This window comes from Lynx rufus, unplaced genomic scaffold (genome assembly GCF_022079265.1).
Source record: "Lynx rufus isolate CCGP_SWC_20201006 ecotype Redwood Valley unplaced genomic scaffold, mLynRuf1.p SCAF_17, whole genome shotgun sequence".
Lineage (NCBI taxonomy): Eukaryota > Metazoa > Chordata > Mammalia > Carnivora > Felidae > Lynx > Lynx rufus.
This window is the reverse complement of record NW_025814831.1, coordinates 27,046,143-27,187,873: the sequence shown is the minus strand read 5'-3', so window position 1 is coordinate 27,187,873 and position 141,731 is coordinate 27,046,143. Positions and strand designations below refer to the sequence as shown.

At 51.5% G+C, this 141,731-nt stretch overlaps 1 protein-coding gene across 3 annotated transcripts; it reads left to right on the top strand.

Annotated features, from left to right (window-relative positions):
• The first annotated feature begins 26,521 nt into the window (after positions 1-26,521).
• On the top strand, positions 26,522-135,720 carry ESRRB (estrogen related receptor beta). 3 transcript variants are annotated; one of them, XM_047079903.1, is made up of 7 exons: positions 26,522-26,571; positions 81,251-81,660; positions 99,280-99,396; positions 120,018-120,128; positions 120,617-120,778; positions 129,379-129,648; positions 135,476-135,720. In XM_047079903.1, exons 1-7 carry the CDS (start codon positions 26,522-26,524, stop codon positions 135,718-135,720), a joined length of 1,365 nt encoding a protein of 454 aa, XP_046935859.1. The 3 variants fall into 3 exon arrangements, with proteins under 3 accessions (XP_046935859.1, XP_046935861.1, XP_046935860.1); XM_047079905.1 differs by lacking the exon at positions 26,522-26,571 and having other exon boundaries at positions 81,258-81,660; positions 120,018-120,149; XM_047079904.1 differs by lacking the exons at positions 26,522-26,571; positions 99,280-99,396 and having other exon boundaries at positions 81,264-81,660.
• Positions 135,721-141,731: the final 6,011 nt, after the last annotated feature.

Genomic DNA, 141,731 nt, shown 5'->3' with positions numbered 1-141,731 from the left:
AGCAGGTACACTGACTGAGCTGCTGAGGGTATGTGCCACATGTGTCCAGGTCTCCCCACGTCTGACAGCTGGACAGGAGGTATCTGGATGGATGGACGAACAGACGGTTGGATGGATGGGTTTGTCCCTCCCAGCTCCATAAGAAAAGTATCTGGGTGCATTTTAAACGAAAGACATGCCACATTTCCCATGGAACCTCTCTTGCCCAGTCTCCTTAATAACAGCCACTTCCAGGTGGCACAAACCTAGGAAAATCATCATTAAAATGCAAATTCCTTTGCCTCAGTTTAAACAGAGATGCTGACTCCCAGAAGAGGAAACACCAATGACCTTTCTGCCCTGGGTTCAGGGCCAGACCCCAGCCCAGGGATGGGGGTCCGCGGCTTGATGCAGCTGCCCTCCTCCCCTGAGACTTGTGGCGGGGGGCCGGCCTTGGCAGATAGCAGACCTTTTCCCGCCTGGAAACTGTTCCTTCACAGCCACCATCACTTGATTTCTTACGTTTCTCTCCTGGCATCTTCAAAATGAAGTCAGGAAAGGGGACTAAGGCTTCGATCTTTTCTGGGCTGTTCCCCAGCCACCTGTGCAGACCTCAGAATCACTTTTGACTAACTTCATTCTTGAAGGCAATGTGGTTGCTGGGAAAGTGGGTCACCTCATCTCTCCAAGCTATGATTTCCTGATCCATAAAATGGGACTAAGGACACCTGTCTCACAGGGACATTATGGAGCTTGGGGTCTTTGAGTCCCCACCCCACCACCCCCCCCCCCCCCGGCTGCCAAGTCTAGGATGAAGGGCCTTATTTCATTTCTTCTATGTCTTCACAGGCGCATAGAGTGAGTTAAATGCACATGTGTGATTGATCGTCAAACTTTGGGTTGTCACCTGGAGCTTCAGGGATTCTAAGCTTGAGCGCTTTCCCCAGGGCCTGATGTGACCCATGTTGCTGTGTGCATTAGGCCCCTTTTCTCTGGGAAGGTAGACACAGTGAGCCACACCTGCCCTCGGGGAACCACCAACCTCAAGGCCTGTTGCGTGAGTCATCTCCAAACAGAGCCCCTCGCTGCTCCCCCCAGAAAAGCTTTCACTGGCTTGTTCTGTGCCCAGAGGAAATGCTTCATCCTCAAATGTAATTGTGTCTGAGGAGGTGTCCTCTGCGACCAGGCGGGTCACAGAGCCCACGAGTGAGTCAGCGCATGCGGGCTGAGTTAATTAAATAAAGTGCAAGGGGGGCGCCTGGGTGGCGCAGTCGGTTAAGCGTCCGACTTCAGCTCAGGTCACGATCTCGCGGTCCGTGAGTTCGAGCCCCACGTCGGGCTCTGGGCTGATGGCTCGGAGCCTGGAGCCTGTTTCCGATTCTGTGTCTCCCTCTCTCTCTGCCCCTCCCCCGTTCATGCTCTGTCTCTCTCTGTCCCAAAAATAAATAAACGTTAAAAAAAAAAATTTTAAAAAATAAATAAATAAAGTGCAAGGGCTCGGGGGGCAGCTGGAGTCCAGAGCAGCCTGGCCGCCGGGCACGAGATGACTCCCATCAGGAAAGGGGTCCGGTGTGGGCCAGAGCTTCTGGCTGGGGCCTGCTGGGCTCCAAAGGATACAGGAGAGGCTGTGGTCATGAGAGGGGTGGTCTGGGTCTAGGCAGGTAGGTGGGAACAAGGAGGGAGCTCCCCAAATTAGCTCAACACTTTGGCTTAATGTTGGCTATTTCCACTTTCTTTTGGATTCTGTATACAGTATTCACAAACCATCGAGAGTTTTCTGTGACTTCTCTGTGCCCAGTGAGATGGACTGGCATGGCAGCCGGGGGGTAATTCTCTTAGATTGCTATTCCCCCAGGAAGGCCTGCCCTCATGATGGGTGCCCAAGATGTCCAGAGCCTAGAGTGGTGCCCAGCACATGGTAGGCACTGAACTGACAGCTTTGAATGAATGACTGAGGTTCAGACTCCCCAGGTGGGTTTATCCTGGCTACTAATAGCTGAGTGGGCAGCAGGAGAAGAAAAGAAGTAAGTTGTGAAAAGAGAAAGAGGGAGATGGGTCTACTGGAATGTAGATCCACAAAGGCAGGACTTTGGTCTGTTTTCTCCCTGCTGGGTCCCCGGCACCTAGAACGACACCTGCCTCAGAGGGATGCCCATTAAAGGTTTGTTAAATGATGGGGGGGGGGACGCCTGGGTGGCTCAGTCGGTTGAGTGTCTGACTTCAGCTCGGGTCACGATCTCGCGGTCCGTGAGTTCGAGCCCTGCGTCGGGCTCTGGGCTGATGGCTCGGAGCCTGGAGCCTGCTTCTGATTCTGTGTCTCCCTCTCTCTCTGCCCCTCCCCCGTTCATGCTCTGTCTCTCTCTGTCTCAAAAAAAACACTAAAAAGGTTTAAAAATAAGATAAAATAAATGATGAGGGGACGGAAGAAAAAGAAAGGGAGGGAGAGAGGATCGAAGCAACTGGGGCAGGCCTAATGAAAACCAGGGAGGTTCAGTGAGAGCAGTACTGTTCTCCATACTGCCCTCCCTTTCTCACCCATTTCATGGGGAAGATAAATATTCTCTTAGTGATACTGGAGGTTTCTTTGCTTCCTCCACACCCTTCCTGCCACCTACCAGCCTGCTCCAGTTTCTGAAATATCCACTCCAAAAGAGGTTTCGGTCAAGAGCTGTCTCCAGTCCCAGACGGGACATCTAAATGGAATTTCTGCTTCTTTCCCTCCTTCATAAACTGGGCCGGACAATCCAGAAGGAATCTTTGCTTCTCCCCGAAGGCCTGTCCTCTCTCAAGCCAGCTAGGGCTGTGGATGGGGCAGGCCACATGCCCAGCTTCCTTTGATTGTGCGGGAAGGCTGTGGGCTAGACCCAGGGCTAATTCAGAATAGCCCTGCCCTCTGCAAAGTTCGCTGTCTTCCTGGAGAGACAGGGGATCTGCATAGGAAAGCCTGAGTGCCCAGAAGAATTCCAGTTAGCTGAAGCCGTTATAGAGAGGCTTTCAAGGCTGCCCAGGAGATTCAAAGTGAGCACTGCAGGGCCCCCAACCTCCCAGCATATTACAAGCCAAGCGCCATACGTATCCACAGCTTCACAGTGAAGGACTGGGCCATTCCTCAGTTTCCAGTTTTGGCACGGTGTGCATTTCCAAACTAGAATATCCTAAGCCAAGTGAGTCAATATTCTGCCTTCCAGAACGAGCCCTCAGAGGAAATAGGCACGATGGCAGGTGTATCGAGGCATTTTGTGGGGTGACTGTTGCTGAGAGGGACGGGGCCATGCCTGACTCCCCACGGGGCTGATGCCCTCTGTCTGCCACTGTGGTGGGCCACCTGAACACAGCTGGACGGACTAGGATGATGCTGCCTCTCCCTCCGCCCCTCCCCTCTCCAGGAACCCACGAGCAGTACATCAGCCACACGGAGCTTTGGCAGTGCTGAGTGAGGCTGGCAGAGGGAAGCTGACAGGTGAGGTACGGGGGCCCGGGCACACCTGCCTGCTGGCTGCCCTGCCGCTGCCAACTGGATGCACCTTTGTCATCCTGCCTGGGAACCACGGGCTAGTTCAGACAGGTAGAGGACAGCAATGCTGAGACCACGGGCTTGGGATGGATGTCACTTGGCCAGTGAGCTTTGTGCCAAGGCACGGTCACAGCAGTCCCCCTGGCCGTGACCAGTGTGGGGATCGGGTGAGAGAAACAGTAGGTGGACAGGCCAGGTTCATCCCCATTAATGGGAAAAAAATGAAAGTTAATGATGGTAGTTTTCCTAGGGCAGCTGTAACAAAGTACCACACACACTGGGTGGCTTATAATGACAGAAGCTTCTTGTCTCAAAGTTCTGGAGCCTAGAATCCCGATATCAGGGTACCCACAGGACGATGCTGTCTCTGAAACCTGTAGGGGAGAATCCTTCCTTGCTTCTTCCTACCTTCTGATGGTGGATGGCGGTCCTTGGAGCTCCGTGGCTCACAGAGGCAGCTCCTTAATTTCTGCTTCCATTGTCACATGACGTTCTCCGCACGCACAGGTGTGCGTTCTGTTCCTATGAGGAGCTAGTGACAGTGGATTAGGGCCCACCCTACTCTAATATGACAGCATCTTAACTTGATTACATCTGCAAACACCATAGTTCCAAATGAGGTCACGTTCACAGGTACTAGGGGTTAAGCTTTCACGAATTTGGGGGTACACAATTCTACCCATAGCAACGACCGATGTCTTCTGGGTGGAGGTCAGGGATATTCTCTCATGTACGGAATGATATGCAAACAGCTGGTTTTCCTTTCTGTTCAGTACACATGGCTTCTTCTCATAAGCCATTGAGAAACAAGAATTGGGTTCATGTCAGCAGGGCGCTCCCTATAAACTGATAAAGAATGTATGCTAAGAAAGGAAGGGTTTTTGTTTGTCCTGTTGACTGTGGAATCCCCAGCATCTAAGCCTGGCACAAAGGTTTGCTGAAGGAAGGAATGAATGAATGAATGAATGAATGAATGAATGAATAAATGGAAGAAAGGAAGAATGAATGAGTTTGGTGGTGGGAGCTCCAGAAGCTGTCAGGTTTTAACGATGTGACCCAAGGAAAATCACTTACCGCCCTGACTTTGTTTCCATACGTAAACTGGAAATCAGAATGGGCACGCATAATTCACACATTATTGGGACTATTGCATGAGAAACTATGTAATACATTAACTCAGTTCCTGGCACATAGCAAATATTCAGTAAATGCTGATTAAATCAGAATCTGTCGGGGGCCGTGGTTTGGTCTTTGAGTTTTACAGCTGGAGTGATGCCAGCCTGCTGAGGGGAAATGTAGCTACACCACTTCTTTTCTGCAGGGAAGGCTTGAGCTGTTTTAACCAGGGATCTGCTCGTGAGAAAGTGATTAACCCGCAGGTGGAAGGAAGAGAACGGATCACTAGAGAGGGGTTATCTTATTGTGCTGGATGAAGGCACAGGTCCTGGGGCCCGTCCCTGGGGGTTCAAATTCCAGCTTTGGCTCTTGCCAGTTGTGCGGTCTCTGGGGCACTGAGGCTCAGTTTCTCCGACTGCAAAGTGGGGCAATAATAGCGTCTACCAGGAGGGGTTTTCATGAGGATTGAATTACAGCGTGTGGTACATGCTGACAGGTAAGTTTGGTATTATTAGGATCGCTTTTGTGAGTCCTCTGCCCTGACTGCGCGGAGCTGGATCGTTGGAAAACCTACCCCTCGTGTTGCAGGCTGACTCCTGTGAACACCGATTCTCGCTCTACTTTCTGGGCCGCCCAGCGCGCACGCGGGGACGTGCACCCTGGTACCCGCGCCCCGAGGAGCTCCGCGCACTCCGAGATTCAGCGCGCCCTCTGGTGGCGCTCGGCCGAGACGCGGCTGCGCCGGGGGCCCCGTGGCCGGCAGGCCAACAGCGAGGGTCCCCCACTGTGCAGTCCCGCGGCCCCGACGCGCATCCTGATCCAAGGCGCCCTTGACTGTGGCATGCGGTCTATAGGAGAAGCTGTCTCTCTCTGCCGCCTTCCTTGCGAGCGTGCTGCTGTCCCAGAGAGAGCAGGAGGACAGAGGGCACCGCCTCCTCTGGGGTGTCAGGGTCAGCCCTCCCAGGGCCAGCCCCAAGGAGGGAACAGGGCTGTGGAGCGGCTCTTTCACAGCCCACCCCCAGCTACTTTCTTCCTTAGCTTGATGCCGAAACCGACTGCGCGGCTGTAAGGGCCTGGTGTCCGCAAATTTGCCTGTTTTAAGGTTCACACCATATTATCTTGGGCTCACCAGTTCTTTCCAACTTCTGAGACTAGAGAATGAGGGTTCTGGCTGTGTCCATTCCTGCCAGGACCTATTCTGGCACCTTCAGCAGCAGCGGCAGCTCTAACGTTATCTAGCACTAAGCCAGGGCCAGATGCGATTCTAAGTGCTTGACGTGCACACCTCTTTTCGCTCCGACAGCAGTAGGACCTATGAGGAAACTGAGGCTCAGAGAGGTTAGTGACTTGTGCAAGACCACGCAGAGTGGGGCACACGGTCAGACCCAGACTGAGCTCTGCGGTCTTGCTCGCCTGTCCTTGTATATGTGTACCCTGACCTCCCCGTCTAGGATGCTCTTCCTCATGCCCAGGACATCTGCTTGGCAGACTCTTCTGTGAGCTCCTCCCTGCCTCTCTGTGGCCTCCAGGACCCCACTCCCACCCCGTCTCTCCATGTGCCTGTCACCCATGGTACCTGGTTAGCCTCCACTGCTAGGCTGTGGAGTTGCTGACAGCTGGGGCCACTTGCTAGCTGTCTCTGCTGTCCCCCTGCCTAGCACGGCGCCGGGCACGCTCCCTGCTCACTGGACGGAGCCAGGCTCAAGCAGCAGCTGCCTTTTTCCAGGGACATCTCTGACCGTTGCCTTCTGAAGTGGGTAGGAAAAGTACATCAGTCCCATCGTAGAGGTGGAAATGCCAAGGTCAGGGGGGTAAAAGCTTCCTCCGGCTCCACAGAGTGAGCCAAACAGATGTCCTTACACAGTCCCTTGTTCTGTGCTCGGCTGCTCAGGCTAGAGACTTGTGAGGGACACCCCACAAGTGACCCTGGGGTCACTGGGATGGAGGAGTAGGGGTGTTTGTGCAGGGAGGTCCTGGACTCTATCTGCACAGGCCATGGAGGAGAGAATTTGAAATCGACATTGCTTTTCTCCTCCAGGGTCTCCCCTTGAAAGACCTCATCCCGGGGGTGCATTTTCCTCCCGGGTGTATCTCCTTTCCAGGCAGCTTTCTCTGCAGTTGGGGCAGTGGACATCCTACCTGGGGCAGCTGGGGGCCTAGAACGCACAGTGTGTGCCCTCACCCCTTTTTGCTTAATGACTACGGTGCTTGCCTCACCCCCCACTCCCACCCCGGATGTTCCCAGCCTTCAGGGTCCAGTGCAAGCCTTCCATTCCCCTTCTGGTCCACCTCCGCCGCACTCCACTGGGCCAGGTCACTGAGCACTCGCGTCTGCATCCCTGTGGAGCACCGCCAGCATTTCCCAGGCCGGCCCACTTTCTCCTGTGATAGTGGGCTCTTAAGGGGAACCATCAGGTCTCCTGTGCTGTCCGCCTCTCCCTCAGTGGCCCGCGCAATGGGGGGCACTAGTTGATGCTCAAGAGGGGGCAGTTACTTAGCCTCTCTGAGCCTCAGTCTCCCCCTCTGTAAAATGGGGATAATATATCCACATGTGGGAGACTGTACCTCAGAGTACCTAGCACAGGGTGGAGCACCCGGGAGGCAGTTACTCAGTGATAGTTCCAAATCTTGCCTGTCAACACAGGCCGCCTCAGCCCCCGACTTCCTGCTCTGACCTGGAATGACCCGTGGTGGGTAGCACGCATGCTCTCTCCCTCCTCCCCAGACCCAGGTAACTGGTGTTCTGAGGTCCAAGGCCTTCTCCTCTGTAGTGCCCCTCCCCCACCTCGGGGGACCGGCGGTGAGGAGCAGGGGCCTCAGTGGGCTCCAGCAAGGCGGAGGTTGGTGCCCCGCTGGAGCCCTGAGGAGCTGGACGTAGACGTCGTGGGCGTGGCTGTCATTGACTTGATCTGTTGCAGGGCCCCTTCTCACCTTCTCCACAGGCAGATCCTTTAACGCAGGAGCAGAGGGGTTGGGGACGGGGCCGGCATTTCTGACCGGGCGCTCGCTGTATTTGTGAGCAATGGCACCAGGGCGAGAGCAGACCCTTCTTGCACCTGGCTGTGTCTTCAAGCCACAGCAGTGGTTCCACAGTGTGCGCGGGGGCAGGTTTACTGAATGTGATTTCCCAAGTGTTTTCCTGCAGTAACTCACTTAATCTTCACTATAACCCTATGGGCTATGTACAGTGTTCCCCACCGTTTACAGATAAAGAAACGGAGAGAAGCTAGCTCTGGAAGCTGTGCCCTCTACTGCTGCTATCCTGTCCCCAGGATGACAGGCAACCATTTTCGTATAAACCCCGCAGCCTGATTTCTTCCAGTCCCAGCCTGTCTTTCTGGCCCCTGTCCAAGTGGGCCTGTCAGTCTCACGTGGCCCATGTGAGTGCTCCCACCTCAGACCTCCCAGCTCTGAGCTCGCTGCTCAGAGCACTGCCCACCTTTCTTTCTTTTTTTCTTTTTTCTTTTTTTAAAACTTTTTAAAAATCTTTATTTAAGAGAGAGAGACAGAGTGTGAGAGGGGGAGGGACAGAGAGAAACAGAGACACAGAATCAGAGCAGGCTCCAGGCTCTGAGCTGTCAGCATAGAGCCTGATGTGGGGCTCAAACTCGGGAGCCGTGAGATCCTGACCTGAGCCGAAGTCGGACGCTCAACCGACTGAGCCCCCCAGGCACCTTGCCACTGCCTACCTTTCTAGGAGGAAAGGAGATAGAGATGGGGCTGGAGAACAAGCAGCACTTGGATAAGTACCCGCTCCGGTCCTGCCCCATGCCTGGGGACCTGGACTCTTTCTATAGCTTCGGACTATCTTACTCTTGTCCACCTTTATGCTCCCTCACTGCATTCCTCTGCCATGATTTCCGTCTCTGCCGAGGACACGAGAGGTCTTTGGTGAGCCTTTGGATGGCCACGCTTCTTAAGGGGGTCTCCAGGGAAGGTTTACACTCTACTTGAACCACCCCACCTGGGGGGAGAGTTGTCCTGACTCCCAGCTCCCGCCTGTTCTCCAGCCACACCGCAGCCGAGCTCATGGGGCTAAGTTACCAGCATTCTCCACTCCTACCCAGTGTCGCCAGAAGTATTTTTCTGAGCTCACAGGAGGACGGGAGAGAAGAGTCTATATTCATAATTCTCAGATGCTGGGAAAACTCAGAAATGTACAAAGTATTATCAATATGTGATGGGATATGCATTTAAAAAAAACAGTGTAAATAATAAAATGTTCAGGGACTTTGACTCAGTAATTTCACTTCCAAGAGCTGATTCTAAGATCATTCCAGAGAGAAAGAAGGAAGCATGAGGTCCAAGGAGGTTCACTGCAGAAGTGAAAAATGAGAAGCAGCCTAAATATGGGGATGTAGTGAAATCAGTGGATGCTCTGGTGCAGTGATGTGATGGGGGGTCATTTTCAATGATGGTTATGAAGAGAATTAACAACATGGAACACGTGTATGTTTTAACTACATAATCATATGTGTGTCCAAATAAAATATATGTGTACAAGGGCATGAGGACACTTAAAATAATTTCGGTGAAAGTGAGGTGATTAGGAATTTCTTCTTTAAAATAATTTTCCTTGGAGCACCTGGGTGACTCAGTGGGTTGAGTGTCTGACTCTTGAATTCAGTTCAGGTCCTGATCCCTGGGTCAATGGATTGAGCCCCGCATCGGGACCACACAATGGGTGTGGAGCCTGCTTAAGATTCTCTCCCCCCCCCCACCCCCCCACCCCCCGCCCAGTGTGCGCGCTCTCTCTCTAAAATAAAAAAGATAGGGGCGCCCAGATGGCTCAGTCAGTTGAGCGTCCGGCTTCGGCTCAGGTCATGATCTCACAGTTTGTGCGTTCGAGCCCCGCATCAGGTTCCGTACTGACAGCTCGGAGCCTGGAGCCTGCCTTGGATTCTGTGTCTCCCTCTCTCTCTGCCCCTCCCCTGCTCATGCTCTATCTCTCTCTCTCCTTCAAAAATAAATTTAAAAAAAATTAAAAAATTAAATAGAAAAGATAATAATAATTTTCCTTGTTTAAAATACTCCTACAATTAAAAAAAAGAAATGCATGGGGGCAGGGATAGTGACCAGAAGGGGGACACTGAGTGCTGGCATTGTTCATTGTCTTGATCTGGGTACTGGGTACATAGATGTGTTCATTTTATGAAAATTCAGTGAACTGTACCCTTAGATATGTGAACATTTCTGTTTGTGTACTTCAATGAAAAATTGAAAAAGAAAAGAAAAAAAATGAGATCTTAAAAACAGAAAAGTGATCACCGTGTCTTCACTATGAACTGCAGCCTTTATGATTAGTAAGGTCTTTTCTTTAAAAGAATTTTTTTTAACGTTTTATTTATTATTGAGGGACAGACACAGAGTGTGAGTGGGGGAGGGGCAGAGAGAGAGGGAGACACAGAATCCAAAGCAGGCTCCAGGCTCCGAGCTGTCAGCACAGAGCCTGACGTGGGGCTCGAACCCATGAACTGTGAGATCATGACCTGAGCCGAAGTTGGAGGCCTAACCAACTGAGCCACCCAGGCACCTCCAGTGAAGGTCGTTTTTGTCCCTAAAATGTACTCTTATTAAAAATTAGTAATGACTATTTTCAAAAGTGCTTTTGTCTGGGCTTGTTTGAAGCTGAAGATGTGGTCTGCGAGAAGGTAGACTTAAGAGCTTCAAATACTTGGGGCGCCTGGGTGGCGCAGTCGGTTAAGCCTCCGACTTCAGCCAGGTCACGATCTCGCGCTCCGTGAGTTCGAGCCCCGCGTCAGGCTCTGGGCTGATGGCTCGGAGCCTGGAGCCTGTTTCCGATTCTGTGTCTCCCTCTCTCTCTGCCCCTCCCCCGTTCATGCTCTGTCTCTCTCTGTCCCAAAAATAAATAAAAACGTTGAAAAAAAAAGAAAAAAAAAATTAAAAAAAAAGAGCTTCAAATACTTAATGTTCGGGAAACCTTGAATGTAGTAGTTTCCAAACCTGTGCCTGCATCCACATCTTCTGGGTGACTTGGCCACGTGTTCAAGTACAGATTGCTGGGCCCCACCAGGCGGGCCCAAGACTTAGCATTTTTAACAAATTCCCAGGCGATGCCAATGCTGTTGATCTTTGGGACCCGCTTTGAGAACCGCTGCTCTGAAATAACCCTCTAGAATCCCACGCATGATGGTAGGGTAGGACCACTGCCGATGAATCTCAAGGCATATTCTTCCTTCTGCAAAACCAAAACAGGTGCTAGGTCTTGCTGATAACAGTCCTATCATCCAAGAAGATGGAAGTGTCTGTGATCGTCTGGCACCCTGCTCTGTGCGGAATGGATTGACTTTGACTGGCCCTGTTGATGCCTTCCAAAAACCATAGCCGAAGCTGGTATTGGTATTGCCAGGTGTGAAAGGGACATAGAGGCAAAATTACTCAAGCGTGGGGAATGTACAAAGCAAAACTCTTGGCATCATACCTATAAACACAAGCGAGTGTTTTGTTTTTAGAGGTGGAAAAGCAATAAACATTTATTGAGCAATTACTCCGGGCCAGGCACTATACTGAGAGCTTTATACACCTTGTCTCGGCTCATCCTCAGAACCACCCTCTGAGGGCCCGGTGCCATCATCATCTCCATGGCCCAGAGACTCAGAGAGTTAAGTCTGTAAAGTCTACTCATACACGGAGGAATCAGGATGGAAGGACCGCTCTAGGCCTGTGGCCCCGTCCAGCCAGAGCCAGTGGACACACAGTCACTTCCTCCTGGAACCGCCTACGGAAGTGGCCAGGGAAGGAGGGAGGCCAGGGCTGTCTGCGTGAGCAGACCAGGGAGAGGATGGCTTCTGTGGGAAGACACAGGGGAGGAGGCAGGCTTGGGGGAAGGTAGGCATGAGAAGGGAGGAGGAGGAAATAATGTGCAGGGAAAAGATCCAGGAAGCAAGGCAACCTGGGCTGGATATGCCAGTATCCCCGAGGGTAAGAAATGGCGCCCACAGAAGCAGAAGCCCCAAAGGCTCACTTGTGTGCAGATCCTGTCCTCAGGAGTGGCCTGATCCACGGCCATCAGAGCTCCACCTCTCCTTATTTTTGACTTTCTACAAGGGACGTTATAGAAAAAAACAAAGTGGCCCAAAGCGCCCCTGAGGCAGCCGGGAGGCTGGCTTTTGGCCACCTGAGGGTGCTGCTACAGTGTCTGAGCCCCTGGGTGGCACGCATGCGCACCTGCCAGAGGTTGCTCTTCCTCCCTTCCCTGGGGGAGCGGGCCCGGCCGGCAGCTTGTACCCCTGTTGCACCCTCCGTCCCATCGCGCTGCTCTGCCTTTGGGCCCTGGTGTGAGGGCGGCAGTCTATCCTGTGCCGCACAGTAGGGCTCCTGCTGGAACCGTGGGATTTCCTTCCCAGACCTGCTTGCTTTCCACTCCTGCTCCCTCCCCACGACGCCAAGCTGCCCCTTGTCTTTGCAGCAGACCCTGACCTGCTCAGCGGCAGACAGAGCATCTGGAAGAAGAAAGCGGGAGCAGCTTTGGCCGTAGGAGGCTGGAAGCTCTGAAGATCATGAGAGCAAGAGAGGGTCCTGAGCAGCCTTGCAAACCTTTAACAGGGCACGGCCCTGCCTCTAGCAGAGTGTGCGTGGAGCATGTCTTGGGCGCTGACCGATCAGATTAACAACTCTTCCTTTCTTTCTCGTGGGCAGAGGTAGCAGTGTGGGGCGAGGGGTTGGGAGTCTCCCTTTCTCTTGAGCATATCCCATCTTCTTAGTCAGGGCCCCTCCCCAAGCCTCCTGCTCTGCAGACTGCTTTATCGTGAGGCTCTATCATGTTAGTAGGCATTGAGTAGAACAAGACTTAACGGGTTATAACGTTGTGCTCCTGCTCTGTCCCCCTGAGACCAGGCATCTGCCTACCTTCTTGGGCTGTCCCACCTCAGACTCCAAGGACATGTTATTAATCTTCACTATCTTTTCATTCCACGAACTCCCCCCACGAAGAAGGGACCCAGGAGTGTCACGCAGAGGGTGGGTTGACTTTATTTATTTCCCCCTTGCGAGATGGAAGGCACTGTTCTGCCTCTGATTGTGAGCTAACAAGATCCATGGGACGGTATGCAGCAAGGGCTTTGCAATGGCAAGGTGCCTGATGCACATACAGCTTGCACCCTGTTTGGGGGGGATGCCACCTGGCTCCTCCCGCAGAGGTTGGACAGGGAGCCCTCTCACACTATTGCTCATGGAATCGTGAAAGGACACTTTGAGAAGCCACCCCTGTGTTTTCATTACACTGCACATTCCTCCATTAGAGACGGTCCCAACACATTCCAGATGACCTGGCTGCCGGACAGGTGGGGTCAGAGCTCATATGCCTCTCTGCCTGGGCTGTTGCCTGATGCCATTCCAGGTGGCTGCATTGAAAGGGCCCCTGAGATGAGAGGCTGGGGTGTAAAAAGGACCTCAAGGTGGTCGGCTTCCTCTCTGCCACAGCAGTGAGGTGAGGTGAGGTGAGCTCGGCTGTGGGAGATTAAATAGCCCTTATATCTCTATGACTTTGAAAAGGTTCTTTGGGGGAAGAAGTAATCAGTGTTTGTATTTTTACATAGTGATGACTCTTCCTCCAAGATTAAGAAATGGGTGTGGGGCACCTGGGTGGCTCCGTGGGTTAAGTGTCTGACTCTTGATCTCAGCTCAGCTCAGGTCTTCATCTCAGGGTCGTGAGTTCAAGCCCCATGTTGGGCTCCACACTGGGAGTGGAGCCTATTTAAAAAAAAGAAACAAAGAAATGGGAGTAATATGCACACTTCTGAGGGCTGTTGGGTAACACCGGGTGTTATTAACAGCTGTGTAGAAGGGAGGGTTTCCAAGGGTAGAATGAGCCTGAGGCTCCGAGAGTGACAGTTCTTCTAAGTCCTGTTGAAGAACTCAGATCCCAGTGAGGTGTTAGAGATCAGCATGAGATTCCATGTTTGAATTGTAACAAAGACTCAAAGCACACCCAAGGGCAACTCTAGTGGGTGGTCTTGACTGCGGCCTTGACCCTAATGTTGCACGAGCACCTGCAGCTCACCATGACGGGCCAGGAGTTCAGCACTTGGGTTATGTGGTTGGGGAGCTAATGATGAAGTGGGCAGAAGGTGGCTGGGCTCTAAGGAGCTATGCTCCAGTTATGACTGAGAAGGTGCTGTTCCACATCCTCGGGGGGTTGGAGATAAGACGGGACAGAGAGGGGGCAGGCAAATAGGACGTATATGGGCTGTCACAGTGAACAGAGTCAGCCACCGGCTAATGCCTCAGTTGTACTCCGCTCCCGGAGGCTGAGGGTAATGTGGACGATGGATGTGTTACAGGGAAGATCGCTGTGAGAAGCAGACCTCCTTTTAGGAAGGGATGGAGTGGAACCAGTGTCTGCCGACCAAATACTATGTGCAAAGTGCTGTATACACACTGCCCTGCGACAAACCATTGTAAAGATTTGAGGAGGCCTGGACAAGCGGGGAAACATGTCCCAGAATCCTAAAGCTAATGACGGGCAGAGTGAGGATTTAGAGCTGGACTTCTCTTCTTTACTCTGGCAGTCCTTCCCAACTGTTTCCCTCAGATACTTGCAACAGGAAACGTTTCCCCGGAGGCACTCTCCCATCAGCACACAGAGTCCTTCTTGTAACTCACAAAGCATTAGTTTGTGTCTTGATTCACCCCTAATGCGCCCACTCAAGAAAGCATGTCCCGTGCAAGTGAGCGAAAGTCACATCATGGAGTGCTACATGAGAAAGAATTGGAGCTCACGAATGTTGGGACTTTACCAATGTTAATATTCCTAGCAGCTGTCTTCACACTTGATAGGAAATACACCTGTGTACATCATGATGCTGAGAACCACCACGCAGCCCTGCCCGTGATGATGAGTTTGGTCCTCGCTCGCAAGGGCACCGCAAGGCCAGCCACCTACATGGGGCTGGCCTCATGCTGAATAGCAAAGGACATTGATGCGAAAAGCTGGAGTGTTTGGGCGCACTGCTCCTTTTTTAACCATGGCTTCTTCTAACATGGCCTCCTGGCCTCCAAATAGGTGTTGTCCAGAAAACCCTCACAGGTGTGCATGTTACTGCCCTTTCTTAATCTTGGAAGGCTGGTCAAGTTGTTTGAGTCGATGCTGTTTAGAGAACACTGATTTTAGACATATCCTTCTTACTTTCAAAGTGTGCTCCAGGGGAGCCTAGGGATTCTATAGAGGTAGCTTGTGGACTCCCTGGGGGGTGTGGGTGAAGGACCCACTTGCCTAAACCAGAAAAGCTACTCTTTTCTGTTTCATATAACAAAGTTCTATGTACAGTTCCACCGAAAGAAAGACTCTTCAGGGCTCTTTTTTTTTTAAGCTTGAAAACCACTGCTTTAGAATGATGTTTCTGTGATCCCGTAAGTAAAAAGCATGCCTGCTTGTGGGTGAGTCTCTCCAGTGGACCACTTGGTTGGCTGCCACTGAGGAGTTGTTAAGGAACCAAATCTCTGGAAAGACCCATCCTCTGGCCCATCCTTTGATACTGAGGCGAGAAATGAGTCTCCCTTGGTTGAATGGCTAGGATAGCTAAGATCCAAGGAACGAAAGGAAATGTGTATTTGTTGATGTTGGAAGAGACAGGGAAAGAAAACCACTTGTTCCATCTCTCCGTGGCCTTTCAAAGCACCAGGAACAGGGAGGGGAAGGCAAACAAGGGAATTAGATCTCCTTCTACCTCCAGATTTCTTGGGTGTGTCTGCAGAAATCACTGAAGTGCATCCAGCTGGTTTCAAAATTGCTTCCCATTTGAACCTGTCCCAACCAGGCAAATTGTCCCTAATGAGGAAATTTTGCTTGGCAGTAGATTGTCTTCCTTTTCGTCACCTCCTCCTTCTTCCGGCTGCCGTTCACCTTCTCTAAGCCATAGAAAGTTACAATTTCCTCTTTGGCATCACTCCACAAGATCAGTTGGTTTCTCCCCCAACGGTACCCTCCTTCTCACATTCTCCCCCTCCAGTGCTGAGAACACACTCATTCTGATTTGAAAGAACTTCTCTGTTAGGAACGAACATGTCTTGCTCAATAGACGAGCGTGGGGATGGGTCTGGCCCATACTGACTTTCCAGGGGCTATGTTCCTAAAGTCCTCTTACAAATCAGTTGATTGGACCTAAGCACATATTTTCCAGTGACCCGTTGCGCTTAGGTTCCTGGGCTAGCCCATGAGGGCCTCTTCTTTTGTCATAGGATGCAGTGTTGGTATGGACTCCATTAAGGTGACATGGAATGGCCAGAGAGCACAGGTTTCAGGGCGAGCCAGAAATGGGTTCAAATCTCAGCTTGTCTTCTGGCCTTTCTTACCCTCAGAACTTCAATTTTCTCTTCAACAGCAAAAATGAGAGGGATGGTACCCACCACAGGTATAAAGCAGGCCCTGTGTGAGGGCTAAGTGGCAGAACAACACTAAGTGCCCTGCCCGGCGTGGGTGCCCAGGAAGTGTACTTCCCTACCACCCTCTCCAACTCTCGTCGTTGAGTCTGAAGACTCATACTACAGTTGGTATTCTCCACTGAACAATGGAGGGGGGGGAGAAAATAAAAATGATACGATACGGGTGATGGAGCAAGACAGAGGATTGACCAGGGAATGATGAACAAGAAATAGGGTTTCTGTCTTCATTGCTGGGGTTTGATAAAAGGCAGACTTATTCAACTGGAGGGGAATGGAGTGGATGGGAGCTTGGTGAAGATGCCAAGGGGATTTGGGGGCTCGGATTCTCATTGGTCTGTTTGGAGATGAGGTCCTTTAAACATATCTTAAGGAAATGTAGACATTTTCCTTTGTCTGTTTCTCAGGACCACCGGCCCAGCTGGGGGTGGGCCAAGACAAGGGACCAAGCAAAAGGAGGGATGGTGGGCAGACCTTGAATATTTGATACCCAGACCCACGGTCTTCTGTGCAACAAAATTATACTTAGTATAATCATGGAATAGTTAATAGTCAACATTATTTTCCTGATTTGTTGGTTAACTTAAAAGCCATCCATAACACTACAGAACAAAGAGTACATTTCTACATTAAAGATATGTTGTAGGAGCACCTGGGTGGCTCAGTCAGTTGAGTGTCTGACTCTTGATTTTGGCTCAGGTCATGGTCCCAGGGTCATGAGATCGAGCCCCATGTTGGGCTCTGCACTGGGCATCATTAAGATTCTCTTTCTCTGTCTCTTTCTCTCTCTCTCCCTCTGCCCCTCTCCCCTCTTGCACTCACTTTCTTTCTAAAAAAAAATCTATTACAAGTCTTTATTAAAAAAGAGATCATGCAAACTTTGAAACTTTTCACGTGGGAACCGTTATTGAACTAACAAATATCACAGCTCAGAGTCCTGCCCCTTCCATTGCTTTAAATTTTAAATGCAAATGAAAACTCCAAGAGGTCACATAGAAGAACAAGACTGAAGCACCTCAAGTGCCTTCTCCATCTTTAGAATCTCTGTGCTGTCACTGTTTATTTTAAATCTACCAACTGAACACAGGATCTACATAGCACCCCAGGGACTCAGACACACTGCACCTTACCTGAGCATGAACAATTCCGCACCGCTAGGAATCCACTCTTGAGACCCCCCTGCAGCTAAGTAGAGCTAAATTAGTGCGTGTGTGGTTGACTTTGTAATTCCCACGCGGGATGCAATTTGTACTAAAGAATAGGTCATGAAAACATGCTAATTTGGAATTTACGTATATTATTCAAATTCAACAGCAATCACAACTCAGACCAACAGGAAATTTTCTTGGGGAGAAAATATTTTATCACTGATTACTTTGACTCACTGGAGTAAGGTGGTAACACAAAGCCGTGTTCAGTCAGCTTTATTACTGTGTTTCTGTCTGTACAGGTGATGACCCTCTTGCTGTTTGCATCCATGGTGGCCAATTGCCACCATCCCTCTCACCATCCACTCAGACACTGTGGTTCTGATTCAGCACCACCAGGCTTGGCAGAGACCATTGCTAACCCCACAGCCATTCCTGCTTCCTCTTCTAACAGAAGTGGATTCGTTTGTCATTGAATACTAATGTAACTCAGGAAAAGTGAGCCTCCCCTCAGCTTCAGGGAGTCCATGTATTTGAAAGCAATCACGGTGATCCATTTCTCCTCTGAGAGTGATTGGTTTGGGGTGAGCATATGACTGGATTCTGGCCAAGAGATGTGAGGATAAGTCCGCCAGGATAGGGATGGGGAATTCTTAGGAGAGATCTTCCTCTGGATTAAAATTAAATCCAAATCAACATGAAAAACAAACTAAAAACATAAAGATTAAACACACACACACACACACACACACACACACACACACACACAAAACTAAAGAACACTTTCCCCAGCGGAAGCACACATATATACACACCCTTCCTGGATTGGAACACAGCTGGGTGAGAAAGTGATACGGACGCCCCAAGAACCATCCTTTAACTTCGAGGGGGCAAGGTGAAGGGGAAAGCCGGTATGCTAAAGATGGCAGGCCAAAAAAGGAAAAACCACCTGCTCCTGGAATCTTGCTGTGTAGACCCCTCCTCCTAAAGCCACTAGACTCTCCTGGTGCTGGGAGCCAAAAGTACCTTAGAGTTAGGGGTGTGCATGAGGGGAGAGGATGGTCACCTGAGGAAGTAGCTGAGCTCAGTATGAAGAAAACCGGAGGAGGGAGAGCAAAATATGTACTGGGCTTCCCAGGTATGGAGGGAGTAGAATGAAAGGCGAATGGGGAAGGAGAAGGAAGTTCCAGATGATACCATGGATCTGAACACTTTGGCTGCTGCATGGGAACCATAGCGTCTGAGTGGATGTGAGTGGGTAGGTGGGGCGGGGTCCATGTGGGCCTTTGTAAAACAGTGAGTCTGTAACGTGGGTAGTGAAGAGCCACGGTAATCCATTGATCCTTGTACCCATCATGCTCCCCCTCCTCTAACCAAGGAAGGGGGTAGTAGATAATAAAACAGTTTCAATTGAGAGAAAGTGGGTGACCCTAAACCATTTGCTGACTGTCTTTATCTTATAGCCCCAGTCCCCTCGGAAGCAGGGCCTGAGGCAAGCGTTAAGCTGCTGATACTTTCTTTGGGAGGTGTAAGCCCAGGGATAAAAAAGAGGAATTGGGGTGAGGACCGATGCCAAGCCGTGTGACATGATGTGCGGCCCCCATTTCCTACCCAGCCTCAAAGAGACTTAGTGTGCCGCTTGGCATGCGTGTCTTTTCTGTAAGGTTTATGCAAAGAATTACAGTATGAAACAGTGCACAGAGGGCAGGAAAAGGGAGGAAATCGGAGAGCTACCCTCCTGCACCTCTAGGGTGCATTATCCAGCCCCTTAGTAACCCAGGCCTCAGGCACTGGAAGTACAGGGGAGACACCTGAGTGGCCTGCTGACCAAGAGAGAGAAAAGGAGATGGTCGGAGGAGACTGAGACAATCCCTACAGTGTGTGTGTGTGTGTGTGTGTGTGTGTGTGTGTGTGTGTGTGTGTGTGAGAGAGAGAGAGACAGACAGACAGACAGACATGGTGTCTGGACCCAAGCATTTGTCCTGCACACAGGGACAACCTATCCCTTCCTGTCCCATGCTTGTCCCTCTCCTTACGGGGCCCAGGCACCCTCCAGGAGGCCTTCGACACCTTTTCCAGCCTTCTCCAAGTCTTTTCCACATCACCTTTCCAGTCTGCCTTCGAAGCAAGTCCCTCAGGGCTGAGCATAAAATTCCATCTGTGCTTCTAGTAAGGGAGAGTAAAGAGAAATTATTGCTGCTCCTTGCTCGGCTGGGTTTTGTAGAATTACCCCAAAGCAGTGTTTGTCATGCCATTGAGCTGGAGGCCCATGCTTAATGTGCTATCTGTTCTGACCCCAGATGTCTCTCTGCATCGCTGCCCTCCCGCCAGCTCTCCTGCAGGCTGGCTCACTCTAGGGTCACTGCTGACAAGTGTGTTACCGGTGTTTATCCATATTAAATCTTGTATCGTTGACTGCCTTTTACCCACTCCCGTAAACTCTATTTAGTTCTTCTGCAGTTTCCCTTCTTGCCTTGTCTTGTCCTTCTTGGGAAGGCAAACCCTGCTAAGTCAGGAATTCTACCAAAGCGTCACGTTCCCAACTGTTGATGAAAAATGAAAGTGTTAGAGATGGTCCTGCTACAAAGCTCGAGTCCTCCTCTGGAACTGGTACTGACCCGTTTGTAATTGCGTCGTTCAGAGCTGTGGGGAGTTCGCCAATGGGACCGGTGTCATTACAATACACATTTGTGCAGGGAGTGGTTGGGCCGTCCTTTTCTCATGGAAGGACATGGGTAAAAGCCCTCATCATCTCAATCACGTTTTATATAGGTAGAGCACTTTACAGTTTATTATACACCATGTATGTTTGATTTTTTTTCTCAAACCTAAAAGCATTGGCTGTTTTTTTCTCCCCTCTCTGTAAAGCATTTTGTTAGAGCAAAAACAAAATGCATTTTATTCTGAAAAAATAATGAAATCAGAAGCTCCACCTTAATCGAGCCATTAGGAAATGAAAACATGGCTTGAATGTTCCCAGTTTTGAATTTGGTGTCATTAATGCTGGGGAGACCGGCTCAAGCCAACATGTTTTTTTGTTCCCACTTAATAACACTTTATGTGTGTGGTGCTTTAGAATTAATTTTCCAAAAGTTTCATGTGTCTTATGAATTCTCTAAGAGAATTACCTGTGAGAAGAGAAAAATGTACATGGCCCCTGGCTAGCTCAGTCGGTAGAGCCTGCGACTCTTGGTCTCAGGGTTGTGAGTTCAAGCCCCACACTGGGGATAGAGATTACATACAAACAAATAAATAAAAATAACAAATAAAAATAATAAATAAATAAATAAATAAATAAATAAATAAATAAATAAATAAAAACATACACACAGGCATAATTTGTGAATTTGCAAAGCAAACTGTTCATTCTTTCTGTGGCTCGTGTTGACCATGAGTTTTTTTTTCAGTTAAAACTGTCATCAACCACAGTTTTCCTTTTCCCAGTGATGACACCTTAGAAACAAACTGTATGTCCTACTATTCGAAACCAACTATGTTTTATACTTAAATTGATGCAAAAGTCACAAGAAATTGGATGATAAATTAATATGTGACACAGACGAAATAAGGTCAAAGTTCTTTGTTATAAGGAAAAACCCACAATCCACTGTAATAGAAAATATTTAATTAGATCGTTCGTTTAATCAATAGCTAGTTATTCAATGCCTCTTAGGTCCCAGGTACTATCAAGGCATATTCTTCTTCTCCCCTCCTCCTCCTCGTCCTCCTCCTCCTCGTCCTCCTCCTCCTCTTCCTCCTCCCCCCCACCCCAGAAATTTGGCAGAGGATAAAGCTATTACATTCCTGATGTGTTCCTATTCTGCTGCCCATTAGAAGGGAAAAAGATCTTTGTTTCTGTGGAGGGACGTATCTCACCTTCCTCATCTCACCAGCCCACCTGTTCACTGCAGTTGCCATCTTGCATAGGACCTGCCGGAAGAAGGAATCTTTTTGATAGAGAACTTTAATATACTATTTAGCCGTGTTAGTGAGAATGGTATCTTGAGGCTCAGGAAAAAAAACAAACAAACAAAAAAAAAAACCCACGGGAACTTTGAAGTATCTGGAAGCTCTTCCAAGACCCCCAGTGGGGATTTCTGATAATGAAATGGATGGCGGTCGTAGGCGGGAACCCAAGCATTTACTCACTCAAGACGCCCCTTCATATTTTATCTTCGGTGTCATGGCGGCAGTGCTAATATACACGAGCCTTCTTGCCCCAATAATGGGCCATTACAGCTTCAGGAAAAGCCATCATGTTTCCGCAGCATTTATCTGTCAGCAGGAGACTATTATGGGAGCACAAACTCACATTGTATTAGCGTTATCAGTTAATTATGATCCGTGGGACATGTGCCAGCCAATGGGCTGACAGTCTGCTGACCACCACTCAGGAATATAACTCCACACCCCAAATTCAAGCATGTGAGAAGGGAAGGGACCCAAAGAGGTGTGTGGTTGGGGACATTTTCCCTGGCCAGGAGTCCATGGAGCCCTGGCCTGGTCAGTACTGTCCCCAGAGACGCACAAGTTAGGCTCACTGTCTAGGCCGGGCTCACCTTAGACCTCGTGGATGGTCAATGGATGCACTTCCTGGACTCGCCTCCCCCGGCCCTTACCCTGGGGTGGATCAGAAACAAGCTCGGACTGTGATTCAGACGGTTCCACGGAGTCCTCTCCTCCTTCCCGGGCTGTTGGTAAGAAGTGCTTATGCACCTTGTGTGTTTCCTGAGGCGTCATCCCGCCTGGAAATGCGGGTTCAGGGAATGTGAGGGTGGGGGACAGGGATGGAGTAACCCAAACAGTGTCCCCCATTCACTGGACTTAGGGAGCGTGTGGCAGACTCCAAAACCTCTTGTTGGCTCGTATCTTTTAGTGATGAAGCCATCAAGCCCTCTGCTCCCCCAGGGCCCACGCTGAGTTCACCAGCTCCTGCTAAGTTACCCTGCTTGAAGATGGGAAAAGCAGCCTCTTGTTGTGGGCTCAGAGCAGTACAGCACAGGGAGGGGATTCAAGAACCCGAGAGATGGGGCGCCTGGGTGGCGCAGTCGGTTAAGCGTCCGACTTCAGCCAGGTCACGATCTCGCGGTCCGTGAGTTCGAGCCCCGCGTCGGGCTCTGGGCTGATGGCTCAGAGCCTGGAGCCTGCTTCCGATTCTGTGTCTCCCTCTCTCTCTGCCACTCCCCCGTTCATGCTCTGTCTCTCTCTGTCCCAAAAATAAATAAACGTTGAAAAAAAAAATTAAAAAAAAAAAAAAAAAGAACCCGAGAGATACTGCCGGCTGCTGCCTCACGTGTGCAGAGATGACGGGTGAGGGGGGGGGCTGCCGCAAGAGCGGGAAGAGACACCCCAAGACTAGGCTCCACCAAAGGTGGGGATTTCCACCAGACCCGTGGCAGGGGGTGCCATGCGGGGGTCAGCTGCAGAGATCATGGCAAGCGATCGAGGTCACTCAGGTGGCCTTTGGGCTCCAGGTGCAGGCATTCGGACGGCCCCTTTTCAGGACTTAGCCAGACTGGGATGGGTAAGAGTGGCTGGTCAGCGTGGATCCGTGTTCCACTTGGTGCCTTCTGTGCCTGGGGGAACACTGGTTTGAGGAACAGGGTGGGCCAGGCTGTGTCTGGGTACGTTTTCCTACTTAACCTGCCAGCTGGAGCATTTCTTACGGCAGGACAGCAGGTCAGGAAATTGGTGTCCCACCAATCAGTGCTTCCTTTTTCTCCCAGGAAACCAGGTGGGGAAGGGTATGGACACATCAGCCTGGTCCCCACCACCTACCCGGCGGAGAAGTGTGTGTGGAAGGTGATGCCAGTGGCACTGTTCTGATTTGGCCTCATATTCCTTAGCAACGAGCTTGGACTCAGGGAAGGAGTAGGGAGAGAAAGTGAAGAGACACGTGAACAAAGGTTTAGGAGTTGAATAAGTAGAAATCCAGGCACCAAAGACGGCATGCTTTGCCCGTCATTCACGGTGTGACCTTGTGTAGGTCACTTCTCCACACAGGGAAATGTCTGAGTTTCCTTATCTGTAAAGTCTGGTGGTGATTCTAAATGATTCTCCAAGTCCCTCTCAGCTGTACGGTTCTGTAAATGTAATAAATATCTATTTAGAGGAGTTTGTCACAAGAACTAAGTGAGCTGCTGTCCCCTTACACCATCCACAATTACTGTTTCTAATGCCTTCTGTCCCAGAGTCCCCTTTGGCTGACATGCCCATCTGGGGGCGCCAGGATTGGGACGCAAGGTAGCGAAGGGGTGGGTGGCTTAGACCTTGGTGCTAGGGATGGGTTACAAATTGCACCTGCTCTAGGTGAACGGTGCAAGAATGAAATGATAACTGGTTGAATGAATTTCAGGGTTGATGGAACCCAAGAGCCCTGCCCACTCATTCCACTTCCCCCTGCCCCCCACCTTTGTGTTCTGGAGGAGAGAGACCTTGATAAGGTCACATGGAGATGTCAGGAGCAGATCCTGGAGTCTGCTGCACTCTCCAGCACCGCCATCTGTCCAGCTAGAGGCGTGGGACCAGACCCTGGCTTTGGGAGGAAATACCTTCCTCTGTGAGCTGGGTGAGGGCAGAGTGGAGAGAGGCTGGTCCCAGGAACAATGTAGGACCCACCACCAAGTTTGCCTGGAGAACCACAGGAAAAGCTGGACCTGCCAGGCTACATCAGGTCACCAGGGTGTCCTTGCTGGTCTACGGGCTCCCTGGCCTCACCTCAGGGCTGTAGGTGAGGTGGCTGGACAGGCACGGGGTGGGGGGGGGGAGGAGGAGGAGGAGGAGAAGGAGGAGGAAGCGGGGTCCCCAGGACCTCATTCCCTCCCTGGAGGGCAATCATCCAGTATCCAGAGAGAGGCCTTTAGCTACTTCCTCCTCATACCTTAGATGCAGACAGTGATTGTGCGTGGGCATTAGCCTCGCTTTTTCACCAACGAAACTCCGTATTTTCCCTCTTTTGCCCCTGGTGGCTTTGAATCCACTGCCCGGGGCTGTGAAGTTGTCTTTCTTTTCATGTTCTACCAAGTGTGTTCTGTCTCCAGTTAAAATTGGTGTGCCCACACAGAGCAAGGAGCCACTGATCCCACACAACCTAACCACCCTTCTGGGACAGCCAGCCTGTCCCTCAGCAGGCCCACCCCAAATTGCCATGCTTCGATTTGTTCAACAAAATATTTCTCAAGTAACTTCTCTGTATCAGGCACCATTACTCACTGGGGATTCTCTGGGAAACAAAAACAGACATGGTCCCTACCCTCATAGGGCTTATAATTTAGTGTGTGTGGGGGGGGGGGAGGGGTATTATACCAATATATATATATAATTGCAAACTGAGTAGCAAAGGTTCTGGTGCGGCCCAGAAGGTGGGGAATTCTAGGTAGCAGGTGCAAAGACAGGGCAGTATGGCGCGGGATACGGAGGGGTACAGAGAGACACATAGGAGTCTGTCCTGTGAGGCTTCCTTGTGGGGCCAAGGGAAGGACCGGGACCGTGTGCATTTTCCAGTGAGCTCCCTGGCAGCCGGGCGCTTGGAAAAGGTATTTCAGGGGGCTGGAAAGGACACAGAGAAACCGGTCACTGAGGTCTTGGCAAGAGGCGGTCATTGTGTAGAGGCCCTGGTTAAGGACAGAGGCTCTACACCCTGCTTCCATCTCTAATACAACCAAGTACCGATGTGATTAAAAAAAAATCCGGGGCTGCTGGGGGTTCTGCTGACAGAGCAGACATCTTCATCCATCTCTCCGCGAGATGCCTGCCTGAGCCCCAAGCCCGGAGAATCCCATGCGTTCCTCCACTTCAGCACATATGAAAAATCTCAGCTCTGTTTCCCAGCCTGCACGCGCTTACATTTATCCAAGTCAAGTATCATCTGTGGTCCCGCTGCCCATTCCCCGGCCCCTCCGGAGCGCCTGGCCCCTCCTGGGGTTTCTCACCACCTTCCCTGCTTTTACTTCTGAAGTGCTTGAATACTGCCTGCAGTTACACTCCATTTAGACCTTATTTGGATGATAAAATTATGTCTCCTCCCCCCCAAATTGTCTGCTGTAGAATATAGGAGAATAAGGTGGTGGTCTCTCCTGGGGGCTTCCCCCCCCCCTTTTAAGTAATTCTATACCTATCCCCTCCACACTCATTTGAATTCTCACATTATTATCTCTCTGTGGCTGGCACATCTCAAAAGATGAAAAGCCCGAGAAGAAGGATTGGGGCATGACTTATAGCTTGTTTTAGTACAGAGGCAGCCCGTAATATTCGGGTTCATGGATGGAGCAGCAGATAGGGATGCAGGTGTGTTCGTAGCTGGGGATTCAGGTGTGTATGCTGAAGCATCTACTTGCGTGCCTCGAAGTACCATGTGGCAGGTAAGTTGGTGGTTCTAACCACAATTGTGTTTTCCTAAGCAGGCAGGGATTTATTTGCTCCCGTCTGCGTCCCAGGTACATTTCTGAGAGTTGCCAATGAAGAGCATCATTTTGTACATCTAGAGAGCATTTTATAGATGCACACCCTGCATCTAGCCATATGAGAGCGGTTCAGAACCAACTGGCCCAGGTGATGAGAGCTGGGAAGGGAATCTGCTTCTCTCCTTCGTGCCTCACCTGCGGACCTGACCCTTTGCACTTTTGTGCACCAAACACAGGTCTTGAGGCTGTGAATTTCTAGGGCCTTGGCCTCTTCTGGGTGTGAGAGTGGAGCACTGTGACTCATTTTTAATTTGTAAAACAGACCCATTCTAAAAGGCTGGGGGGGGGGCGGGGGGAGTTTGGCTAGGCCTGCCAGTTAAAGGATAGGATGCCGGTGGGGGGGGATATATAAACAGCACATCTGTCAACCCCCCAATCCCACCAGCCAGTTGGATAATTTCTTTTTCTTTAACGGCCAGAGGACAGGCCTTGCCGCTCTACAGCTCAGTCCTCTCACTCCTCAGGAGGTGGGGACCTCGCCTGAGCGTCTGATTTCCATTGAAGTCTCTCTGGCTCACCCCCCTCCCCCCACCCCAGCTCGATTCTGTCACTTTAAGTCCAGCCCCTGAGAGATAGCCAATAGGAGCCAAACCATACATCAGTCTCCCAGCCTTAAAGCTACAGTAGGGTTAGTGGGCTCCAAGTCTCTGGTGCCCGAGCCTCCTCCGCGGCTTCCCGTCCCCTCTGCCCGCTGGAGTGTGTGCACGAGTGGGAGCGCTGGGCTGTGCGCGCACGGCTCTCTGCCTCCCTCTCGCCCCGCCACGGCGCTTCCTCCCACTCTGCCTTCTCCCGCTCACTGTGCCCCTGCCCGGACTCGCACCTCGCCTGTGCCCTTCACTCGCTCTTCCGCGTGATTTCCCCGCCGCCTTTCTCTACCAACTGGGAATGCTAAAACGGGACTGATGGACGTGTCAGAACTCTGCATCCCGGACCCCCTCGGCTACCACAACCAGTAGGTGCTCTGTTTCTCGGTTGGTCGGTCGGTCGATCTGTCTGCCCTTCTGCCAGTCCGGCTGCCTCTGTCCTGGGTGTCGCAGTTCTCCTTCCAGGCATTTTTGAAGTGGCAGGAACCCCGGGGGCGCTTGGGGGACGTCGGAGGGGGAAAGCCGCACACTTCCTGGGTTTCCTTCTGGGGCGGGGGTAAACCGCCTCTAACTTTTCCCGCACCCCCTTTTCCAAACCCTTACTTTTAAGTAAGAGCAGCTCTTTCTCGCTCACTCTTTCTCGCTGATCTGCCCCCGCGGCGAGAAAATATTTGAGTTTCTGTGGATTAGGGAGGAGCAGCCCAGAACAGGTGCGGGAATGTCGCAAGGATGTTCTGGCCCGTCTGAGAAAGCCTCCCCCGGGGGGCCCTTTGACTTTAAGATTTATTTCCGTACTGAAGAGCAGAAATGATCCCGGCAAGGGGGCGAAATCGAACGTGCCGCGCGGGTTTGGGAACTGCTGGCGCCCAGCGCTGCCTTGCCCGGCGGTCCCGCTGGGGCGCCCCGAGGGCGCGCACGGGGCGCGGTGGATCCCGGGCTCTCCAGCGGTGTGGGCGGCGCGGCCCCGGGCGCACTGCGTCCCGCACGCCCTGCGAGGGGGATCCCGCATCCCGCCAAGGGTGGGGACAGCCGGCCCGGGGGTGCCGCGGCGGAGGCAAAGTTGGTTCGCGGCTTTGCGGGAGGCTGCGGGCGATGGAACTGGCGGGCGCGATTTCCGTGCCCCGGGGCGGCTTCGCGCTCGCCTTTCGGGATCCCGGGGTTGTCCGAGCTGCGCGGGCGTGGGCAGCGGAGGAGGCTGCGGGACCGGACTCCCACTGGCCCCGCGCTTGGGCGGTGCGCCAAGCGCGCAGAGTGGGCAGGCGGGGACCTGATCCCCCGGAGCGGCATGTCCAGCCCGGGTTCTCCGGGGTCCTGCTCTGGCCACCCGCGGTTTCCCTTCGAGGGCCCTCCGCGCACTTGCCCCCACCTGCTCGGTACCCGCCCGGCTCTCCCCTCCCGCGCCCCGCGTCCCGCCGCGCTCGCGGCTGGTGTCCCGGCGTCTGCGTGTGGGCGCGCGCAGAGTGGTCCCTCGGAAGGCTTAAAAGAATAATAAAATGGAAACTCTGGGTTCTTCGCGGACCTGCTTAACTTGGTGCTCCTCTTCCTCTTTTTTCTCTGAAGCGAACTAAACTACCAAAGTCAGTGCCCGCTCCACCGTGCTTTCATTTTTGTACCCCATCCCGAGAACGCGACATCCCTGAAATAAATTCACTGGATAATGTGGGGTTCCAGGAAGTGTGCTTAGACCCCTCTTCGCTGCACAGACCGCCTCCACCCCCGGTGGACCACGCGGAAGAGAGGAGGCAACTTCACAGCAGTGTCTCCTGTCGATGACCAGACTGTCCCAGTCTCCACGCTGACCTTTTTGGTTCTAGTTTTAGGATTTCCCTGGGCAGTGGGTCCTTTAGGTGCCGCCAGAGTGTCGGAAGAAGATGATTTGGGATGGGAGAGGCGAGCGATCTTTAATTACAATAGATTCAGATTTCCATCTGCTCGAAAAGTGTCTCTTCGTTCTCTTTAAAGGTTACACTGATCCCGGGTCATGAGGCCGGTGGGGTGAGGATGGGGGTAGTGCCCTAAGACGCTCCCTCCTAAAGCAGGGGGTGGGAGCCGTCAAAGAAACCTCTGGGTGGGTAAGTGAGGCTGTGAACAATGTTTGATGCTCGTGGGGCATTTCCTCACATAAAATTACCAAGTACGACAAATATTGGATCTTTAAATTATTTAGGCTCCCTCTCTTCAGAGGTGACTTCTTTAGCTGAGCTGGAAATATCTATGTATTTGTCCCTGGCTCGAGTCATAGCCAGTAAATATGAAAATTCGAACGGGGGAAGTACATCCTTTGATTACGTTGACCAGAAAAGCAAGGAGAAATGGAGGGTTTAGCAGCTGGGTAATTCATCGAGGTGACGGCAACCCTGGCTTGAGTTTGAGGAGAAATATGGGCAAAGAGGGAATGTCAGGGAAGCAGAAAGGGGGGATGAGGAAGCCGAGGTCCTGGGTGTCTGGGACGGGTTTGAAGTGGAAATCATTCATAAAGTAAGCCTGACAGTAGTTTGGGCTCCCTAGCCTTCCTGGTTTCTTTGCAAAGAATTCACTTCTCACTCCATGGGGCACCGGAAAAGCCAGAGACATACCCGGCAACTCCACTGAGGAACTAAGGATCCGTGTGAGATGCCATTTCTCAAAGCCCAGGACGTGCTTGCTGGGTGGCAGCCCGAGCATTGGGGAGCTGGCCCCGTGTACAGATGTGTGCCTCTGGGCGAGCGTTTGCATCTGCTGTGGTGCAGGGACACGGAATTTCCAAGGTCGAGCTTGTGGAGGTCAGAGGCTGGAGTGTAGAGGAGGCATCTTTCTGACCTCAGCCCCCCCCCCCCCACGCCACCCGGGCTTCATGTCAAGTAGCTTTAGAGCCACTGGTAGCAAAGTAACAAAACCGGGGACTGCGTTCTTTGGTGTGTTGGAAGGACAGTAGGATGAATCCGTTCATTGCCAATAGTGCTGGTATTTCTCGGGGAACATATGCGTGAATGGGTTCGTATGCTCTGTACGTGGTTTCCACCCATGTGGCTTAGTCGACATTCCCGGACTTAAGAAAACCCAAGGGCACAGGGACCACAGTTCAGCGAGAAAGAACTCCCCAGCCCTTCTTCTCACTTGCTAACATACAGAGAGCATTTTTAATGCGTTAGTGTTATTCTCACTTTCCCAGGTGAGAAATTAACACACACACACACACACACACACACACACACACACACACACCACACAGATACATCATACCTTCATACCTTTCTCTCCTTCATTTTCATTTTCCTGTAGGTGACTCCATTACCATTTCTAATCAATATTTTATGTACATATATAATCAGCCAGGGTAGGAGTGGGTGTGCTGGCCTGCATGTGCCTGTGTACAAATGTGTCTGTGACCTGACTGGCTGGAGACCCTCGGCTTGGAAACCCAGGGAGCAGAGGTGGGGGCGGGGGGGTGGTTGGCGGGTTGCCTCACCCACCTTCCAATGACCACTTTGCCGTTGTTAAAGAAACAAAGAACAAACTGTCCTGAAGGTAAAATATGTGGGTTCACACGTAGGAAGAAATGCCACATGGTAATTCAGAATCAGTGACCCAGAGAAAAACAAAGGGGAAATTAATTTTTAATGGTACATTTAAAAATAAATCAGAATGAGGACATTAGTCTTGGTTTTCCAAGGGAGGGGCCTTAGGAAATAAACCTGGATGTGCCCGCCACCCTCCTGGAGGTGTGGGCTGCTGTGGGAGAGGATGATGGGGTGATGGGAGGCTGGACTTGTTCAGGTCTGAAGGCAGTGAGTTAGGCGGAAACAGGTTGGTGTGGAGGGCCCCAGTCGCAGGGAAGGCCCTTTCCAGCTCAGTGAGATCCTGACACCAACTGGAAATTTCCTCTTGGAGCTTATGATTTCCCCAACTCCATTTTAGGAACAATCCTCTGTTTTACCAAAATTTAAGGAAAAGATGTTTCTTTAAAAATATATGTATGAAGAAACAACCTGACCCACCAAACAGGAACTTTCCTTTCTGTTGATCTGGAGCAATCAATAAATATTCCATTTAGCTTGAGATAGGAGGGACAGAGGGGACTTTCGGGGAAAGTGCTGCCAGGGAAGTGGCCGTGATAGAGATTTTGAGTCACCTCCCTGCCTTTTCAGGGTGGACCCCGGCCCTTGCAACTTTGCCCTGCATGCAGGATTCATGTTCCTGATAACTACCTCTGGCCAACTCGTTTTTTAAAGATAATCTAAACTCATGGAAAAAAGTTTGTCTCCTTCTTTGGTCCTCTGCAAAATGCCTTGTTTCTTTGGAGCACTTGGAACTGGGAAGATCAGCGCGAGTCTAGCAGGCCAAAGGAACGGTGTGTGTGTGTGTGAGAGAGAGAGAGAGAGAGAGACTGGGAATGTGTACATTGGGATGGGCCGTGGAGTTGGCTGTGTGAACGAGCCGATTCAGGAGAGAGAATTCAGAAGACAGGCAAGCAGTTACACAAGACACAGGATGCTTTTGACGCAGTTCTGCAGTGCCCTTCTCTAGAACTTGTCTTCCCAGATGCTTGAAGTGGCTTCCCCAACATGACTGAAATTACTTGTGGTTTGAATTTAAGGGGAAGGAATAGCATTATTTAGACCATAATCCAGTCCTTCAAAGTGATGTCCAACCCACACCCTCAGTACCCCATGCCGATGCCTTCCCACACCTACCGGCCATCATCAGTCTCTGTCCATCTCTCCCCAAGTGAGCCCCTCTGCGTGCTCTTCCAGCTTGAGCAGGAGGCCGGCCCAGAATCTGCCAGAACTCCTCACAGCTCCTCTGGGAGCTTCTGTCTTGGGGTCTGGTGGCTCTTGACTGAATGTTCCTGTGGGAGAGCCCAGCATGGCTTGAGTGCTCAACCTCTAATGTCCTCTGCAGCCACTGTCGTTCCTAGAGGGAGCGTGGGCCCACGAGAGGGCTTTGAGTAAAGAGTCCACGCACCCTGCCAGGAAGCCATCAAGGGTGCGACTCCCTCCTGTTTGCCCTTGAGGCCATTTGCTGATTTCTAGGGATAATCAAAGATCTTTTTCAGCACTACAACTGCTGGTGACCCCTGACTGGGCTTCCACTCTGGTGAGTCTTCCTTTCTTGGTCCCAGCAGTCTCGTACCTCCAGGGAGCTGTCAAATTCATGGCCATTCCTCAGAGGAGGAGCCCCTAGGCTTCTGCCGGGCCTGGCGTCCCCTGGCATGGCTGGGGTGGCCTGGGGTGGGATTACATTGTGGTTACCCCATCGGCTGGTGCGGCCTGGTCCCTGTGCAGGGAGGTTGTGGTGTTTATAATTGCAAATGTAATTAGCAGACCAGCTCTGGGGGACTGGGATGCTCAACTTCGGTGCGCATCACGGTGACCCCTGTGATGGCTGGCCGGGCAGATTAACCCTCACTGGTCTGGCCTGTCCCCTGCTTCTGGTGAGGCCACCGACCTTTCACTGATGATGGCAGAGCGTCCTAGGTAACTGGTGGCAGGGTCAGACTCCTTCCTCAGAGGGGATGTCAGGGCAGTGAGTGGGAGAGGTCCAAAGTTGGAGGGGTTATTTCTTCCCTAGGCCACTGGGCAAGTGATCCTTGCCTCTTGTGACAGGGTGACCCTGCATAGCAGGCTGCTCTGGGACGTTGTCTCCCTCACTTTCCTGGCAGCACTAGAAGGATGTGCCCAGAAGACTTTGGGTGCATGCTGGTCTGTGGCTCTGGAGGCCTTGTGGGAAAAAGTAGGGCTCCAGACCGGACACATGATGACTTTCGGCGAGTGCCCCTGGGGCTCAGCAGACAGGGGGCAGTGACTGCCTGCTGGCTGTCTGTTTCTGCGGGGTATTCCACACAACTGGACGGCCACAGCCAGTCCCATTCAGGACACGTGGGGAGCAGGCCATAGGAGGGCATGGGTTTTAGTGTGGCCCAGAGACCCCCAACCAACCATCTGACAGAAGACCTCAGAAAACCAGACAAGAAGGGAAACATAGAGCCCCATGGTCTTTTTGGGGTTTTTTTTTTTTTGGCATCTGTCTACCTAGAGCACCTTTCTGTACGGATCAGGATTAGAATAGAAAGGATCTTAACAGCACCTTTATTTATAAAGCAACGGCTTAAGGAAGTGTTGAGCCCTTTCCGATTGCTGTTAAAGCCCCTCTTCTAGAAGCTAACTCTGAACCCCGAAACGCCAAAGGTCGCCTCCGTTCCTAGGGGAGCTCCCACCGTGTGCACACGTGTGAGAGTGTGTTACAGTGGAATTTCCCTTGAACATGGGAGTAACGGGGGGCAAGGGGCTCTGCTGTTTAAACACAGCCCCTGCTGCCTGCCATACCCCTGGCCTGGGCTGAGGTCAGGCTATGGCCACATTCCAGTGGGGGCTGCTGGGCCTTGGGGTTTTTCCATGGAGCGAAAGGGAACTCCATAGGACCCAAGGGCTGGCTGTCCATACAGACAGAGGAGTTTACTCTTGTTAAGAGTTCTCTTCAGTTTTCTGGCCTGGGTAAGGCTGGGCAGACCCCGGAGAGGATGAAAAGGCAGTGCTGTACTCCCTGGAATACCAGATGGCTACGCTCAAAAGAGCATTTGGGCAATTCTGTTCCAGTTTCCCAATTTCCCTTTCTCTTCCTGGATCTAGCCATTGACAGTTGATAGCCTAATGGGTCAAATGTTTTCCTAAATTGAGGAAAGTCATACCCGTTGATCAGCCCATGGTGGGACTTTCAATATGGAGTTGGCCAAGGTGAAAATAAATCTCCTGGCTAAATGTCTTAAATTCAGAGTTATATGAGCTTGAGTTAAAATTAACCCCAAACAAAAGTTTTCCTGCCGATTAGAGGCATGATTTTTTTCATCCTTATTTTGCTGTGCTTTTTAACGATACACATTTTTAGTCCCCGAAGAGCCTCTCCGCCCCCTGCCTTTAAGTTTCTCTCTTCTGTTCCTTAGGACTTTAAAATATTCTATTCAACATTGTCATTCAGTGTCCCCGGGATTGAGCCTTTTCTGGGAATGGTTTTCTGGATAATGTTATTTTATTTTCAATGTCATTTCATCCAGAGGTCAAAAGGCAGTTAAACAAACTCCGACAAGGTTTTGTTTTTATCTTCTGGTTTCAGATGTGATCAATTTTCATTTAAAACTATATCAGGGTCTTCTCCTGCCACTGACGGCAACAGTCAGCCTCATGCCTGGCTGTCTGTGTTTACTGAGACGCTGCATTGAAAACTGTATGGATGTGAAGTGGCCAATTAGAGTCAAGCTTTTCCTCACTAAGTGTTATTTTAACTTGGCCCTTTTTTTTTTTACTGTTTGAGTTAACTTGAATTCATAAATTATTTTTTGTTTTCTTGTTAAGTTTTAAACTGTTATTGTATTTAGATTCACGTTTTAGGTATTTTCACTGGGTTCCTAGTTTTTTAAAAAAAGATACCTGGAAAAGGGGTTTTGCGAGTCACAGGTCTTTCTGTGTTCTTGGTTTCCGAAGGGCAGAGAACAAGGAAATACAGAGGGCAATGCTGTAGGGCAGGGTGGTGGGTGCTGAAAGCTGATGTTTTTTAGAGGAGATCTCTCTCGTGTCTTACAGTGGAACATATTCCTTTGTCTTTACTTATTTTTTCCCTCTATTTTCATTCCAACCTGCAGTGCTTTGCCCTCTGCCCTTTTTGTCTCTCTCCGATCGTATACGTTCCAGGGAAGGAGCGCAGGTTCCACGCGTCTGTCTGTCTCTACCTCCGTGAGCGTGTGCACATGTGCGTCTGTGCGTGTAGAGTGTGTGGGTGTGTTCGTGCTGTTTTCAGGTGCTAAACATGATTACTCAGGGGATGTCCCAAAGTGGAACACGCTGTTGTCCACCCTGTTCCAATTTGGCCCTCAATACCTTTATCCACTGTCAGCCTCCTGCTCTCATGTTTTGGGAGAGACCGCAAGAAGGGTAAAGACCTCTTGTTCACAGGAAAATTCCAGGGTATTGGTGTCTATTAACGTGGGGAACAAGGCGGTAGGGACTGGAGGTGTGGGTGAGGGTATCGGGAAGCTCTAAACTTTATTCAGAACCAATTTTTATATCTTTCATCTCCTCTTCCTAGCGCTTTGAGCTCGAGTTTGGGATCTTGGTGATGCAGAGTGAATGAGCTGGTGTATGCTTTTGTTTTTGCCTCCCTAATCGATCAGCAGAAAACATTCCTTTTTGATGGTGAAACATCCCCTCAGCACACATGCAGAGTGCGGTATTTATCCTTTGCCTTTTCTCCTCACGCTTTGTCATCTGTCTCTTGGGTGTGTTGACATTGTCTACCTAAGCAGTCAAGCTAACAAGCTTTGGCAGAAAGAACACTGCTTTTACAGAAATAATAGCAATAATGCGATGGTTGCAATAATTATGACAACGGTAATAACAGCTTGCAGCTTTTTCTTCCCCAAAAGCGCAAAGCAATTCTCATAACGGGTTTTCTCATAGTAACCGGGTGAGGGTTGCTGTGTGTTGCCCCAAACATGAAATGTTTTCCTGCAAACAAAAACATGCAAAGGCTTCTGGTTTGCATGTCTACATTGATTCAGGAGCTAAAACTGCCTGGTCTCTGAAATATGAACAGACGGGTAGAGGAGAATACAGTGTTAGGCACATGGTCCCCCTGAGAAATGCTGGGTATGTTGCCTTTGAACTGGGAAGGGAGAAGCGTTTTCTTGCAAGGGACGCTGTGTCAGGTCTGACCCCACCGCCACGAGCTTCTGAGGCTCACGCCACGCTCTGCCTCTCGGTCCCCCCCACCTTCCTCGGTTCTTCTGGCGGCAACCTCAGGAGAGGTTTTAGACCAAAGGCACACAGAGGCCAAGGGGGTTATGGCTTGGTGCATGTGAATAGATGGGAAGAGAACTGCGTGGAGAGAGGGAGAGTCACCTCGCCACCCTTGATCGCCTTCCTGGCCATTCAGCTTCTCTGAGGCTGTCGTTCCCTGCTCCTGGGCACCTCGACCTGCCCTCTGGAGGCAGAGATTAGAGGGAGGGCACCAGGGAACTGACCCTCTGGATCCCTGTGACCCCTCTCGTGACTCCCCATGCCGACTCCCAGACCCAGACCGGCTCATCTGCACACTCTGCTCATCTGTGCGTTACTTTTGAAATCGGTGCTGCCTTTGTTATGTCCTCTCTCATTCCTCCTTCTGCTGCTGCTGCCTCTTCTTTTTTATATGTGTGCCTTGGAAATAGAAGGCAGCCTAATATACCTGCCTAATACACCAGCATAGTATAATAGGAAGTGCCTAATAAACCAGGGTCCCACAGCTGTCTCTCTCTCTCTCTCTCTCGTTCTCTCTCTCTCTCTCTCTCTATATATATATATATATTTTTTTTTTTTACTTTAGTATTCTTACTCATGTTCTTACTCAATTTTTTTTTCTTGGAAAACAAACTCAAAGCTCTGGGCTTTGGGTTATTAATTGATTATTAACTGATTTAACAAACAAAAAACATCCTACCCCCGAGGAATCCCAGCAAGAGTCTGGCTGTGCCGCTCAGGTCAAGAGCTGCCTTTTCCCCTCAGTCGGTGAGAAACGTTATAGCTTCAATTCCCTTGTTGGACCCTGAGTAAAAAATTAATTCATGAATAATAAAAACCAATCAGTCTTGTTGAGTTTAAGAAGGATTAGGAGAAAGGGTGTTTTTTCTTACAGAGAACATTTGGAATCTGCATGTCATTGTCACGACTGTTCCGAGTAGCTTGAGCGGGCCTTTCTTCACAGCAAATGAGCTATTTATTATCCCAAGGTGTAGCACATCTTTCTCAGTTGTAAGGCCAACTTACTGAAGATTATTAAGGGTATCCCACCCACTTCTCTCCCACAATCCCATACCCCAAACCCCATGATAATTCATTGGCATTAAGACAGTTTCCTGTGTAAGTGTCATGTAACCAAATAGCAACAGAGCTGGCATTACATTATGAATAAGCCTGTTTGTGGATGCAATGGAGTCCTTCTTGGTTTCCCTCCCCTTTCTCTCCCCCGGGGAAGTAATTGACCAGGAATTTACATGCCTTTGCAGGAACTACAGGCATTAGACTGGTAGATACTCTTTTTAGTTTCCATTAATAGTATCTACCTCCCAGGGTTGTTGTGAAGATGAAACAGGTAATTTACAAGTGTTGGGCACATAGTGGGTGTACTAATTTTTTGATGTTATCTTTTGGAAGTGGCTTTTCATTCCTTTGACATAACCTCACAGTGATAGTCCTTGGCAGTGAGATTGGGGTGCTTGGACTGATTACTTGTTTGATGCGATCAATGTGGCTTGGGTTTCCATATGTAACACAAGGGGATTAGGGAGGGAATTATGGTATGGAACTGGACGATGAATAGGAAATATTCTCTTAATGAATTTCTGAATCCTCCAACCTGTGGGTAGAATTGCCCAATAAGATATAGGATATCCGGTGAGATTTGGATATTAGATAAACAACAAATAATTTTTTAGTGTAAGTATGGTCCATGCAGTATTTGCTCAATCTGGCAACCCTACCCATGGGTGTTTTTCTTAAATTGGTCGGATTAAAAAATCCATCTCCTTATTTTTTTCCCTTTTGACAAAGGCCAAGAGAACAATTGTATGTTTAGTTTTTTTTCAAATTGTTTTTTAAATGTCTATCTTTAACATTTTGCCCACATTAACTTGTTAGGTTGGCCACATCACATTAGAAGTTAGTGGGAACAAGTAGTGTCCATCATCCAGATATATTGATAGAGTTGCAATTAGGTAAGTAAATCTGCAGAATGGGTCTCCTAACATAGCACCCAGAGCTACTGAATTTTGCTTTAAGGAGGAACAGGGTAAGCAGCGTCTTTTTGGAAACCTGCCTCTTCACGTTTCCCCGACAAGCAGGTTGAGGGGCTGGGCTGCTAGAACCTGAGATCCTGGCAACTGGAAGCTATCCTTGCTGCACTTGGATGCCAAAATCTTCGATCTCTCTCTGCCTTCCTACCCAAGGACAGGAGGCTGACCCTTTGAAGGCATCCCCTAGGAGGCTGTGGGGGAAACCACCCGCATCATTGCCAGGCAGTGGAGGAGGGAGGACAAGGGGTTGCACTCAAAACAGCCAACTGGAAGCATGGATGAACTGAGGCGCACCAATGGGGGACCAGCGAGCCCCAGCTTCTTTTCACTCCCCTCTCAGAGCAGCACGGTCACGTAGCCTGGGTAAACACACCATTGTTTTAAACGTAGTACCCTCGCAGCCCAGAGTATGGGAAATGGAAGAGCTCTAGAGCCCCCTACAGGCCCTCAGTGGCACTGCACCTCATGGGTGCCAGTCCCACTACAGAGCCTTCCTTCCCAGGGTGGGAAGGAGTGCGGAGGACCCCAGCGAGTGAGCCTACAGAAACTCAGGATCCAGGAGAAGTGAACCCCTGATTCCAGCTCCAGCAAGCAGCTCTGCTCCGTGCTCTTTAGCACCGCAGCTGCCTCCTAGGGTGGTGTGCCAGCCTCCTCCCAATGCATGCACACATGCACACCTGCACACGCACACACGCATGACACATTCACTGTCTCTGTGGCTTGCCTGACCTCCAGACGGGCTGGAAAAGGGCCAGGCCTCATTCAGTCTGAGGAAAGCCCTCTGGCTGGTGGATATCAGAAGCGACGCGGCTAGCACTGTTTTTTCAGAGCCTGATACTGACATTGAGATTCTCTTCGTGAGCACTTAACTGTGTGCCAGGCCTTGCCTAAGAACATTTGATGTATTAACTTACTGCTTCCTCACAACCACCTTGTGAAGGAGGTCCCATTGCCATCCCCATTCCACGGGTAAGGAGACTGAGGAACAGAGATGTTAGGTCACTTGCCCAAGGTCACACAGCTGGCAAAGCTGGGATTTGCTCAGGGGCGCCCTGGCTGCGCGCCTACACTCCTCACCACTACGTTATGTGTCGCTCATTGTGCAGAATTTTGAGAACACCCCTCTCAGCTATGGGGGTTGGACACGTGGGTAAAGTTTACAGTGGAGGGAGAAGGGGAAAATTGGGCTCCGTGTCTTTGTTCCTAAAAAGGCAAATGGAGGAATCGCGACGGGATATTAGGTCCCTCTCCCCCCCGCCCTCCCCCCCCAGCCTGGCATAGGGAAGGGCTGGAGAAAGGAGCTTTTTGTCTTCCTGACGTCATCCTCCCAGGCCCCAGAAGCAGGTAATTACTGACCCCCCACCTTGTGCCTCCCTCTAAGTGTGTCATAACACATTTTACTGCTGAATCCTCTCTTTTCCACCTGTGTTTTCTCCCGTCTCATGCCCTCCCCTGTTCTGTCACCACCAGCTCTCCGGCCCCTGGGTCTGAATCTCGGTGACGGACTCTCATGTCCACCTTGGGCTCTCGGGGACACTGCACACCGGCACCTGTAAAAGAGCATCACGGCAGTGGCAGTCAAGCCTGCTTCTCCCCGGGTCCTCCTCCTCTCCCTCCCTCCCTCCCTTGACGCAGGGACCCCCAGCCAACATAACGAGCATGGCTTCATTTCTGCCCTCTCTCCTCAGTGGCCAATGCCCACGTCAGATGGACACATTTTACCTAAATATGTCCTTTACTCTGTTCTTTCCTATTCATGCTGGTTACCCGCCAGCCCCCAGCCTGCCCGGCAGACTTCTGTTTATCCTTTCAAACCTGCTCACGTATTCCCCTCTGGGAGAAGCCAGCCCTGACCCCTCCTAGGGGGGAGTTGGCGTCTCTCCTTGCAGCTCCGGACTGACCTGTGCCCTCGACTGGGTTGTAGTCTGTTGGATTTCAATGCATGCTTATCTTGCCCCACTAGACCGTGAGCCTCCAGGGTGTAAGCTTCCCTCTGTGTCCCCAGTGCCTGCAGCAGCATGCGGTACAGAGTAGGTGCTTGGTGCACGTTGGTGGCGCTAACCTACGGAGATGGCAGGTGGATAAAGGCGAGTTCTGGGGGCCTGGGAGTGAGGTAGAAGGCCATGGGGAAAGTGGCTGGGAAGGGTCTGGTTCCCCAGGCCTGGGCCCTTGTCGATCACCCGGCAGATCTCGCTGGCTAGCTGGGCATCCAGGCCCACTAGTGGTTGGGAGGAAAAGCTCCGTCTTTTCCTAAATCCTGGCCCCGGGGGGGGGGGGGTGAGCTGGAACCAGCTCACACTGGCCTGGGAGAGCCAATGGCTTGGGAGAGGTGATTACATTTACAGGAGTTTCGTGAGCTGATTGTTAAGCGTGACTGTTCCAAAAAATCAAATTACGTCAACTTTCAAGTAAATACGTCATATTAAAGACAAAGGTAATAAGTACTCCAAACTCATTTCTCCCTAGTATCCTACCACCTTTTTATGTTCTTGAAGTATATTTGCAAGTAACACATCGGCACAGTGGAGACCTGACGTGATCGTTCGTTCCTGTGTCCTCGCAAGCAGCCGTGTCAGTGAGGTCACCTGGGTGGCCTGCCGTTGGCTATGAGGGGAGTATCTCCCCATGGAGATGGGGAGCCGCTCTAAGGCAGCCCCTTCTTCCCGCCGGGAGTTAAACATCTACCACCACACCCCTGCCTGGCTGCGGGACATCTCCTCTCTGGGCCCCTGGACCACTGACTCCATCTCTCTGTGCCTCAGAGTGTTCATCCGCAGCCATCCCCTTGTTGGGTTGCTGCAAAGATGAAAAATGGACCAACATAAACTGCTCAGAGCAGAGACTGGCACACAGTAAGTGCTCCGTGCATTTTGGCTCTTAGTATTTCTCCCTCACTGTTCCAGGCATAGCCCTATCCGGATTCTACTGCAATGGAGAACGTTCGTAGCGGAACGTGAGCTTTATATCTGGAGCGTAAGGGTATTGCTTTTCCCTGCTGGAGTCTTACTCGGTGGTTGACCGTGGTAGCTAACGCAGGGAGCAGAAAACACTAGTTTTCTTTCTACGGGGAAAGGCCCTGACGGAGAGGTATGCTCAGTCCTCCAAGGCAGGAGACGACTGGGCCACGGGCCCTGTGAGGAACTGGGTCCATAGCAGCTGCCAACATGGCCGACGGGTGAGGCAGGCGCAGCCGAGGTCAGGAGAGACACGGAGCGGATGCCAAGAACAGCCAAGCATCAGGGTGAAGGGAGGCTCTGCAGGTGGCTGCAGGGGGTCCCTAAGACCACGTGAGGGGCAGCTCCTCTCCCTGGAAATGCTGGAGCGTGCTGCCACGCCCACAAAGGCAAGGGCCCCTGTGGCTTTGGGAGTCGAGGGACTATCGGGGACCACTCACAGGTTAGCGCACCGTCTTGTAAACAGCTTGAGTCAAGTTTGCATTGGCTGTGCTGCAGTTTCTGGGGCCACCACAGGAAAGTGGGAAGTTGAGAGCATCTAGTCTGTGGCTCTCAGAACCGCAGAGGCCCGGGAGAGGGCCAGGGTGCACTAGGGCCGTCCTAGATGCCCCCCTCTCCCCCCAGCATGCAGGTTCCTTGAGTCCCGGAAGAGGTTTTTGCGTGGGCAGTTACCTGGAAGTGTCTTCAGGCTCAGACCTCTAGTGTCAGGAGGCCCAGCTCAGTGACTCAGTGACACCCAGCTCCTGGGCCGGCCCAGCCCACTTTCAATGGTAAGTGAACTACAAGCCTTCAGACACTAGCTAGTAGCTAGGTCTGCACAGCTTTATAGGCTGGAAGGCTTGTCTCCTCACTGGGGTCTCATTTCATTCTTTGAATCCCTGGTCTGTAGAGAAATGCCATTGGAAATGGCCTTGCCAAGGAGGAGGCAGCCTTGAGAATTAAACCCTCCTTCGCACCTCTCCGTGAGAGTCTGCCCTTTGTCTTGAGCTGCTCGAGGGCTGGGTCTGAATCATTTGTGAATCTGTAACACGGAGTCACACACGGAGGAACTTTCAGTAAATACAAGGTAGAAGCTTGAGAAAATGTGTGCATCGGCTGAGCTGCTGGTGAGCCGCCTGTACAGTCGTACAGATTATACACTGAACAAGAGTTTGTGGTTAAAGGGTAGGTGAGGTCTGAACCTCGTTTTTCTAATTCCCACCTGGGCACTCATGGCAGGGAGGAAAGGGGGTGAGTATCCAAGGGGTTCAAGACCTAGAGGAAGATGAGGAGTCCTGGGCCCAGACTCACACTGGGGGCAGCACCCCCACCCCCGACTAACAAATGCCCTGGTTCTCTAAAGGCCGCTGTGTTTCTGTCTGCCCGGCACCACCCCTGCAGCCTGAATTGAGAGCTTGATAACTCTTCAGAGGGTTTTCTGTTTTGTTTAACTACAGTTCTCAGTGGGACCCCCACAGCTCACAGCAGGCATGAGGCAGGAAGGGGCACCCAGGCCCTGCTCTGGCTGTGGCTGATAATTGAGGATGCCCGTGGGAACAGAGACGTGCTGGGACCCTGTGTTCCCAGACTAATGTGCCAGGTGTGTGTGGGTGTGGAGGGGGGCATGCCAGGGGCCCTGGCCGGCAGGGCCACGTTGGAGGGAAAGTGTCAGAGGGGCCCTGCGTTCCAAGGGCTTCTGTGAGTAGATTCTCGGCTGGGCAGGAGCTTAGCAGCTTGGAGGCGCGCTAGAGGGGGAGGAGAGCTCCAGGCACGATCCGTTTACAGTAACACTTAAGTAGGGGTCTTATTCCTACCTTATGGAGGAAGAGCCTGAGGTCCAGAAGTGCCGACTGACTTGCCCAAGGTGGCACCGTGGGTCTACTTAGCCAGGATGCAAATCCAAGTCTGCTTGAAATAGCTCAGAAATCCAGGGACCTGGAGAACCCCCCGTTTCGCTCCTAGACCCCTGTGGTTCGGGACCAGCTCTCTGACACGTTTCCTGGCACATTTACATGGTCCCAGGCAAATCTCTCCACCAACCCTGGGCTCAGGAAGGGGGAGCACAGCTCCTGAGAAGGGCATGTGGCTCATGAGGCTGCCACCAGCTCCTCCTCCCAGGAGAGCTGGGCAAAAGGCACGGCATCTGGAAATGTCCACGTCTGTGCCGTGTTGAGGGAAGTGCCCTGCCCTTCGCCAGGAAGGAAGGGGACGGAGTGAAGCCCAGGCCCACCCTGTCACTGCTGCCGGGCCAGCTGCTCTGGATGGCGTTGACCTTGGTGGAGAGCAGCCGCTTCACAGGGGCCAGCGTGTTTGAGCTGGAACCCGTCTGGGGTCGGCACCTCTGCGGGCCCCTGTGCGGGTCTACGGGACAGGGAAGCGCCACAGGCCCATTTGCTGCATGTAGCCTTCGGGGCCCAGTGCAGAGGGAGGCCTGCTTTGGTCTGGGTGGCACTGTGGCCGGTATGTAGCAGGCCTGGCTTTGGGTTTGAGATTTCACCTCCTCTGTGTACCCTGAGCCCCCCAGCTCCACACCTGACCAGCAGAGCGGTTCCCTGAGACCCTGTAGGTTTGACTTGGAGCCAGTAGGGGACCTGCCCTGCCCTCCTACGGACAGGCAGCCCTCAGCAAAAAGGCCGTCGTCACCGTCACCATGGGAAGTGCCTCCCGCCTGGCTCCGTCAGACTTTCCCAGCGTGCTTGTGGCTTTCAGCCTGGCTACCCCTTCCTCCCACCCCAACATCCTGACACTTTGCCAGTTCTTTTCTTGTGGTAAGAGTAATAAGAATAGGTACATGCAGTCCGGCAGTGGACCTCGCTCTGTGTTTTGTGGGTTTTTTTGGTCTATAAATGTATTTTTAACATTTTGCATTTTATGACATTTACATATTGCCTGCGATACCTTTACTGCAAAGAAAAAAGTTCCCCGGGATAAGAGCAGTCCAAGAAAATAGGGATCCCTGGCAGCCCAGCCACACCCCCTGGGGGAGCAGAGGGCAGGCCAGGAGGTGGGTCCCTGGGCAGTGCCCATGTTGGGGGTGTGGCCGGTGTGGGCAGCTGCACGCGGGTGAGTGCACGGCGTTTCCGAGCAGGGGTGGGCCGACAGCTGGTGCCCACGTCCTGCACGCACCTGCAGGATCTGAATCAGAAGCCTGTCCACAGAGGGCAGAAGAGCTAGGGGTGCCCAGGTAGGCTCAGGCAAGGGATCCATACCTACAGTCCTACTGGGGGGCCACTCAGGTGAGGCCAGAGATCATACCCGCGACAGGTAGGCTTGGCCACGTCAGGCTAATAGAAACCAGTTTCCATCCGATACTGCACCCCTTTTCTTTCTCTCCATCATACTTTCTTCCTCGCCCTGTGTTTCTGCCTCTGTCACCCTAGCCAGTTTCCCTGTAGTTTCCTCTTCCTGCTGTCAATGACAGCGGTAGCAATCGCCAACATCTACTACCTGCCTGTTGTGAGCCAGGCACCTGCACAGTGCCTCCTGCAGCTGTCCCCACCTTTCTGTCCTTGCTTTCTGGGACTTGTGTTCTAAAGACTTACCCTGGGAACTGCTGACTGCCCTGCATGGCTGGTAGGTGCGACTTCCTACTTCCCAAAGGGAGAAGGCAGAATGTGGGGGCTGGGGAAGACCCGTCAGGCTCATTGGCACCTCAGCTCTCAGTGTACAGATGGGGAAATGAGGCCCTGAGTGTGTGAGGCCCTGAACACGGTCTTGCAGCTCATGTGCAGAACTAAGCCCAGGCCCCAGCCTCTTGGCCCGAAGCCAGCACGTTGTCCTGCCTTCCTGGCTTTCCGGCTGTACATTCTATTTAACCCTCAGCTCTGTAAGGGCCTCCGTGCGTGGTCATGAGGACGTGAACTGTGAGCCTCTGGGCTAAGTAGTATAGACCACCAATTTCACATTCCACTGTCATGCTGTGCACCTGCCGTAGGCCAGGCCAGGCCACGAGACTTCAGGAGCCAGACAGAGAACCAAAGGAGGGCTGGGCAGATGGACACAAACAATTCTGAGTTTTTAAAAAATCAAGGAATTGAGGGGTGCTTGGGTGGCTCAGTCGGTTAAGCGTCCGACTTCAGCTCAGGTCATGATCTTGACAGTTTGTGAGTTTGAGCCCCACGTCGGGCTCTGTGCTGACAGCTTACAGCCTGGAGCCTGCTTCGGATTCTGTGTCTCCCTCTCTCTCTCTCTGCCCCTCCCCTGCTCGTGCTCCGTGTCTCTCAAAAATAAACGTTAAAAAAGTTTTTTAAAAATCAAGAAATTGGAAGAGCCTCAATAGATGGAAACTGGCAGGATGAAAGATGAACTGATTGATTGTTCTGGGCAAGTTGGCCTCGACCCTTGCCTGGTTCCTCCGCCATCTGTCTCCCGACACAGGTCTGCGGGCCCCTTCACACTTCCCTCCCTGGGCCGTCTCTTTAGGCTGTTCTCTGTGCTTGGTGACCACTGGGAGCTCCTCTCCCAGGGGGTGTGTGTGGAGGAGAGGGTGGGAGACATGAGCCAGGTGACAGTGAAGACCGTGCCTTCTGTGTGGCTCACGCTGGCCTTCGTGATGCCTCACCCCATGGTTGGATCGAAAGAGGAGGGCACCGCCCTGCTGCCAACCCTGTAGCACTTCCAGGCAGCATCCCAGGGACTGCAGCCCTCGTCCAAGGTCAGCACCTAATCCCTGATCCGAGGTCGTCATCAGGGTCTGGCAGTATCCTGTGTATATAAACAGCTGACTGAGCTGGCAGGGCTAGAAAAGCCTCCCTGGAGGAAAGAGCGGGAGTCTCCTGAGTCATGACTCACACTAGGTGGACATGCGGGCATAGACAGGCCCTGTGTGGTGTGGGGGAGGGGCGGGCCTTTGATGTCCTACAGGCCTGGATTCACCTGGCACCTCAGACCCTCTTGCTGCGTAGCCTTGGGCCAGCCACCTAACCTCCCTGTGCCGTGCTGGACTCATCTGAATAGTGCAATACTGATCCTTCCCTTACGGGGTTGTGGGAAGATGTGATAAAATAACGGATGTAAAAATGTTCGCCCAAGGATACTGTCAGGATCTCTCTGAGTCAGTCCTGCCCCAAGCCTCTGTAAACGTTGCTGTGGTCATTGAAGGGAAAAATGGAAATTTATGTGAATGTGTTACTGAATTGTGAGGTGTTTTTTTTTTTTAATTTCTTTTTTTAAGTTTATTTATTTATTTTGAGAGAGAGAGAGAGAATGCACGTAGAAGCGGGGAAGGGACGGAGAGAAGGAAAGACAGAATCCCAAGCAGGCTCTGAGCCATCAGCGCAGAGCTCGATGTGGGGCTCGAACCCGTGAACCATGAGATCGTGCCCCGAGCCGAGATCAGGAGTCGGCCGCTCAACTGACTGCATCGCCCAGGCACCCCTGAGTTGTGAGTTTATTATGTATTTTTCCAAGTAATGAAGAATAAAAGAACTAAGATGGTGATACAGGGGAATGAACAACGTTTTGGTATTAAAAAGAGACCCTCCTAGGTCTATATGAACTGATAGGAAATACAGGCAGCATGGAGTTAAGTGCCGCACAGAATATACACTTGACCCTTGAACAACCTTGGATTCAGGGACACTGACCCCTGTGCAGTAGCAAACCCACGTATAACTAACTCCTGACTCCCCCAAAACTTAACTACTAACAGCCTGCTATGGGCAGGAAGCCTTACCAATAATGTAAACTGTCACTTTATATATGGTTTTATATACTGTTTTTTTACAACAAAGTAAGCAAAGAACATGTTATTAAGAAAATCCCAAGCATGAAAAAATACACTTACAGTAGTGTACTGTATTTATTGAAAAACTTCATATATACATGGACCCACACAGTTCAAACCCGTGCTGTTCAAGGGCCAACGGTAGAGTAAAATCACATGTATGGTTTTTTAAATTCCAAATGCTGGGCAAATGCTTTGAAAACTTCTGGAAGGAGACAGAAAAAGCTGTCATTTGAGTTACCTCTGGGGAATCTGCTTGGAAGTCCTGGAACGAGGAGCGATTTTTACTTTTGACTTTGCCCTTTTGATCGTACACGAGTAGGTATTCTGTAATGAAAACAACATTAATTTAAAAGTTTAGGAAGCCAAGGCATGCACGCAAACTAACAAACCCTCCTAAGAGAAACTTGGGAATAAAAGAGGGCCCTTCCACAAGCTCAGAAGCCAGTGCTCAGGGCAGACGAACTTCCAGAACCTGGGTTGCCCTTGCCGGGGCTCCTGCCCACCTGCTCCCCCCTTGTCTCCTGATGTGCACCCCTCACCAAGCCAGGTCATACCTCTGCTAGAAGCAGCGACAGAGACAGACCCGGTGGTGGGGGTCAGCCCGCAGGCTGGGCTCCCCGTGGCGGGGCTGTGTGTTGGCACCGACGGTGGAGCAGGCGGCCCGGGCCCTGCCGGCTTGGCAAGGGTTGGCCTCTCCAGCACATTCTTTCTACACTTCACGCCTCACAGAGCTAGGCTGAGGGAATCACTGGGGGATCGTGACGGGGCGAGTGGGCGGCTGCTCCCCTGCCTGGGAAGCCATTAATCTCGTGTCTCCTCTGCTGCTTGTCCTCCTACCCCAGCCGCCCTGGCACCGACCGACTCCAGAAAGGACATGAAAGGGGCCCTGGGCTTCTCTCCATGGTGGACCGTGACCCTGGAAAGTGCCATCTGGCTTTTCTGTGTGTCTTCTGACACCAATTCCCCAGGTCGGGACACATCAAAGAGAGCTGTGTGTGTCTGGTGACATTTCTCATTGTTATTCCTTTGGCACGGCCTTCAGATTCAAGGTCACAGGTAAACTCAAGCCTCCAGAGGCTGGCTGTGGGGTCTGGTGCCTCCCTTTCCTATGGATGCCTGAGGAGAGGGCTTGCAGAGGGTGACCCAAGACCTCCCAGAGGGCAGGACCCTATTCACCGCACAGGGCAGGCCAGTCCCGCGGGGCAAAGCCAGGCAGCATTCTGCGTTTCCTTCCCTGCGGTCTGACTGTTCGCACGCAAAACAGCCAGAGAGCCAGGTACCCAATCTGGGGCGTTAGCAAATGTGTAGAGTTTGACCTTGGCCCTAGGAATCTTGGCTTTAGTCTCAGATCCATATTTTCTTTAAGAAGACAGAGGTTGCCTGTCTTTAAGAAGACACAGGTTGGCTTTAAAATAATTCCAAAACTGGGGCGCCTGGGTGGCGCAGTCGGTTAAGCGTCCGACTTCAGCCAGGTCACGATCTCGCGGTCCGTGAGTTCGAGCCCCGCATCAGGCTCTGGGCTGATGGCTCAGAGCCTGGAGCCTGTTTCCGATTCTGTGTCTCCCTCTCTCTCTGCCCCTCCCCCGTTCATGCTCTGTCTCTCTCTGTCCCAAAAATAAAAAAAAAAAAAAAAAAAAAAAAACGTTGAAAAAAAAAAAAAATAATAATTCCAAAACAGAATGATTGGGGCTGAAGTAATTTTGTGCCGAACAGAAGGTCTGTAATAATGTGGATATTCAGTACTTAGAAGGAGTGGACCCTGTCCTGAGCAGTGAGTAGTCCATCGCTAGAGGTATGTAAGTGGAAAGGGGGCCTGTTTGGAATGTTTTAGAAGATACGACATCGGGCAAGGGATTGAGCTTTCTATGGTACAGTTTGCTCTTTAGAATAAGTCCCTGCGTGTCATACCAGCAGGGAGCAGACGGTGGGCCTGTGCCCGGCTGCATTGGGAAAATCTCACTTTTTCCCTTCTGACCTTTCCGACGCAGGGCAGTGCCTCCCAAGCTAGCCTGTCCTTGTTAGAAAATTGGCTCAATAACCCTCACAGCTAACGCATATCTACGTGGCTTACGTGCCAGGCACTGCGTCACGTGCTTCTACCTATTTTTCTGTTTTTTGAATTCCACCGTACTGCAGAGTAGGCACACACAATTTTCCTCACTTTAATTTTTTTTTAATGTTTTTATTTGTTTTTGAAGGAAAGAGAGAGACAGAGCATGAGCGGGGGAAGAGCAGAGAGAGGGGGAGACACAGAATCCGAAGCAGGCTCCAGGCTCTGAGCCGTCTGTACAGAGCCCAGTGCGGGGCTCGAACCCACGAACCGTGAGATCATGACCTGAGCCGAAGTCAGACGCTTCACCGACTGAGCCACCCAGGTGTCCCAGTTTTCCTCATTTTAAAGATGAGCAGACGGGGGTTCAGGGCGGTTGAGTAGCAGCCCCAAAGTCACAGAGCTAATAAGCAAAGCCAGACTTTGAACACAGATCCACCTTCAGAGTCCACTCCCGTATTCTTTCCTCTCTCTATTGGAATCGTTTGGGTCTTTTTGCCTGCTGATGCCATCAGAGTTCAAAGGCAATCGAGGAACCGGGTGGTCTCCACTTTGTTGCTTACTGCCTTGGCAGATCCGGTGGGTGGCCGTGGGGGAGAAGGGCTCTCAGGGGCACCGCCCGAGGCAGGAAGCGGGCAGTCATCTGGGGCAGGGAAGGGTGAGTGTCAGCGTCTCATCCAGAGTCCGCCTTTCTCGGCACCCGATACACGTGCTCACAGAGTCCTGGGAACAGCCTTCCGTGGTGGAGTTCTTCTGCACCTCCTTGTACAGATGTTGAAACTGAGGCCCAGAGAGTCGGCATCATTGTTCAGCTCGTGGACAGTGGAGTCAGAATCCAGTCGGGGTCCATCTGACTCCTCAGTGCAATCTCACCACCTGCATGTTACCGGTTCAGCCTCTGCTGTTTTGTTGAGGGGATGTAGGGGAAACAGAAAGGAGGCAGTTGCGTAAAAATTCTCATTTTCCAGATGGAAGAGCCTAAGGCCTCAGAGTGTCTTGTTGACCTCAGAAGTTGGAGACCAGGCCCCTTCCATGTCCGGCTCCAGTCTGCCTTCTTTCCAAATGGGCCCCAACAGCAGAAGCTGATCATTTGGAAGGAAATGGTCACGTGGCTGGGTGATCTGGTGGCCGGCTGGTTGGTTTTTTAAACCAGTGCCCATGTGTGTCTTCATGGAGTGCTTTGACCAACCCAACAGGAAGCTCTGTATCGTGGAGTCTGAGGCCCTTGTGGAGGGTATGGCCCGTCCGGTAGGTCTGTGATCTTAGACCTGCCACTTAGCACCCGAGCCTCCATTTTCTCATCTGCATAATGGGGATAATAGCATCCCACCTCACTGGGGACGTGCGGGCGTTAGGTGAGATCAGGTCTCCCGTAAAGGTAGGATCTGACTTCTGGGAGGCAGCCCCTCCATGCCCCACACCCCCTCGGTGGGCTGTCCGAGTGTGCATCATCTTCTCTGAACGTGCTCCCTGGGGGTCAATCTTCTTCCGCTGGGGGTGGATTTAATTTTCATGCAGCCAAGGTCATTTGGAGACAACTGGAGGGAATCAGTTGGGTGACAGAGCTGAGCAAAGCAAGTTTTGATTACAAAGGAAAGTGAGGACGTGACTCCATTTCCCAGATAATCTGGCTCTAAAGGCAGGTCCCCAGAGGAGCTCCAAAAAGCTTTGACCAAAGACAGCATCCCTGGGCATTGGGAAGAGATGCCCAAGGTGACCACATTGAAGGGGACAGCACTCATCAGGGTATATAAATACCGGTTGGTCACAATTGGTCTCCTGACTTGACAGTTACACTCCTCTGCCCCTGACCAGCTGCCCCCACTTCATGGAGCAAACTGGGTGGGAGCTCATGTGGGTATCCCAGGGAACCTGGGTCCTCGTGGCAGCAGCCACGGGTCAGGCACAGTCCCTGCTCCACACAGAACAAGTAAGGGCCCAGCAAGATGCCTATAGCTTTCTTGTCTTACTGGCCAAACCTGCACGTTACCCAGAAGAAGCCATGCTGCTGCTTCGGCCAGGAGCACCAAATGAGCCGGAGCTTTTGAGAGTCTAGCTGGAGGCAGAAGGGAGGAGGGACACATACCCCTTCTGATCGCTGGTGCATCGTTTGCTTTTGAGAATTAGCCTGGCTATGGGCATCCCAAGAGTGGGCACTTAATTACCCTTTCTCGTACTCCCATCCTCTAGCATTTGCTTCTGGCAAGACTTTTGGAGACGCTGCTCCAGGTAGAGATTTAGAAGGGTTTGTTTGTTTGTTTGTTTGTTTGAATTTGAGAGAGAGAGAGCCCATGCACAAGCTGAGAAGAGGGGGAGAGGGAAGGAGATAGAGGGAGGGAGAATCCCAAGCAGGCTCCACATTCAGCACAGAGCCCGAGGTGGGGCTCAATCCCACGACCCTGGGATCATGACCTGAGGTGAAACCAAGAATTGGAAGCTCAACCAGCTGAGCCACCAGGTGCCTGAGAGTTAGAAGTTTTGAATAAGCGAGTAGCAAAGTGGAGAACATAATGTGGGGAGACAGGCAGAGCCCAGGGGCAGAGAACTCTAAACGGTGGCAGACGGACCTGATATGCCAGCCTGAAGACTGCTAGAGATTAGAACACAGTGAAGAGAGTGAGAGCCACATGGGGAACCTTCCAGAAGGACTCACTTCAAGTGGAAGATTGCCCTTTATTCTGAGATTATGTGGGGTGTTCACGTGGCTTTTCTTTTGTGAAATGATAGTTATACTAGGTTCTTTTTTTTTTCTTCCTTTAACATCCTTACTTGACCAAACAGTCAACCTTCTGTTGGTTTGCAGATTCAGTGGTGTTGGGTGGAGTGGGGTTTATCCTGCGAAATAGAAAAGTGGGCGAACCACTGGTCTAGAACCCAGAGCCCAGGTAGGTGTCCTCAAGCTGGACCACGGGCTCTGTAGGGAACTCGGGGACAGAAAGCGTAGACACGGGAAACAGGCGTTCCCACCTGCTGTCCTTTAAGGGGGAGACGCCCATGAGATGGGGCTTTGTCCATCCAGGGCCCCCTCCTCCATGGAGCTCTGCTCTTGGGGCCCTTCAGAGAGCAGCTAATTCAAAGTTGCAGAGAGAGGACATTCACTTCTTCTCTGCTTTGGCCAAGCACTATACACAGCGCTGACCTCACCGGCCCTGAGTTTTGGTGTGGCCTCCTGCAGGGAGCTGCCAACTGCCTGTCTGAGAAGAAAGGCTCCAGGTACCCTTTGTGGTGACAGCCGTTCAGGTCCAGGCCCAACCCTAGATACTCACAGGGGAGGATTTGAGGAGAGGAGTAAAGCACTGTGTCAAAGCAGAAGGGGACAAGAAAGGAAAATCTCAGACAGACTGGGAATTTCATTCATGAAAGAACATGCCTTCTTAATCTCCATTCTGGTCTTTTCAGCCTGGAGGATTTCAGATTAAAGAGACCACAAGGAGTGGGGACCCCAGTGATACACTGCTAAAGAGGCTGGGGCAGCCCCGTTTTCTGGGCAGTGGGTGGGGGCAGAGGCCTGCAGCCCTCTTAGATTCTGACCCTCAAGTGTCGTGTCCCCAGAAGCACTCATGAACTTAGTGACTGCAAGGTGTCTTCTGTGGGGAAAGGTTTCTGTGTTTGATTTGTCAGAGTTCCAGAGAAACAGCGAATAGAATGTGCGTATGTGTATATGTGCGTGTGCGTGTGTCTTTATTAGCGCCAGTCCAAAGACCATCCGGCTCAAGACCCAGGAAAAAATGGTGTTTCAGTTTGAGTCCAAAGGCAGGAGAAAATCAGTGTCCCAATGTGAAGGCAGTCACACAGGAGGAATTCTCTCTTACTTGGGACAGAGTTGGCCTTTTTGTTCTATGTAGGCATTCAACAGATTAGATGAGCCCCACCCACATTTGGGAAAGCAGTCTGCTTTCTTCAGTCTACCAATTTAAATGTTAATGTCATCTGGAAACGCCCTCACAGAAACAGCCAGAACAATGTTTGACTAAATATCAGGGGACCTCATGGCCCAGTCAAGTTGACACATAAAATTAATCATCACAGTGATGAAACGAATTTGGGGAATTCTGTATACATAGCCTGGTCTTAGACCTTCTAGTGCATGCTAGTGTGTTAAAAGGTACTGAGAAGGTCTGCAGTAAAGAAACCTATTTGACTTGTTCACCCAAGTGTTTTCCTTATCTATTTGGCAATGGTACTTTTTTATTATTATTGTGTTTATTTTTTTGTGCAGGGGGTGTAGTGAAGGGGCAAGATAGCTATTAAAATCCCGTGGAACTGGATTCTGTGGATCATACACTGGGAAACACTGCCGTGGAGACATCACTGGTCCTCAGAACTTCCTGTGTCATAACCTCCGTCCCTGCAAATACTTGATTTTGGCTTCTTGGGCCTCTCTTTTCCCTTGATATCTTGCTGGCTGCAAGACGGTGGCCTGCCCATGATTGGGCCTTTTGTGCATTTTGAAGCTGTCATGCACTGTCATGGTCCAGCTGCATCCAAAAGTAAAAGGACTCAAGAGAGAACTTTCTGAGAGTTCTGAATTAGGATGCTTTATTGGGTGCTTACTTTGTGCTGGCACGGTGCTGAGTGATGCATATGCATGATCTCATTTAATCTTTCCTATCACCCTTTGAATTAGGAACTGGTATGTCACTTTATAGATAAAAGAAATAAGTAGAGAGGGTTTCTGTGACTTTCTAGTGAGTGGGAAGCCAGGATTTGAACCCAGGCCTGTGTTCTTTCCCCATGCCCTTTACCACTGCCATACTGACTCCCTCTGTGTGGCTAGGAAGCCCTCAGGAGCAAAGGAAGCAGAGGCCTCAGCAGGCACAGTTTGAAATTGAGCCGTTTATCTGAAAGCACGTAACATACGATGGCAAAAGGGAATATTGGGAGATGTTATGGAATGGTGGGGGGGGGGAAGCATAATGCCAGTTAGGGAAAAGAGGCTTTGTGTTTGTAAAATATGGTCACATTTCAGAGGGAAAAGCAGAACACTGGCTTGGAATGTCCTGGGCCATTGTCCCCTTGCAGTGACAATCCCTGCTCAGCTCTGTGCTTCACTTGGTGGTGCATGAATGGCGGGGTGCCCCCTGGAAGTGATCCCTGGGAGCACCAGGCAGGTGGAGGCCGGAACAGGCCCCAAGAATGTGCCGATCTGGAGCAGGACTTCTGGTCCAGTAATTGGCATGACTTGGACAAGTCTGGGTGCAAATATCTGGCGTGACCCGCCCGTCTGCTGAGTGAGTGAAGGGGCCGTGTCCTGTCGTGCATGAGGATGTTCCATTGAGGAAGAGTGGTATGTGCGTGCACACGCGTGTGACTGCGTCTAGAGTCTTCAGCAGCCTGTGCTCCTCAGGGTCCCTGCCCCTGCCAGAGGCGAGTACCCGGGAGCAGTGTGTCTGCACATGTGTGGATGTGCATGACAGTGCTTTTAAACTATTTATAATGTATTGCATTGTAATACAATATAATACAGTATAATATAATCTCCTTGTTAATCATCTGTCTCTCTCCCTGGAACAAAAGCTGCCTGGCATCAAGGACCTCATTTTTAATGCCAGACACTGTCCAGAACATTGCAAAACCCAATAAATATTATGAATGACTAAATGAATGGACAGGCTACTAGGTGTGATCTTTTAGGAAGTACCCTGAAATTTACACCTTCATAGAAACTGCACCCCGTCACTAGAGCCCCTCGGGGAAACTGCTGGTGGCTGCTCCAGCCTCCATCCCCTCCCTCTCCTCCTCCCCCCTCCCCCTCCCTTTCTCTTCCTCCCCCCCTTCTCTTCCTCCCCTCCTTCCTTTCCCCTCCCTCCTCCTCCTGTTTTCCTTTTTACCCCTCCCCTTCCCCTCCCCTCTCACTCCTCGCTTCCCTCTTCTCCTCCATTCTCCTTCCTCCCCTCCTCCCTCCACCTCCTCCCCCTTCCTCCCCCTCTCCTCTTCTCTTTCCTCCTCCTCCCCCTCCTCCTCTTCCTCTCTCTTCCTCTTCCCCTCAGCTCCCTCTTCCTCTTCCCATCCTTCTCCTCTCCCCCCCCCCGCCTCTTTTTCCCTCTCCCCTCTTGCCTCCTCTGTCCTCTTCCCCATCTCCCCTTCTCCTCCCTCCCCTGCACACTTAGTATCCCCTCTGCACCCTGGTGTTCATAGTCATCTGTGGGTCCGGCCCAGCCTCTTGAATATCCTTAATGATGATTTTGACTTTTTTTTTTCCCCTAAGAAACAGAAGGCATTTGGAACCAAGCATATGAGCTACTTTGTTGGCCAAGTTGGTCAACTAACCCAGAGATGATAAATGAAGTGTAGTAATCAGGCCAATATTTTTCAAATATTTTTTTGAAGGAGGCCCGGTGCCCAGAGGGTGGGGTAGATTGCCTCCTGCGCTTCCTCATGAGGTGCTATGGAAGGTTCACCTTGGACAGTGATTAACAGGGATGATCACAGGAGGGTAGAATGTGCCCTGCAGTCTCTCTGGGTGAGCTTGGGTCGGGGCGTCAGTGAATCTCTGCAGGCTGGTCCGAGAAGGAAGTGGACAGAGCCTGGAATCTTCAAGCACTTGCTGTGGTCATGTTGGTAAGCCACCCCTAGGGTTTAGCTCTTCTCTAAGGCTTCTCTCTGGCTTCACAGTGTCACTGTGGGACCGTGGCAGGCGTTGCCCCACCACACACACTGTGATTTCCCCTCTCCTGTGCTCAGGCCCAGCCCTGCCCTTCGGTGGGCGTCTTATTCTACCCTGTGCCTGTTGCCTGCCTGGGAGAGCCGCTGCCCTGGCCTCTGCAGGGGCTGGCCTTGCTCCCCGCCCCCCACTAGGCATGGAGGTGGAACGCGACAGGGTGGCTGTGCCCCCCCTCACAGACCACCCACAGCTGGGCCGGCCCCTCATCTGTCCACAGCGCTGGCCCCTGGGCTGCATTGCCACACTCCCTGCCTAAGCTCCAGGGGCGCTGATCCCTGCACACTGGGTGCTGAGCCTGGTTTGGAGGCATTGCCCCTGCTGCTCCTTCATGTTTTAGCACAGAGCTGCTCACACTCCCAGCCAAGGCCGTCTTGGGATCCTCTCAAATCCATAGCATAGCATATCTATTAAAGGCCTCATATATAAAATTTTTATTGCAAACATTATTGGGAAGGATTAAAAATTATTTGGGATTCTTTGGATGCAAATAACATTGAATTTAAAATAGGTTCTAATCTCTTGGAAATTATCAAGCCCACTCTTATTAAGAAACTGTAACCTACTGGGGCGCCTGGGTGGCGCAGTCGGTTAAGCGTCCGACTTCAGCCAGGTCACGATCTCGCGGTCCGTGAGTTCGAGCCCCGCGTCAGGCTCTGCGCTGATGGCTTGGAGCCTGGAGCCTGTTTCCGATTCTGTGTCTCCCTCTCTCTGCCCCTCCCCCGTTCATGCTCTGTCTCTCTCTGTCTCAAAAATAAATAAACGTTAAAAAAAAAAAAATTAAAAAAAAAAAAAAAAGAAACTGTAACCTACCAATTATTTTCAGATGGGACCAAATGTTTATGAATATACCATTAGCAAAACAAGTTGACATTGTGTTATGCTTCATGGACGTTTAAATGTATTTTTTTTTAATTTTTTTTAACATTTATTTATTTTTGAGACAGAGAGAGAGCATGAACAGGGGAGGGTCAGAGAAAGAGGGAGACACAGAATCTGAAACAGGCTCCAGGCTCTGAGCCGTCAGCACAGAGCCTGACGCGGGGGTCGAACCCACAGACCGCGAGATCATGACCTGAGCCGAAGTCGGCCGCTTAACCGACTGAGCCACCCAGGTGCCCCTTCATGGACGTTTAATTAAACATCCAAGTTTTGGTTTTTTTTTTTTTTTATTTTGCATTATTTCTTTTACATGTTTGGGGATTAATAATTTTTTTGCATATTTCATACACATAAAGGTGAAAACATCTGAAAACTTGAAACAAGTTTGAAAAAATTGAAAAAAATTCACTAGCCAGAGGCCCTGCGTATATAGAGCCCGGTGGATATACCAACCCTGTTCCAGCCCTGGCGAGTTACAGGGTAGGGAAGGTGCAGGGGAGAGAAGTGGAGAAGAAAGGTGTTGGCTGGAGAAGTCACTGGTCTCTGAGAACCAGCTGGGGTGGTGGATGGGGCTAGGTTTCTGTCTCTTTTCTGATATTTAGTGAACTTAATCTGTACAAGGGCTGTTGAACCTTGTTCTGTTGCCTGAGGTTCGTCCCCTAACTCTCCATAGACCCATTCAGCCCCCTCCCCCTATTCATTCAAGACTCTACTCAAACAGCATCTTAGTTAAAATGTTTTTCCATCCTTCCGCCATACATGATGTAGTGTTAAGAAGCCATTAATAGAGGGGGCCAGTGGGGTAAGGAAGGTCCTCTGTCATGTATTAGTTGGTTTCTTTGCACGTGGGCTATCTGGACCCTCTTCCTGAGGGCAGGGATTGTGTTTTGTTCACGGCAGCGTCTCCAGCACCTAGAACAGCGTCTGGTACCCAACTTCACACAATAAATAGCTGTCAGCTCCATGAATGAGCGAATGAACGAATCTTTGCCCCACTGCCTCCGGTGCTGTTGGGAGAATCAGGCAAGAGGAGACGCGCTGTTCAATGGTAAACTAATGTGCCAGTGGCCCCAGGAGTCAGAACACGTTTTCTGTTTGCAAAGGGCCGGCCAGGTGTTCATTGCGTGGCTCACAGAACACCGGTTCTCACACTTCCGTCTTGGTAAGTAGCTTGGAAAGCATGTGAAAGTGCAGATCGAAGCCTCGCACCCAGAGATTCTGCTTCCGTGGGTCTGGGGCAGAGCCCGGGCATCGGAAGTTACCGCACCCTCTGGGTGTATGATGCTCCTGGTCACCAGACTGTACTGGAAGAAGCCCTCAAGGAGAACTGGCTGTAAATTTGGCTTCGTTTTGCAGATAAAGACACGATCTGGGTGGGCAGCTGGAGGGCCTGGGTGCCTCCAGGAGGGCACGAGGACCGTATTGCCGCCTGGTGATCTTGGAATGGGGCGCAGAGGTGCTGGCAGTGGACGCTCAGCAGTGCAAGCTAGGAAGCCGCGTGGGTGGAAGCAGCCAATTTGCTACTTCCCCAAAGCAGGAAAGGTTCTCCCAGTCGGATCTGCTTGTGCCAAGTGGCCTGTGAATTCCTCTGGTGCAGCCCTGGGTGGTGACAGCTGATGCTGGACTGCGGGTCCTGGCAGTCCAGGCTCTGACAGACACGGAGTGGTACACAGCCTGCAGGTCCCACGTGGCACCAACAATCCTCCAAGACAGGAGGTAAGGCTAGGGGGACCCTGAGTCACCAGGCAGGTTTGAGGGGCCATTGGGCCTTGGCCCCCAAAAAGTGCAAAAAACCAGGTTCCTGGTTGCCTTGGGGCATCTGGCCCTACTCACAGATTCGTTCTTTTGTTCATTCCACAAAAACGTAGTAGGCATTTTCTGTGAGGACACAGAGATGAGTAAGACAGCCCCTGTCCTCAAGGAACTTAACTGGATAAAATATGCCCCAAGGCACAAGATGTATATAGAGCAGCAGGCAGCCCGCCCCCCACCACCTTAGGCACTCGTAAATCTCTGTGGAATGAGCAAGGTGAGAGCATAGGGGAGAGAATGAGAAAAGCACCAGGGGAAGGATTCTTTAAGAAGGAAGCGGGGAGGCATTCCAGGTAAAAGGTGTAAAAGTTGTAGAATAATTGGGGAGTGGCGAGAAATTTTGTGGGAGTGGCAGTGTAGAGAAGAGAAGTAAGAGATAGCTTTTATTGAGCAGTGTGCCAACCAGGCAATGGTAAGCTTTTTTTTTTTTTAAATGTTTATTTTTGAGAGAGACAGAGACAGAATGCGAGTGGGTTAGGGGCAGAGAGAGAGGGAGACACAATCCTAAGCAGGCTCCAGGCTCTGAGGTGTCAGCACAGAGCCTGATGCAGAGCTAGAACTCACAAACCATGAGATCATGCCCTGAGCTGAAGTCCCGACTGAGCCACCCAGGCGTCCCGGTAAGCTTTTTATACACATCATCTCCTTAACCCTTTGACATGGGACCTGTTGATATCATTCCCTTTTTTTTTTTTTTCTAAAATTTTTTATGTTTATTTATTTCTGAGACAGAGAGAGACAGAGCACGAGTGGGGGGAGGGGCAGAGAGAGAGGGAGACACAGAATCTGAAGCAGGTTCCAGGCTCTGAGCTGTCAGCACAGAGCCCGCCGCGGGACTCAAACTCACAAGCCGTGAGATCACGACCTGAGCCGAAGTCGGCCGCTCAACTGACTGAGCCCCCCAGGTGCCCCGATATCATTCCCTTTTTATAGTTGCATAGCCTGAGGCCCAAAGAGGTTAAGTTAATGCTCTAGGCCTGTAAGTAGGGCCAGGTGTTAAACCAACAACCTGAGCCTCAGTTTCTTCATCTGCAAAATGGAACACTCAGGCTTCTCTTGTAGATTTCTTGGACAGATTAAGAAAATTGTGCATGAATGCAGATGGAAAATCTGTGGAAAGGTCACAGGATTCTCGAAACACCTGGTAAGCAGCGGTTGCCTTTGGGGAGGCTGTCTAGGGAACCAAGGATTAGAGGAGAAAGAGTAACCTACCAATCACTGAATCACTTATTGGGGCGTCTAGGGTGGAAAAGTTAAATGCCAAGGAACCTTAAGGGGACGGTGTCTGGGTGGGGGTTCAGTTTGAAAGGAGAAAGAAGTTGAGGCCGGTGTTCCTGGAGAAGGGCTGGCATCTGTCTGTAGTGGACGCTTCCCCTGCACCCCCACCCCTGTCTCTCTTTGAGGGGAAGGACACCCTGGCGACAGGCTTCCTCCTTCATACAGTTTGTACGTTTTATCTCTGCAGACTTCTTGCAGACTTAGTTTAAAGATCTCAGCTCAATACCATTAGTGTATATCTGCAGAGGGCCCTTTGTAAAATTGATTAGAAAGTGGGCTTTTGCATGTGGGGTGGGGGGTGGGGGTGGGACCTAATCGGATTTGAGCGCTAGATGGTATCTAATTCCCCGCATCTAGCAACTGGCTGGGGGACCTCCCTGGGAGCCAGGGCCCCTAATTTGGTTTGCGAATACATTAGCCACACAAGCTGAGGGGCTCCTTTGGGAAGACGCTTTTTTGGGGGATGGGGCAGGAAGACGGTGGGAAGGCTGAGGGAATGAAGAAGGGGGTCTTTCTGCCTAAGTCCTGGAATATAAACTGTATCTGAGATTGCCAAGGGTGTGCATTTCTGATGGGTTTACCCTGTCCAGGAGAATGAAGCAAACTTTGAAGGAGACTTGTTAATTGTATTGCTTGCCATTCAGTGAGCCCCTGTGTATATGTTTTTCTTCATTTTTTGGCCTTTCTAAAAAAGTAATATTCACATGTATAATTAAAAAAAAACAGTATGAGAGTACAGGCAATGACTGGTGTGTTATTCTTTCTCCCCTTACCCTTGGTTCCCTATAGTCTCCCCAAGGTAACCGTTGGTACCAAATTTCTGTAAAGTGAGCCAGTTTTAATTTCCACTCAACGCATTTATTGAGCACCTCCTATTTGTTTGGCAGTTTGTGCTGGGGCACAAAGGCGAATATTAGCCAGCGAGAGGCTAATAATCAGATAGGGAGACTGACCCAGAACAGGGGAATCAACTGGGCTCTAAGCTGTTTGGGGGGATTGGGGAGCGCTGTGGGGTAAAGGGATAGGTTTACTGACTTCATGCTCCCCACGACCTTAGTTTCCCCTTCTGAGAAGTGGAGCTACTTTTCTTTCTTGTTGTTTTGGTATTTAGAAGATGTCAAACGGCCTGACTGATGTGGTTTCACGTCTTCCAGAGGCCAGCGGGCTGAGCCCCCTTCTTCTTCCACCACCTCTCCCCAACACCAAGTACTCCATACCCTGCCCCCCAACCTCTGCTGGAAACATTGGGCTGTGGCTCATTTGCAGGGCTGCAGGAGTGCACAGGCTGCGGACCTGAATCCTTCTGTCCCCACTTCTTTCAGCCTGTGAATGTTAACAAGTCCCCCACATGCTCCTGACAACCCACTGCCCCTCGCCCTACAAGCTCCTTATCCCAACCCCAACCTCTCCCCACCGAGGAAGGTTTTGTAGGGCCCACAATACCTCGGCCCCAATGCTGTGCTGTAAAATCTAGAATTATGTAACAGCTGGATTACGGGTGATTATTAGCTTTGCTTAAAGATTTTCCGTTTACACAAGGATTAGCCGCAGGGTTCCTTTAAATAGCTAGCTTTGCTAATGCATTTGTACTGCAAAGAAAGGGTGCATGGGGGGAACGGGGGACAGGACTGTGAAGCCGAAGGCCTGAGTTCTAAGCCATCTGTGTGATGGTCATTTTACCTCTTGGAGCCTCCGTCTCCTTGCTGGTGAAAGTGAGATGCGGCAGCCCTGCCCAGCCTCCGCGTTGCCGGCGGGGACCGCGAACGCGCCGTGTGTAACCCGCTGCCCTGCAGATCCGAGGTGGCCGCTGCCAGGGCGGCGCCTTTACGCATCAGGTGGGGCCGACCCGCGCACGCCTGGTGTGCGATGTGATGCGGTTAGCCCAGCAGACCCTCTAGGATCGCCGCAGCCGGCCCCGCAGGGGTCCCGGTGCCCAAACCCTTTAATCCAGCACCGGGGATTTTCTGGAACTGGCCCCTGCCCACCTCTCCATCCGGATCGCAGATTCGGCTCTGCCCTCACCTGCCGTCTTCCTGGCCCCGCCCTCTGCCACACACCTTGGGGCCAGACTCCCGAGGTACTACTGTTCCCTGGATGTGTACTGCAGCTTTCCATCTCTGTGACTTGGACGAGCCGGTCCAGTCCCGCCCTGCTCTGCCTGGGAGGCCATTCCACACCTGCTCCCCTCTTGGCCTGGCTGACACCTTACTTGTCTTTCAAAACAGCCTAGATGGCTCCTCCTCCAGGAAGCCTTCCCCGACTCCCTTCTTTGCTTTAAGAGTTGCATGAATATGAGTTTGTGCCTCTGCCATCACACTTTTGAACACACTGCCGTCATGGTTCACTTTTTGTCCCTACCGTGAGCTTCTGAGCTTAAGGGCAGTATCCCTCTTGTCTTTGACCCAGTAAACATGTGGGAAAAGAAATTAAATAAATAAACAAGTACTAACTGCTTTCTGTATGAGGTAGATGGAGAGTGCCTGGCTGGCCCCGTCCGTAGAGCATGGATCTCTGGATCTCTGAGGGTCATTAGTTCCAGCCCTGTTGGGGGTAGAGAGTACTTTAAAAATGTTTAAAAATATACATACCCATCCCAGGAAGCATACAGCCTGTCCTTAAGGGTAAAACCTTGGTATTAGACAATACGAGTCCCAAATAAATTCTGGCTCTACCCCAACCGTGTGACCAAGTTACTTTGCCCCTCAGTTTCCCCATCTGTAAAATGGGATCATAATAGTTCTGACCTCTAAAGGTTGCTTTGAAGACTAAGCAAGTTAATATGTGTGTGTTGCACTTAGAACAGTGCCCGGATGTAGTTCTGTGTTTTCCATGTTTGAGGGTGGATTTGTGTATCTGGAATTCGGCCCCTGTGGGTCCTCCCTAGGCCCCCAGCATCCCCTGGTTGCTGAGCTCGCGGTTTCTCTTTCCTCACTCCGGTGAACTTTCTCACTTCCCCACCCACCCCAACCAGTCAGCACAGAAATAATCCAATTTTACTTGATTATTAGTCATTACTTTCTGCTGCTGTTTTTGTTTATTACTTTTTAAAAAAAAAAAAAACCATTCTAGATTTAATTGAGTTGATTGATTAGCACAATCACCAACTGGAAGGAGATACTCTGTAACCCTCTCCTCCCCATGCCTGTATCTTACCCCAGAGAGGACCAGGGCTGACTGCTGGGGTCCAGGGCTCAGCCTACCTCAGGGCTGCTACCCAGAGGTGCAGTGGCATGGCTTGGTGGGTTGGGAGCCAGGCACCTGACCTTGTCTGGCCGAGTGATCTGGGGTGAGTTTCTTACCCTCTCTGAGCCTCAGGTTCTTCACATCTGTAAAAGGGAGATTGAACTAAAATGAACCTTCTTATCCTTTCTACCCCAAAATTCTAAGGAAACTCTGCATCTAAGCTCCCTGCTCAGACCTGGTCTGTGAATCGTTCATTCATGTGTTCAACGTCAGTAAGAGCCCACCCTGTGCCCAGCCCTTAGCCGGGTATGTGGAATCCAGCTGTGAGCAAGGCAAGGGCCTTGCCTTCTAGGTGCTGGTCGGGGGGTGGGGGAGCCCCACAGGCAGCAAGTCTAGTGTTTATAACTGTGTCCTGAGTTGAACAGGGTTTCAGAAGGGAGTCTCTAACTCTGGAAAGTTGTAGACAGGGTGGTATGTGGGTTCAGCCCCAAACAAAAACAAACCGTACAAAACAAAACTGAAGAGACCAGGGGTGGGGGGGGACCTTTATGGAGGCCACCTCTGTGAGCCAAGTACTGTGCTAAACACTTTCTTCTCATTTCCTCTTTAATCCTCTTTAATCCTCACAGCAGCCCTCTGAATGAGGGAATTGGATAGCAGTTCTACAGATGAATCCACCTGAAGCTCAGAGAGGCTAAGGGTCCTGCCTGAAGTCACACAGCAAGTGACTGAGAGAAGTAGACCTTGAAATGAACCCGAATGGCATCAAAGAACGTCTTCTTTCTACAGTTTCACACCATGTGACAATATCCAATAATTTGAGAAAGTTTGACAAAAAGTTCAGCTGATTTCCCCAAATAGCACTTATCTTTTCATTTTTGCACATTATTTTCCACGTATCCCCTTTTCATATTGCATATGTGTGTAGCCGGTGCAAAGGCCCTGAGGTAGTAATGCCCGTGGAGTATTTGGAGAAGAGTAGGAGGTCCATGTGGCTGGAACATGGGGAGAAGAGTGGAAGGTGAAGTTGGAAAGGGACGCAGGGCTAGCGCTCGGGGGACTTTGCAGACTAGGGTTGGGATTGGATTTTATTCTCATCATGTTCTGCCATTGACTTCCAGTTCCTGTTGTACCAACAACTCTGCAATTCAAGCCAGTGGCTGTGGCATTATTTATCAACGTTGAGGCTGTTTCCAGTGGTGTTTGTCTGTGTGTGCACGTGTGTGCACACACGCGTGTGTGTGTGTTTGAAGGAAATACTACAGGTCACGTTTCGGGCACGTGACCTTGTGCTGCTGCCGAACCGTGTTAGTCTACGTCAGTAGGAATGAGGTAACTGGTTCAGTGTTTGATCATTTGTGTGGCTCGAGGCCAAGAAGGCCCCACTGTGATCGAGAGAAGGACAAGGTGTTCCAGGCAGTGGACTTGTGTGCGCAGAGGAGCGGAGCTAAGGAGGAGCGAAGCTTGTCCAGAGGCCGCTGGCCGTGAAGGAGGAGCCGGGGGTCGGAAAACAGGTCAGCATGCGTGGTGCGCCTTCTTTTCAAGAGGCAAAGTTGGAGCTTTCCCTTTTTTGTCTTCCAGTTTTTAAAAACTTTTTATTAGAATAGTTTTGCATTTGCAGAGAAATCACAAAGGTCGTGCAGAGAGATCGTATATGCCCCCGTGCAGTTTCCCCTCCGCTCTCAGGTCACCATGGTGCGTTTGTCACGATGCAGACACTTGATGTTGGTGCATCGCTATGAACTAAATTCTGTATTTTATCCAGACTTTATTCCCTTTCCCACTGATGTCCTTTCTGTCTTCCAGGATCCAGCCCACAATCCTGCACTGCATTTCGTTGTCCTGGGTCTTTAATCTCCTTTGGTCTGTGACAGTTTCTCAGACCTTCCTTAGTTTTTGTGACCTTGACGGTTTTGAGGCAGGCTGGTCAGATATTTTGCTTTTGCACTTTTAAACTTTCTGTTTCCATTTGGAATCCGGATGTTGAGAGGCTGTGAAATGTTGAGGTCCAGCTCGGAACTCAGGAGTCCGGGGGCCTGGGTTCAGCCTCGGTCCCCGACCCATGAAGCAACATCTAACGAGGAAACCTTCTGCCCTTACAGTGGGGGTGAGAATACTGTCCTCTGGGGCCTGATGAAGGTTAACTGGGTAGACGAGTAAGTGCTGCTCAACTAGGTTTCATTTTTACTTCCATTAGTGGGTGGGGTACCTGGTGGGACTCATTGTCCTAAAGACCTCGTTCCCTTCCTCTCCATGAGCCAGGTTGTGAAATGTCACAGGGTGTGACAACTTTGTAGGAGGCTGACACTTTGCAAAAGCTTTTGAAAATAAGATCTTAATTTGATCCTTACGTTAACTCCCTGAGGCAGCAAAGATGGGTTTTCTCTGCTTTAGAGGTGAAGAAACTAAGGCCCAGAGAAAGTCAAGAACCTGCTGAAGGTCATGGAGGAAGGGGCAGGGCAGAGACTTGAACTTGGACATGGGAGAACCCAGATCTGGTGCTCCTCCCAGCATAGCCTGGCTGAGCCGGCTAGCAGCTGGGCAGGCAGCCCTCAGGGGGATGTGCATGGAGAAGCCCCGCTCTTCTGATTGTGGTCTGGAAGGTACTGTCGTGGGGGCAGGAGGGTTGGCATTTGGTTTGGTAGACGCATCAGGGCAGGAGACTGGAGAGTTATGGATTCCCAGTCTTTATGTGTCGTATTGATCTCAGGCCATTGTATTAGAGGCAGTGTTTCATTTTGTAATGTGGATTTTTTTTTTCTTTAGGTGATTTCATTTTTAACCCTTGAGTTATCTGTGAAACCAACATGAGCAAAAAGCTCATGACTGGCGTCCAGCTTCCCAGGGAAATCTCAGGGCCCACTGTGTTACCTCCTGTGTCATATGTCGTCCCTCTCTGGCAGATCGCTAAAGCTGTCTCCATTTTCCTGAAAAGGAAATAGAACTGAGCCCAGACAAGGCAAGTAACTGTCCCAAGGACGCATAGCCTCAGAGCTGGGACAGAAGCCATACCAGTTAGTCTCCGGGCTTTTTTTTTTTTTTTTTTTTTTTTTTTTACAAAGTATAATAAGAACTCAGGAGACCTTTGTGCTATTTATTAAAAAAAAAAAACAAAAACCCAGAAATATAAACTATAAATATGTAGTTCTACTCTTGAGAGGGTTGTGTGTGTGTGTGTGTGTGTGTGTGTGTGTGTGTGTGTATTATAAAGAAGAAAATACAAAGCAGTTTTGGCACCTAGACCAAAAGGCTGAAATTTACCCTTAATTCCACCAAGGCACACACACATTGGAGAGGTGGCTAGTCTTTTCCAAAAGGGACCCTGGGGCCTGTAGCTGCCATTCATCCCCTTGATATTGGGGGTTCCAGTTCCATCTGCTTTGAACTTTGTATTCAGGGCTCCCAGGCCTCTCCCTGCCCCTCAGAGCTCTGCCCAGAGATGACGGGGCCCTGGTAATGCTTCTAGTTCTCGGTGACACCTCTTCTGCCTACTCCCCATCGCCCGGGTTTTCAGGTTTCTGAACAGCCTCGTGTCTTGCTGAGCAGGTAGAGTGTTCACCTGCCCCCTTTCCTTTTGGTCCCAGTGGCTGGCCTTGATCTTCCCTAGGGGTGAGGGCCCCCGGGCTGGCTGAATCCCCAGACACGGGTGTGAGGGTGGATTAGAGCTCGAGACCTGAGTCTAGAAGCTGTGTGCCTCAACATCCTCATGCTTCGACGGGTCTTCCCGTCTGTAAAAGTGGACTAAACATCCAGAGTTATTGCGAGGATTCGGTAAGCTTGTGTGTGTAGAGCACTTTGCACGTAGTAGGCGTTTAGCACAGAAAGGACATTTAGTCTTCCGGTTCCATTAAATAATACGGCAGCGTTAACGTCCTCTTTTTCTCCAAAGGCCTTCCTTCCGCATCTGTTTTCTCACCGAGTCTTTACAACAACCCAAGCCAAGCAGGGTAGTTTTCTTGGATACAGTTTACCAGGGCAGCCGCTGAGATGCAGACAAGGGTAGTAGTATGCCAACGCCATCCGACAAAGCGGGGGGGGGGGGGGGGGGCACGTCGAGGCCTGACCCTGAGGTCCCAGGGGGCTGCTGGCTTGCTCAGGTGTGTCCCAGTCTGGCACACACCTGCAGCCATAAGAGCTTTCTCACGGGCCTGACGGCAGCACCTGGCCCTCCGGATCCCCGCTCAACAAGGACGTTTCTTTCCATCCTCTCCCCCCTCTCCCCAAGAACAGCTGTGCCCCCCACCCCTGATCAGACTTCCCAGTCGGGTTGGGTACTGGTAGGGGGTGGCTCCACCTCTCAAGCCAGTGACGGGGCTGGTGTCATTGCCAGCAGCATCTTGGCGGGATGAAGGTTGCATTAGTGAGCAGTGATTGAAATGCAAAATAACATTTTGATCGAGCCAGCAGGCTGTTTATTTATCAGATCAATAGTCAAAATGCCCCATCTGGAGAAGTCAGTGTGATAAGTGACAGCATTTCCAAGGGCAAGCCTGGTGAATCCACCTGACCCCCAACAGCTCAGCTTAGGGGCGGGCCAAGGAGCCTGGGAGTGACCCCCACCTCTGCTTTCCCTTTTCCCCATTTTCTTCTTATGTCCAGTTGATAGAGGAGACGACTGAGACCCAAACTGTCAGAACTTTCTTGCTGTGCCTGGAAGGACCTGCACCCAAGAGAGCAGAGGAGCTAACAGTAACACCTTGTGTTTACTGAGCACTTTACCGTGAGCAGGTGCTGCGGTGGGTGCTCTACATTGATTGTGTCTTTTACCCCTCAGAGAAACTCTACGAGATAGGTGTCTTTATATGACCCATTTTGCAGATGAGGAAACTGAGATACGGAGAAGCTAAGCGGCTGGTGGCAGAGCCAGTAAGTGACAAAGCCAGGATCCAAACCCAGATGGTCTGGGCCCAGAATCCTTGCGCCTGGGCCCCGAGGTCGGGGAGTGGCAGTGAACCCTTTCCAGTTGTACAGAGTCAGGGTTCTGAAGTCAAAGCAAGCTTTTTGCAGCCCCAGTTCCTGAAGGCTTTATAAATTACATTGATTTTTTTTTTGTATGAAAATACCTTTTTTTGAACAGTTTGAACCCAGATTTCTCGATGAGTGGGTCTGAGATGTTAGCTTCTCTACGTTTCTTCGAAACACTTCGTATGATTTTGGGTGCTTAAAAAAACAAAAACAAAAACCCCTCCAGAAAGTAAGAAAAACCCGTATGTCATTTGTAAAGTCTTAAAGCCAGGATCAGCAGAATTCTATGGGAACCGGTGGCAAGGTTGATCTTTTAGGGTCCTTTCATTGGGAATTGTTGGACTTGGGTCTCTGGGCTCTGCTCGTACGCTGCCGGCTGGATTCCTCACTCTGACTGCGGTCCTGTCCCGGGGCTCAGGCCTGGGACCGTCCCATCCTGAAGAGAGTGCAGGCCTTGAGAATTCTTGTTCCACCCAACTCTCAGACCTCCTCATTCATTTGTTCATGAACCAATGTTTATGGAGCCTGTGTTTATAGTGTTCTAGACACAGGAAACAGCGGGAAAGAAAGACACAACCCTGCCCTCAAGTACAGGGGGCAGAGGCCCCATGGTCGGAGCATGGGGGTGTCATCAAGAAATGGCCAGGAGGCCAGTGTGGCTGGCACAGAGTGACCACGGGGCAGAGTGGGCAGGGGATAGCATCTCTGCTGGTGGGGTCAGACCCTGAGGGCCCCTGGCTGCTTTGAGCAGAGGACTATTGTGACTTACTCCCCTTTATTTGTAACTCACTCCAGCACTTTCTGGGTGTGACCCCTGCCAAGGTATTTAGCAAAATGGGGGAAACGATAGCACTTATCTCAACAGGTTGTTGCCAGTGACAGGATGCATGTGGCCCTGAGCCCCGCAGGGAGTAAGCCCTTGGCCAGCGGGCACTCTCATTGTCACGACACAGGTGGCAAGCAGGTTCCCAGTTGGCTTCAGAGCCAGGTTCCCACCTGCCCACCTGAGTTAAGATGTTTGTCTTTGTCATCTGCCCAGACCGCCCATTAGCACAGAGACTGAAAACGTGAGTCAGGAAGAGAAAAGGGTGCTGGGAGCCCCAAGCCTCCTGTGTCATCCTCTCTGTGCACAAGATCACACAGGAAGGACCGCTGCCTTGACTGGGTGGTGGATGGAAGCATCGTCCCCCTCACTGGGTCTGTACACTGCCCTGTAGGAACACACAGAGGGAAATGGGACTTAGGCCCAGCAATAGCACACACACAAGAGACCCAGGTGTGTGATTGTACAAGGAGCAGAGGGGAGGTCGGCAGTGTGAGCCACACACCTTATGTGCTGATTCAGTCTCGGGTTGCATCAACAGAGGTATAGTGTCTAAGGGGGAGAAGGGTGTCAATACTGCTCTGCTCAGCACCTACCCGAACGTACCTGGAAGGCTGTGCTCTGTTCTGATGTTCGTCTTTGTGAGAAGTAAACAGAGCAGATGAGTTATTCTGAAAGAAGGACAAAGTGTGAGGAGGAGCGATCCCAGGACCAGGGGATGCTGATCCTGGTGAGGACAGGGCCACCAGGGAGCAGAAGGCAGGCTGCCTTCAGCAATCAAGAGGGCTGTTGTATAGACTTGTTCTGTACGTCCTGAGGGAAAGAGTTGTATAAACTATAACTGGAAGTTGCAGAGAGAAGAAGTATTTTGACTCTTCACAAATAACTTTAAAAAAATTCTTTTTAATGTTTTTATTTTATTTTTGAGAGAGAGAGAGAGAGAGAGAGAGAGAGAGAGAGAGAGACAGTGAGAGCAGGGGTGAGACAGAGAGAGATGGAGACAGAATCTGAAGCAGGCTCCAGGCTCAGAGCTGTCAGCACAGAGCCCGACCTGGGACTTGAACTCACAGACTACAAGATCATGACCTGAGCTAAAGTCGGATGCCCAACTGACTGAGCCACCCAGGAACCCCACAAATAACTTTTTAAAAAAACTACTCTGAGTGGCCAAAGGATGGGAATGGCTGCTTCCTGAACTGGGACTCTCCCCATCCCTGGGGTCTCTAGCAAAGGCAGGCAGCCAAGGACAGATCAGAGGCACTTTGAGGTCCTGGCCTGGTCAGAATTCTCTTGCTGGAAGAGGGCCCTGCCTGCCTCTCCCTGCCTCCCTGCTGTTCCTCCAACTCAGCGCTTTCCCCACATGCCTCCCTCCCTCTCTTTCTCCAGGCCTCTGCTGAAATGTCACCTCCTCTGAGAAGCCTTCTTTGGCCACACTATCTGGCCCTGCTTCATCCTCCCTTATACCCCCTTCCCCTGCACTAATCACTAACTGAATGGATACTATTTTGGTCATTTAATTATTGTATTAGGCTGGATACCACTAGTTATTATTACGTACAACCCCAGAGTTTCAGTGGCTTAACACAACAGAAGTTTCCATCTTGTCCATATGACATTTTGGGGAGGGCGTTCGACAGGTAGCCTTCCATGAGGTCATTCATGGGCTCGGGCTCCTTCTGGTGTGTGGTTCTACCATTCCCCCAGGGCCCTGGGGCTCTCTCCTGGAACCTCTGCCTGGATCCTGTGTGGCCCACCCGTGGGGGGAGACAGAGAGAGCAGGGGGTGCAGCGTGGGGAGTACCGTGGGAGATTCTTCTGGGCCAGAGAGGAAGTGACTTACATCATTTCGCCCACGTTCCATTAGCCAGCACCTCGCTGATGGCCACAGCTCCCCATAAAGGAGGCTGGGAAATGTAGTCTCCCTGATGTCTAGGAAGAAATGAAATTGCTCTCGGTGAACTCCTAGCAGCCTCAGCTAGACTTGTTCATCATATTTCATTAATCTATGTCATCATCTATTGTTCAAGACACCATTATTCTTGGAACCGCTAATCAGATTAAACTATAGCATGCCATCGATTCAAGATGCATTCCGATTGCCAAGATGCTAAAATACGAAAAGATGGTCAGTGAGATATGGTATTGTCATTCCTTGAGGGCAGGAAACTGTCCACCTGGCGTGCCGATCCATCCCCAGGGCTAGAATTGTGGCCGGCACACTGTAGATCTTCAAGGGATCGTGACGGAATGTCTGAGTGAGGGAGGGAGTGGATGAACGAATGAGGAGGGGTGGATGAATGAATGAGTTGCCCTTTTGGTTAAGTATCAGAATGCCCCTTGTGCGAGGTTGCGTCAGGGGTCAAGCTGTGCTCGCTCACCTGAGCAGAGTGCTCCTGCGTTTCGGAACAGCTTCCAACAATGACTAAGACCCTGGGGATTCTGCCCCTGGCCAGCACCCTTCTCCGCTGCCAGCTGCAAGTTTTTCCTCCCTTGCTGCACACTGATGCAAAGTGTGACCTTGCTCGTTTCTTGAGCTGTCCCTCTTCCTGCATCTGTCCCTGGAGAGGCAGCCCCATCACCACATGTCTCATGGGAGAGACTCACTGGCCCAGCCAGTCGGCTGCACACCCCTGGGTCAATCAGCTGGGCCAGTGGGGTGGAGGTCTGTGAGAATGTGGCAGTTCCCGGGGGATGGAGCTGTGTGTGTGTGTGTGTGTGTGTGTGTGTGTGTGTGTGCGCGTGCATGAGCATGCATGTGAGAGACGGAGTGTCAGCTCCCAGGAGAGAGGCTAGTTAGTTCTGACAATTGGTTCCGGTAGTACCTGAATAAGGAGACCCATGTCCTAAAAAGGGACTTTCTTGGTGGAAGTTCCAGCACACTGAGAGGTACACAGATTCGTGATTGAATGGTAGATAGGAAAGTGCCCGGATGGATGAACGCTGGGAGACAGAGAGTAAACAGTCTTGCTTGCGGTGAGATTGATGTTTAAGGGGCACCTATTGGAAGCCATGTCATTACCCAGAAAGGGCTGCTGTCATAACCGGCAGCATTTACTTATTGAGCACGTACTGTGTGCCAGGCACTGTTCTAAGCCCTTTTCTGTAGTAACTCGCTAATCCTCAAGACCACCCTCTGAGGTGTGCACTATAATCAGCACCCCCATTTTGCAGATGAGGAAACTGAAGCACAGAAGGGTTAAATACCCTGGAAGAGGCAGAACTGGAATTCAGACTCAGGCAGTCCAGCTCCAACCACTAAGATCTGTGGCCCAGCACCGTGGCTGCTGTGAGAATCAAGTACCATCTAGAAATTGCCAGGTGTATTCAGTGACAGTAGGTGGGATGTTTATACCACATCGCGGCTTGATGCAAGGTGAAAATAAGACCAGATTCCACAAGACTTAAGATCAATTCGTAGATGTCAGATCTCCGGTAGCTATTGAAAGGAAGAATCCTTGCGGTGTGTTTGGGGGCATATTCTGAATTTTCGATGTTGCCCTTTCTCTAAACACTCCCTTTTGTGGTGTTCGGAGCCCAGAGCTGGCCAAGGGGACTCATGGAAGAGCCACGAGGCACCTCTGGGTCTTGTTTGAGGGGACTCCACTAAGAGGACCCAGGTGAAGGCTGAGGTTTGGGATCAGTCTCTCCAGAGGGGCCCCTTAGTCTAATTTGCAGAGAGCCACGGTAAGAGCCACAGAGGCTGTCTGCTGCGGGCCGGAGCTCGGCTGGTCGATGGACCCTCCGAGCTGTCCCGGGGCACTCCCACTCTGCATCCGCTCATCTCCCCCTGCTTCGGCAGAACTTCTCTCTTCTCGTTATGATGGATGCGGCCTGGAAAATCATGGATAAAAAGCCCCGATTGAAAGGCACTAATTACCCATCATTATTTTCCATGCCGTAATTTGTGTGGAACGAGATTTCAATCAGTTGTCCGGGACCAGTCTGGTTTTGACTAATCTCTCTAAGACAAGATGCTTAATTACAGATTTTTGCCATAGCTTCAGCACACAGGGGGAGGCAGGCTCTTGCTGAAGCCAGTTTGGTTTTGGGTCATTTTGCAGTCCTCGGTCCCAGAGAGGGCCCCAAGGGGAGAAAGAGGAGTGTTAGGAAAAGTATTCTGAGGGGACCAGATAAAATCGAGCCACCACAAGAGCGGTGCTGTGGTAGCATCCTGGCAATGGAGGGTGGCAGGTGGGGCCCTGCCAGAGTAAGCCCCTTCTCCCGGGGGGGGGGTGGGGGTCACCACTACTCACTATGTCTCTCAACCCCAACCAGCCTGGCTCTCTAGTTAGTAACTTGGAGTGAGTCCCAGCTTCTCGGGGCTTTAGTCCCTCATCTGTAGGTCGCCAGGGTGGACAGCAGAATCTGTAACTTACAGGCCACTGACCCCAGCTGTGCTAGTGTGTCTGTCCAGGAAAACAGACCTACTGTTGAAAGATACACATATGTAAGGTTTCAATCACATACAACTGATAAGAACTTCACATATTAAAATAGGTGATTTAGACTACTCAGGGGGAAAGTCCATTTGAATTAAATACGTGAGTTTAAGAAAAAATTATATAATTACTGGACCTCATATGTATAGGATTGGATTAATTATAATCCTTGCTTCCTAATACTTGTCATCATTGGCCACCTCACCCTCTCTCCCTCCCTTCCCTGCTTCCTCCCTTCCTCCTGTGTAGTAAGTGCGCCTGAATCCCTATCCCAACAGGAGGCGGGGACATTATTCACATTTAGCCATGTGGTCCTCTGCATCCCATCCCCTATTAAGGGCTCCTTCTATATTCTTTAATGTTTAAAACAAATTTTTATGTTTGTTTATTTATTTATTTATTTTGAGGGGGAGAGAGAGAGAGAGAGAGAGAGCGCAAGCCAGGGAGGGGCAGAGAGAGAAGGAAAGAGAATCCCAAGCAGGCTCCATACTGTCAGCACAGAGCCTGACTCGGGACTCCATCCCATGAAGTGTGAGATCATGACCTGAGCTGAAACAAAGAATCATACACTTAACCAACTGAGCCACCCAGGCGCCCCTGTATTCTTAAAAAGGGGTTTTTTTGTTTACTTATTTTTGAGAGAGAGAGAGAGAGAGAGAGAGAGAGCACAGGCAGGGGAGGGGCTGGGAGAGAGGGAGACAGAATTCAAAGTAGGCTTCAGGCTCTGAGCTGTCAGCACAGAGCCTCTCAGAGCCTGATGCGGGGCTCAAACCCATGAACCGTGAGATCATGACCTGAACTGAAGTCAGACACTCAACTGACTGAGCCACCCAGGCACCCGGAGACTTTTAAAGGAAGTTTAGCTGGGCTACTTTGAGGTTCTCTGAGGGGCTGATTCATAACAAATAAAGCTTTGCTGGAGGGTCTGAGGGTCTGCTATAATGAATCGCTCTGGTGGCCCCTGGCTAACGAATTAATTATAGAAATGTACATAAGAGTCTCTCAAGTGTTCAGAAACCATTTTTCTTCTGTATAGTGGATTGCCATTTTTAGGCTTATTTATCCTCTTAATTTGCCTAACCAACCACTTTCCCTCCTGGTAAATGGCAAGTTCCATGTGGAATCATCCTGCATTCTATATCTGGGGACTTAGTTGAGGGAAGAGCTTTGCTGGGTTTGACCACAGGCGGCCAGATGATGAGTTTTCTGGAAGGGGCTTCCGGGGAGAATCACAACAGTAAGCCAGCGTCTGCAGAGTGCTTTGCTGGGCACCAGCTCGGGCTACACATTTTGCATACACTAGTTTATGCTCACGCAGAACAATCCTATGAAGGAGGTGATTGGGCCCATTTTACAGATGGGCACTCTGAGGCTGGCCTCAGAGTCAGCAGCTAATACGTGGCAGAACTGGCTCATCTGATGCCAGCGTGCAGGCTTGTAACCCTTACGTGACAGTTACTGGTTTTGCTCTTACAAGTGTGGCCTCAGCACAGAGCCAAAAGGGGGCTGTGGGCGCAGCCCTCTGCAGGCCTCCCGGATTGCTGTGTTGTGCGCGGTGAGGTGGGCTTTGTCCCACAGAGGAAAGCAAGCCAGGCCTTAGGCTAATCGGGCCAGTTCAAAACACGCTTCCCTCCTTGAGCTGTTCCCTCTGGAAGCTTCCCTCCTGCTGTCTGCCCAGCAGGCCGTCCTCAGGGGGCCAGGTCCCTGGGAGTTGTCTCTTGCTGGCACGCGGGAGTTTCTCTTCCTCGACAGATGTGTGGCAAAATAGCTCAACTGTTTGGGTTTCACTCAGAGTTCCCCAAGATTTTTTGGTCTCCATATGAAGAAAATCTTCAACCCACTCCGTTGTCCAGCAGAAGCAGAGACACCCCGCACCCCGCTCCTCCAGTGAGCTCAGGCACCCCTGGAGGCCAGGCCACTCTGAGGCACAAGGCTCCACGCTGGATGTGAAGAGGGCCAGGGGCAGAGAGCGCGCTGGGGTGGGAGGGAGGCCATGCCGAATCAGATGGTGGTGAAATTGAGGCCAGGGCAGCTCTAGCTGTGCTCCTGTTCCTCATGGATCGCGCGGGGGGGGGGGGGGGGGGGGGGGGGGGAATGGAAAGATGCCTCGAGGGCCTGCAGCCACTGACTTCTGCTCTTGCAGAGGCTGCTTCCACTGGGCCTCTGTCCCTCCCATACAGTCAATAGTCATTGACCCAGTCGGGAACTGGGTCCCAGCCAACCACAGATGATGGACTCCGTGTGACCCCCTCCTCCCCAGATTGAAGCGTCTGCCACGTCCCCTCATCGCGAGGCTGCACCCTCCCTGCACGCCATCGCGGCACCCACCCTGTGGCCACCTCCCCCCACCCGTGCCTTGGCCCTCAGCCTCCACCTCTGACATCTTCCCTGACCCCATCTGCAATCCCCCGACTTTCTCGCTCCTTCCTCTGCTCTCCCTCAGCCTGAAGTCCCGGAGTCCACCCTGTTCCTGGTCCCTCCCCCTGTTTCCTTCCACTTCTGCACTTTCTGCTTTCACCCCCTCTGTCCCAGACCTGCACCATTCATCCACCCAACCCCCCACTGTGGCCCGCCCCGCGCTCCCTCTTTCCTCGTACATCTATGGCGGTGGTTCTCATTCTGGGGTGATTTTTTCCCCCAGGGAACATTTGGCAATGTCTCTTCCAGAGTTGGGTTGCCCTGGCTGGGGCATCTAGTGGGTAGAGGCCGGGGATGCTCTTAAACACCCTGCGGTGCACAGGATGGCCCCACAACCAAGAAGTCCTTTCCCCCAGATGTCAGTAACGCCCAGGTTGAGAAACCCAGATCTAAGCTGCTGGAGGAGACGGGGCTCCCCCTGCGTTGGTGCCCCTGCAATGTGAGCGAAGGGGCCTGGTGAACCCTGGAGGCCCTGATTTCTGCTCTCTCCTCCCACCACCACCCCCCTCCCAGTTGCTATTGCAAACTCTCTTCCTTTTCCTAGACTTCCTGCCCGTAGCCTTCACTCCCTGTGCCTCCCTTCACAGACTGAGTGGAGGGGACAGAGAGGTGAGGGCTCTCAGGTCTCCCCCTACCACCCACAGACTTCCCCTGTGCACGGCCAACCTCCCCCCCACCCCCCTTTACTGCTTCAGCTCCTTTCTCTTCCTGCATTCCAGATTCACGTCAGACCTCTGCCAGGCCCCCTGGCCACATCATTCCTATGGTACTCAAACCTGATGCCCCTAAAGTCACAACTGGGCTGCTGAAACAAGCCAACCTGAAAATGCAGACTTCTGGGCCCCCCTTACAGAGATGCATGTACAAATTATGACTGTGGTCAGGTCAGGCCCAGGCAGCCACCTGTTCAGCAAGCACCTCAGTTGACTCTGGTGAAGATTGAACTGGAATTTGGGAAAAGCGGACATTTTTTACCTTTTATATCTTCAGTCTGTGCATCTTGATCTGTTCTTTACCATCAGCATTGAACGTAGAGTCACCATGCAATTCATTGCCCACTTTGGGGAGTAAAGCGGGGGCGATGGGTACTTAGCAGGTAGGATCAGGATCGCCCAAGGCAAACTGCAAAGTGTGAATCCCATAATTTTTAAAAACCTTAAGTTCCTTCCATTCTTTTTTTAAAAAAATTAAATATATTTATTTAAATTCAAGTTAACATATAGTATAGTAATGGTTTCAGGAGTAGAACCTAGTGATTCATCTCTTACATCTAATACCCAGTGCTCATCCCAACAAGTGCCCTCCCTAATGCCCACCAGTCATTTAGCTAATCCCCCCCACCTCCTGTCCAGCAACCCCCTGTTTGTTCTCTGTGTTTAAGAGTCTCTCATGGTTTGCCTCCCTCTGTTTTTACCTTATTTTTCCTTCCCTTCACCTATGTTCGTCTGTTGTGTTTCTTAAATTCCATGTATCAGTGACGTCATATGATTTTTGTCTTTCTCTGATTGACTTATGTCGCTTAGCATAATACACTCTAGTGTTGTCGCAAATGGCAGGATTTCATTCTTTTTGATTGCTGAGTAGTATCCCATTGAATATATACACCACATCTTCTTTATCCATTCATCCATCGATGGACATTTGGGCTCTTTCCATACTTTGGCTATGTCGATAGTGCTACTAAAAACACTGGGGTGCGCGCGCCCCTTTGAAACAGCACACCTGTATCCCTTGGATAAATGCCTAGTAGTGTAATTGCTGGATCTTGGGGTAGTTCTATTTTTAATTTTTTGAGGAATCTCCATGCTGTTTTCCAGAGTGGCTGCACCAGTTTGCATTCTCATCGGCAGTGCAGAAGGGTTCATTCCCCTTTCTTCGCATCCTCACCAACATTTGTTTTTTCCTGAGTTAATTTTAGCCATTCTGATGGGTGTGAGGTGATCTCCCATTGTGGTTTTGATTTGTATTTCCCTGATGATCAGTGATGTTGAGCATCTTGTCATGTGTCTGTTAGCCATCTGGATGTCTTCTTTGGAAAAGTGTCTGTTCATATCTTCTGCCCATTTCTCCATTGGATTATTTGTTTTTTGGGTATTGAGTTTGATAAGTTCTTTATAGATTTTGGATACTAACCCTTTATCTGATAATGTCATTTGCAAATATCTTCTCCCATACAAAGGTTTCCTTTTAGTTTTGTTGGTTGTGTTCTTAACACATGCCCCTCCTCATCAAAGAAAACCAACAATTACCCACAATAACAACAAAACATTCTTTATCTGCCCCCATGATCCCAAGTTCAAGAGAATGGTGCTGCCTGAAGGTCTGAAGGTGTGCCAGGAGGCACCCCACTCTCACATCCTTTTCTACCCTTTGCAGCCAAACTTCTGGAAAGAATTGTTGCATTCACGACCTCCTCCAGCCACGGTACAGTGGTCTCCATCCCCACTGAGCCTTGACACTCCCTGGCGACATCACCTGCCTCCTCCTGACTGCTCGCTGCAGTGGACGCTTGCCCATTCTGATCTCCGCTGACCTTGTAGCCACACATGACCTGCTGCCACCCCTCCTCATTGCATTTCCAACACACACACTCTTTTTAAAGCATGCTTTAAAGAGCAGTTTATTTGTTTTGAATGTTTATTTTTGAGAAAGGGGGAGGGGGAGGGGAACGGGGCAGAGAGGGAGCTCTGTGCTGACAGCAGAGAGCCTGATATGGGGCTCAAACTCACAAACCATGAGATCATGGCCTGAGCTGAAGTAGGATGCACTTAACCAACTGAGCCATCCAGGCGCCCCTAAAAAGTGTTTTAAAGGATGCCTTTTATAGGGGCTCCAGGGTAGCTCAGTTGGTTGAACGTCTTGACTTTGGCTCAGGTCATGATCTCACGGTTCAAGGGGTCAAGCCCCGCGTTGGGCTTTGTGCTGGCAGCTCGGAGCCTGGAGCCTGCTTCAGATTCTGTGTCTCCCTTTATCTCTGCCCCTCCCTTGCTTGCACTCTTACTCTCTCTCTCTCTCTCTCTCTCTCTCTCAAAAAATAAATAAACGTTAAAAAAAAATGCTTTTTATATTCTTTAGCTCCCCTGGCTGGTTCTTCTCCCCCCACCTCCTGGGCTTCTTTCTTTCCCATCCTTTAAATTTTGCTTTGGAATGCATGAACGATGTGCCGGAGGTCAGGGGAGTTGGACACAAGGTTTTTGTGGAGGGTCTGGCCTCTCCAGCAAATTTTGTCCCTTGCCTGGTGCATCGAGGACCCGGTAGCCTAGAAGGGTTCTGTGCCCCCAGAGAGTTCTCGACTCTCACACTGCAGGTCAAGAAATGGCCGTGAGGAAGGTTCTGGGCTTTGGAGCTCTTCTCTGCAGGTTTTGAGGGCTTTAAGCTTGAGGCTCCTGCTGGAGGCAGGTCCTTCAGAGGCCTGGTTTGACGGGAGGCAGAGCACCACAGAAGAAAGAGCTTGCATCTGTAGTCAGACAGGGCCGGTTCAGGTCCAAGCTTCTCCTGTCCCTCAGGTGACCTGGGACAAGCTTCAAGCTCCAGCTTTTCTCTTCTGTAAAGTGGGGATGATAATGTCTGGCAGACAGGCTGTGAGGACTAAAAGGCTGTGGTAGAAAAGGAGGCATCCAGAGTGTGACCGCCCTTGGTGGATGGCCACTAAACTGGTCTAGGCCAGCCTCTGGGGCAGAGGACAGACCCGGCAACTCCTAAGCTTGAAAAAACAGAAAAGTTTGGAAGGAATCTTCCACACAGAAAAGAAGCTGTGCCCCCCCTGGAGGGGGTGTTCATTCAGTCCGCAAATATGAATGAATGAACAAGTGAATGAATGAAGACTGGTGGGGCCAGCGGCGGGAGCCGGGGGGGAAGGATGCCCCTGTGAGGGTAGTACCCCCTGGCTCTTTCTGGTGCTCTGCACACTTGTGTTTGTTTAGTCTGCTCTTCCTGAGACAGAATGAGCTTTTTTTTTAAGATTTTTTTTAACGTTTATTCATTTTTTTGGTGGAAAGAGACAGAGCGTGAGTGGAGGCAGGCAGAGAGAGAGGGAGACACAGAATCCCAAGCAGCTCCAGGCTCTGAGCTGTCAGCAGACAGCCCAATGCGGGGCTCGAACACACGGACTGTGAGATCATGACCTGAGCCAAAGTCGGCCGCTTAACCAACTGAGCCACCCAGGCACCCTGAGAACAAAGTTCTTGAGATTGTGGGCTGTGTGTGTCGTGACCTTTCCTGTCCTCTGGCCAGCACTTGGCACACAGCAGGTGGCTGGAATAGGTGTGGCCTCTCCCTAGATAAGACATCCTGGGCGGGGTGGGGATGGGGTGCCAAAATCCTGGTCGTGGGAAAGAGAAGAGGAATGAAGTCCTCGGACCCTGCCCCTGTCCAAACACACACAACTGGGATGCGGGCAGTAAAGTAGTGGCTGGACTTCTGTGCTGCTCGGAGGCCAGGGTCAAGTTTGCTTCCTTCAGCCCTGGAGTCTCTGAGGATGAGATGATAAAAGGCCTACTTTTAGAGAGAGACCAAATGAGGTGGATGACGTCGGCGTTGTGACGTGGTGTTAGGCTTCTGTTGACCTGGTGATACCTCGGGTAACTGACACTGCAGATAAGGGGGTAGGGGGACTACTGCTGTTGCTGTAATTACCATTAATGTCAAGTGTATCTCCCAAAACCTCTGGAGTTCTTTTGAGTTTCAGGGAGGGGTGGGGGGGGAGGGCTGGAGTCTGGGAGCCATCTCCTCGGCAGGATTCGTCACTGTGGGCCTGGGGTGTTCCTGTGACCCGCAGAGCCTAAAGCAGTGGGCAGGAGAGAATTACAGGTGGAAGGACCCCTGGTCAGCTTTCCCTGCCTGCCCTGTGCAGAGACGCTGTGGGGAGGTAACCCAAAGGTGCCTACCGGGGCAGATTTTCTGCTTGGATTGTGCCTTGCCAGGCTGATGGCGTTTCCTGTGGACATACCAGGGACCTGCTGGTGGATGGAGGGGAGGCAGGTGGTCATATGGAACCCAGGACGATCACAGCGCACCAGCCAGAGCTATAAAAGGACCCAGAGGAGACCCTCAACTAGGGCACCCTCTGCCGGTCTAAGGGAAACACGGTGCTTGTGGGAGGGCGTCTCAGGGGACTTGGGAACGTTACATTCGGAACAGAAGAGACCTGAGAGCCTCTATCTTTAGACGCTGCATTCCAGTAGATAAACTTGAGAGTAGTAACCTCACATGGATCTTTTATCTTTCTATCTGCAGCTCCCGGTTTCTGATTAGAACCACCTGTGGGGCAATGAGTTCCCTGTCCCTGCAGATGTTCAAATGTAGATGGATGGGACAACCCCTCGGGAGGTGTACTAACTATGAAATCATTAGTGACACCGGGAACGGCGGCCCCTCCCATCGTGAGATTGCATTTGGTGGTGTGGGGGTGGGCTTTGTGGGTGCTGCAAAGCAGCCCTTTCCCTGGTGGTGACCAGTCCTTTCCTCAAAGGGCCATTCAGGAAACAGGGGCTCCCTCTGGGCATTATTAGAGCTGGACCATGGCTGCTACCCAGCGGACCCTCCGGTACTGAGACCCCTCCATCTTTCTGCTAATGCGGCCGTACCACTGATCATTCAGCCCTTTTCCTTCTCCAAGATCTTTCTCTCTTTCCTTTCACCTGCTCCACGGGCATAAGCCTTGGCCAGCTCCTTGCCTCCACACAGCCAGGCCAGGTCAAGGACAGGTGGACCCAGCATGGTTCTGGGAGAAGGGACTTTCATTTTAGGTAACCTTTAGGACCCTTCACAGTGACCTTGTCATGTTGGTAATGCTCCCTTGCCTCTGTGGGTGAGGTAGGAACGCTCAGAGCTTGAAGTTTAGGGTGAAGAAACTGCTGGGGATGCGAGGACCTAAGGCTGGAAGGGGCCCCCTCATGTCACTTCCTGGAGACACAGTCTCTGGGGCCGGGTGGGGCTGGGAAGCCAGCCTGCTGAAGGGTTAGGGACGGGGAGGGGGAGGGGGCCTGGAGCCACCTTCCAGATGTGCCCCGGGCCAGAGGCAAACCCCAGAGAGCAGCTTTTGCCACCAGCCCTGCCTCTTGCCCTGGCCAGGTGCCTTGGTGGTGTGTCTGGTCCCAGTCTCAGTGATGGCGGCATGTTGGGGAAGCACCAAGCTTGGACTTACCCAATGCCTCGGTGGAGCTGGGTGAAAGGGGTCATCAGGTCACAGTACTGAGGGGGTCTGGGTCAGGGCCTAGCACGCTCAGACTTCCAGCCACGGCCACCATGTACTTTTGTTGTGCAGGAAGATTGGCCAGCTATTTTGTCTGTCACCCTTATGCCAGCAATTCGCAGAGAGCTGGGGTGCCTAATCTAAAGTTTATCGATCAGACGTAGTTTTTTATTTTTATTTAAAAAAAAATTTTTTTTTTTAATTTATTTTTGAGACAGAGAGAGACAGAGCATGAACCGGGAAGGGGCAGAGAGAGCGGGAGACACAGAATCCGAAGCAGGCTCCAGGCTCCGAGCTGTCAGCACAGAGCCCGACATGGGGCTCGAACTCACAGACTGCAAGATCATGACCTGAGCTGAAGTCGGACGCTCAACCGACTAAGCCACCCAGGCGCCCCAACAGACGTAGTTTTTTAAAGGACGCCTGGGTGGTTCAGTGGGTTGAATGTCAGACTCTTGATTGTGGCTCAGGCCATGATCTCAGCGGTCAGGGGATCAAGCCCCGCGTCAGGCTGCACCCTGGGTGTGAAGCCTGCTTGGGATTCTGTCTCCCTCTCCTTCTGCCTCATTTGTGCTCTCTCTCTCTCAAAAAAATTAATAATAATAATAATAAATAAAATAAAGTAAAATAAAATAAAACCCTAGTTTTCTCTTTGAGGACTCAGAAGGTTCTGGGGGGTAATGCCAGAAACTTGCTCTGGGCTGTGCAGTGTCCTGACCAGTTGACCTTCTGGGCCAGCATTTTATCTCACCAACGCCTTAGCGTTGAGCCCCTCCCAGCCGCCCCGCCCACTCGGTGCCCGGAGCCCAGAGCTAATTCCTGGGTCCGGCGTCACACCCACCGCACCCTCCGCCGAGCTGACTTGTCCGTGCTCTGTGTCCGCAGGCTGCTGAACAGAATGTCCGCGGACGACCGGCACCTGGGCTCCAGCTGCGGCTCCTTCATCAAGACAGAGCCGTCCAGCCCGTCCTCGGGCATCGACGCCCTCAGCCACCACAGCCCCAGCGGCTCGTCCGACGCCAGCGGGGGCTTCGGCCTGGCCCTGGGCGCCCACGCCAACGGTCTGGACTCGCCGCCCATGTTCGCAGGCGCCGGGCTGGGCGGCACCCCGTGCCGCAAGAGCTACGAGGACTGTGCCAGCGGCCTCATGGAGGACTCGGCCATCAAGTGCGAGTACATGCTCAACGCCATCCCCAAGCGCCTGTGCCTCGTGTGCGGAGACATTGCCTCCGGCTACCACTACGGCGTGGCCTCCTGCGAGGCCTGCAAGGCCTTCTTCAAGAGGACCATCCAAGGTGCGTGAAGGCAGGGCAGGGGCTGGGTGGGCGCGGGCAGGGGCGCCCTTGCCTGCAGGTGCAGCGGGGAAACCTGGTGATTCCCGTCAGCTGCCGGGTCGGTCCCCGCGTGGCTACAGCAGGGGTTTGGTAGAGCCCCTTTCCTGCCTCTCAGGGTTTCTCATTCGGGATTCCCCAGGAGACTCTAACTCCAGCACTGTCGTTGACACGCAGGTACTCCCCTGTGGTGCCCCAGAAAACCCCAGGAAACCCCACACAAATGCACTCACTGTGCATGGGCCTCTCACTGGTGTGGGGAACACGGTCAAGAGCGTGTCCCTAATGAGCTGCTTTTTGGGGGAGAAAATCTGTTATTTTACCCTGCAGTTCCAGACTCCTTGCTATAGAAAGAGTTGTTGTTTTGATCTTTTAAGGGCACAAATGAAACACAAATATTTTCTCAATTGGGAAAGAGCCAGGCCATCAGAGCAAGGGAAACCCACTCACCCTGTCTGATCGCCGCATGGCCTGTCTTCAAGGGCTGTTGCAGTGCGCCTGTGTGGCAGCTGAATCGTGTTCTGATGGCCACAAGCGAGGGTGGCGCCCTTTTTCAGAGGGTATGTGAGTGATTGATTCCTATGAAGGTGTGCAAGAGCCTTGGTGGGTGGCCTCTGGAAAGTCACCCTGAGTTAAATGGGGGATGATGATGAGAACACTCTCCCAGAGCTGTTATCAAGTTCATGGCACAGGGTCCAGCCAGAGGAATGAACCTGGCACATGGTAGCCAAGGGTGTACTGCAGGAGGCCATGGGCAGAGCACTTGGGCCATTCGTTTCGTCAGGAGTCCACTGAGCACCCACTAAGCACCAGCCATTGCTGTAGGTGCTGTTGATTGTGGATGGACAAACAGCCCCCCTTGTGCATGGAACTGAAGTGGGGTGATGCCATTCCACTGGGACAGAAACTGCAGCCAGACTGGACCAAACCCAGGGACACCTGTCCCGTCCCTTGGCCCTGCCTGGCTGTCCTCAGGGTGTCTTCCCTCCCCCCCTTTCCCATTTCATTTTTGGAAGAGTCAGGTTGAGCTTTTCTGGGATGACTCTCCGTGTCTTCGTTCAACAAATATTTGTTTAAATTTCTTGTGACTATTTATTCATTAAATTCGTTGAGGGCCTTAAGATTGGCCGTGTTTCCAGTTCTCCCTGTTAGTTGAGACGTTGTGGTGTAGTGGTTGTTCAGCGGGTTCCTGGATCAGACAGCACCATCTGTTACGGCTAGATGCCCCTGGGCATGCTGCCTCGGTTTCCCTCTGGGTTCATGTCCTTCTCGGTAAGGTGCAATGCTCTCATTCCTTCTTCACATAGAGGTGTTAAAAGAAGAGTGAGTTGGTATGTACAAAGCACTTATAATATTGCCTGGTGCTTTGTAAGTGCTAAATAAATGCTTGCAGGTATGATTTTCACTTTTACCATATTACTTACGACGGTATTATTACTAAGACACACACACTTTGTTTTATCGTACATGGTGGGCTTTTGTAATTACATAGATGTAAGTTAAACGGTATATTTTGATTTAGGATTTAAATTATTTTGGCTATCTTAGTTACAGATAATAGTTATTTTTTTAAGTGAACCCTTAAAAAAAAAGGTAAAAATTCAACCAGTACCAAAGAGTGAAGCAGTTAAAATTACATTTTCCTAGAACCCCAGACTCGGGTTCTTTACACCTTCCTGAGAAGGAGCCATGATACGCACTGCTTTTAGCGAGTGTTTACGGATTGTGTTCACATCAGGCACTGTGCTAGACTCTAGCATGGTGTGCGCACACATTTCAGTCCCTGCCAGCTTCACACTCCTGAGTCTGGGAGGACACCCTGGAATCTTGGAATTTGAAAAGCACTGTGTGATTAATTGTGAGTCTCCGGCCTCGGCCAGGGTTGAAAACCTCCAGTCTGAGAGCCAATCTGTATCATTGGATATCTGACCAATAAACATGACATGTTTCCACCAGTTTAAGTCACTGAGACGGCAACTGTTTTCTTCCCAGATCAGGAAATGGTCTCGGTAAGATTTTTTAGATTCTTTGAGGTCAGCTTTTGAAAAATTGCTTTTTAGGAGACAATCCCGTTTTCTTCACTCCATGTGGTTCTTCACTGAGGGTTCTGGAGGGTTCTGGATCAGATTTTCTGAAAGTAGAGGCTGGGGCAGACTCAGAAACCCTGCTCTCCCTCCGCAGAGGCCCGGGCGCTGAGAGTGCCCTCAGCACTTCAAAAGCCCACTTGAAGGATTTGTAAACAGTCTTAATTATTTGCTCCACAAAGAGGATAATGATCTTTTCCTAGAAGTCAGAGGACAAAGAGCAGCATTTCGTGCATTCAGAGCTCAGCTGCTCTTGTCTCTTTGTCACAAGTTCTGGTTCTCCTTTAGAACCGGGAAGAGGTTTCTGTTTAGAACCCGGAAAAGTACACTGTAAAGCTGATGGTTTGCTCTAGTCATTTCATTAAGTCTTTGGTTTTGTTCTAACGTGGATTTTGACTTTGTTGTTTCTGGACATAATGGTTGTAGAAAATGTGGAAACATAGTTAAAGTATAAAGAGGAAGACCAATAATTGGACAGCCTCACAAAGACCAGCGGGTACTGTGTGAGTGTTCTGAGAGAGGTACTGGTGGGGGGCAGGAGAGAAAGACCATAGCACCTGCCCTCCAGACCCTGGCGTCTAAAGCTTAGAGCTGAGTGAGTTTGCAGGCCTAGCCTAAGGCTCCAAATCAGGGTGCAGTCCCCTAAGCGTCTGCGCATCCTGGGTGGCTCAGTCGGTTAAGTGTCTGACTTCAGCTGAGGTCATGATCTCACAGTTTGTGAGTGAGAACCCCGCGTCAAGCTCCTGGCCGACAGCGCAGAGCCTGGTTGGGATTCTTTCTCTCTTCCTCTCTTTCTGCCCCTCCCCCACTCTCTCTCTAAATAAACCTGAAAAAAAAAATAAAGAGGATATTCAGGCCATGTTTTAAAAGCCTGATAACTTGGACTGAGGGCCTCTCATCACAGAACGATCCATTCACTAATTGATATAAATGCTTGGACAAAGCTCTAAAGTCATGCTAGCTCATATTCTGTCTCCTTAGATCCCTTCAGTCTCTCAATTCCATGCTTACATCAATATGGAAAGAAGTTTATAGAAACAAGGATGTCATGGTAGACTTGAGGAAAAAACCCTCAGACAGCTGTTCTTTTTTTTTAAGATTTTATTTTTAACCTTTACACTCAGCGTGGGGCTCGAACCCACAACCCCAAGATCAAGAGTCGCACACTCCACCGACTGAGCCAGCCAGGGACCCCCAGCCATTTCTTTTCTATAAACATTTATTGAGTACGCTCTGCGTGCTTGGCTGTGCTAGGTGGGAGCACTGTGGGGCTGGGGGAAGGGTCCGGGAGAGGTGGGCTGAGAATAGCCTACAGGCTGAAGCCTGCTTTTGTCAATCAAGTTGGATTAGGACACTGCCACACCTATTCGTTCACGTAGAACCTGGCTGCTTTGGTGCTCCAACAGCAGGATGCCACAAAGCCTAAAACATTTCCTGTCTGGCCCTTTACAGAAAAAATGTGTGCTCTCCTGCACTACAGCATTGAACAAGGTAGGTACAGTCCCTCTGTCCTCCTGGGGCTTAGGATCAAACCCCTAGTAGTGCACGTTCAGTGTTTAGTGCAACTTTGCCTGCCCGATTCTGTGTGAAAGGGAGTTTGTCGTCCATGCTGGAGATGGTGAGGACACCAAGAACAGATGAGCTTAGACGCAAAAAAGGCACCTTCCCGAAGGGACCCAGTGGCTCCACAGCTAAGGAGATAATCCTCAACCTGACCGAATTTACTAGCATATCTAAGGGGGAAAAAAAATGTGCTCATCAAAGAGGATTGATCAGCCCCCTACCCACCCCCCCCCAGGCGTGGAAAAAGGAGGCAGACTTTGACAAAGGCACCACTCCTACCAAAAGGGAGTCAGCCTGGGGACAGACTGATGTCATTAAACATTCAGTTGATGTGATTAACATCTTTCTGATTATGATCTAGTCACCCCCCCTCCCCGCCCCCCCAGGTCTTCTGCTTAGAGTGATCTTGTAGGTTAGGCACATCAGTTTCCCTTTGTACTTGAATGTGTATCCCTGGGCTTATATGTCAGGTTTTGGAATTTGGCCAATGTGAGTCTGGCCCTGAGAGATGGAGCTCCTTTCTGGACTATGATACTGACCTCACAGTAATGAAAACCTTTGTAATGAGTACCAAACGGATGAAGTGGCCTTTTAGGGAGCCACCTGGGGGACTTTTCCAAGACATATCCCAAACCTTGACCCTGTCACCCTGCCTCCTGTTCCATTGGGAAACTGGAAGCCCTCGATGGGAATGTCCTCAGTTGTTGCCAGCCGAACTACCCACTGCCCCTTGCAAGGGATGGTCTCCTGCCCCAGGCTCTGGGTGAATCCATCCCCGCCCCACTTCTGGAGACCCTCCTACCCACTATCTCCTCTCTTTTACCCTCTCACTTCCTAGCCTCCTCCCTTCTGCATTGAAATACTTGTGGTATCTGCAATCTAAGACAAAGAAAACAAAACGATACCCACACCCTCTCAACTTCCAGCTTCCAGCCCCCCTTTCCCTTTCTCTTCTCAGTTCTTGACCCGCTTTACTGCCCTGTATCTGTATCTGCTCCTGCCTGGGCTTGTGATGAATGAGTCCCAGTTCAGCCTCCCCGTTGCGCTCCAGAGCCTTCAGCACCTACAAAACATTTCCACTTGGATGTTCTGGAAGCACCCAAACGCAACAAGTCCTACCTGCCCTTAGACGTCTCTCCTTGTGTCCCAGTTGTCGGTTCCCTGGTGTGCAGGCCAGAAGTGGGTCTTAACCCGGAACTCGACTTCCTGCCCCCCATCCCAGACCAATGTCCCCACAGTCGTGTCCAGTTCCATCTCCTTCCTTCATGTCCGTTGGCCTAATGCGTCTCTCTGTTCGCCTTGCTCTGTTCCGGGCCACCACCGACCACTGTGGCTTCTAGTCTGGTCTCCTGGCTGCCAGGATCGCCCCTTCCCAGTCTGTTTTCTTCTGTGCTGCCTGGGAGACCTTTCTGAACCAATGTCTGAACATGTCGGTCTCCTGTCTTGCTTATGGGTAAGCCATGGCTCCAGAGCGTGATTGAGGATGTCCTCGGGGATTGCCCCACATTGTCCTGGTAACTTTATCCCCTGCCATGCTCCCTAGTGGGCTGTGGGTCCGCCTGACTGCTCTGTTTTCCAGTTCCCAGACCTCGTCACACACCATCACTTTCTAGACTTTGTATACATTCTTCTCCTCACTCTGCCTCCCCGAACCTCCAGGCCCTACTTTTGTCCTTAGGTCTCCAGATAGCTGGCGTTTCCTCTGGGGAAGCCTTTTTCCACTTCCGAGCCCTCTCATCTGACATAGATAGTGCCCCTCCTGGGTGCTCCTGGATACCTTCTGCCAGCACATCGACAACAGTTACCATACTGCATGGTTCTTGCTATGATCTGACTGGGTTCCCAAGGAGATGCTAAGTTCCTAGGGAACAGGGGTTACGTTTTCTTTGATTTTCACCAAACCCCATGTTCTCCCACAGTGCCTGGTGGAAGTTCTCCGTGTGTCCACATGGAAGGTGGTCCCCCCAAAGCGATCCCCCGTATTCCCCACAAGGACAAACTAGTTTGGCCAGTTTGCCTATGGAAACTTGCAGGGATCTAGATAAAATAGTCAAATGTCTACTTAAAACAAAACAATGTGTTAATTTTAGTTATACTTGTATACTTCAAATCACATTATGTAAAAATACCGTAATTTTTGAAAAACTTTTTTCTACTCACGTTTTGCTTTTTTAAATATTTTATTATTTTTTTTAATGTTTATTTTTTATTTTTGAGAGAGACAGCATGAGCAGGGGAGAGGTAGAGAGACAAGGCGATACAGAATCTGAAGCAGGCTCCAGGCTCTGACGTGTCAGCACAGAGCCCCACACAGCTTGAACTCACAGACGGCGAAATCATGACCTAAGCCTAAGTCGGACGCTTAACTGACTGAGCCACCCAGGCGCCCCTCTGTTCACATTTTGTGAAGCGAAGTTATTACACTTGTCACACAGACCTTTGACTAAAGTGTCTTTGCCTTTTCTAGGGCCACTTCCTGAGTCATTCAACAGTGTTTCAGAGCACCCTGTCTTTACTCCTGTCTTAGTTACTTAAAACTTTAGGAGTATGTGTGTGCTTCTAAAAATGTCATTTTGGAGCTGTAAGTATAGTTCCTAGACCATCAGAGCAGTTCTTTTCTATTTGTGTCGATGTATAAGCACGATTTCCACAGTGTATGAGGTACTCGACTGCTTTTGACACTCAACATGTGAGGTCAGATTCCCGGGAATAACTAAATTTGTGTGAAGTCTCTTTACCCCCTTGTTACTGATTCAGTTGAATGATGAGCATTGATTGAGGTCTTGGAGCAGTTGGTCGATGTAAGGTGGTGGACATAGCACCTCTGTTCTGAGATGTCACAAAGTCTCAGATATTAAGTGACTTCTTTTCTAAAGGACAGTGTTTGGGGGACACGCCTGCCTTACGCTTGAGCTTATGAAGCCGTTACTCAGTTCTTTGTTGAATATTGGTTGAGTCGCAACCACCGTATTGGGAGCTGGGTTGAGAGTGGATCAAGGGCCCCTACCCCGTGGGGTTGCTGTCTGGGGGAAGACAGACAGAAAACACGATAGTGGGTAAAGATGCATCATGACAGACTTGAGGCAGGTGCTGTGAAAGAGAAGAGCCAATGATGAGACGAGAGGGGTCTAATTTAGACAGAAGATCGGGAAGGCCATGCTGAGAAGATGACTTCTAAGATAAGGCAAAGCATGTGGAAGAATCCTGGGGCCAGCGCTCCAGGTGGAGGAAACAGCTGATGTGCTTAAGGACCAGAAAGAGAGCCAGTGTGGCTGGTGTGAGTGAGGGAGACAGGGAAGGAGATGGGGCTGGGGAGGGGAGGCTGGCCAAGTCCCGGGTCTGGGTGGTGGGGGGAGGCTTGGTGCATGCTGTACTTGGATTTTCTTCTGGGAGTGGAAGCCACTGATGAATAAGTGAATGCACATTGCCGAGGGGAGGGTAAAGCCACCCTGTAGCCCTCCCTACGCCCCCAGGGCATGAGGCCAACTTAGCAGGTCACCAGGAGGCCCCTGGAGCAGCTCCTGGGTGTGTGACTTCAGATGAGAGCAAGTAAGAAAGAAGGCCTGGCAGGCGCTGCTTCTGTTTGTTCACCAGGGGCCCAGATACAGACTTGGAAGGAAACTCCCCAAGGAAGGGGCAGGGAGATGATTGATGGGTTATCCTGCCTTGGACCACCTCCAGGCCTTTTGTCCTGGAGAATGAGGCCGGGGATCCCACGGGACACGAGGCAAGGGGGCTGCAGAGACAGAGCTAGGAGTGAGTGGGGGTCGGGACCAGGTCGCTATTCCAGCCCGGCTACTGACCAGCCGGCTGACCTTGGGCAGGGACTTGTGTCGTCTGGTCTCAGTTTCCTCATCTGTACGAAAAGAGTCAATGAAACCTGCAAACAGTTTGCTGTCTGCAGGGCAATGGGGGAAATGAGAGAAAGACCACATCACAGCCAGAGTGCAAGTCAGGTGAGACAGAGCCTGGGGGTGGGTGGGTGGGTGGAGGGCATCTCCTAGGAATTCCATGCAAACAGGAGGGAAAGGTGAGCATGCCTGGCAGAAAGAACAGGAGTCGGGGGCCCGGAGGAGCAGATGTGCTCTGCTAAGGGGTGGGGCGGGGGGGGGGGGCTCGGTGGCAGAGGACGGGCTGGTGGGGAAAGCAGCGGGAGGCTGGATGGCACAGGCTTCGGAGGCTTTGTGAAGGAAGAGTATGGAGTAACACCAAGATTCGAGGGTGTGTGACCGGTCTTAGAATCCCAATTTGACAATTTCTTTCTTGGTCATCTTGGTAAAGTTACATAGTTTCTCTGGGCTTTAATTTCCCAGTCAATGAAATGGGAGTAATGGGGCTGATAAGCAGTTCTGGTGCTGGAACGTCATTGCAGATTGCAGACATCAAATGAGTCATGCACGTGAAGTTTTTAGTTTAGTGCCTGGCATATAACTCTTAAATACATAATAATTGTTTTTGCTGCTTGTGCTTGGCAACAGGAAGCCAGTGAAGGTTTTTGAGCAGAGAATTAATGAGATCTCATTTTAGCAAGTTAATTCTGGCAAGGTAATTCGGGGAAGATGGTCTGGACGTGGGAGAGTCTAGGGGCAGGCAGTCCGGTTAGGAAGCGGATTCTCATAGCCCATCCATTTGGAGGCATCCAAGCCAGCAGTGGCAGAAGGGTTAAAAGGAGAGGTTGGACTTGAGAAACTTCTGGAAGTGGATTCAGTATAAAATGAACAGTGGCTGGATTGAGACTGCCCCTTAGGTTTCAAATTTAGGCTGCTAGGGGGCTGGCGAGGTTATTTGACGGCAAGGAAACCAAGAAAGAAGAATATTCCTAGTGGGAGAAGGATAGGCCGGGAGCAAGGGGTTGGGACAATGGACAAAGTTTGGGACATGTTGAGTTTGATCAGTTCACAGGTTTTACTCTGGAGAGTTGGAACTCTGGGCCTAGGGCTCCAGAGTGTTAGCTGAGTGGGGTTTGGGGATCTAATGAGATCCTCTAGAGCAGTGGTTCTCAAAGTGTGGTCCCCAGAGGAGAAGCACCTGGGAGCCTGTTGGAAATGCAAATTTCCAGCCCCACCCAGGTTGCTAATCTGAGACTGTGGGGGGTGGGGCAAAGCCATCTGATGCAACATGCCCTCCAGGGGAGTTTTTTCTAGAGAAAGCTTTTCTGAAGGAGAGGGGCCAGGGGTGGGGGTGGGGGTGGGGGCAAGAGGAAGGACCTAGTGAAGGGAAAGGAAGTAAGAGCCTTGGAAGGAGACTGAGAAGTACCATCTTGCGTCGGTTTCAACATGCACTGCCCCCCCCCCCCCGCCCCAACCTCTCTGAATTGGGCTATGTGCTGGTTACTCCATGTGGTTGACCCTGCCCTCACATGCACATCAGAACTTGCAGAAAGGGGCCAGTGACCTGGGAGGTAACCCCCGAGATGATAATGGACATTCTTCAGAAGCACAGCATGGTTGGCTCCCTTATTGGCAGAGAGGACGATTCTGTGGGAAAACACAAAAACAATGACTTTGATCAAGAATCTTTCAGGAGAATTGCACTTGGAGAAGTTTTAGTGACACCTTTGATTTGTTTTTCTTCTATTTTCTCTTCCGTGTATGCACAAGGATGCTGTACGATCATATCTCTAAGTATATCTCAAAGAGATCTTTTCATGCGAACACACACGGAAATGCTAGTGGCAAGGAAGCACAGTTGTAGTTTGATTGGCAGAATTGCTTCCTTTCTTGATGCTACATAGAATAATGATGCACTCTTACCACCAGAAGCACCTTGGCGTCAATGTGGTGAATAGAGAACTGATCCGAGACCTTGTAAGAGTCCCTGCAGAGGGAAGGGAGATGAAATCTTAAGAGCTAGGTGTTCTCTGCATTGGGAAGGACCAGGATAGGGGGCCTGGAACAGGCTGTTGGATTTGACAACTGACGGATCACTGCTGAGTTCTAGGATTCTCTAAGTGGAGGTTTTGCTTTCAATTTATTTGCTTTTTTTTTTTTTTTTAAGTTTCTTTATTCATTTTGGGAGAGAGAGAGAGAGAGAGAGCACACTCGTGCACTGGAGGGGCAGAGAGAGAGAGAGAGAAGGAGAGAGAGGATCCCAAGCAGGCTTTGCATCAGCAAGGAGCCTGACGCAGGGCTTGAACCCACAAACCAGAAGATCACAACGTGAGCCGAAATCAAGAGTTGGATGCTCAACCACCTGAGCCACCTGGGCACCCCATCAATTTATTTGCTTTGTACTTGAGATACAAAAGTGAGAGAGACCCAGTAACCTCTATCCCCAGGAAGCACGTAGCTCAGAAGGAGGACAACACACAAAATCCTGATTCTGCAACACCCAGCTGGCTGCTTCAAGTGGAAGGTGGCGGGTGTGACCTATGGGGGCAAACAGGAAGGAGCTTGTGAACCTACCCAGGGCAGAAGGGAAGAGGGTATCATGAGCTGAGGTTCAAGGTTGTGGGAGAATTTACCAGGAAGGGTTTCAGGTGGAGGGAGGTAGGCAAGGGATCGGAGGCCCCAAAGGTATTAGTGGAACCTACCACCTTAGGGCCCAGGTTGAGGAAAATGAGGACAGACAGGTCAGAGTTGGCCAGATCATAACGAGCCTGGTAGGCTTTGCCCTGGAGGTTAGATTTCATTCTTTATGTGATAAGGAGCTGTTGGACAATTTCTTAAACTTAATTCTTAAGGTAACTTTTAGCTTTTTATCAAAGCAATGTGTGCACGCAGTTTAAAAAAGTATGATGGAAATGTAAGTAAGTCTCCTAATGAAAAGTGACAGTCCTTGGCCCTTCACATATATTCTCTTTCCTCCCTTCATGATCCAAAGTTAGCCCTTTAAGAAAAACTTTCTTCTAGCGTTTATCTTCTTAGTTGCTAATGTGATTTTACAGCCATGTTTACTGAGTTGGCAATTTGGGCATTATTTCTTGACTTCCTGTTATGGACAATGAAGAATTTGTTCCAATTATACAACCCATCCAACCACACACATTTCCAATCTTCCCATTGTCAGAATACGGTTACCTCACAATTTTTGGTTAAATGTCTTTGCTTCCTGCTAGTCCTTTCTCCACTTGTCCTTGACTCTTCTCCTGGGTTGGATCCCCTGTTTTCTGGGTTCTGCCTCTTCCTCTTTTTGCTTCCTCCATTTTGTGGGGAGCACGTGCTGGAAAGGCGCAGGGGAGGTAAAATTGTTGATGCCTTGGAAGCAGGGAAATATCCTTACTCATTCCTTCACCTCACCCCCGAGATTTCTATCTTGGCTTGGTATAAAATTCTGGCTTTAAGTGATTCCACCCCACCACCCCCGCCCTCCCCCATGACAGTGTTGCTCCTTTTCTTAGTTTCTGGTGCTGTCGTCAAGAAGTTGGAGTCATTTAGAGACTGTATATAGAGACCTCATACTTCCGCACACGGTTCTGGGTGCTGGGGAAACTTCAGTGAACAAAGCAGATAAATAAATGAAGTCACATGATGAGTGCCAAAGCGAAAAAAAGTGGCGATGCGCACAGGGGTGTGTGTGTGTGTGTGTGTGTGTGTGTGTGTGTGTGTGTGTGTTTCGGACTTTTTCCCCTTATGGTTTCAGATATGGTGGCTGGTCTTATTCTCGATCCTCTGTATTTGACTTGTTTTTTGTTACTCTCCCGGAAAAATTTTAGACTCTTTTCTTTCTTTGCCCTCTCTGGTTGAAATTTTACGACGCAAGCCTCTGTTGTGTGTTGTAGGTCTTTTTATTATTTATTTTTTCATGTTTTTGTTTTGAGATCATTGAAGAGTCACACCCAGTTTTAAGAAATGATGCAGAGAGATCCCGAATACCTTTCACCCAGTTTGCCCTGAAGGTAACATCTTGCGTAACTACAGTACAGTATCACAATCAGCAATTGCCATTGATGGAATCTGCCCACCTTATTCAGATTTTACCGGTTGTACACACTGAGTGTGTGTGTGTGTAGTTTATGCAGTTGTATCACTTCATGGACTCCTGTGACCATCCCACAGTCAAGATACAGAAGAGCTTTGGTTTTACCCTTTTATACCATGACCACCGCCCCCGCTCTCCTCTCCCTGACCCCTGGCAGCTACTCATTTGTTCTTCACCTCTGTAATTTTATCCAGATCTTTATTCACTTATTCTGCTGGGCTTTCAGCAGGACTTTTTGTCTGTAAACTCATATTCTGCAGGTCTTAGAAATTTCCACCCTCCACCCCCTCCCTCCCTTCTTCAGTTTCTGCCTTCATGACGACCTCCTGTCCCACCTTTTTCTCTTTTAAAAACTTGTGATGGTTGATGCGGAGCTTCTAGGATCCGTTGTCTAATTCTTACATCTTTTCTAGTCTCTCGTCCATTTCTTGGATTTTTTTGTTCTGTTCTGGAGTAGCAGCTCCTCAGCTCTTCTGAATCTTTTGTGACTTTCATATTTTTCATTTCTAGGAGCTCCATTTTATACATTTTAAACTTTTTATTGCATGCTGTTCTTGTTTCATGAATGCAGTGTGTTGTTTTTTTTTTTTCTTCTCAAGTTGATAGTATGTTGATTATTGCTTTGTGAGGTTTAAAAATGTATTTGTAATCCTCGGCTGTCTGTCTTAAATGCAAATAGGGAGAAAGAGGGTAGAAGGAGCATTCCTTCTGTTGATCTTCATCTGCTGGACTTCTTTCTGATGCTGTGCATTCTCCCAGAGAAGAACCCTACAAATTCCTATCTTGGGGTGGGGTGTGGAGTGTGCAGACTGCTAGGATTCAGGGAGCGGGCTTGGGGTGGGCTGGGTGGTCCCACTGTTCAGGCATCCTAGTTTTAGCTTCAGCTTTCCTTCTGCCTGAAGTAGAGTGGGTCCTTGAGTCCAGAACTTAACTTGCTCACAGCCTCCAGAGATGAAGCTGGCTTCTCTTGGGTGGGTTGTGGAGGACTCCTAGATGGCCGCGTGGAATGGTAGCCAAGTCCTCCCAGCAAATTCCCCAGTTTGTGGCCCCAAAGCCCACCACATCTTCTGCCGTATCTCGAGCCTTCGGTGCCTGAGGCTTTCTGAGGCTCTGCAGTACAAATGGCTTGTCATCTAGATACTACACTTGATCTTAGCCCAAAGGCGGAGAAGCGATGGCTTGTCATCTTTGGCTATTCTGGGTTTTACTTTGTCCGTTCTCCTGTGGCAGTTCCCGCCCCATGCTGCCATTTATCGGGCTGTGGGATGTGTGTGCAGACAGGGGGTGTGCCATGATGGAGTTTTGCACAGAAAGATTATTAACGTCCCTCCAGGGGCAGTGTGGGGGTCAGACTGGAAAGGGAACTAGAGACAGAGGAGGCTAGTGCCTGGAGGTGAGTGTGGGGACTGATGAGCTGTGGCCATAGGGGAAGGAGGGACAAAATGTGAATGAAGTAGGATGAGAAGGACCTTAAAGGAATAAAGGAGAGGGAAGAATCCAGGATGCGCCTCAGTTTCTGATCTAGGTGGGGATGGGGGTAGGGGCGGTTTAGTGATTGCTTTGCTGAGACAAGGAGCACAATGAGAGGAGTCGGCTGGGTAAGGATGGGTTCAGCTGAGGAGGTGTGAGGAACCGTAGGGACTTGCAGGTGGAAATATCCAGCAGGCAGATGGATGAAAGGGTGTGAGCACAGGCCCTGCCTCTTGCTGCTCATCCTTACCAAGTACGTGATAGCCCAGGCCAGTGGCACGAATGAGATCATGGAGCTAGGAGGTAAGGAAGAGGGAAGGGTGGACAGTTGAGGACAGTGGGCCCCACAGAAGGAGATGGCCTGTGTCCCCCAGAAGTGAGATAGATAGGGAAGTGGAGCCAAGTGACTACTGGCCCAGCCCTTCCACGGCAGTGACCTAAAATGGCGGGCATTCGGGCTCCGATGTTAGCCAGCGGCCTCTGAGACATGCGTCCCCCAGGAGCCCCCTGTCTAAGCTCTGCGGCCCCAGCCCTGAGCCCCTGAGCCCCACTCCCTGCAGCTGTTCAGAGACAGCTGATGGTGACGCCCTTGGGGTTTCCTTCCTGGGGCACAGGATCAAAGGAGCTGATGGTGGGGATTTCCCCTCTGCCTCGAGGCCAGAGGTCACGCAGAAGTCCAGGTCAGGCTCTGAGCATTCCTTCCTCCCTTCCGTACCACAAGTGCGGACGCACCAACTCGGAGGTCGCCAGTCTTAGTGTTCTTAAATGTCAGAATGGGTGGCTGGCCTCACGTCAAAGACTTACCCGGAGTCTTCTGCTGAATTTACCCTGGCAGCACTGCCTGCGTGTACAAATAAGCACCGCAGCCTTGAGTCCTTGCTTGCCCACACATTGACTCTGCTGAGCCCTGTGCGTGCTTTCTGTCCCTGTATCACGCAACTTTGTAAGACGGGCATGTGCTATATGCCCATTTTACAGATGAGGAAGTGGGCCCAGAGAGGTTAGGTGACCTGAAGTAGTGTCTGCCTGTGCCTGTCCTGGGCACACTCCTGTGTTAGAACTCTGAGTTGATGCTAGTCATTGGCTAGGTCCTTGTCCTATGAGGGCCCACCTCCAAACCTGCCATGCTTCAGCTGGTGGTGAGTGTGTGTGTGTGTGTGTTCCACAGATGCCCCTCCCTGGCCCCTGAGCTCTCCTAGACTGCCCTCCAGAGACCACAGAAATTCTGATGAATTAATCTCATCACTTTATCAAGGAGGCACTTACAGAAATTACAAGGCAAGGCCAGCAGCCTGGCTTTCTGGCGGCCAGCCGCTAGGGCCATAAAACAAATTGAAAGGAACAAAAATAAATAAATAAAATCAGAACTCTCTCTCTTGCACGCGCACGTGCACGCGCAGGGTCAGGAACACCGTTCTATCCTTGTTGTTAATGCTCAACCCTCTTGTCCTGGGAGAGCACCAGTGCCAAATCGCAGGCATTTCTTGACCCCCCGCTGGAGCGACAGCACCTCCAAACCCGGGATCGGTCCTCCTTCAAGGGATGACAGGTTGGCTGTGCAGCCGAGACCAGTGAAGGTGAACGGCTAGCAGCATGCAAGTGGCGTCCCGAGGCTGTGTGAGTTGCCTTGCCAGGTGAACGCAGGGCCGCCACGGGCCCTGTGAGCTCACTGCACAGTGGTTCCGAGCAGGACTGGAGCCAGACCATCTGGGTTCAAGTCCTTGCTCTGACTCATCCTGGACTCTGCTCTCATCTATAAGGTGGAGGAAAAGATGTTTACCTCCCAGAGTTGTTGGGAAAATTAAAGGTGCAGTATGTGAAAAGCACACCAATAGCTGCTTCATGGGAAGCACCTGTTAGTGTTGGCTCTCGGCGTGTACCGAGCGCCTCCTGTGTGTGCCGAGCGCCTGGACTCCAGAGGAGCTGGTCTAGGAGTCAGGTGACGGTGAGGAGTAGCACCTGTATCCATGGGACCTGGAGGTGTAGACGGGCCAGGTGAGGTGGTGGAGGGAGCTTACTGGGGCTGTTCTAAGCAGCTGGAACAAAGGCCTGGAAGCCTGTGTTATCACTGAGTTCCAGGAACTGATGATTATGCGGGACAGTGCAGGGGGTGGGGGGAGGGATATTGAGGCTGGAGAGAGAGGGGTGGGGGTGGGATGGTGGCAGGGACCAAACTCTACAGAGCCTCCTAAGCCAAGATAGACTTAGATGAATTAATTCATATTTGTGTTTTTCTCCTGTTTACTGTGCTTCTGGAAATACTGAAATTATTTGCCAAGAAGCCACACAAGCCAGAGTGACCTAAGAAATGGTTAGGGCTGGATAAGAGGGGAGGGGCTCACAGAATCCTTATCCCTTCCCCTTCCTGCCCTCTCCCACCCTGCTGCACCGAGGGGGACTTTTAGACCCTCCTCCCCGCCCTGCAAGAAATGGGAGGGAGAAAGGTGATAAGGTGATGGCGGCTGGAATTCAGAGAGAGGTAAGTAGAGAGATGGAGATCTGTGGTGCCCCAGGCAAGTCATGTCTCCTCCCCAGTACTAAATGAGGCTGAGAATACTCAGCAAGCTCTTGTGAGCCCTCACCTTGTAATCGGGGGCGCTACAATTTTATGACTTCAGAGCCCTTTGTCAGGGGCACAGCTTGGTTCCTGCTGGCTCTCAGAAAATCCAACGGTCAGTATTTTCCATAGGCCACAGGGGGAGGCTGAGGCACAGGGATTCTGGAAGACAGCACCCTCCCGACTTCTCCAGACCACCTCAGCTGCCGGGGTGGCGACAGGGAGGGGCCTGTCTGGTTTCCCCAAGCTTCTTGTGGAGTGCAGGGGTGGCACAGGGGCTCTGTGTGGCCTTCAGTAATTCATTTCAGCACCCCCTAGTCTCGTTGCTGGGCCTGTGAAATGGGGCACTGGTGGGCCCACCTCCGAGGGGCCTTGTGAGGAGTGACCACCCGTGTGGATCATGCACAGGAGCAGGTGCGCAGTAAAGGCAGCTGTTGGAACTGCTAATGTGGATGGGGCTGGGGGGAGAGGGGGGATTCGGAGGCCAGGCAGGTCTGGAACTAACCTTTCAAGCTCTGTCTCAGGCCAGGAGTGACCTTTCAGAGGGTGCTCCATGCCGAGCAGTGTCCTTGCCAGGCGAGGTGGGCCCACAAGCACCCCTGCTTCGGAGGAGTGTCCCTGGGCCTGACGAGAGGGTTAGGAGGGCAGCCTTCTCCCTGCTCCCTCAGGTGGGCATCTGATGGGGGTGGGCAAGGGGAGTTTGCACTAGTCCAGAGTCTGTTCTCTGAAAACCGCAGGCTCTGGCAGGCCTCCCAGAGTTGGGACAGGGGCTGAGAAGACCAGATAAAAACAGAACAGCACTGGGTCACTGCTGCATTTTACCTTCCAATTGCCTTTCTCTCCTCTACTCCACTGGACCTCCCTTTCCTTCCCATTGCCTTTCTCTTCACATTTATAGCTACACAACGCCTATTTGTTAAGTAATTATAGGCAGGTAAGAGGACGTGGGAGAGACGCTATGCCCTGTGTTAGAAAGGCAGCCACAGCCTTTCCTGTAAAATGGGGGGCAGTGTCAATACCGACCTCGCGTGATTGCCATGAGGATTCTGTCGGTGACTCATTCCACAAGTTTTTCTTGCATGGCTTCTGCATGGCAGGGGCTGATCTCGGTGTATCTGGGAGACTGAGTGGTGAACAGCACAAGCGTTTGCCTTCGAGGGGCTGACAGCCTCCTGGGAGCATGGGTCAGGTTCATGGCAGCCATTATTAGAATGCATTCAAGGGGCGAGACCAGAAAACGGTCACCAATTCCCTCTGTAGTAGGGCCGTGGTTATGTAATCGGCTACGTTGAGTAGTGCTTTACTTTTTTTTTTTTTTGTAAAGTGAGCTCTGTGCCCAACAAGGGGCCTGAACCCAACCACCCTGAGATCAGGGGTCCCGTGCTCTGGCAGCTGAACCAGCCAGGCGCCCCAGTGCTTTAGCATTTTTAATGCCCTTGCTCCTGCTTTCACGTGGGAGATCCTACACACCGCTTTGCAGACGAGGAGACTGAGACTCAGAGGAAAGTGATTTCTCTCAAGGTCAGCAAGCGGTGGCCCGGGTGTGCAGAGAGGGACACGGAACACAGGCCCTGGGCCCGGGGGCGAGGGGGGCAGAGCTTCCAGGAGGCTTTGCCCGTGCTTTGGGGCCCCCGACTGGAGGGCATAGGGGCTGGTGGCCTGCACTGACATTCTGGTCAGCGCAAGGAGGTGTTCTGTGCCTGGGGTAAAATGCCAGCTCAGTGGGGCCTTCAAAGCCATGGGCTCCCCTTCTTCAAAGCTGTGGCTGCCTGGCCCACCCCGCCCTCCGGGTCTGGGATCTAAGCATTTAAGAGGGTCGGGAACATCATGGTGGGGACCTCCGAGCACCCACCGTGGGAGCCACTGCCCTACGGAAACCTCGGGATAAGGGGCAGTCGGAGGTCCCGCTGGTCCATCTCCATCTGGCCTTTGGCTGGTGGGCGGGGCTCCGGGAGGGCACGTGGCAAGCCTGTCTGTGTCTGGTTACAGGAAACATCGAGTACAGCTGCCCGGCCACCAATGAGTGTGAGATCACGAAACGGAGGCGCAAGTCCTGCCAGGCCTGCCGCTTCATGAAATGCCTCAAAGTGGGGATGCTGAAGGAAGGTAAGAGGCCCGCACGGCCACGCCGTGCTCTGACCGAGGCCCGGGGTCCCTTCTCACTGGGCGTCTCGGACCCCTGTGTCCCTGCCCCCCGGGCGGCACAGACCGGAAAGTCTCTGCACGCATCCCAGGTGGGGCCCCTGCTCCCTGGGACGCCCCCCTTTCCTCTCTCACACGCACCCTGCACACGGGTTTACGGCCGCCTCACAGCTCCACTGCTGAGGGGGACACGGGGCAGGCATCGGAAGTTCCGCATTAAGGATCCTCTGGAAAATCCTGACCCCACTTGGGCCCTAGAAAGCTGGCTTGGCCCTCTGGGGAAGGCCCTCCTTTTGGGGCGAGGCCCCTGGTCCACCCTGGGAGGGTAGGCTTCTCATTTTTTGGGCAACACTTCTCTGGGCTCCCCTTCATCCCCTTCCTTCTTGATCTCAGATTGATGACCCTTGCCCAGGTCCATCTTGGGGGACATGTGTGTGTGCGTGTGTGTGTGTGTATGTGTGTGTTTCTCCCCTTCTGCAACTTTCGAGGGAGCTGGTGGAAGTTCTTACACATCCCCTTTTATGGTTCTGGGCCCTGGAACCTTTCCAGAAGGGGGAGGAGGCAGGAAAAGAGGTGCGTGTTGAAGATTGTGTGATGGGGGAGGGGCTGGGAGTGAAAAGGAATGGGCTGGTCTCGAATGTAGTCCCTCCCTGAGAGGGAGCTTCTGGAAGCCCAGCGCTCCTCTCATCCTCCTCTCCTTGCATCCCTGGGGAAGAAGGCGCTAATTTAATTGATGCTTTGTCAGTAGGACAACTTGGACCTTGCCGTGTTGGGGAAATAAGAGACCTCTGGTCTCCGTCGCGTGCACCACCCCAGCTGGCCCAGCGTGCCCACCTCTAAACATGCTCCTGAAGCAGTTCCTCAACTACCCCGGTGTCTACATAGCATGTTGCCCTTTAAACCACATTTCTCGTTAGCCTCTTCATTTAACACCTTTGAGATGGTGAAGCCACTCAGTTATTTAGAAACATGCCAGCTGCTTCGTTGGGGGGGGAGAGGTGGTCAAGTAAGAACAGTCTTCTTTCTAGACTAAAAGTGGGTTGTGTTAGACCTCCTGAAAGATTGTGAGTTCATTTTGATTCTACACGATTTGAGTCATACCCTTGTGTAGGGTGTGACCCGAGTTAGTGACTGACCAGGGTCCCCTGATTGCTACACCAGGCTCTTTCTGCTCCTCCAGAGCATCCTGGGGTTCACAGATGAGGAAACTGAGGCACAGAGGTCCTCAGCAGTATGCTTCAGTGCTGGCCTCTAGACTTCCTCCTCCGAGGGCTGCTGGAAGCCAGCCTAAGGGTTTCTAAGTCTTAGAGAAGCTAGCTCATAAATCCTGGGGACGGGGGCTACCGCCTTGTTCTGGAAGTTGGGCGTGAGGGCACTGGGTCAGGCCGGGGGCCAGCTGTGCATTGGCCTTTTCTGGTTGTAGTTTGTGGACTCTCATTACTTACTTCACAGCATCTGGGGAACTTGGAGCAGAGGGGAGCTGCCGTGCTATTAGTATGCTCCTGAATTTTAACGATGACAGAATTGAGTCCTGTAGGGCTTGGGGCTCAAGGTCTTTCCCACCCTCAGTCTCTGCCGTTGTGTGGGGAGCTGGGCCCAGAGCCTGGAGTTTCCCCATGCTCTGTGCCATGTCTGCCCCAACCCCAGGCCACCCCACCCTCACCCTGGGATTGTGAGCTGAAGAGCGTGGGAAGGGGAAGGAGAGATGAGGAAAAAGGGAGGGACCACCACTTGAAACCCCTGCATGGTTTCTCTCTAGGGTGGCAGCAAGGGGCATCTGACACCCTTGGGCCCAGCCTGGAGAGGCCCTTTCCAGAGCTCTGCCTGGAGGAGGAGGGGCCGTCTGCAGAACCCTCCCCTCCGCCACGCCGCCCCAGTGCTGGCAGTTCTAAATCCAGAGGGGACAGGATGACACAAAGGCTCCCGGAGCGGACAAAGCCGAGTGCCTCCATTTAGTTTCTGTCCCCTGCAGTGCAGAGCCTTGGCGGGATCCTGCCATCAGAAGCTCCACGGGGACCAGCCCCCTGAGGAGGAGCGTGCCTCATTGAGGAGCCTGGGCCCCTGCCAGGTGGGGGCTCTTGGCAGCTGCCCCGGCTCCTGCTTTTGTTTGGTTGTCCCCCCCACCACCTCGTGAGCAGGAGCCTGGGCCCCTGGGGCGGGCACAGGCTCCCTGCCCTCCCTCTGCTTTCCCCCAGACTCTGGCCCGACTCTGAGAGGCAGGCTGCAGCCTCCCTGGGAGCCACTCCTCCTGAAGGATCTGGGGTGGGCCTCGCTTGGAGGAACCAGGGGCCGGGGTCCCGGGTCTCGGGTCTTGTGCAGAAGTGTGGGGGTGGCAGGAGGCTGGAGAAGGGATGCGAATGTCCGCTCCCCCTCCTCCCTACCTCACCTGCACATCTTAAGCTGTTTCCTATCTTCTGTCCAGCAGCTCTAGAGAGCGTGTGTGCGGTGGGGGGGGCGGGAGGGCCAGAGAGAAAGGGAGACGGAATCCAAAGCAGGCTGTCAGCACAGAGCCTGCCACGGGGCTCGAACCCACAGACCGTGATACCGTGACCTGAGCCAAAGTCAGATGCTTAACCCGCTGAGCCACCTAGGCGCCCCTGTCTTTTACAGTTTTTCTTTTCGCAAGTAAAACACCTTAGACACTGCTTCGTAATTTGGGGGCCAGCACCTGTGGGGGTGGGGGAGAGAGGGGAAACTCTGGTGATGGGACTTCTTGTGACTCAGCCTCCCCCCTGCCTTGGGGCCGCCGTCGGTTCTGGAATCATCATCATCGACTGTTCCACGTAGGCAGTACCCAGGTCTGTCTCACTTTAAGCAAATCCAGTGTGTGAAAGTCTGCTTTTTCAGAGAAAAAAAGTGACTTTTCTCTTCATAAGAAATCAGACACAAAATCCACACTGGGTTGAGGGTTGGGGCCCGCGCCCTCGCTCCTGGCTCTGAGGGAATCCTGCCGTGTGCGTTCTCTCTCTGGGTCACGCTCCTGGGCCTCCATGTCTTCACCTGGGGAGCAGGGGTGTTGACACCTGCAGGTCAAGTGGGGCGGGGGGACCACGTGGAATGACTCCTTGGTGAAGTCCACCGTGGGATTGCTTTAAGCCGTCACCTTTCTGGGCGTGTTATTAGAGTAGTTGGTTCAAAGGCGGTCTCGCGTGAGGTGAGACATACTGGCCGCCCTGATCTTCCTCCTGGATTCGCTGGTGGGCATCTCAGGGGTGACCTCCGTCTGGGGCTGGCCCCCCCTGTCTGGGGTGTAAAGTCAGGATGAGAGGTCCCCTCTGGACAGCAGTGGAGCGGCTCTCCCCCGATAGTTGGGCTTCCCCGCCTGGCTGGGGTTTGGCCTGCCAGCCTCTGAGCCGAAGAACCTGGAAAACCATTTGCTGCCTTTCACAGGAAGCCCACACGCTTCAGCACGGCTCTGGGCTTTCAGCAGCTCTCCCTGGAAGGCCTGTCCTGCGAACTTCACCTTCTCCTCACCTCACTTCACCTGCCTCGGGCCGGCAGCCTCCCTGTCCCGCTCCACTTCCTCCTCCCCTCAGCCCTTGCCTGCCTTTTCCCCAAGTGTTTTCTAAAAGATATTTGATTTCAGTGAAAGCTGGGCCGACATCCATGCAATATGCTCTCACTCTCTTTGTGCTTGTTGGGAGGGCGGAGGGCTCCTCCGGGGATTCTGGGTAATTGGGTTAGTGGCCAGCTCATGTCAGGAAATTAAAAGGAGGCTCCGATCAGGTTCCCGCTGCATGGGATTTAATGGCTTTGTATTTATAGAGTATTCTGCCTCTAGCCCCTGCCAGAAATACCACTTTTCTGGCCCTGTGAATGAAGAAAGAGGATGAGAGATGGCTTGCCTTTAAAAATTCTTTCTCTTTTCCAAAATGCATTAGTGCTCTGAGACAAACCAACTCTCCAGCACTTCGGAGAATAGTTTGAACTAGAGCCCAAGAATGCCGATATGTATCTGTATCTCCCTCGGACCGCTTTCCGTCTCATACGCGTGCACACAGATGCATACGCACGCACACGTCTGACAGTTCACGAGATCTTCCCGTGTGGCCTTGAAGCGTCTAGGCCACTCAGGCACGATGACCCGATGACCTCTGGCTGGGGAAATGTTGACTGAATGAAGTCATAGAGGATGATCATGTCTGTGCCAAATCTTACTACTGTTCATTCAGGACTTTGGGTGTGCCAGAGCGTTGAATAATTGGTTCAGTGGTCATACAGACCCGGTGAGTCCCCAGTGTCACTGCTAATCAGCTCCTTGGGTGCCTTACTTAAACCTCTGTAAGCCTGCTTTTCTCCTCTGTAAAATGGGAATCATAATCATAGCCATTTTCATCATGCTCTCTACTCTTCAGGGAAGGCCCTTGGAGTGGTACCACAAAGTAGGATTGGAGATGGATATTCTGCATCATGTGATATAATTGATTTTCTTCTGTGATCCAGAAGGGAGTTTTGAATCTCCCATAGCCTCTCTTCCCAATCCTTGGCTGATGACCTTGCTTTCCATTTTCTTGAAAAAGTAGAAACAAGCAAGTGGGGGAGTTTCTTATCCACCTGCTGCTGGATCCACAAATCTACTTGTTGTTTTCGGTCTTCACCCCTGTGAGAGCGATCTCTGCTCCTGTCAAAAGCCAGTCTCCTGACCTGTGCTCTGACTCTTTCTCCTTCTTTATCAGGGACTTCAGTCCTGGAGTATCATTTCTGCTTCCAGCATCATCAGTCGCTTCCTCACTACTGGATCATTTTCATCGCACACACCAAACCTACTTTTGTTCTCCCTTTATAAAAATAAAATAAAATTTTAAAAAATCCACAACTATATATTGACCCTTCACTGCTACTTTTCCGTTGCTCCCCTTTTCAACAAAATTTCCCCACTTATTACATCCACTTCTTTACCCCACCTGCTTAAAAAAAATTTTTTTTTTTTCCTTAAAAAGTAAACATCGGGGCACCCGGATGGCTCAGCCGGTTAGGCGTCTGACTTGGGCTCAGGTCATGATGTCACGGTTCACGAGCCCCATGTCAGGCTCTGTGCTGACGGCTCAGAGCCTGGAACCTGCTTCCGATTCTGTGTCATCCTCTCTCTCTGCCCCTCCCCTGCTCGCACTCTGTCTCTCTCTGTCTTAAAAATAAATGTTTTTTTTAAAAAAGCAAACATCGAGTAGATTCACAAAAATATTTAGAGTATATTAGTTAGGATAAGGCTAAGCTTCTTTAAAAAAAAAAAAAAAGATTCTCTTCCCCTCTCAAAACAAACAAAAAGCAGAAGCTTAAGCGGGATGGAAGTGTACTCCTCTCTCATCTCTCATGTAACAGTCCACAGGTCAAAGGTGATCTGGGACTGGTTGGCAGCTTGGCCATTCTTATAGAAGGTGGACCCAGTTATCAGCATCTTTTCAGGCAGCCAAGAGGAAGTGTAGCCTAGCCAGATCATTGGAAAGATGAGACCCAGAAACGGAACCTGTTCCTCCCATTCACAGCCCATTGGTGGAATCTGGTCATATGGCGACACCTGTACAAGGAAGTCTGGGAATTGTAGTCTTTAGCTGGGATGCCATTTGTCCAGCTAAAACTCTACTGGTATGGAAAAATGAAAAAATGTATTTAAGTGGGCAGACACTGTTACATGCCAAAAATATACGTAAAGTATAAAGAATACTGGTACCTTCCATCCAATGTAAGGAAAAAAGAAACTATCCTTTTCAGGTTCTGTTTGTGCCCTCAGAGGTAACTTTATCCTCAGAGGTAACTTACTCTGGTTTCACATTATTTTGCCTTTGCTTTTTTCAAATAGCTTTTTTTTTTAATGTAGTACTGTTTTTTTTTTTTTAAGTTTATTTATCTTGAGAGAGCAAGTGGTGGGGGGGGGAGGGACATAGAGAGAAGGAGAGAAAGAGCGAATCCCAAGCAGGCTCTGCGATGTCAGCGCTGAGCCAGATGTGGGGCAGAGCATGACCTGAGCTGAAGTCAAGAGCTGGACGCTTAACCACTGAGCCACCCAGGTGCCCCTAATAGTTTTAGCATGTGTTTATATCTCTATTAATATCTTGGGGGGGGGTTGTTGTTTTAAATGAAATTATACTGTGTATATTTATTGCTGAAATGAGGGGCATCTGAGTGGCTCAGTTGGTTAAGCATCCGACTCGATCTCAGCTCAGGTCTTGATCTCAGGGTCGTGAGTTCAGGCCCCGTGTCGGGTTCCATGTTGGGCATGGAACCTACTTAAATTATTTTTCTGAGGTGAATGCTCTTGTTGCACAGTGCTATAATCCATTCATTTCCATTTCTTTATAGCAGGAGTCCACCAGAAAATAAATATTTTAGGCTCTGGGAGCCGAACGTCTCTGTTGCAGCTATGTAACTCGCACCACTGTGGGAAAGCAGCCACAGACAATATAGAAATGTAGGAACAGGGCTGTGTTCTGATGAACAGACAAAGGACTGGGTTTAGCCCACAGCCCTTAGTTTGCAAACTCCTGAACTAGAGTATCACTGGATGAGTTTGGGAGAGTCTGTTTTTCCTTTCTAGTGCTGAGGGAACAGTGCTGCCTTGAGTCCCAGTGCACATGCATAAGGGGTTTCAGGCAGGGGGTAGAAGGGCCACAGGTATGTGCGTCTTCAGCTTTATGAGATGATAGGAAGTTGTTCTTTATTTCGTTATACTGACTCACTACTGGTGCTCGGATGTCCTGGTTGTCCCATATCCTCACCAACATTTTTTTTTTTTTTAATATTTTTGACAGAGAGAGAGAGAGCAGGGTGAGGGGCAGAGAGAGGAGAGAGAGAATCCCAAGCAGGTTCTGTGCTTTCAACGCAGAGCCTGAGGCGAGGCTCAATCTCACGAACCGTGGAGATCATGACCTGAGCCAAAATCAAGAGCAGGATGCTCAACCAGCTGAGCCACCCAGCTGCCCCATCCTCGCCAACACTTACTTAGTGTGTGTAAACTAGTATTTTCTTATCGCTTTGGTATGTATTCTCTTCACTGTCAGATAAGCATATTCCATATGTGGTCTAGCCACTTGGGATTCCTTTCCTGTGAGATGCTTGTCTGAGTCTTTTCCCTGTTTTTCTACTTTATTTTTTTCTCATTGGTTGTAGAAACCTGTATATGTTCTGGTCATTTTATTAGTCACTTTTCAGTTGTTGGTGTTGTAAAATGCTCCCCACTTGTGGCTTCCTTCTCTTGATGGAGTCTTTTGATGATCAGAAGTTAGTAAGTTTTTTTTAATTTTTTTTTTAACGTTTATTTATTTTTGAGACAGAGAGAGACAGAGCGTGAGCAGGGGAGGGGCAGAGAGAGAGGGAGACACAGAATCTGAAACAGGCTCCAGGCTCTGAGCTGTCAGCACAGAGCCCGACGCGGGGCTCGAACTCATGGACCGTGAGATCATGACCTGAGCCGAAGTCGGCCGCTTAACTGACTGAGCCACCCAGGCGCCCCCAGAAGTTAGTAATTTTAATAAATTGAATTTATCTGTTTTTTCCTTTGTGGTTTGCACTTTTACATTATTCAAAAAGTTATTTTCCTGGCCTGCTTTCTTAAAGATGCTTTCCTCATCTGCCTTACCTGTTAGATCTCAGACCCTGCTGGAACCAATTTTTTTTTAATTTTCTTTTTAATATTTATTCATTTTTGAGAGAGAGAGAGAGAGAGAGAGAGAGACCCAGAACCCAAAGCAGGCTCCAAGCTCTGAGCTATCAGCACAGAGCCTGATGTGGGGCTTGAACCCACATACCATGAGATCAAGATCTGGGCAGAAGTCGGACTCTTAACCGACTGAGCCACCCAGGCGCCCCTGGGATCAATTTTTGAGTACGATGAGCTTTTTACCCTCAGTCTGCCCTGGTCACACCGAACCCCTGACCACAGCCCTGAGCCTGCCCCCATACCCCCTGGGTGGCTGAACCTGTCCCGTCTTCCCTGACTCAGCCTCTCGGCGATATTCCAAACACGTGGCCAGCCTTTGTGCCCTTTTCTCTTGGCTTCTCTGCCCTCCTGTTTGCCTGGTTTTCTCCTTACCTCTCTCACTGTGCTGTTTATCTAGTCTTCTTTGCAAATGCTTCTCTTTCCTGCTTTTTACATGTTGGTGTTATTTGGGACTTGGAACCAAGGTCTTCTTCACCGGCACCCTGCAGGCGATCCCTTCTAGGTCCAAGACTTGATACAGATTGACTCTCAGTCTTAGACCTGCAGTTCCACCTCCTGCCGTGCATTCTGATGCTAGTGCCTGACTGCCCTGCTGGCATGCCCACTTGGCGTGCTTATGAGGCATCTCAGACTCAACACACCCAGAGGGTACATCTAGCTGTGCCCCACCCCTCCCCCAAAACCCTAGTCTTCCCCATCTCAGGAACGGCACCCCTATTTACTCCTTGCTCAAGCAAAACCTAGAAGTCATCCTGGACTCCTTTGGAGTCAGTGTCCAAACTGTATTTGAGATCCTCCCCCTTTTCTTCATCTCCATGGCCATGACCCTGATCCAGGGAAGTGCCATCTTCTTCCTGGACCATCGCAACACTTTCCTAACTGGACTTCCGATTCCACTTCGTGTTGAATCCAATCCCCGTAGCAGCCAGAGGGATCTTTTTTTTTTTTTTTTAATTTTTTTTTTCAACGTTTATTTATTTGTGGGACAGAGAGAGACAGAGCATGAACGGGGGAGGGGCAGAGAGAGAGGGAGACACAGAATCGGAAACAGGCTCCAGGCTCTGAGCCATCAGCCCAGAGCCCGACGCGGGGCTCGAACTCACGGACCACGAGATCGTGACCTGGCTGAAGTCGGACGCTCAACCGACTGCGCCACCCAGGCGCCCCAAGAGGGATCTTTTTAAAGCACTAATATGATTCTGTCACTTTGCTTCACGTCATTCAAAGACTTTCCATTGTACTTAGAATAAAGTCTAAGCACTGTAGTCTGATCTTTAAGATCCTTCCTGCATGGTCTAGCCCCTCCCTACCTTTTCAGTGTCATCTGATCCCCTTCCTTTCCTGCCCCCTCACTCCTGCCCACTCTACTCCAGCCTCACTGGCTAACTTTCGATCCTCAAGCATGATGGGCTCTTGCTTACCCTAGGAGCTCTGAACTGTTCCTCCTGCCTGGAACGCTGTCCCCTCATATTTGCAGATCTAACTTAAATGTCATCTCAGAAGGGCCTCTCTTCCCACTTCGTTTCTATCATACCCCTTTGTTTACTTCCTCACTAAACTTCTCCCAATCTGAAATTATCTTATTTAGTCATTCGTTTGCATGATGTTTACTGTGACAGCCTCTAACCCAATGGTTATTGACTTAGGGGCTCATGAATTCTTCTGAAAATCTGGTGGGAATTCTACCATAAAACATACGCAAGTACTTGCACATAAAATTTTGCAGACGATTTTAGGAGCTTCGCAGGACCCCTGAAGCCCACCTCAGAGGTTCCCGGAGTCAGATTAAGACCTGTTATTACAGAATCAGAGTTTTAGAGGTAGAAAGAACCTGAGAAACAATTCAGTCTCCCGGATGGTAAATTGCCTTTACCATTAGACTGACAGCTGTGGTAGGGGGAGTGGCCACCTAGATACGTCATCCAAAGGCTTAGGCACAGTTGGGATCAGTAGGCAAGAGGGCTGTGACCTATTAGCAATGTCTGCCACAGACTAGGAAACGGAAGGCAGCGGCACAGCCAACAGCTATTTGCCATGCTGATACGGTGCAACTGAGTTTAATTTGTCCAAGGCCACGCAGCTAGTAAATAACAGAGCTGGGTGGTATTTAGTCTCCTTGGTTATGTGAGAATTCCTTGTAAGAAGCCCATCCCAACTCAAAATTGATGGTTTGGCCAGTAGCAAAGCCTGTAGCTTTTCCTCAAAGGGAAAAAGAAAGGGAAAGGAAGGAAAGAGAGACTGAGTCTAAATAGCCTGGCCCTGTCACATGTACGGTGTTGGAGACTTTTTGGTGGCTCGGAATGCAGGACCACCCCAGGCTTGCTGAAATGTCCTTGGGCCCATGATGGCCCGAGTGAGAAGGGTCCAGGGGAGAGAGCAGCAGGAGATGAATACTTTAATAGACAGGAGGCCGGGGCTCCTCGCTCAGTGCCATGGTACCCACCAGGGACCATTGGCACAAATCCCAGAACATTAGGTAGCACGTGGGTTTACCCACTCACGAGGCTCTCTTGACTTTTAGTGAGTCAGGCGTGAGGCTGTCACCATTATGATCTGGCACCAGGGTAAGAGGCAGCCCCAAATAGCCATCCTGTCCTAGGCAGCAAGGTGAGCTCACCCGTCACCCAGAACTCCCCGCAGGACAGGTAGCTAAAGGAAGCCCCCCCATGTGCAAGGGGTGTAGACGAGTGCTTAGGGTACTCGTCTGCTCTGCTGGGGCACCCGTCAGCATGCCCCCATGACCTGCAGCTTCTGGATACCCACATCACCTTCTCGGTGGTTTTCCCTGTTAGAGACGAGTCAGCTGTCATTTTGTAGAACTTGTAGGCAGAGTCAACCCTTAAGTCCCCAAGGAAGAATATTGGTCAGATCAAGTATTGACTAAAACAGGTTTAGTGTAGTGCTCCCAGATCTGGAAAGTCATCAGAACCACTGGAGGAGCATTGAAAAATTACCCATTCCTGGACATCATGCCACCTACTGACTCAGAACCTCAAAGGAGTAAGTAGTCAAAGTCTGTATTGTTCCAGGGCTTTCCAGGGCATCCCAGTGATCCCACAGACTGGTGGCCTCAAGTTCAAAGCAAAGGAGATAGGATTTGGAGGTCAAGATTCAGATCCTCCCTCCAAAATTTCCTGGCTGTGTGACCCTGAGCAAGTTACCCCTCTTTTCTGAGCCTCAGTTTTCACATGGGAATAATAACAATAATAATATTCCACATAATAATTCTCCCCCCTCAATATTGTTATGCAGAGTTAATGAGATTTGGAAATAGCTTTGTAAACTGTGAAGCATTGCACAAATGTGCACCTGTTTACATCATTCATAAACCAGGGACACTGATTTGAGGTGGGGTGGACTGGGAGGGTGGGATTTCTGGGTAAGGCGAGGGGAAGGGTCCTGACCATGAAAAACTTGGCCATGTCAGGAGAGATCCTGCCCTTAGACATGGATAGCAGCTCTGCAGAGGAGGCCAGAGGACACAGGCTTGGGGGCCTTTCTCTCTTCAGCCTGGTGTGAGCCTTTCTTGTGGGAGGAGAAATGTGACAGGGGCATTGCCTGGGCCAGGCTCTGGGCCAGGTGCAGAGGGCCACGCTTTTCAGAGCTTCAGCTGGTTATTTTTAGTGCCTGGCTAGAAAAGAAAGAAACTTGAACTGTCCCCGGCTGCTGTGCCCCCTGCACACGTGGCTATTTTTACTTCCGAAAGACTGGGATCTTGTCCAGCTTAGGGAGGGAAAATGAGAAGAAAGGAGGGAGGTGGAGGGAAGCAGGAATTATTTTACTTCCATTAAGAAAAAAGCCAGAAGGCTGATCTTACCAAGTCAGCAAGTGGACATCTGATCCAGGACGTGGCAGCCGCTGCCTCTGGACGCTGATGCACCTGCGGTGGGTGGGAGAGGTCAGCAGATGGGCATGGGATCAGGAGGTCTGGGGGCCTGCCATCCCTCCTTGCAAGGACTTTAGGCCCCAGAGTGGCCCTGCGGCTTCTTTAATATTTCCTGTGCCCTGAGTTGGGAAGTAATGGGACACGGCGGGTGGAGGGATCCCAGCCTGGTGACGAGCCTGGTGGGGGCTGGGAGCCTTACAGCTGCAGCCAAGGCAGAACCTGTGTCCCGGGTTGGACAGAGGCAGCGCTCCACCCTGTGGGCATATTCAAGAGAGAACGCGGGGAGCTGTGTGCCCCTGGGCACATTATTCAACCTCTCTGAACCTTAAGGGTTCCTTAAGTTCCTTAAGGGTTTTGTTTAACGAACCTGATTCATGCTGTTATAACTAAGGGGGTGTGTTTCTCTCTCTTTCCAAGAAGGCAGTCGGTTCCTGCCAGACCCTACCACCTTCCATAGGCAGAAGAAAGGAAAGAAATTATGAAGCTCCTACTGTGTACCAAGCACTTTGTTACTTTCACGCATTTTACGTTACTTAATTCTACTCACCTGAGAAGGGAGAAGTATTTTACAAAATTTTAATAACTTAGTTGAGATACAATTCACTGCTTATTAAAGTGCATTGCCGTTTCGAAGACCATTTTTAAGTACACAATTCAGTGGCACTAAGCACATTCACAGCGATTCCATTTCCCAGACTTCTTCATCATCCCAATCAGAAAACCCTGTACTCATTAAACGGTAACCCCCAGTCTCTTCACCACTGCCCCCCCCCCAGGCCCTGGTAACCTCCAATTGGCTCTCTGTCTATTCTAGATATTTCTTATAAGTGGAATCCTACAACATCTCTCCTTTTGTGTCTGGCTTCCTTCACTTAGTGTAATGTATTCAGGTTTCCTCCATCCTGTAGCAGGTGTCGAGAGTTCATTCCTTTTTATTACGACTGAGTAATATTCCCTTATATGTTTGACCCCACATTTTGCTTATCCATTCGTCTGTCGATAGATTGTTGGGTTGCTTCCACCTTTTGGCTGCTGTGAGTATTACTGCCATGAGCACTGAAATACAAATAACCTGTTAGAGTTTCCTGATTTCAGTTCTTTTGGGGATATACCTAGGAATGAAGTTGCTGGATCATAAGACACGGCTGATAATTCAGTTTAACTTTTGGAGGAACTGCCCAGCTGTTCTCTACAACAGCTGCACCATTTCGTATCTCCGCAAGCAGCTAAAAACTTTTTTTAATTAATCTTTTTATTTTTGAGATAATTGTAGATTCACATGTAGTTGTCAGAAGTAATACCGTTTCTCCCAGTGGTAGCAGCTTGGAAAACTGGTGTGGTATCACAGCCAGGATGTTGATATTGATACAGTCACGACAGGGAACAGTTTCAAGGGCAAAGTATTTTTAATAATAGCAATATTAACTGACACTTAATGGTCACTTACTAGGTGCCATTTACAATATCTTAAGTGCTTTATTATTTTATTTTTAGTTTTTTAGTTAAACTTTTTTTTTTTAATGTTTATTTACTTTTGAGAGAGCGGGAGAGAGAGCATGAGCAGGGGAGGGGCAGACAGAGAGGGGAACAGAGGGCGTGAAGGGGTCTCTGTGTTGACAGCAAGTCTGAGGCGGGGCTCAAACTTATGAACAGGGAGATCATGACTTGAGCCAAAGTCAGTCACTTAACCGACGAGCCACCCAGGCACCACCTTCGGTGCTGTACGTGTATTAACTCATTCAATCCTGAACGACAATCCTATGAGGTGCCACACTGTTATTTTAGTACAGGTGTAGAAACTGAGGCCCAGAAGGGTGAAGAAACTTGTTCCAGGTCATTCAGGTACTGGGGGGGTAGAATCAGGGATTCCATCCAGGTCTGACCCTGAGGCGAGGGCTTCTTTCTTCTGCTTTAGAGGCACAGACCTCTGTGCACCCCCATACAGTTGCTACCCTCCAAACAGAGTCACCAGGCATGCCCGGCAAGCTGCAGCCAGGAAGGTTCTGGGTCTTTGCTTTCAGGCCTTGTGATGAAGCATCTCAGCATGGACTTGGCTCCTTCTCCCGTTCACACTCCCTTTCCCCCTGTTCCTTGCAAGGGTGACTGAGCACATCTCACCTCCCCATTGTCTTGGTCAGGGCTGGGCAGGAGCCAATGTCCCCTCACAGGCCACCAAAGAGGATTTAACGAAGGCACTATTTACAGAGGGGTGAGTGTGATCGTGGGAACCAGTCAGAAGTGGTGATGGACCCCAGGACTAGCAACAGTGGGGAGCCTTTAACAGTGCCAGCCTGAAAAGATCTGGCAGGAATTGCCTGAACGAGAAGGTGGGAATTGTAGCTGTTCTCAGAGGTCAAAGTCAGACTGCATTCCTACCTGTGTGGTCTTGGCAAGTTACTCACCCTCGCTTCGCCTCAATTTCTCCATCTGTAAAACGGGCTAATAGAATCTCCCTCTAGGGTTGTTGCAGTCCCTACGTGAAATGCTCAGAGCAGAGGGCAGCACCAAGTAACGGCTGCTCGGTAGATGTGACCTTCTCCTTACATTCTTGTCTACAAGATTTAGGGGTGTTGTCATGTTGGCTCCCTGTCTAGTCCTGAGGTCAACTACAGGACTCAGTCTGCACAGGAACATCCTGCACAGGATTCCAGGGATTATTGATCTTTTTGTATTCTTACCAAATTTGTGAATGCTTAAATTTTGGCCTGCACGTGTTAAGGGATTAACAGTGTTGAACGGTGGTTCAACAAAGGGTGTGTATTCATTACGGTATTTAGACATCTGGAATAGCTCACGTGTAAGTGTTATGAATGCTTTAAATTCAGAAAGTATCAATAAGATGATGGAATCTAATAATCCCAGACAGCGATTATAAATTAATTAGTATTTTAATATACTCCCTGAGCCTACTTTTTTAGATAGTTTGCTAAAACTCTGAGAACACAAACAATAAGCCAACTCTTCAAGTTCAAGTTGCCTTCTCTTTCTCTCTCTCTCTCTTTTTTTTCCCATTTGGTGTTTGTAAGACTTAAGCATCCTAATTTAAGAAGTAATTGTCCATTTTATTAGTTAAAACTGCTTTCTGCTGCAAGTTACGGAGAACTTGACTGCTAGTAGCTTAAGCATCGATAAAGGAGATTGATTTCCCTACCTACCAGGGATTCTGGAGATCAGCAGTTGCTGGCATTTCCCAGGCTCTTTCTGTCTTTTTTTTGGTGTTCTTTGACGTCCTCACTTGGCTGCCACAGCTCTAACCTTCACCTTCCAGGTCAGGGCAGGAGAAAGGCAACAGAGTTGCACCAAACATATCTGTCTCTCCTACCAGAAAAGCAAAACCATTCCCGGAAGCCCCCAACATGGACTTCCCCTTACAGCCCATTGGCTGGAACCAGGTCATATGACCAGCACTTGCTACCACAGAAACTGGGAAAGTAGGAACCAGGATTGGTAGGACTATAGTGCTAGGGGTAGGATGTTTCTATAAACAAAACCCAGGTTCTGTTAGCATGAAAGAGAGGGAAGGAAAAGTTAGTTGGGTAGACAACTAATAATGTCTGCCAGACCCAACCGTTAGAATCTGGTGATTTGTTTTTAAAGGATTCATGGTACAGCATCTTGCTGCAGCGCTCAGGATGAGAACCCAGTCCATGCCATTATCTCATTTACTAAAATTGTGAGCAGTGTACTCTAGATAAAGTATAAAAACACATTGGCAGATAATACGTACAAACACAGTTGACCAGCGTCTGTTTAGGCAGAGGGCAGAGGAATTCAGACCTCTGTCCCCTGTCTCTGTGTTGAAGAAACTGACCATTCTCAGTTCAGAGCAGACCACATCAATAAAGACAAATGCGTAGAAGGCAGGGAGGTGATTGGCCTGAAAACACTGTATGAATATAGAAAATAAGGAGTGCTTGGCCACAGAAAGAGGGTGCCCAAGGATGTTCAAGTCCATGAGGGGTTGTCTTGTGAAAGGGGGTAGTCTCATTGTATGGGATGGAGGGTAGGTAGAAAGTGACCTAGAGACAGAGAATTTAGCTCAATACAAGGGGAAACTTTGATGAGGAATGGGCTGTCCTAAGGGAGTGAATTTCTAGAGGCTGGGGGGAACAGATGGAAGCTGGGAAAAGGATAAGACCCTGAGAGTCTTTTGTTTCCTAAGCCTGCAGGGCTTCATTTGAACTGGTGCATCATTTCATTCAGACACTTGACTGCCTACCACCGGCTGGGTGAAAATGGAGCTGACTTGGGCCCTTTCCCTTAGGAACCCATTGAACTGAAAAGCGGATAGGAACAGAGGGAAAAAAGTGCGAGGTGGCACACAGAGTGCAGTGAATGCTGCCGTGTGGGGCAGTGGCAGTGACGGCCTCCCTTGGCCTGTTGAACCACTGCCAACTTACCAAGCCTTTCCCTGCTGTTGTGTCATTCTGGTGTCACAAGAGCCATATTCGGTGAGCAGAGTTGATATTACCATTGCCTCCTTCCCCGTACCTGGTGATAACGAGACCAAGGCTATGAGAGCCAACTGGGCCAAGGCCGTTGAGACGGGTCTGGGACCTTGACCAGGGGATCCCATGGGGTGGAGTGCTTATGGGCTTGTGGCTGGGGGAAGATCTGGGAAAGCAGGCAGGAAGCCAGGATGCAAACCTGGCTCATACCAGACATCAATTGAGGCATAATCGAACCCAGAAGTCTACTTTTCTTAAGAAAACAGAATAAGCTGATAACTGATGCATGTATTGATTGGAGCCATTGACCATCCTGCTGTGAAGATCTGAAGGAGAAAATTTAGAGGAGAGATTACACCCACCGGGCCCAGGGGAGCTATACCCTGGAGTAGCAGAGAGCGTAGGTACTGGCTCTTTTACTGGGCAGATTACTCAGTCACCCGAGCCTCGGTTGTTCTCGTTTGTAAAATGGGGATAATTGTGACTGCTTTATATGCTGTAGATTACAAAGGGCAACACAGAGAAAGTCCTCCACAAATTAGGCTGTTCTCATGTTTGTTATTACTGTGATTTACCAGAGAATTGTATATACTTGTTAGGGAAAAATGGTTATAATAATGGTGATGATGATGGTGATAGTAAAAGCTCCAGCTTTTTTTTTTTAATGTTAATTTTTGAGGGGGTTGGGGGGGCACAGAGAGGGAGACAAAAGATCTGAAGCAGTCTCTACGCTGTTAGGGCAGAGCCTGATGTGGGGCTTGAACCCATGAACTGTGAGATCATGACCTGAGCTGAAGTCAGATGCTCAACCAACTGAGCCACCCAGGCGCCCCCAGCTCTGGCTTTCTAAGCATCCATTGGGCATTGGGCACCATGACAGACCCTGTAATGGGACGGGGAGCAGCCCCTGGTTGTAGTGGTGCTGTTGGAGCTTGGATGTCTGGAAGAAGCACCCAGCCCCCAAGGGAAGGAGGCCCAGCCGTTCCTGTATGCATCAAGACTTTCTTGAACACCCACTACAGGCCAGGCCCTATATCAGGACAAAGAACATTCTAGATGGAGGTTATGACAAAAGTGGCAACTGCCCATCTCCTTGCCTTGCTAAGGGACCCATGCCTCTTTCAGGGTTTTGTTGAGCCGTTCCCACTCCTGCTACACCACCCGGGGTGGGTGTAGGGGAGAGCTTGTGAGACTGGCCTCAGGAGAGAAAAGTCAGTGAAGTGGGGAAGGGCTCATCCTGGACTCTGGTCTGACCCCGGCACACAGTAGGTGCACAGGAAATGGGCCCCCTCCTCATCCTGTGTGAATGAAGTCGGGCATTCTCACTTTTAGTCTTACCAGCTTTCTAAGACAAAGCAGAGCCTGGTGGAGGGTTTGGCTCACGACGTCCGGTGTCGGTGTTATAGGCGGGGGGGGGGGGGGGGGGGGTGGGGGGGGGGGAGCTGCTTTGTAGCTGTATCACTAGAGGGTGTCAGGAAAACAGGACTTTCCCCACAAAACCTTCAAAGGAGGAGCCATCCTTCCTGCCTTTGTGTGCCTGCTCCTTCTGCCCTCACTGAGGGGGCCAGAAGGGAGGGGTGGCGTTTGGGAGCCAGAGCCCCACCAGCATGTGGGTTTAGCTCCTGCACCGGATGGGCCTCCTCTGTCCCCTTCAAGGTCCGGGCCACTGCCGGTCTGTAGGATGCTATATTGCAGCCCTTTCCAAACACCGTTGTGCCTCCGAGTCACCTTGTTGAAGTGCTGACTCCCGTTCCTAGGGGGCAGCCTGACATATTTGCATTTCAGACAAGCTCCCGGATGATGCCTGGCCTGGACCACCCTTTGAGAAGGAGGGCAGTGGCCGGTGTCCCACCTGCCTTCACTCCGCGCTCTGTCACATGCATGCTGACTGAACTGCCTCCTGGTGACCGCAGCTGTGCCCAGGGCTTGCTTTGGGCCCCACAGCCCACCCAGCCCTGGTCGGGGAAGGGCTGGTGACTGCCAGGAGGGGCGGTTGGATGCCCCAAGGCCCTCATCTGCAGCAGGGTAACCGGGGAGTGTCCTGCCCTGTCTCCCAGGGTCTTCAGGGAGGCTGAGCCTCAGCTAGCAACGGCAATAACCTGCTCACCTACTCAGGAACACACTCGTGATTGGCTTTCTTCCTGGGTTCACCTTCCAGATAAACTCTCCTTGTCACAGGGTCTGGTCCAAGGCAACCCAACTGTAGGCGTGGTCAGTTGCAATCCGCTCTGCCCCTCAAAGCGGCAGGGGAGTTCACTGGAAGCTTCTCAGGAGGCTCAAGGACCACACTTAGAAGCCAGACAAGGACCAAGGGAAGCTCCAGAAAGCCTAGGCACGAGAGATGCAGTAGCCAGGAGAATGTGGCCCAGGGTGCCCACACCCCCGCTGCTGACCACCGCTGCAGCCCTGAGCAGCTCCCCCCACTCCGTTCTGGTGCCATTTGATCAAAGCTTCCCGTTAGCTGTTCCTGAGTCACCAGCCCATGCTTCAGCCTCCAGAGGGTCGAGTTAGATACCCAGACTTGGAGTGGGCACAGGCCCCCCCACTGCGAGATGACCCACAATAGGGGAATTACCTTCAAGCGGGAAACAGGGGTGGGATGCTGGGTAGACCGTCTCCCCCCAGAAAAGTTTACTGCAGCCATGTTCAGCATCAAGTACAGGAATGTCAGACCGGGGGGGGGGGGGTGGGGTGAAAAGGACGCCGCTGATGAAAATGCAGAGCAGTGACTGGCCCCACATAGAGTCCCCCTGGGCCATCTGTCTTGGTGGCTCACAACATCCTCCCTGCCCTCTGCCCTGAAGGAGGAGGAGGTCTGAGCCCTTGACTGGGAGCACTTGGGCACGGTACCATGCCAGTTCCCCACCCCAGTTCCCTTAGGGCAACTAGCAGTTGAAAGGCTGGTCCCTCTTATTCAGCAAACAAAGTGATTTCACTTTCTATGGCTCTCATTGCCCCGGAAACTTCCTCTCGCGTCCCAGGGACTTAACCGTAGTAGCTGTACATCCTCAGAAACAGCCAGCAAATCACTCTTGGCCTGAACGGGATCTAAATCCTCGTTCCATTCGGTCACCCATATTGCTGCCTTCTGGCCTCTCCCCAGGAAGGGCCTGAGCTGCCGCCACTGCCAAGCTAGGAGGACAGGCAGGAGGAGGTGGCAGCGAGAAAGTGCCTTGAAGATCAACTACTAGGACTCTGAGGGTGATGCTTTTGACCTTTGGGGAAAGGAACAGGAAGTTGAACTTGACCTGTCACCTCAGAGGCTAAGGTGGCCACTGAGCTCTCTTCCTCTCAGGACTCTGTCTCTTACTTTTTTACTTTTATTTTTTATTAAAAAAAAATTTTTTTATGTTTACTTATTTTTGAGAGAGAGAGACAGAGTGTGAGCAGGGGAGGGGAAGAGAGAGAGGGAGACACAGAGTCCGAAGCAGGCTCCAGGCTCTGAGCTGTCAGCACAGAGTCCAACGTGGGGCTCGAACCCACGAGCTGTGAGATCATGACCTAAGCCAAAGTCGGAGGCTTAACCGACTGAGCCACCCAGGCGCCCCACTTTCTCTCAGTTTTTATGCATTTTAACCAAGGCCCATTTCATGGTAAGCTTAAGGGAGCCGCTCTGTTTCCTGTAATAGTGCATACTTTGGAGCTAATTTGTTGGATCCCACCCGTTTTTCAGGGCAGGCCACATAGGTTGGTGTCCAGTCTGTGCTTGTGTGCCTTTGGATGAGGAACCTATTTGAGGTCCTGTCCACCCTGCATGCTGGTGAGGGATGTCAAATGGTACGAACATGTCTGTCTAGACTGCAGTTGCTGAGGGTGGGGTGGGTTCCTGGGAGGCCGTATCGACGCAGGGAAATAACAGATCTCTGTAGGATCGGGCCTCATCCTGGGAAGGGATGTCAGTGTGGAGTGGCCACACCTGCTTTTGCACCTGCTGCTGGGAGACTTTGAGGAGTTCATTTTCCAGGTGTGGCCAGGACCACCTGCGTCCCCATCCAGGAGAGTCTGGTCCACGGCTACCCACGCCCCTGCTGCTGAGGGTACTACCACTGCCCGGACCAGTCCTCACACTCCCTTTAGTCTAGAAGACAGACCGTAGAACTCCATCCTACGGTCTCTGAAAGTGGGACCCAGAAATTGACATCTGTAATGAACACCCATTCAGATGCTGCTTACGTGAAAAGGCTGAACATTCTTGTTCTTGTTCTTTGGAGGTGCCTGCCAGTGGCAGAGAGGTCCTTTCCCGTCTTGCAAGCCAACTCAACCCTCCCTAGATTCACAGCAGATCTAAAATAACGAGTCTTCCTTCCCTAACGTCTAGAGGAGTGCTTACGTTGTGCTTTCCCTTTGGAGAAAGGGTTGCTCGGGATAGATGTCAGGAGGATGCTGAATCCAGAGGCAGGGCCGGGCCCGGGGCAGCTGGGATGGGTCATTACCGTTAGTTGTTTTAGGATTGCAGGACTCCCTGGCTGAGCTGGCCATGGGGCAGCTGGAAACCCACCTAGTCGTGGGGGCCGAAGCCAGTGTTGCGATTCCAGAGTTAGTGCTAACACCCCTGATGGTGAACAGCCTGACACTTTGCCCCTTTCTTCCCCAACAGGTGTGCGCCTTGACCGAGTGCGTGGAGGCCGCCAGAAATACAAGCGACGGCTGGACTCTGAGAGCAGCCCATACCTGAGCTTACAGATTTCTCCACCCGCTAAAAAGCCATGTGAGTGTCAGGGCAGTCCATGCTCCTTCTGCCAGCATGGGTACCTGGGACATCTGGCCCCCGTGGGGAGATGCCACCTTCCCGCTGCTGGCTAGAGACAGTGTGGATCCTGGGGAGGTGGCATTGGTGGCCGGCTGGGTGTCGGGTGCTTCAGGCTTCATTCGGAAGGCCTTTCCATGTGGGATTTACAGAATGTGGTTCCAAATGAAGCATGATCCTAAGAAGGCATGGGCCCCGGCATCCGGAACGTGTCGCCCTCACCTGCCACTCAAAGCAGGTTCCTCTCAAGAGAAGTCACCAGCAACTTCCCTTGGAGGGCTATTTTTTAATAGCCCAAATCAACATGGCCAGCAAGTTTGTGGAGTGAGAAGGGGAGGGGGAGGGGAGAGACTCCTCAGAACCCAACTTTTCTTTCCGAGCCACTGCAGGCTCCACCCCGGCCCCTCCTCCTCCCCCAACGTTCACATTCCTCCTCTGGTTGTTGGCAGTGACCAAGATTGTCTCCTACCTGCTGGTGGCCGAGCCGGACAAGCTCTATGCCATGCCTCCCCCTGGCATGCCGGAGGGCGACATCAAGGCCCTGACCACTCTCTGTGACCTGGCAGACAGAGAGCTCGTGGTCATCATTGGCTGGGCCAAGCACATCCCAGGTGAGTCCTGTAGGACCGGGCAGGGGTGGTATAGCCAGGGACTCTCAGCCACTGTCCCCACCACCGTGGTTCTGATGCATGGGAGCCCCGGGACCCAGGAGCCGTGTTTTCTTCTGGGCTCCTTTTCTCTTCGTGGGATTGGAGGTAAGCAGGTGTTGGGAGGTCCAGTAACATTCCTGAACTGCTGGGGGCTCTTCAGAATCAGTGATCACTCTCGAGGGTTGCTGATTGCTTCTCACAATAGGTGAGATTCAAAGAGTAAGTTCTCTGAGTCCTTCAAGGCCAAAGGGTTTTCTTGTAGACCTTATTGGAAATGTGCTGGGAAAATGCAGCAGAGAATTTGAGTCTCTTGCTTCCTTTAGCGGCCGGTGGACTGGAGTGGTTAAGAACATGGGCTGGGGAGTCAGTCTGGGATTCAAAGGATTCAACATCTGGGTCTGCGGCTCACTAGCTGTGTCACCCTGGGCAGGTCACCCGGCCCCTCTGTGAACAGAGAATAATAGCAGTACCTCCTTCGTGGGCTTTGCCGTGAGGATGAAATGCAAGGATGAGTGTGATGTGTGGTCCATGTTCACGTTCACTGCCAGCTCACTATTGCCACTTGCCTGATCTTACGGGAGGCCCATCTCTTAATAGGTGGCGTGGAAGGTGCATGTAATAAATACGTTTCAGGTGATAATGGACTCCGGATACGGCTGTTTGCTGCGTGTGGCCCACACCCTTCCTTCAGCATCCTCCGTCTGGACAGACGGTGGAAGCTGGTTTTTAATTTTATTTTTGTAGACACCGATACCCACGTGTTTTGCATTACACACGTGTTGGGGAGCTTTCGAAAGCCTGTGCAGTTTGTGCCTCGTAAGGTTTCTACAGCTTGTCTCATAGTGTGGTGGGGACATCCTGTTTTCCTCTGGCAGTCATCCACCACGGACTCGGATTCTTACTAGCGATGTGACACGGGGCAGTTTATCTTCCTGTCTGTAGGTCCTCTTTGTGTGTGTCGCCGGCTCTGAAAAATGAATGTAGCACGCACGGTGGTGTAGCAAAGGTGTCTGAGACTTTAGATGCCAAGGCCCGCAGTTGACTGGGGGGAGTCAGAATGTTTGTATAGAAGACACGCGTGTGTGCACAACCTAGATGAAGGAGTCTTCCTGCGGACGAGGGCTCGGGAGCTGATGCTGGTATCACTTAGCTGGCAGGAAGCGTAGCATTCCTTGCGCAGATGGCCCCTGGCGTTCCGACTCGGGGAGGGCCTCACCGGGGATCTGAGCTGGACGCCCTTACTAAGGAGCTCAGCCTCTCGGGATTACACACTCAGTAATTTTGAATCTGGCCTGTGCTGATTCAGCACAGACGTGGGGTCAGGCCACTGCGTAAGACACCTCAGCCCGGATTGCTCCACTGACCCGGGGCCGAATCCGGTACAGCTCCCCCTGCCCCTCACATCCTGCCCTCCCCGCCATCACACGCTCCTCTTCCATCGCATCCCAGCGATGGCTCAGGGGTGGCGCCTGGCGGTCCCCCAGGTCACCGCTTCCTTCTCCTGCCACCTCTAAGGGGAGGCGTAGAACCAGGAGGCGCTGTCTCCCTTGCACCCGTTCCTCTTTCCTGTCTCCCCTCCCTCCAGCGCCATCTCCCATCTGTGCCCGACCACGAGGGAGGTGGGCCGAGCAGAGTGGCTGTTAGGGGCCCAGACTTTGGATCCAGACAGACCCGAGCCCTGATCCAAGTTCTGTCCTTACTGGCCTTGTGAAAAGATCTCATTTTTCTGAGCTTCAGTGTCCTTGCCTGTGAATTAGGAATCGTAATAGATGGTACAGGGCCACCAGCCCAGCCCCCGCACACAGTGGGTGCTTGATAAGTGGCAGGGACCGTGACTGTGTCATTGTCTTTGCTAATAGTATTAAAAGCTTCCTTTCACATCTTCCTTTTCCCTTGTCCAGAGCTGGATTCTTTTTGATTAAAAAATAAAATAAACACAGGGGCTCATTTGTCTGTCTGAAACACTAATTTGCCTATTTTGCATAAATTTGCATGCTGAATTATTTGGGCCTGACCTTCTAGTGTTTAAGGTAAAATTAATTAATAGCGTCTCCTGCCACTGCATGTAAACCTCATATTAGGGCCGATGACATATCAAGTGCCTGATATGTTTAAACTAATCGACTTAATCCCATCTCAGATTAGACAGAAAACTCCCCTGAAGACCTGCTCACTGGCCTTTAGAGAGAGAGAGAGAGAGAGAGAGAGAGAGAGAGCCAGAAAGAGACCAGTTTTCTTAGCAGGGTAGATGCAAGCCAGGGTCCCACCCTGGGACTGACGTCAGCTCCTGTCCATCCTGGTTCCTGGACAGCAGAAGGTTCCTTAAGACCGCTCAGGTTAGCACTCTGAAGCAGAGCCCAGCCCACTTTCCTTAAGCACGGGAGACCACGTCTCATGACTCAGTACGAGCTAACCTCTCAGTATCTGTCCATAGCCTGGCATACAGAGGGCACCTCATACTTGTCTTTGCATGCATTTATTGAGTAAGGTCTCTTGCTAGGAGTTGTGGCTGATACAAAGAAGTAGATTAATTTCTGCCCCAAGGATCTCATTTATAAATAAGGTGGATAATTTTGTTTTTAGTAAAATACTCCTTTTTAAATTTTTTTTAATGTTTGTGAGTGTGTGTGTGTGTGTGAGAGAGAGAGAGAGGGAGCACGAGTGGGGGGTGGGCAGAGATAGAGAGGGAGACACAGAATTTGAAACAGGCTCCAGGCTCTGAGCTGTCAGCACAGAGCCCGACGCGGGGCTCGAACTCGGAACAGTGAGATCATGACCTGAGCTGAAGTTGGACGCTTCACTGACAGAGCCACCAGGCGCCCCAATACTTTTTCCTTAAAAAGAATTTTTTTTAACGTTTATTTATTTTTGAGAGAGAGAGACAGAGACAGAATATGAGCAGGGCAGGGAGGGGCAGAGAGAGGGGGAGACACAGAACCGGAAGCAGGCTCCAGGCTCTGAGCTGTCAGCACAGAGCCCGACATGGGGCTTGAACTCACAAACCGTGAGATCATGACCTGAGCCGAAGTCGGACTCTTCAGCGGCTGAGCCACCCAGGTGCCCCCAACAAAATACTTGCTCATGAGAAATTCTAAACGTACAAAAATAGACCAGACCTCCATGAGGAACCTCCATGACACTTGCTTCAATATTACCACCCCACTGCCTTTTTCCCTTTACCTCTACCCTGTTTCCCATCTCCTGCACACTTAGGAGGCAGCAAGGAGAACCACGGGACAGAGGGATGCCATGGGCTGCGGGGGCAGAGGGCAGATGCTGAGCTAGGCCTTCAGGACTGATGGGCAGTGGCCATGGAGGAAAAGCCCAGAAGGGCAGCAGGGCGCCACGAACACAGGTTTTCAGGCTGCAGGCCAGAAGCTAACATATGTACACAGGCGCTGAGCGACCCGCTTGGCCAGTAGGAAGGATCGTTTGAGCACAAAACTCATTTCTCAGCAGGCCCCCCTCCCCCCCCCCCCCCCCCCGGCTTTCACTCACATGTTTGAACACACAGGACACTTTCACACGGGTGAGCTCCCTAGGGAGCTCGGGCTGATTGCGGCTCACTCAGAATAGCAGCCATTCCTTTGTTTCAGTCGTCTGCAGTGGCCTTACCCCGCACACATGCAGGCTTTTACCTGGAGTTGAACTTTCCAAGTCCTGGGTTGCCCAGAGGATAAGCCCGAGTCTTTAGAGCGCCCACCCCTCGTTCCCCGGGAGCGACAGGTTCGAGCAAGGGGCAGCAGCATTTAAGAGGCAGTGGGTATCGCTTGATGAATTGTCCTGTCACCCCAGGTGGCCTGGAGGCTCCGCCAGCCAGGGGAGCTCTCCCAGGCCAGGGTGACACGTGCACACCTCTGCGGGGGGGACCCCCCAGAGGCCTCCTCACGGAGGGCTCCTCAGAGGCCCTGCTCCCAGGTAGCCACCGTCTGGCTCTCGCTGGGGAGAGAAGAATGCCAGCGGCCGATGAAATATGGGCTGCCGAGTGACAGCAGCTGTGTCTGGAGTGGCCTCAGATCCTATAATTACATCTCCCTTTATTACCTCTGCTAATGGCCCTCCAGGTCGACAGAAACGATAATAAATTAACAGATTATGAACTCCACTTGCCACAAATTATGTGCTCTTTTTTTTTTTTTTTTTCCTTAAATTCTAGGAGCTCATGCTGTCAAACCACTGGGGGATGGGGGCTTGGGAAGATCCTGACTGTTATCAGATCAGTTGGTGCAGATAAAGCAACTTTGTGGGGGTGGGCAGCAGGGCCCCAGGAGGGGAGGCGGGCAGGGACAGCCAGCTGGGGCAGGGCAGGACCTCCAGCGGGCAGTGCTCTCGCCCAGGGGCCTGGGCCACACCAGCCTCTCCCGGAAGCCACCCTGTCCTAGAATTGCTAATTGCTCGATGGAGGAGGAGACCCAGCCCAGCACAGAAAAGCAGACGTGGAGGGTGCTTGGCCGAAGGACAGGGAGGAGTGCTTCAGCCCTTGGTCTGGGTTTAAATAAAAGAAAGAGTATGTGCTTTTACCAAAGATGACGGGCAGGGACAGAGGGCTGGAAATTAGGAGTTCCAAATCCCTCATCTTTCTTAAACATCCTTCTGGGAATTTCCTGTGCACGTACAGCCACTGTGTGTGTACGTGTGTGTGTGTATGTTCTCTCCCCACCATGAGACCATTTAGAACAACTGCTCTACGTCTTGCTTTTTTTCATTGAATTCTATAACATGGTAGCACTTCCCTTGTGCTAGGCAGTGTACCGAGTACTCCGCACGTTAGCTCATTCAATCCACACAGTCCCGTTAGGGAAGTGTTGTTATTATTATTCCCGTTTTACAGATGAGGAAACTGAGGCACACAGAAGTGGACATACCCAGCGTCACAGCCAGTGGTCAGCAGAGCTAGGATTCTAGGGTCTGATCGTGGCATCTGTGTCCTTAATAGTTAAGTCCTCCTTATATTCATGGGTGTCTTTCCACACCCACAAAAATAGTTCTACCTCATTCTTTCTGGTGGCTTCTAACGTGCCATTCGTTTAGCTAATAATTATGTTTATATAGTAATTACACGAATCACATTAGTTACATTTAGGTTGTTTCCTGCTTGAGGCCATTATAGACTGATGGAACAAAACACCCTTTCACATTTATCTGTGTGTATTTGTGCATCCTTTTCTTTATGGGAGAAATTCCTAGCAGTGGAATTTCCAGGTTGAAGGAAGCATGCCTTTTGTTTTATGCTGGATTTAGTTTTATTTTGGGACATCTTAAATATGGACAGGTTCAAAGACCAAAACTAGGTAGAAATGTGCACACAGAGCCTTCCCCTCCAGCCCTGTCGCCTCCCCTCCTTCCTCCTAGAGCTGTTTTTATATTTCGTTCTTCCTTCTAGTGTGTCTTTTTTTGAAGTACTAGAAAGTATTTGAACTTTTTAAAATATTAGGACATACCACATATTTCCCCCCCTACCCACAAAGAGAAGCAGCCTCTGTATACCATTCAGCACTTTGGAGAGTACATTTGGATTTTCAAAGCCCCTTCCAGCTCCTTTCGGAGCCACTCAAGGAGGAGAGAGGTCAGGGGCCGAGGGCCAAGTCCACTGCAGAGAGGTCCGCACACAGGCCTAGGTCTATCCTCAGATGGTGGCCCAAACTCTCAAAGGCGCTGTCCCCTTTCTCCCACCACCTGCTCCCCTCCTCCCAGAGGGCAGGCCTGTGTCTCTGGCTTCTGCACAATAGGAAAAGGTGCCAAAATTCAAACTCGTGGCTGAAGGACTGAGAGGGTCTCAGCGAGTTCTTTGGGCCCATTTTCTTGTCACCTAGGAGTCAGGGTCCAATGGCATTTCTTGTGCTCTGTGCTGGGAATATGCACTGCGCATCTCCCTTGTCCCAGCCGGCGCTTGGCAGTGGGGGTGGGGAGAGGGACAGCAGCTCATTCCCGCACCCTGGGGTGTGCTCGCCAGTGGGGCCCTCGCCACCCTCTTTAGAGCCCCTCCTACCCTGCAGGGTTCAGCCCCAAGTCTCCTTCTGCAAAGCCTTCGGCACGTTCTTGTTTGGGCCAAGTTCTCAGAGCCCTCCACCCCCCTTGTTCTTCTCACTGCCCCAATTTCAGGGTCACGGCAGAGCTCGGTGCTCGGGGCATGCCTTTCCCTCCTGACCGCGAGCGCTTGCACTCAGGGACCCCTTCTGGTTGAAGCTCACCGTTCTGCCCACAGGGCCTGGCATTTAGCAGGTGCCCAGTGAGGAGGTGCTGGATGAAGGAAGAGACCAAAGATGCTGTTAACCTGCCTCTGGTGATGGTACCTTCGTGATGGGCGTCACAGGGGTCCCTTCTCTTCCGTTTCCAGAAGTCTCGCTCTTACCTCACCTCCCTTTTTGCAATTGTCTGTTAATTTTGCCCCGTCCACCTCCTACATCTTCCCTCCCGGTCTGTCTGCTTCCAGTGCAGCCCCCACGTCCCTGCGTGCACACACCCTCATGAGCTGGCTGATTGGGATCTGTTAATTAATGTCGCCCAAGCCCTCTCCCGCTCAGAGGCCCGATAAGGGAAATTGGATGTCCGTTCTATCTGCCTTTTATTACCTCCCGGCTCTCCCTGCCACCACAGGCTGCCACACACCCCCTCTCACGCTGGGATCCAGACAGCACGCATACACCTGACCCCTCTCCCCAAGGAGGTATGTCAATCCAGGCCTGCCCCGTCCATCAGTGTCATCGCTCAGCTCTTTTGATGGGTGCCAGCAGCCAGGTGGTGAGCCAGGAGCCCCAGGAGTGCCCCCTAAGGTTGAACATTCGCGCACTGGTTGGAAAATGGAGAGGGACCGTGGGTTTTAGACTCGGGGGACGGCAGGTGAGGGGTGGGACAGACTCCACGGAAACCCAGAGCGATGGGCCTGTCGAGAAGCTCAGGACCACCCCGGGCCTCCAGCTGTGCCCAGAAGGAAGAAGGGAGTCATGCCAGTAGTGTGCTAATAACAACAAAAACAGTAACGACAGCCACGGGCATCACCCCTCGGTCAGGCTCGCCGGGCACCGCCGGTGTAGGGAACAGAGGGAGCCTGTCTGAAAACCACCTCTTCACCCTCGAAGCCCCTGCAGCAGTGCCACACCCACACGGGGTGAGGTGCCAGGGCGCCAATGCAGCGGAGACCCACATGGGCAAACTCAGACCCGGCCGCCCGGGATGCATGGTACATACAGATGGCTGTGTGGGTACTCTTCCTTCCTTCCGTCAGTCTGGCGGCGTCTGTGTGGGAGCCAATCTTGGAATTTCTGACCAAAGTTACCACCTTGTGTTTAGTGACCGAGAAGTTTGAAAATCAACTTCTTCCCTCCCTCCCTTCTCCTTCCTCCTCCTCCTCCTCCCGCTCCTTCTTCTCTACCCTCCTCTCAGATCAAAATGTTAATTGTTCCGGGATGCCTGGCTCCGTTGGTTAAGCATCTGCTTCTTGGTTTTGGCTCAGGTCATCATCTCACAGTTTGTGAGTTGGAGCCCCGCGATGGGCAAGAGTTTAAAAAAAAAAAAAAAAGATGTTCATTGTTCCATGCCTGAGTTAAGTACATGTATAAAGCAATTCCAGACACTTCTCATTTTGCACATGAAGACTTTTCATCTCATCGTTAATAGCAATAGTACGAGCTCAGTGAATGTGTTGTATGTCCCATAATCGTTGTCTTATTCAGACCTCGTGGAGAGTCTGAAGCAGGTGTTAACAGTTATACCCATTTCACAGAAGGGGATGCTGAGGTTTGGGGCAGTTACAACTTTCACACGGTCAGCCTGCAGCTAGGAAATGGGGAGTCAGGGTTCAGGCCCAGGCAATCTCCCGAGCACATTGGACAAGACCATGTCATAATTCAGGAGCCATCCCCATCCCGACCTCCTTTTGCGCTGGGGTCAGCCTCCTTACTAGCAGGGAGGGGGAAACTCCCATGATTCTAAGCTCTCGGAATGCAGGACGGCTAGGGTCATCGTTAGGTGGAGAGTGATGGCCAGGACGGCAGGGGTCTGACCCCTGGAGGAGAGGCTGCTCTGTGAGAAAGTGCCCCCTGACCCTGGGGGCTCTTGAGCTCTTAGCAGCCCGGGCTGTGGTCACTAGGGGGTCACTGGCTGGGAACAGCTGAGTCCTCTCTCCCGGTTGGGCCCCTGGGTCGGCACACACAGCTGAGACTCTGCAACGTTAAAACGCCAAAATGTCCCCTGGTTGAGCAGAGAGAGGGATCTGGAAAGTCCCCAGAGGGAAGGGGACCCAGTACTGCCGCCTTTTGATCCTATTATGAATTTAAAAACCCCTTCAATTACAAACACATTTAATTAACCAAAAAAAAAAACCTCTCCAGACATTTGAAAATAGCACAGAACTAACAACAAGAGTGATAATAACAATTGTCAACATTGACCGAGCTCTCATTACATAAGTCTTTTCCGTGAATTCCCCGTCTGACTCACTGGCCAAGGGAAGGACGAGCAGTTCACAGGTACGGAGGGAGGGGCAGGATCGGGGCCCGGGACCACCTCCTCCAGCCAGCCCTCCTGACTGCTGCTGCCCTCCTTGCCCCCTCTTCCCGCAGGCTTCTCGAACCTCTCTCTCGGGGACCAGATGAGCCTGCTGCAGAGCGCCTGGATGGAGATCCTCATCCTGGGCATCGTGTACCGCTCGCTGCCCTACGAGGACAAGCTGGTGTATGCTGAGGACTACATCATGGATGAGGAACACTCCCGCCTCGCGGGGCTGCTGGAGCTCTACCGGGCCATCCTGCAGCTGGTGCGCAGGTACAAGAAGCTCAAGGTGGAGAAGGAGGAGTTTGTGACACTCAAGGCCCTGGCTCTGGCCAACTCAGGTAAGGGCGGGCACGGGCCCCACGGTGGGACCTTCCGGAGGTCTTCTTGGGCCCCGGGGGGCACAGCCCCGGAGCTCGTGAGCGGGGCCACCGTGAGAGGCAGGGTGGCGTGAAGATGCCCGAGGTTCTTGTCACCAACGGTTGTGCAAGGGGTTGGCCTGGAGCTAAAAGAAAAGGGCGGTGACCAAGGCCCGCGATAGGTGCTTCCTGAGCCCTTGATTTGCAGGGCATTCTACGAACTGAGCCTCTGCTATCTAGCCCAGCACACCGGTTAAGGACAGAGGCTCTGCAGTCGCTGAGAGTCAAATCCTGCTTCTGCTACTTGGGCAAGTCGCTTCCCTCTGTGCCTCCTATTCTTTATCAGTAAAAGGGGAACAATGCAGAGTCCCTCCCCCACCAGACAGTGGAGGGGGTTTATTTGTACATCGTTATGCTACACTCACAACACGCTGGGCTTACAGTAAGCGTTGAACCTGCTAAGTAAATTAGCTGTGAACTTACTTAATTCTTAACAACCCTGTGAGCAAGGGGCTCATGATTTTTACCCCATTTTATAGACTGAACTGAGGCTTGGAGAAAATTGCCCAGGGCCACACTGTCAAAGGGTGTCAGAGCTAGGACTCAAACCAAGGCCCTCTCGTTGCAAAATCAACCCCCAGCTTGTAGCCACTCCTTGAATCTGCCAGTCAGATCGCTCAGGCACGAGAGAGAAAACCTTCCCAGCTGAGTGGTCTGGTCTGTCGTTAAGAAGGAGGGCTTCACGTCCCACTCTTGATTTTGGCTCGGGTCAATGATCTCAGGGTCGTGAGATCGAGCCCCGTGTCGGGCTCCGCACTGGGCAGGGGGCCTGCTTGGGATTCTCTCTCTCCCTCTCCTTCTACCCCTCCTCAGCTTGTGCACGCTCACTCGCCCTCAAAAATAAAAAATAAATAAAAGTAAAATAAAACTCTTTAAAAAGGAGGCTTCGCCTCCCTTCCTTCAGCCCCTTGCAGCTCCTGGCTGGAATCTCTGGGGACAGGGGCTGGGCGCTCGTGATGCAGGTGAGCGAGCTGGACCGTCATCTGTGTCCACACTTGGGGAGCACCCACCGTATGCGGGGTACTGTGCCAGGCAGGGGGTGGAGAATGCAGGAGAAAATCAGGCTCCCTGTCCTAAAGAGAGACTGTCAGGCAGGCACACACGGTTCCCCAGGGCAGTGCGTGTGCCTTGCTCAAGTCTGGTCACATGGACCCAAGTTCAAATTTTAGCTCTGACACTTAGTAGCAGTGTGGCCTGGGCAGGTTGGCAACCTTCCTTAGCCCTGTCCTTGTGTGTACAATGGGGACATTCCAGTACCTTCTCCAAGCACTTTGGTCTTGAATGACCGACTGAAGATACAGCACTTAGACCAGTGCCTGGCCTAGAGCAAATGTTCAATAAATATTAATTATTATCATTATTATTAATATTAGAGGAAACAGAGTGTTATCCGCACAGGGAAGAGGGACAGCTGGTTCCCAGGCGGAGACAGTACAAACAGGGTAAGCGACCGGTTTGCAGGGATACGGTTCGGCTTTTAGTAAGTTCCGTGTCCCAGGAAACCTCAGTCCCTGGAGAACCGAGACCGTGGTCCCCCTAACAAATGTTTTCAAAGAGAATGCAGGGGTGCTGCCGCTGCCCTGCTCAGCCCCCCTTTACTGGGCTCGTGCTCCCCTGCCCCAGCTGTTGAGTTGTGCTGCTGATAGCTCACAGCTGCCCCCTCGGCCAAGATCTGCCCTCACCCGCCGTGCCCGGAGAGTCAGGCACCTTGGCACCATCAACTAATGGCGACCCACACAGGGGAACAAAAGGGTGGACTCTTGGCAGGGCGAGATCAGAGCCCTAGTGGATCAGGCCAAAGCGGAGGCCACGTCCTCACCTTGCTTGTTCCCACCCTCACCCTGTCCTGCCTCCCTCCCTCCCTTTCTCCTGAGAGCACACCCTCCAGAAAATCTGTGCACCCAGACCCTGGTCTTGGGCTCTGCTCTTGGGGATCCTGATCTAGTGTAGAGAGGGAAGCATTTCCTTTAGTGCAACTCCCTTTTATTAATAAACAAACGCACGAGAATGATTAAACTTTTACATGCTTCTATACGTAACCTATACATCTTTTAAAAATTTGTTTTTAATATTTATTTTGAGAGAGAGAAGTGGGCAAGTGGGGGCGGGGACGGGCAGAGAGAGAGAATCCCAAGCAGGCTCCGTGCTGTCCGCGCAGAGTCTGTCTGACTCAGGGCTCAATCCCATGAACTGTGAGCTCATGACCTCAGCCGAAAACAAGAGTCGGACGCTTAACCGGCTGAGCCACCCAGGCGCCCAGACCGTTTACGTATTAAGATTCCAAAATGGTAGTGTGTTCTTTGTTAGAGAATGCTGGGGCTGTTGGGTTTTTTAAAAGTAGTTTTCAATTTCCAGAACGACTGAGCAGGTGGCACTACGGTGTAGGCACCCATCCCACTCTCATCCCCCACCCCCACACGGGTTCCTCTGTCGTTCACATCTTGTATTGGTGTGGCAATTTGTTACAATTAATGAGCCACTATTGATACATTATTATTAACAAAAGTCCCTGGTTGCCATCCAGGTTTTACTCTTTGTGTTGTGTGGGTCTATAGATTTGACAAATGGGCAGTGACAGCCCCTGCCCCCCCTCCACCCCCCCGCCGGTCCCTACTGTACACAGTGGCCCCACCCCTCGTGAGCCTGTGCCACCTACTGAGAGGGAAGCACCTCAGCCAGCCGTTGCAGGAGGCTGGGGGTCTGTGTGGGCGGAGGGGACTCGGTGAACGCAGAGGACACAGTGTGGGGACAGCGAGGCCCGCAAGGCTGCCGGGCCTTGGAGGGCACGTCTTTGCTTTTAGACTCTCCTGACACTTCATCCCTGACCTCGAGCTCGGGCTGGCCTATGCGGGGAGGAGGAGGGTGAAGAGGTGGGGTGCCGCTGTCACGTCTATGCCACCCCTCAACGTCAGGCTGTGACGGCGTTCAGATGGCTCCGTAGCTCGGCTCTCGTCCTGATCTCACAGGCACGTGCGTGCACACACACAGGCTCAGAGACATACACGTGCGTGTGAAGACAGGCATGCATGCAAATACACCTACACGTGCACACACATACATGCACACACACATGCATACACTCATGCACACATACGTGCGCGTGCAAATACAGATGCATACACATGCACACACACATGCACACATACACATATGGACACACGTGCACACACAGACATACACACAGGCTTAGGTACACATACATGCACATACAGTTACACACACACGAACACACATGCATGCATACAGACACATGCACTCATACACATGTTCACAAATACGACACACACGCGTGCACACACATGCAGATGTGCACACGCAGGCACACACATAAGCACACATGCACACACAGCACCTGGGGACTGACAGTGGTTTAGTGACACGAGCCCATCAGGAGATTCAGCTGGATCAAGCTTCGCCTGAGTACGCACTGTCATGTCATGGGGGACGAAGTTCCAGGAACCTGCGCTTCTGGCCCGGTGGCACCTCCCAGGCCATCCTGTGGCTTACGTGCCGGTCCAAGCAGTTCAGAACAGAGAAGGAGGAGTTGGTGATGCTCACAGCCCTGGCTGCATAGTCGAGCAGTCAGCTGTGGGCAGGAAATGGGGGAAAGCCTAGGCCTGCTATGAGTAAGGCCAGAAAAGTAGGTTGGGGTCAGACCAGAGGCTCTAGGGCTAGGCAGGGGGTAGGAAGGGATTGGGGTGCAACAGGGTCGGTCCAGGGAGCCATGAAAGGTTGTACAACAAGGTAGGAAAATCCCCCAAACGGTGTGTTAGCTGGAGGAGAGACAGGTGCCAGGAGGTGGCTGGAGTGGTCCTGGTGGTGGCCCACGGTGCTGAGGGCATGGGATGGGACCACTCACATGGGGCTCGGGGGCTGGCTCCAGGCAGAAGAGTGACGCACATCAGAGACAGGCCGGGGCCCCCAAACCACAGCCCCTCGGGAGCCTGCCGGCCATCTTTCACCCCGAGTCCCATCTCCAAGGCTCCTTGACAGCAGAAAAAATTCATAGCCATTGATTTTGTAATTAACAGTTTATCAATGCCATCGATACAGACTCACTGATGGATTGCAGAGAAATTAATCTTGCAATGTTATTTTATTTCATTTTTGGTCGAAGGCAGCTGCCAATTTTGGCCTCCTTGGGGAGGGTGGGGGGATGGGGAGAGGAAGCTGGCGGGAGGGAGGCAGGGAGTCTGGATGGCCACGTCCCAGCCTTACAGGGACCAGCGCATCTCGAGTGCACATTCTGGAAACAGCTGAGAGTGTAGGAATGGAGCCACGCTCCATTTCCAAGTGGAGAAGGAGTGTTCGCTGCTCCAACAAGGTGGAGGGTATGGGGCCAGTAATGCCCCAGCGCACTAAAGGCACTTGCCCCCCGGCTGAGTCCTCACCGTGATGACGGTATTACGTTTATTAGGTGGTTTCTAAGTGCCTGGTAATGTGCTATCTCTTTTGACCCTCACCACGACCCTATGAGGTAGGAGGTATTTGCTCCATTTTACAGATGAAGAAACAGTCTCAGAGAGCCTAACTTGGCCCAAATAACACAGCATCTAGGACTTGAGACTCTCGCCTTCCTCATTCTGCTTTTCTCCCAAGAGAAGGCAGGACCCTGGAGGCATGGGCTGAGTGTGGATCCAGGAGGTCAGAAGGAGTCACTGGGGTCAGCCAGTTGGAACAGCTGCCCTTGGCAGTCTGGTACCTAAACTAACCCAGCACGCGCACGAATCGCCCTGCTCTCTTGAGGAACTCTGGGGCCTCGCCCCGCCTTCCTGGCAGCCTCCCCAGAGCCTTCGGCTCACTTGACCCAGATGCACCCTTACTTCCCGCCTCTGGCAGGCATCAGACACTGCGGTTCAGTGTGGTGGCTTTAAGGAGTGTCTGAAGAAGGCTGGGTGTTTTCCCCGAGGCTGGGGAATGAGTTCCAGTACGTTGCCTTTGCTTCAGCCCCGACCCCGCTGTAACCCAGCTGTCAGCACCTGCCCTGCTGGGATTTAGGTAACTTGCGTTTGGACCCCCAGTGCCTGCCTGAATCCAAAGCCCTCCTCAGGATTTTTGGAGAGCTCCCCACGGCACCCTCCGTCACTGTGCCCCATGCATCCGGCCAGGCCATCTCGGTCCCCCAGCACAGGGCACCTCCACGCAGAGCCCAGCCCCTTTCTCTGTGTGTGGATTCCGTACCCGGCATTCTGTCAGGTTAGTGATGTCCTTGAAGATGAGCTGGTGATGATGCCCCCGGCTGGGCATTTCCTTCGGGACAGGAACTGTTTTCAGCCCTTGACCTGTATTAACTCATTCCACCTCTTGAGGTAGGTATGGCTGTTATGTCATTTAACGAATGAGAAAAACAGGGCACAGAGAAGTTAAATGACTTGCCTAAAGTCACACAGCTTGGCAAGTGACGGACGCAGGATTCCAACCCACCAGGCTGGCTCCAGAATCCTCCTGGCACCTCCAGGGCAGTGACGGGTCGGCTCACATTCAAGTCCTTCAGGGTCTCCGCCGCCACCTCCTGGTGGTTTCTCGAGAGATGACCTTCCTAGATACAGATCGCTCCCGGGGTCCAAGCCTCCGCTGTGTCAGTGGCCTCCGTGACCTCGGGCTGGCCGCTTATGCTCTGTGAGCCTCAAGTCTCCTTTGTAGAGTGAGGATTTGGAAGGCCACCCCGCAGAGGCCCAGGGGCCCCAGGGTGGAGCCCATCCCCCGGGGCGTCCGGCCACACCCGCTGACGCGAGCCCTGTGCCCACAGATTCCATGTACATCGAGGATCTGGAGGCAGTGCAGAAGCTCCAGGACCTGCTGCACGAGGCTCTGCAGGACTACGAGCTGAGCCAGCGCCACGAGGAGCCGCGGAGGACGGGCAAGCTGCTGCTGACGCTGCCCCTGCTGCGGCAGACGGCTGCCAAGGCCGTGCAGCACTTCTACAGCATCAAACTGCAGGGCAAGGTGCCCATGCACAAACTCTTCCTGGAGATGCTGGAGGCCAAGGTCTGATGGCCCGGCACATGGACCGACTCCCACCCGCGGACAGACCGACCGACCCGACGCGGAGACCTCCACAGCCACCAGCCTCGACCTTCAAGCCCTGTATCATGGCCACGAGCAGTCCCCGAGGAAGGGGCTTCTCGCCTCCCGGCTGCGTGCAGAGTCCTGGGTGCAGCGGGGCCGGGGAAGAGGGATGGGAGGGCAGGGCGTGGGCTCACCTGTGACTGGCTTTTTCTCTGGTATGTTTTTCCTTCTCCACGGGCAGTGCTGACGCCCGGGCCCAGGGCTGACTCCCTTGAGACTAGAGACCGTGGAGGAAGCCCCGCCTTTCCCACCAAACCACCAAGAGACATCAGCGTATTTCCTACCCCCCCCACCCCCCCCCCCCCACCTCGTGGACTGGGCGGCCGGTGCTCAGTGCCTAGGAGTCCCCCGGCCCAGGCTAGGTGCCACCTGGAAGTTTTCCCTCCCCAGACGGCAGGTGCTTTCTTCCAGAGGCTCCGCCTACTCTGAGGTTCTCTGTGGCCCCTCAGGAGGCTGCGTACCTTCCCCGGTCCAGACCCAGACGGCTCCCACCCTCCGTCCTTCCATTCAGTTTGGCACACTCCGCTCCCGTTAGGGACTCGCCGTGGAGGGAGCAGCTGGCAGAGCTCGTGCGTTTTCCCGGGCACACGCCCTTGGGTGCTCCCACCTGCCTGTCCCCGCTGTGCTGGGGCCCACCTGCCCTCCTCCCCTCCTGTCCCGGGAAATCCCTGCTACTTCCTGCCCCTACCTCAGAGCTCACTCAGTGGGTTCAGCCAGCCAAGGTGACTTCCGGGTCCACAGCTGGGAACCGCACTGGCTCAGAAAAGAGCAGGGTCCAGGCGATACTCCCCAGAGCTCCTGCTTCTTGCCTGCTTCTCACCTCCCGCCCTTTCAGCCTTCAGGGCAGATCTGGAGCAGGTGGGCCTGTGGCAAGGCAGGGAGTGTAGGGACCTGGCCCCATCTGAGGGCACCCTGGGCACTGATTTCAGGCTGGCGGTCCTGGGAGGATTGGGGCAAGATGGGGGAGGCTCGAACCAATCTTTGCCGAACACAGAAAGGCCTAGAAGTAAGCAGGCAGGGGATCCCCAAAGACAGGGAGCTCAGGGGAGGTTGCCAGCCTACCTGCTACGTCCTGGCTTCTGGGGACAGTGGACACCAGGACTCCCCGTTCCCTGCATTCCAAAGGGTTGGGCGAATCAGTGCCACAGGAGGGGTGCTCCTGTCACCCTGGACTAAGGTGCGACGTAGGTCCCTGGGGACACTGAGAAGGCCCAGCTCTCTGGCGGGAGCCCCCGGTCTTCCTGGCTGCTGTGTAGGAGCCCCCGGTCTTCCTGACTGCTGTGTAGGAGCCCCCGGTTTTCCTGGCTGCTGTGTAGACTGACCAACCACCCTGGTTGGCCCTGAACATTCCTGGTGTTAGCACTGAAGGCCGTGTCCTGGGAAACCCTTCAGTCCCAGGCAGATGGGGACGGTCTGTCTTCTGATTTCTGTGAGTGGCCTCAAAAGTCGGTTGTAACCCGCTCAGGGCAGCCCTGAGCACCTCGTGTGCTTGCACACGGGTTAGCGGGTGGCTGCTCAGACGATCCCCCAGGGATGGAGTGGGGGGGGAGGGTTCAGCGTGATGGGAAAAGCCCCTCCTACGCAGCTGCCTTGTGAAGCAGGGTTCGAGGCAGCCCTACCGGGGACACTTGTGGGGAACGCACACGTGCACAGGCAGGCGGGGCGGCTCACCCATCACTGGGACACCGGGGGGGGGGGGGGGGCCGGGTGCTCGCTCCCAAGCCCCGCAGCTCTCCGCGTAAGGCGGCTGCGGCTGATGTCATCTTGCCATCTTCTCCACCCCAGACGCTCCTGAATTTCTGTGCTGGGACCTGCTGAGGTCACCCCAGGCAGGAGGGCTGGCCGAGACCCAGCAGCTGCAGAGTGGCTGTCTGATGTCCTCATGTAGAAAATACCACGGGTTCCAGGAGGCTTCATGGCCCAGTGACTTGCGCTCCTCTCCTGTTAGCCGGTGGGAAATCCAAGGCCAAAGCCAAGGGACAGTCAGCATTGTAATGATCATCCGAGATGCTTCATCCCTAGGTCTCTGGGAAGTCCCAATCTGGGTGGACACACCCGCACCTCAGCATCAAGGGACCCGGGCAAAGACCCAAGTCTGACAACCACACCCTAAGGTCCGAACCCGAGGGACCTCACGGTGAGAGAAGTTGGGGTCTGCTCCGTGGGTGCCTCCCCTAGCCTTTCATCGTGCTGTGTGCTTGAGGAGGTGGGGCTGAGGGTGGCATCTCGTCACCCGGGTGTCCCTTCCTGCTCGAGCACGAGGACCTGAGCTGTCCGCCACGGCAGGGGGCTGCACCCCAGCTGGGGTTTGCAGCCCATCCTTTTTAGGGGGAAGGATCTCAGCTAACGGTACAACTGGTTTGGGGTGGGTGGGTGTTGGGATGGATCTGGTGCCCCTGCAAGGGTCCTGCCTCTAGAGCCTCTCTCTAGCAGCGAGGGGAGCTGGTGATCCCGGGGGCTCTGTGTCGGCGAGGTGTGCACTGCTCTCACACTTGAGCTCCAGTGGCGACAGGAAGTGGTCTGACGGGAACTCATCCGGTGGGAAAGGCCCTGGTGTGTACCAACGGGCATTCAGAGAAAAAGTCTAGGCCAGCTTCTTAGCTGGAGGCCTTGCCAGCTTTGGGGCCTCCGTGGGAGGCGGGGGGAGGGGGCCCTGACTTGGTGGGGGATGGTGAAGTGAGGAGAGTTTAGGATGCCCCGTACCCCAGACGGGGTACTTGATGGAACTCAAGTTTGCCCCCAAATCTGCTGTTCCTGGAAAATCTGTAAAGAGGAAATCACCCTTCCCACTTGTATTCTCATGATACAGGTCATTGAAATGAACCAAGAAATAAAATGTGAAAATCCAACCACGGAGAAGGTGGTATTGGCTGGGTTTTGTTTGGTCCCCGTGTCCTGACCCTTTTAAAGCTTCTAGACTGTTTTTTGTCACGATGTGAACCTTGGTAATGGCACCCAGGTTTTGCACACGGGAAACTTGGATTGTTTCCCAGGCCACAATTGAAGAAACCAAGTAGGAGGATCTCGAGACCAGACGGGGCATTGGTTGGGAGGCCAGGCAGGGCTTTAGGACCCAGAATCTGCACCCGCCTCTGTGTCAGGGGCCACCCTTCCCTCCTCCAGACTCTCCCCTCCTCCAGACTCTCCCCTCCCCCTGTGCAGATGGGAGAAGTCAAGGGTGGGGGGGAGCAGTGACAAACTGGTGACAAGAAGACAGAGGGGCCCATGCCCACGGAACAGCACCAAAGAAAAGCACTATGTGGAAAGAATGTTTTATTTTCGAATAATGATTAAAAGGCTGGAATGGCTTCTTAAGATGTATATATTTTTTAAAATGGTAGTCCCTCATGGCATTGTCCACCTGTACGCATTTCCGCCTCTGTACGTGTTCTCCCCCAAGCCCCCACCCACCCCATGTAAATCAAATGCGCTAGGATTCTTCCGTCCTGGTCCCATGTATCTGGAATCTAATAAATAAGGAACAGCCCATTGGAGAGTTTCTTCACGTTACCTTTCCGGGCTTGCTGTCCCCTGGACAGCATTGCCCTCAGGCCGATGGCCAATGGCCAAGCCTGGCTGTCGGGAGCACCAGCCCAGCCTCAGAGTTTTCTGGGCGTTCAAGTAGTCATTTTAGCATGTTCAGCAGCAAAACTTCAGGAAGGCCACTTGAGAAGTAGGATACAGCTCTGAGAAGCCCCCTGCTACTTTTTATATTTTGACATTAATGTGAAGCACTCTAATCTTCACCAATGCCAGAGAAATGGAACATCACATGTATGGGAACCAAAAATCGTTCACTGCCTTAGGATCCTGAAATGCAGGCACATAGTGCTGACCGCACAGAGGGCCCATGTGTCATCCACACTCGGGACCAGTGAGAAGCAGAGGGGATGGCCGGAAAAAAAGATCACCTTATCAGGATGCCTTTCATTGCAAGTAAAAGCCCGGTTTATATCAGCTTAATGGATTGTCTTGGATTTATGTGAGGTCTAGAAGTGGGGCAAGCATCAGGTAGGGTTTGATCCAGAGGTTCACAAAGTCAATAGGGCCATGGCTCTGCTCCTCTTAGTTCTGCCCTCTGCTGTCTGCTTTGTCCTTAACCTCTTGCATAGTAGCAAGAAGGCTGCCAGCTTTTTATCTTCACATTGTAAGGAGAGAAGGAGCATCTCTTCTTACAACCATAGAAAATAGCTTTGTTCTAGACCCCAGTGGCTTTTTGCTTATCCCTAAAGGGACCACTGTGACCATCAGGGGGGACTAGTCCCATGTAACTGTCCAGCTGCTATAAAGGGTTGGCTTGGAAGACTGGACTACAACCAACCAACCATGGCGCCCACAGAATTCATGTACATGGACAGCCCAGACTCTGGTCAACTTTCACTGAGCTATTTATAAGTTTTCCTGAAGCTCTTGGAAGATCACATTCACAGTCTTTGAACTCCATACTTAGCAAGCCTTCTGCACGAAACGTATTAAGGGGATGTTTTGTGGGAATGAAACTACCCAGTTTGTAGATTATTTTTAGGTAATTTCCCAATTTACCCTCATTACCTCTGGCACGTGTATACGTGCGTGTGCACACACACACACAGCTGCCACCTTAATAATCAGGAAAGAGAATCAACCATAACATCAGGTAATGTAATTGAAACAGAAAGACTTACTGGACATCTGTATTTTAGGATTTTCTGTACTAGTTTGTGCAGGTAATTGTGATCAGACTAGCTAATAGCTCATTTTCAAAAAGACTTAAACCTCATTGATAGCTTTCTGTCTCTTCATCCACTCTCCGGATATTCTCCCCTTCTTGTTACCAAAAAAGCGAAAGGGGGAAACACAACTAAAGGTCGTTCACTTACTCATTCAGTCGTTCAACAAAGATCTAATGAGGGTCTGGCCTGTGCCAGGCACTGTTCTAGGCACACAGTCTAGTGGGAGGAAGAGAGGGAATGAGCACAATAAATCAAATTACATAGGTAAGTTCTAGGAGGGGAAAAACAGGGTATGGGGGATCAGGGATGGGGAGGTAGGATATAATTTTAAAAGGAATGGTCAGAGAAGCCTCCGAGAGAATGTTACATTTATTGAAAGTGAGGGCCAATGTGGGTGTCTGGAGAAAAAGCTCTCCGAGCAGCAGGACCAGCATGTGCAAAGGCCCTGAGGTAGCAGTGTGTCAGGTGTGTTCAGTGAACATCAAGGAAACAAGTGTGGCTGAAGTGGAGCGAGTGGGGCAAGTCATGTAGGGACGTGAGGCCATGGGAAGTGAGGCTTTCGCTCTAAGTGGAAGATTTTGAATAAAGGGACACACGATTGCACGTCTCAACAGGAGCCTTTGCCTGCTGTATTAAGCTGTAGGAGGGCCAGGGTGCAAGACTAACTTGGAGACCACTGAGGAGGTGACTGGTTTGGGCCAGAGTCAGAGGAGAACAGGTATTAAGCCCTCGGGTCCTGGCCCCAGTTGGAGGCCACTAGGATTCACTGACCCATTGGAAGTGGGATGTGAAAGAACGAGAAGACACCTGAGCAATCTCAAAGATTCTGGCCCGAGCAGCTGGAAGAGAAGGGTTGTCATCCGCTGAGGTGGAAAGACCCAGAGAAGGCCCCAGAAGGCCAGAGTCTGGGGGCCGGGTGGGAGAACCAACCACACTGTTGGAGATGCTACTGAATGTCCAGGGGGAGATGCCAAGAAGGCGACAGGCCATAGGGTCGGCCAGGTAGGGATCAGGGTATGAACTTCGTTGGTAATAGATGTTCACCCTGAGGATCTTTACCAGCTGTGAATTCCTTCTCATACCCAGCCAACCCCCTCTGTTGCTTTCTAGCCTCAGAGGCGGTAAAACTCAGCTTGGAGACAGGCTTTTGGAGCAGAAGGGGCTCAGCGGTCACCTTTTTACGTTATCATTTGACAGTTGAGAGAAATGAGCCTAGACTCTAAC

Bases quoted from the DNA above. Each gene is read 5' to 3' on its own strand.
- ESRRB (XM_047079903.1), top strand. From the start codon at position 26,522: ATGGACGTGTCAGAACTCTGCATCCCGGACCCCCTCGGCTACCACAAC. The intron at 26,572-81,250 runs GTAGGTGCTCTG...CTGTGTCCGCAG, and splicing joins CCCCTCGGCTACCACAACCA to GCTGCTGAACAGAATGTCCG. The intron at 129,649-135,475 runs GTAAGGGCGGGC...CTGTGCCCACAG, and splicing joins CCTGGCTCTGGCCAACTCAG to ATTCCATGTACATCGAGGAT.